Here is a 144,179-nt window from a genome sequence, read left to right as displayed (position 1 = left end):
AACAGTTGATGTATACTTACTAAACATACACACACGCCTATTGCGTCATGTGCTTTGTCAAAGCCTGCCATTGTGTATGTCCCTATTTCATCAACCTACTTCTGCCCAAGTGGGCCATTGATCGTCCCTCTACGCCTATTTAACAAAGTGCAAGTGCAAGAATAAAGTGCCTCCAAAAAAGGTTAAAAGAATGTAAAGTGCAATAAAAAGTTTCAGAGACATAGTTGTAAAATGTATCTTGAAATTACAGGGCAAAAAGAGAGAATTTGGAAAAGTTAAAGACAGGTAAATAGGTCCTTACTGGAGTTAAGGCCCTGGGGCGTCTTGGTGTCTAACTTCAGGATGTACCTAGATTGCAGCTTGCAGAGAAGAGCCTCCCGATTGCCAGCTCGTCTAAGCGGTGGAACAGTGTCCACCACAAAGTAACTCAAGTGTTCCAGACCATTGCCATGGACCTCCTTAAAGTGTCTGACAACCGGGTAAGACGCATCACTGTTACTGATCACCCTGATGTGCTGGAGTATCCTCTTGTGAACCTGCAACTTGGTGCTATCCACGTATTGCAGGCCACACGAACACTCCAGCACATACACGGCATGATCAGTTTTACATGTAAGCATCTTGGAAATGGACACCGGATCATCTTGAAAAGGGATTTTGTAAGATGTTTTGCTCATACCATACTTGTGTGTATATATATATATATATATATATATATATATATATATATATATATATATATATATATATATATATATATATATATATATATATATATATATTCCATATGAAATCGCTTGTGTGAGAAGTTGGCCTGATGTATGATGTCACTAGTTATAGTGTACACCTTATATCAGTCCAAATACCCTTATGGTGATTGGTTGTAAAGTCAACCTTATAGACCAGCTATCCTAGTGGTAGCATGGACAAGAGCAGTCTTAGGCTAAACTCTGAATGGCATGTGAAGCCAGCTGTGATACCATATATAATCCCTTGAATACCAAATGAAGGACACCACAACAGATATATATATAAAATAAAGTGTATTTATTCTAAGCAAACCCTCAGCACTCTTTATGAGATTAGAGGTAAGTACAACACAGTCTTATTAATGCATACAGTAAGTCACACAGGTAAGTAATACAGTTAGGCCCTACGGGCCATGCAAACCATATACTAAGCAAGTGGTATAAGAACCACTGTCACAAAAATAGAATAGGCCTAGGCCTAGGGAATCGCTGGGGCTACACTACACTAGCGTTAGTTAGGAAGTGGGAGGCCCACGGGATTCGTGTGCAGAGTGGAAACACTCACGCGTAATGCGTAAAAGTCAATGGCAATATTACAGTTTAGAAATAGATAGATTTAGGACACTTCCGGAGTAGCTAGGAAGTTGAGACTTGAAAACTAGACAAAAGGATAGTCACTATCCTGATGAGCACCGGAGTACCCAAGTTACCTAGCCCACAGGCTGCGGGTGCATAGGGGTGAAGATGCGTCGTTTTCGTCGTCGACTCCTATGGATGCCTGAAGAAAGATGCTGACAGGCAGTCAGGGGAGAGTGTCCGGTGGATCCCAAGGCTGGGATCAAGAAGAGAAGAAACCTGCAAGCAGAAGGGACAGAGTCAAGGTCACTAGCCAGTGACCACGTGGAACCAGGAAGGAACCAGGCGATGTCGTGAAGAGTTGCAGGTGAAGGTGAAGCTTGTCGCTGCAGCCAGGAGGACCAGGAAGCGTCGAGGACGACCCGGACCAGGAGGCGAGCTGTCCCACGAAGGCTCTTGCTGTCGGCGGCGTCGAAGTTGGACTAGGACTCACCAAGCCTTGGCAAGCGGAACCCACGAAGAACAAAGGACTTGCTTCTGGTGCAGACCAGGAAGGTCTGGGGTGCTTCTTCTGTGCAGAGAAGCGGGAGCCAGTCTGGAGGAGCCAAACCAGCGCAGAAGATTTCAGGGTGCTTCGTCACAGAGGCCACTAGCCAGCGGGCAAGCAACCGGACAGACGCGGCAAGCAGGAAAATGCTGAAGGGCCCCACGCAGGACTCGTGGAGTGTGGGGGGCTGATCTTCGGTGCAGATGGTGCTTGGGGTTGGGGCTTCTCAATCCCCGGTGCACAACTTCGAGGGTACCTCAGAAGCTGCGCTGTAAGTTACTAGCCACTTTTCCCAGGTAGCCGGTCCCACGTCGCTCGTCGCCTCCACGGATCTCAGCTCTGCTGCAGATGTGGATGAGGGTCGGAGAAGTCTGGAAGTCAAGGCTCTGGTCGGGCTCTGCAGTCGGTTCCTTGTAGAACGGTCGCAAAGCAAAGGGTAGTCTCTTGATGGTGCCTGTTTGCACAGGGTAGCCACTCCTTGGCTACAAGGGAGATTCTTCAGTCTTCTTCTTTCGTCGAATGTCGAAGGTCCAGAGTTTCTGTTCAGTTTTGCAGGTTCAGGATAATCCAAAGTCTTGAGGCCCAACTCCCACTCTTATACTAATCTGGGGGGCTGGGATACCTGCTAGGTCACGCCTTATGGGTGGGACCTGGGAGGGGGTGGTTACACCCACTTCCCTTTGTCCAGTTTCGCGCCAGAGCTGGGGCTGGAGTGCCCCAGCGCCGGTTTGAACTGGACTATGCAAGGAACACCTTGTGTGCCCCAGGCATGTCTCATTCCTTTCAGCCCACCCTGCCCCAATACACTAAAGGCTGTCTGGGGAGGTGCTAGCACCTCCCCAAGCAGGAAACCTATTGTCCAGGCCTCCCTGGCTGGGATCACTCCCAGCTGCAGGAGGTCAGACTTGTGTCGTGGCAGCAGCATCCATTTTGTGATGCTGCGGCTTTGGTCAGAGGCTAACAGTTGAAGTATGATTTTAACATGTCTTTCCCTCTAGAAGGGGGGAATAATATTCTCATGTCCAGAAATGGCATGGGGGTATTATTCCCTAGTGTTAGACACCTTACACGACATGTTTTGATAAAGCCAAGCCATAGTTACCATAACCGTCTAAGATTATAAGGCACTTTAAGAGTATATGGTAGGCTATATCATAGAACAGCTATAAGGACAAGGCTCCGAAAGCTGCAGACAGGCTCAGCTCATGCTAGAGCACCATCTCACATGTTACCAAGCACTCTCCCTCCAGGATTGTTAAGGCCTGCCATAGGAGTGACTGATAGGTACACATGTGTCTATATGTAAGTTAGGTATAGGAATACTACACCTAAGCAAGGGGTGATTACACGACCTTGCCCCAGCTGAGTGATCAGCCAGTTGTGTCAAAATGGAAGGCCAGGCCAGGGGTGGCATAATACATGCTGCAGCCCCTGGTAGGCCTAGGGTACACCTATGCCCTGGGTACCTAGGGTACACTGTACAGGGGCCAATAAGGTGATCCTATCCAAATGGGTTATGCACCTAAAGTACATAGTATTAATTTAGAGAGAGAACAGCAGGGCTGTGGGTCTGATTAGCAGGCCCACAGCCACATCTAAGTCGAAAACCAGTAAAGCAAAAGCAAAAAGTGGGGGTGAACATAGAAAGCAGACCCTACTCTCCTACACAACCCCCCCCCAAACTTAGGGACATTAAACTAACCTTGACCAGTTGAGTCTTCATGTTCTAAGTGGAAATATCTGGAGAGTCCATCTGCATTGGCATGGTCAGTCCCAGGTCTATGTTCCACTGTGAAGTCCATCCCCTGTAGGGAAATGGACCACCTAAGAAGTTTGGGATTTTCACCCTTCATCTGATTTAGCCACAAGAGGGGCTTATGGTCTGTCTGAATCTTGAAGTGAGTGCCAAACAAGTATGGCCTCAGCTTCTTCAGGGCCCAAACCACAGCAAAGGCCTCCCTCTCAATAGCTGACCAACGTTTCTCTCTAGGGGTCAGCCTTCTACTTATAAAAGCAATGGGCTGGTCTTGACCATCTACATTCAGTTGTGAAAGAACAGCTCCCACACCTAACTCAGAAGCATCTGTCTGGACAATGAACTCTTTGGAGTAGTCTGGACTTTTCAGAATAGGTGCACTGCACATGGCCTGCTTCAGGTCATCAAATGCTTTTTGACAGCTTACTGTCCACTGAACTTTCTTTGGCATCTTCTTGGAGGTCAAGTCATTAAGTGGTGTCACTATGGACCCATAGTTCTTAACAAACTTTCTGTAGTACCCAGTCAGGCCCAAGAAAGCTCTGACCTGAGTCTGGGTAGTTGGAGGAGCCCAGTCCTTTATGGTCTGGATCTTGCTCTCCAGTGGTTGAACCTGACCCCCACCAACTAGGTGGCCCAGGTATACAACCTTGCTCTGCCCTATCTGGCACTTAGTGGCCTTGATAGTGAGGCCTGCCTTTTGCAGGGCCTCTAAAACATTCCTCAGGTGGACCAGGTGATCCTCCCAGGTGGAGCTAAAGACAGCAATATCATCAAGATAAGCTGCACAATAATCATCCAACCCAGTAAGGACTTGATTCACCAGCCTTTGGAAAGTGGCAGGTGCATTCTTCAAACCAAAGGGCATTACCACATATTGATAATGTCCTCCTGGGGTCGAGAAAGCAGTTTTGGCCTTTGCACTCTCAGCTAGTCTGATTTGCCAGTAGCCTGCTGTTAGGTCAAATGTGCTCAAAAACTTAGCAGCTGCCAGTCTGTCAATGAGCTCATCTGCCCTAGGTATTGGGTGGGCATCTGTCCTAGTGACAGCATTGAGACCTCTGTAATCCACGCAAAACCTCATCTCTCTCTTACCATCTTGGGTGTGAGGTTTTGGCACAAGGACTACAGGACTAGACCAAGGGCTCTCTGAAGGTTCAATGACTCCCAGCTCCAACATCTTTTGTACCTCAACTTTTATGCAGTCCCTGACATGGTCAGGTTGCCTGTAGATTTTACTCTTCACAGGCAGACTGTCACCAGTGTCCACCTCATGGGTGCACCAGTTTGTCTGACTTGGGGTCAGAGAGAACATATGTCTGTAGGCCTGCAGAACTTGTCTGCAGTCCTGTTGCTGATGGACAGTGAGGCTGTCAGAAAAGACCACACCATCAACTGAGCCATCATCAGGGTTCTGAGTCAACAGGTCTGGGAGAGGGTCACTCTCTTCCTCCTGCCCCTCATCTGTAGCCATGATTAGCCCCATGTCTGCCCTGTCAACATATGCCTTCAATCTGTTGACATGAAGCACCCTGTGGGGGCTTCTGGGAGTCCCAAGGTCCACCAAGTAGGTGACTTCTCCCTTTTTCTCAACAATAGTGTGGGGTCCAGACCATTTGTCTTGGAGTGCTGCTGGGGCCACTGGCTCCAACACCCACACTTTCTGTCCTGGCTGGTAAACAGTCAGTACAGCCTTTTGGTCATGCCAAGCTTTTTGGAGTTCTTGGCTCGCCTCAAGGTTTTTAGAAGCCTTCTTCATATACTCTGCCATCCTGGAGCGGAGACCAAGTACATAATCCACTATGTCTAGTTTGGGTTGTCTGAGAGGTCTCTCCCATCCTTCCTTCACCAAACACAGGGGTCCTCTTACAGGATGCCCAAACAAAAGCTCAAAAGGGCTGTAGCCAACCCCCTTTTGTGGGACCTCTCTGTAAGCAAACAGAAGGCAGGGTAAAAGGATGTCCCATCTTCGCCTAAGCTTGTCTGGTAATCCTTTTATCATTCCCTTTAGGGTCTTGTTGAATCTCTCAACAAGCCCATTGCACTGTGGGTGATAGGGTGTGTTGAACTTATAGTTAACACCACACTCCTTCCACATTGCAGTCAAGTATCCTGACATAAAGTTGGCACCTCTGTCAGAAATGACCTCCTTTGGAAAGCCCACTCTGGAGAATACTCCAAGCAGGGCCCTTGCCACAACAGGAGCTGTTGTGGTCCTCAGGGGAATTGCTTCTGGGTACCTGGTGGCATGGTCCACTATCACCAGTATGAATCTGTGCCCAGATGCTGTTTGTGGGTCCATTGGTCCTACAATATCTATGGGGCCAGTGAAAGTGAGGGACAAGCCTGTCCCAAGTCTTGTTCTGGCCTAAATGTCCTGCAAGGGGAATATCATGGGCCAAGGTTAGAAGGAAGCCCCTGAACTTCAGTGGTATGACCAACCTCCTGGATGCACCAGGCTTGGGGTCTCTAGCCTCTGAGTACAGTAGCCCTTCATCCCAATACACTCTATGGGTACCTTGAGCATTCCCTGCAGCCTCAGCAGCAGCCAGCTGTCTGAGGGGTTCAAGAGAGGGGCAGTCTAATTGAGCCTGCCTCAGATCTGCCCTTGAAGGTCCCCCTGTCCCAAGAAACTCAACCTGATCAGGTTCAAGTTCTTCTAGGACAGTTCCTTCAGGGCTCTCAGAATCATCCTCCTGGGAGGGCTGATCCACCACCTGAGGCAGGGGGGAAGGCACAGCCTTAACCCTACTGCTCTTTCTCTTGGGTTGTGACTGGTCCATAGTTTCAGGATCCAGCACTTGTTCAGTGTTGCACTTTTTGGCCTGTGACCTGGTCACAGCAAGGACATGTGCATCTATCCCCAGCATTTCTGCATGGGTCCTATACTCCACTTCAGACCAAACTGAAGTTTCAAGATCATTGCCCAGTAAACACTCTACAGGAAGGTCTGAACTAACAACAACTTTCTTGAGGCCAGTTACCCCTCCCCAGGAGAAGTTAACAATAGCCACACTATGGGAGGTAGTGGCATTGCTAGCGTTGGTCACTAGGTAATTCTCACCTAGTATGATCTGTCCAGGGTCCACAAAAGCAGGTGTCACCATTGTGACACTAGCTCCAGTGTCCCTGTAGGCCTGAGCCATTCTTTGGTTGATAAAAGGTGTCTGTCTGCACTTGCCCAGGTTACTGGGGCCTACAGTAGAGGACAAAGCTAAGTCCCCATCACAGATCAGAACAGCCTGAGTAGGTACTCTGACTAGGCCAGAGTCCTCCTCAGTTCCCAGGGTTAACCCTACTACACCTTTTTGCTGGGAACCACCACTTACAGCTGAACTAGGGGGTACAGTTGCCTTAGGGGCAATGGTGGCTGGGGGCTTATCCTTTTTGGTGCACTCACTAAACCAATGTGAGTTGGACTTACAATAGTTGCACCATGGTTTCTTTTGGCCATCTTTCTTCTTATCCTTTTTGGAGCCACCCTCCCCCTGAGCCTTTTGGGGGCCTGGTGAAGACTTCTGGTCTTTTTGTTTCTGCTCATTACCCTTCTGGTCTGCCTTTTTCTGATCACCGCCCTGGTTCTGGTTTTTCTGCTTAACTCTAGTCCTGACCCATCTATCTGCCTTCTTTCCCAATTCTTGGGGAGAAGTCAGATCAGAATCAATCAGGTGTTGATGCAATAGCTGGTTTTGACAGTTGTTAAGTATTTGCTCTCTCATGATCAAATTATACAATCCTGTATAGTCCTTAACCTTACTTCCCATTAGCCAGCCTTCCAGAGCCTTAGTGGCACAATCTACAAAGTCAGTCCAGTCCTGAGTCTGTGTCTTCTGGGTATCCCTGAACAACAACCTGTATTGTTCAGTGGTTAGGCCAAACCCATCAATCAGAGCACTCTTCAGGACAGTGTAATTATCTGCATCCTCATCACTAACTGTGAGGAGCTTGTCTCTTCCTTTCTCAGAGAAGGAGAGCCACAAGATAGCTGCCCACTGACTTTGGGGTACCTGCTGTACTTTGCAAGCTCTCTCCAAAGCAGTTATCCATTTGTGGATGTCATCCCCACACTTGTAGGGAGGGACAATCTTGCTCAGGTTTCTATTATCATAGTGCCTGTCTCTATCTCTAGGAATGTTGCTGCCACCAGTGGGTTCTAACCCACTGTACTGCTCGATTTTTCCGGTCTTATTGTGTTGAAGGGTGATTTAGGTGACTTCAGTCTCTTTCCATTCAAGTCTAAGGGTTAGAGTAGTGTATAGAGCCTATTTATTAGGCACTTCGACATGATCCTGTGTTCTTCCCCATAGATCAGGGTTTGCATACATATCCTAGGGGATAGATTCGTTAGCATTAGGGGTAATCTGTTCTGTAGTGAGGGTATTTCATGGAGCCGTGCTGAATTCAGGCCTGGTAGGCCTTAAACGGGAGAAACTCCATCTTTCCTCCTGCTCTGGCAGCTTGGGATGTTTCTAGGTCATAGGCAGTGTTTTAGTTAGGAGGTGTTATTCGCTTGGAGAGAACCGGTTCAGGCCGGCCCTTATCGAAGGATTGTATTTTTCTTCATGCCGAAGACACTACATCAGGCCGGCCGGCTGGGAACGTGTCCTTGGCACGGGGAGGTACAAGAATTTGGTGGGCGGCAGGTTACGGGCTGGAATTTTCCATGAGGAAATGCACATCTATATTAGTAAAAGTTTGAGGCAGATACTGGCACTTGCTTCTAGTCCATAGGCGGCACCTGGCCGCTAGTAGTAAAGCTGCTACTTATTCCAGGGAAGACAGATGACAAACTTGGAGGTGGAGAAAAACCGAGAAATAGATATTCCAAAGAGAAGAGAGTAGCCGATGAGGAAGAGGTCCCAGTGACTCGGAGAGGGAGACGGGAGTAAACCCGTGATTGCGGAGGTGTGACTTCCAGGCGAAGCCGAGGCGCAGACGAGAAGGGAACCTAGATGACCATTGAGTGCAGGCTACATACGACCAAGGTGATGTCAACCCCTTACTATTAGAGTGTACAAATTAATCTTTCACTTTTCTTTGCAGGTTATGTGATATGTATTATGTTCCGTGAGTGTGCATGTAATAACTAAATAAAGTATTCAGTTTGTAGTAAAGCAATATGTGCTACGTGTTCTTGTGTAAGAGGGTAACCTATTCTTCTAGTCAGCTGTGACTTGACATGAACAGATGTTAATCCTGATCAGGTAGGTGGTAACTGAATAAGGGAGAAAGGAGCCCCTCGAACTGGGGAACAAGTTGTGCTCAACTAGCTGTCTTTGTGTGATCTGATATATAGTAACACTGATTCCCTTGTTGTATGTCGTGGTAATTATAGGATGAACTCGTGAAGGCTGCCGTCTGGGCAGGAAGTCCTGGGTCCGTTTGGGACCGCGAGGCTGTGGCTGCCGTCTGGGCAGGAAGTCCTGGGTCCGTTTGGGACCGCGAGGCTGTGGCTGCCGTCTGGGCAGGAAGTCCTGGGTCCGTTTGGGACCGCGAGGCTGTGGCTGCCGTCTGGGCAGGAAGTCCTGGGTCCGTTTGGGACCGCGAGGCTGTGGCTGCCGTCTGGGCAGGAAGTCCTGGGTCCGTTTGGGACCGCGAGGCTGTGGCTGCCGTCTGGGCAGGAAGTCCTGGGTCCGTTTGGGACCGCGAGGCTGTGACTGCCGTCTGGGCAGGAAGTCCTGGGTCCGTTTGGGACCGCGAGGCTGTGGCTGCCGTCTGGGCAGGAAGTCCTGGGTCCGTTTGGGACCGCGAGGCTGTGACTTGTAGGTCTTGGTATATATAGTAGGAATTCCCTGTCCTTAGGTGGTACATATATGTGGTTATTTAGGTGTAAATAGGCCCTAGGGAGGGGGTAACGTTCTGGTTTGGGTTAGAGAGGCTCTGCTGAGCGGGTTCTATCTGATCCGAAAACCCAAGCAGAACATTTGGCGTCACGAACCGTTTACGAAACCTGTGTGCGTTGTGGTTGTCTTGTGTTTGCTTTCGGCGCGTGCGTGGTTTTGTTTGCATTTTATTTTTGTATATTTCTGTGTATAGTTTTTATTTTTCTTCCTTCTTTTCTTTTTCTTCTTTTCTTCTTTTTCCTTTTTCACGATGTTTTCTAAAAGGTCTAAATCTACTTTTAAGTTGCCCGTTGATATTCCCGGATGGGATTCAACGCCTTATGAAGCCTTGGCCCGTGAGTGGGCTGATTCTACTGGTTTGAGTGAGAATTGGAATTCTTCTTTGGAGCTGGCAGAGCCGGCTAATGTGATTGCTTGTTTGCAGAAGGCACCCGTATCGAAGGGTGAGGAGATTCCCATTTTGGGGCGCAGAGGTTGGATTCTTTTGTCTGCATACAGGATTCTGCATGAGAGATTGTTGAAGTTACAGATATCTCTTAAAGATGTGGAAGCGCACTTTGTTGAGATTCAGAATTCTCATACTTTGTTGCGGTGTCAAAATAAGTTGCTTGCTGATAAACTTGAGACTTACCAAACTATTGCCGAACGGGCGGCTGTGCGAATTGCTCGTTATAAATACAAGAACAGGCGCGGTCGGGTTTCGACGCGAAAGGTGCGTCTGGTCGTGGCGACAGCCGGGCTGGATTGGAATCCTGATGAATGGGATGGTAATATCTGGAACTCGACTGATTCTTGTTCCTCGGGTGAGGAGTCTGCCAAGCGCGAGTCTTCTCGCTCCCGCCATGATTGTAAGTCTGCTTCTCGCACCTTTGATGGTGCACCCCGTGATTACGCTCGTTCTTCGAGTGGGATCAATGCTTCTTACACTGATTGTCCCTCTACGAGTACTGATCGGGCTCCTTGTGATGCTCGTCCCGCGGTTTCTGCGCATCCAGTTTTCCGTCGGAAGTTGCAGCAGTCTCCCAATGCTCCGCAGGGTATTTCTTTGGACTGTTTAGAAGACTTTACTCAGCAGGAAATTAGTGATATTTTGCAGCGATTTCGGCAGCGAGCTGGTGAGTCCTTGCTCACATGGATGGTGCGCCTTTATGAACTGGGCGCTGCTGGTATTATGTTGGATACTGGCGATTGTTTAAAGTTCTGTTCCTTGAGTTTGGATTCTACTGTGCCAGATCATTTTCGTAACTATAATGGTGTTGGTCAGATTTCTTTACTCCAATTGGCGACTGAGGGTTGTAATCAAAAATATCCTACTGAATCTGACTGGCCTGTGAATGACAAGCCGTGGTATACTTTGCGTGATGCTGCTCAACGTCTCAAAGAGGAGGTGATGAAAACGGCAATTTTTCTGGGTACTTCTGACAGGTTGCTTGATGGTTCGTTGACATCTTCTGTGCGGAACCGTATCATTAGATCTTCCCCTGTTGCCTATAAGCAGGTCATGATGACTTTATTGATTAATCAGACTGGTAACGTGTTATCTACGGTTTTGGAATCGGTGCGCCAACTCGGTGAGTTGGGTGAGTGGTTTAAACCTGAACGTCAGTCCCGGCCTGACACTCGTACTCCTGGTGAATATAAACTTACTAGACGTGATATTTTTTCTGGTCTTCTGGCTGATGGTGTGCGGAGGGAGGACATTGATGGTGAGACTACCGCTCGTTTGTGGGAGTTGTTTCGCAAACGTGGCTTGGATCGAAAGGAGGGTGCCCGGCGTGTTCGGACCACTGAGTGTGATCGTGGTGGTTCTGACGGTAGCGGTGATGACGACCGCCGTGGGCGCTCTGTTCATCGTGATGATCGACGTTCTGCACGTGATGTGTCCCCCCGTCGAGAGAGAGACAGGGAGAGAGAGGGGGAAAGAGAAAGGGGGAGAACTGACTATGTTCACAGCAGACGTAGAGATGATAGGGATCAATCCCCTGAGTTGAGGAGGAGAGAGGATCGTCACAGTTTGGTCGATCGTAACCCGCAGTACAATGCAGAAGATACGAATCCGTTCCGTACTGGGAATGGATATGAACAGGAGGTACCGATACCTAAGAAGCGTGAGAGTCTTTATCCTGATTTATCCTGGTATACAGAATGCAGTAAGAATGATTAGGAAAGAGGTCAAGCTCCGGTACACAGATGGGCTCACAGAGATAATAGACCCTATGTAGATATTGACATTTATTGGAGACATCGTAATATCCAAAGGGCCCGAGCATTGGTAGATACAGGAGCGGAGGCCACTCTTATTCATGGAAAATCGAAGAAGTTTACAGGTCAGCCTTTTACTATTACCGGATTAGGTGGAAAAGAAACCCCTGCAGTTCAAACTTTGCTTGAAATGAGAATAGGTAGAATTCCTAGAAAAGAGTATGCTGTACTAGTAGTGCCACTTCTAGAATTCATAATTGGGATTGATATTTTGAGAGGAATGACTTTGCATCTAGATGACGGATGTTACCAATTTGGAACAACGCATTATATATCGTCCAGACCTATACGGGTTGGTCGTTTAAGAATGCCCCCCATACAAGTTCCCCATGCGACAAAAGTGGTTTGTCAGAAGCAGTATCGTATTCCAGGTGGTCATGAGGAGATTAGTACCACTATTCAGGAGTTAGTGGATGCAGGAGTCATAACCCCAGTTACTTCTGCTTGGAATAATCCTGTTTGGCCGGTGCGTAAGAGTGATAACTCTTGGCGCATGACCGTTGATTATCGAGAATTGAACAAGCACACACCCTCTTTGACTGTTGCAGTACCGGATGTTATTACACTAATTGAGAGAATCCAAAAGCATCCAGGTACATGGTACGCGTCCATTGATATTGCTAATGCTTTCTTTTCAATTCCGATTGCCCCAGAGTGTCAGGAACAATTCAGTTTTACGTGGAACGGGCGTCAGATGACGTTTAGAAGTCTTCCCCAGGGCTATGTGCATAGTCCTACGATATGTCACCGGCTGGTGGCAGAGCATTTGGCTGAGGTACCGGTTCATCCCCAAATTCAGATATGTCATTATATTGATGATGTTTTGATCCAAGGCGAAACACAAGAGGAAGTTCAGACCCAATTAGACAGAGTCATTGAGTGCCTGCGTGAGAAAGGTTGGGAAATCAACCCAGATAAATTGCAAGGTCCGTCCCAGGCTGTAAAATTTTTGGGTATTAATTGGCATGAAGGGCACCGTGAAGTGATCCCTCAGGTTAAACAGAAGATTCTTGATTTTGCAGTTCCTAGAAATAGGAAAGAAGCCCAGAGCTTCATTGGTCTGTTTGGCTTTTGGCGCCAGCATATTCCTCATTTGAGTCAAATATTGCCCCCCTTGTACCGGGTCACGCGTAAAAAGAATGCATTTGAATGGGATAAACCACAGCAAGATACGTTTAGTCTGGCAAAAGAGGCAATTCAACATGCTCTGGATTTATGGCCTGTACGTGATGGTGACGTGGATTTGAATGTGTCTGTACAGGGCCTTTATGCAAATTGGAGTTTGTGGCAGAAACAAGGCAGGAGTAAAGTACCGTTAGGTTTTTGGACCAAAAAGTTACCTGATGCTGGTGAGCGTTACACACCCTTTGAGAAACAGTTACTTGCTTGTTATTGGGCTCTGGTGGATACCGAGCAATTGACTTTGGAACATGATATAGTTCTGCGTCCGGAAATTCCTATCATGCAGTAGGTTCTGAGTTCGCCGAAAACTCACCGAATTGGACACGCTCAAGAGGCGAGTGTGATTAAATGGAAATGGTACATACAAGACAGGGCACGTGTGGGCCCGAAAGGAGTTGCTTCTTTACATGAGCAGGTGGCGCGAGCGCCATCGACTGAGACTGAGAGTGAATGTTCCGTACCTTTAGCACAGGAGTCTCCTGTCAAGTGGGGTAAGCCTTTTGATGATTTGTCCGCAGCGGAAAGAAACCATGTTTGGTTCACTGATGGTTCAGCGAGGTTTATAGGGATGACACGGCACTGGAAGGCGGTGTCCTATAATCCGATCACACAGAAATTGTTGAGCACAACTGGTGAAGGTAAAAGCAGCCAATTTGCCGAGCTTTACGCTGTTTACCAAGTTTTGAAACAAGAGTTACCTGGTACATGTCATATTTTCACTGATTCTTGGTCTACTGCCAATGGACTGGGTGTTTGGTTGCCAACTTGGCATTCCCATAATTGGAAGTTACATTCCAAAGAATTATGGGGAAAAGAGTTATGGCAAGAAATTTGGGAGATGCTCCCACAGAGTAATGTTACAATCTTCCATGTGGACGCTCACACCCCGATAGATTCTCTTGACAAATTTTTTCATAACATTGCAGATGAGAAGTCTAAAATTGCTGAGGCAGTGGTGGACAGGCAAGATTCTGATATTGCGGGATTGGCGAAATGGGCACACCAGAAGGCAGGACATTTTGGAGAGAAGGCCACTAGCAGGTGGGCTGCTGATCGAGGAATTTATATTCCCTTAGGGTTTTACACTGCCCCGTTTGTCAGCATATCAGACGGCGTAAGGTGCCCCAAATTGTTAAAGGTCATTTACATCGCGGCAAACTGCCCGCTCAAATTTGGCAGATCGATTACATTGGTCCACTTCCCATGAGTAGGAATTGTCAATATGTTTGCACTATTGTTGATACATGCAGTGGCCTGCTGGTAGCCCTTCCCTGTAAGCAAGCTACCCAATTGAATACCATTAAAACATTAGAATTAATTATGATGTACTATGGTGTGCCATTCCAAATTCAATCTGATAATGCATCCCATTTTCGTGGAAGATTGGTACAGGAATTCTGTGCGGAAAACAATATTGAATGGATATTCCATATTCCCTACTACCCACAGGCCTCGGGCCTGGTGGAGAGATTGAATGGCCTGCTAAAGGACCAGCTGCGTAAGTTAACGGATGACAAGTATAAAAATTGGCGAGACTTTTTGCCCCAAGCACTATTGATTTTGAATAATCGTCCTTTTTTAAATGCTGAATCTCCACTTATGCGTTTGTTTCCCCCGAATGCTGAGGCTATGCCTAATGAAATCAGAGAAACTGTGATGTATTGGGAAATTACTCCCGGAGCTTTGGCTCCATGTAGAGCGACCCCAGGGTCGGCAGGTTGAGACTTGCATGCTATGGATGACATTGTTATAAAAAGTAGAGATCGAGTCATCATAGAGACAGGTGTTGGTGTTCAGATACCACCTGGAAATTTCGGATTGATCGCCCCTAGATCGGGGCTGGCTGTAAAAGGCATTCAGGTGCTTGGAGGAATTATCGACAGTGATTATCAGGTAGAGATTAAGGTGCTCCTGCTGAATAGCAGTGAGGTTGACTTACTGATACATCGCACTGACCGAGTGGCTCAATTACTCATAATGCCTGTTTTCAGTGGTGTATTAATGAAAGGCACTGCTCCAACGTTGCTAACTGTACGTGGCCAGAAAGGTTTTGGCTCCACGGATAATCCTGGGGCCAGAGTTTGGGTGCAGTCGCCTAAGAATCCCCCTGAACAAGCAGAGGTCATTGCCACCGGTCAGGATAATACCATTTTGGTTATGAGACCAGGGAAAGATAGCTGGGAAGCGGTCCCGGCTGATAAATGTTATTTACGAGAATGATTAATGCCTGTATTTGGTTCTCTTTCAGATCATTCTTTGGATTGTTGCTGCAGGATGTGTCGGAGCCGGACTGTTTTCGGACTGGTACGACGAGAAAGGAGGGATCCTATCAACCCGGGATGAACTGGGAACCCGAGTGTTGCGTTCCTTCGCTGCATGGGATTCATCATCGAACTTTTGGACCGCACTTGCTAAGAGGGTGACTGACGCCCCTCACTTCTGTTTGACACCGATGAGATCTGTACATGACATTCTGGCGACCTGCCTGGTTGCTGTCCCCGCCTCATTGGAAACTTTAACTCATATTTTTAATGTCTCGAAGGCCCGTCCCAATATTCTCCTGGGTGATTTTGCTACCCATGTATATTGCCCCCTATGTATTGAATTGCCGAACGAGCAAACCCCCATCCAGTCCCAAATACTTACTTATAATATCACACAAGGTGATTTGTGCTTCTTTCTTACGTGTAATCCTAGTGCGATCTCTGAATGTCTGCGCCTAAAACTAAAAGGCGCCACTTCGTTTACAACTCACGAACGGACTTTGTGCTTTCAAAGGACACCGACCACATGTGTTTCAGTTCAGAACAATATGACTTGTAATAGTTTGGTAGTTACCCCCAGTCACTATCGCACGATGTTACTACCTGCCGGATGGCTTTTCTCATGTGGTAATACTTCCTGGCCATTTGTCCCTGCAAACATTTCCGGAGGCCCTTGTGCCATTACGAGACTCAGTTTGTTGATGTTCGCATCGCATCCGAATGCCAACTCTCGTGTGCTTCGAGATACTGTAATGTTACAGGAGGATTGTGACCCATCTTTGCATTTATATTCCAAGTCTGAATACCTTAGCTTAGCTGTTTCAATTATTGGTGTTCCTGCTTTGGCGGTTTATAATGCCAAATCTATTGGGAAAATGGCCTGCTGGATGGTGAAATCTATTAATCATACTTCTACAATTTTGTCTGACATGCTATTAGACGCCCAGGGTGAACGTAGGGCCATTTTGCAAAATAGAGCAGCCATTGATTATCTTTTGCTTAAACATGGACATGATTGCTCGGACTTCGAAGGTCTCTGTTGTTTTAACTTGTCTGACCATACACAATCCATTCGTGCTCACATCGACAAGTTGCGTGACTTAACAGAAGAAGTTAGAAAACACATTGACCAGGGCTGGTTTGACTGGCTCTTTAATTGGTTACCTGATATACACCTGCTACGCCAAATATTAGGTGGTATTTTGATTGCTGTTGCTGTTTTGATTTCTATCTGTTGCTTTATTCAGTGTATTCCTTCATTATTTCAATTCTGCACACTTGGTACTAGACATAGATCAGTTAGCTTTGTTTCATATTATTCTTCCACAGATGTTAGCTCCATTTAATGAATGTATAATAGACTGAAGTCAAGGGTGAAATGTACTGCTCGATTTTTCCGGTCTTATTGTGTTGAAGGGTGATTTAGGTGACTTCAGTCTCTTTCCATTCAAGTCTAAGGGTTAGAGTAGTGTATAGAGCCTATTTATTAGGCACTTCGACATGATCCTGTGTTCTTCCCCATAGATCAGGGTTTGCATACATATCCTAGGGGATAGATTCGTTAGCATTAGGGGTAATCTGTTCTGTAGTGAGGGTATTTCATGGAGCCGTGCTGAATTCAGGCCTGGTAGGCCTTAAACGGGAGAAACTCCATCTTTCCTCCTGCTCTGGCAGCTTGGGATGTTTCTAGGTCATAGGCAGTGTTTTAGTTAGGAGATGTTATTCGCTTGGAGAGAACCGGTTCAGGCCGGCCCTTATCGAAGGATTGTATTTTTCTTCATGCCGAAGACACTACATCAGGCCGGCCGGCTGGGAACGTGTCCTTGGCACGGGGAGGTACAAGAATTTGGTGGGCGGCAGGTTACGGGCTGGAATTTTCCATGAGGAAATGCACATCTATATTAGTAAAAGTTTGAGGCAGATACTGGCACTTGCTTCTAGTCCATAGGCGGCACCTGACCGCTAGTAGTAAAGCTGCTACTTATTCCAGGGAAGACAGATGACAAACTTGGAGGTGGAGAAAAACCGAGAAATAGATATTCCAAAGAGAAGAGAGTAGCCGATGAGGAAGAGGTCCCAGTGACTCGGAGAGGGAGACGGGAGTAAACCCGTGATTGCGGAGGTGTGACTTCCAGGCGAAGCCGAGGCGCAGACGAGAAGGGAACCTAGATGACCATTGAGTGCAGGCTACATACGACCAAGGTGATGTCAACCCCTTACTATTAGAGTGTACAACTTAATCTTTCACTTTTCTTTGCAGGTTATGTGATATGTATTATGTTCCGTGAGTGTGCATGTAATAACTAAATAAAGTATTCAGTTTGTAGTAAAGCAATATGTGCTACGTGTTCTTGTGTAAGAGGGTAACCTATTCTTCTAGTCAGCTGTGACTTGACATGAACAGATGTTAATCCTGATCAGGTAGGTGGTAACTGAATAAGGGAGAAAGGAGCCCCTCGAACTGGGGAACAAGTTGTGCTCAACTAGCTGTCTTTGTGTGATCTGATATATAGTAACACTGATTCCCTTGTTGTATGTCGTGGTAATTATAGGATGAACTCGTGAAGGCTGCCGTCTGGGCAGGAAGTCCTGGGTCCGTTTGGGACCGCGAGGCTGTGGCTGCCGTCTGGGCAGGAAGTCCTGGGTCCGTTTGGGACCGCGAGGCTGTGGCTGCCGTCTGGGCAGGAAGTCCTGGGTCCGTTTGGGACCGCGAGGCTGTGGCTGCCGTCTGGGCAGGAAGTCCTGGGTCCGTTTGGGACCGCGAGGCTGTGGCTGCCGTCTGGGCAGGAAGTCCTGGGTCCGTTTGGGACCGCGAGGCTGTGACTGCCATCTGGGCAGGAAGTCCTGGGTCCGTTTGGGACCGCGAGGCTGTGGCTGCCGTCTGGGCAGGAAGTCCTGGGTCCGTTTGGGACCGCGAGGCTGTGACTTGTAGGTCTTGGTATATATAGTAGGAATTCCCTGTCCTTAGGTGGTACATATATGTGGTTATTTAGGTGTAAATAGGCCCTAGGGAGGGGGTAACGTTCTGGTTTGGGTTAGAGAGGCTCTGCTGAGCGGGTTCTATCTGATCCGAAAACCCAAGCAGAACACCCACTTAACTTTTGCTCTCTAGCCAGAGCAAGCTTCTCTTTGGCAAGGGCAAGTTCTTCCCTCTGAATCCTCAGATTAGCCTCCCTCATTCTGGCTGCATGCTCCTTTCTCTCAGGTGAAGTCATTCCCCTGTGAGAGGAAGCATTAGAGATGCTAGAGACATGGGAGTGGATGGATTCCCTTGAAGGGGATCTGTCCCTCCTGCTTCTCTGTGAATGCCTACTTGTGGGTCTGTATGGGGGGACCCCATGCAAACTCCCATGTAAACTTAAGTTAGCCTGGCTAAGTCTCCTTACTTGGCTCTGGCTGTCTACCTCCCCATCTGAAGCCCCATCTGACTCCTCTGTGGTGGGTAGACCCTCCTCTGTGCCTAGGGCACCTGCCTGAGATGCCCTCTGAGCATCATACTCCTCTAGGAGTTGTCTTAACTGAAGGAGGGTAGGGTTTGCACCCTGTTTTATTCCTCTGGAGGTACACAACTGTCTCATCTCCTGGAATGTTAAGGTATCATATCTAGAGGGGATCTTTTGCAGACCTGATCCTCCTGAGAGAGCATCTACTTGATCTACTCTCAGAGACATGATCTAGTGAGGGTGTGGTGTGTGCACCTACCTACACTAGTTGTATCTACTAAACCTTTCTAGTAGTTGTAGTCAGGGTGTGTTATTCCCTTCAACCTACAACTACAAAGTCCAGTAGGACTTAAGTATAATAATCTATGTTATATGTACCTAGACAATATCTGTGTGATCTTTCAATTTAGTATCTCAAGATTACAATGGTATTACAACAGCAAGCTCAGATCCCAACCGCTGCTCACCAATGTGAGAAGTTGGCCTGATGTATGATGTCACTAGTTATAGTGTACACCTTATATCAGTCCAAATACCCTCAGGTGATTGGTTGTAAAGTCAACCTTATAGACCAGCTATCCTAGTGGTAGCATGGACAAGAGCAGTCTTAGGCTAAACTCTGAATGGCATGTGAAGCCAGCTGTGATACCATATATAATCCCTTGAATACCAAATGAAAGGACACCACAACAGATATATATATAAAATAAAGTGTATTTATTCTAAGCAAACCCTCAGCACTCTTTATGAGATTAGAGGTAAGTACAACACAGTCTTATTAATGCATACAGTAAGTCACACAGGTAAGTAATACAGTTAGGCCCTAGGCGCCACGCAAACCATATACTAAGTAAGTGGTATAAGAACCACTGTCACGAAAATAGAATAGGCCTAGGCCTAGGGAATCGCTGGGGCTACACTACACTAGCGTTAGTTAGGAAGTGGGAGGCCCACGGGATTCGTGTGCAGAGTGGAAACACTCACGCGTAATGCGTAAAAGTCAATAGCAATATTACAGTTTAGAAATAGATAGATTTAGGACACTTCCGGAGTAGCTAGGAAGTTGAGACTTGAAAACTAGACACTAGGATAGTCACTATCCTGATGAGCACCGGAGTACCCAAGTTACCTAGCCCACAGGCTGCGGGTGCATAGGGGTGAAGATGCGTCGTTTTCGTCGTCGACTCCTATGGATGCCTGAAGAAAGATGCTGACAGGCAGTCAGGGGAGAGTGTCCGGTGGATCCCAAGGCTGGGATCAAGAAGAGAAGAAACCTGCAAGCAGAAGGGACAGAGTCAAGATCACTAGCCAGTGACCACGTGGAACCAGGAAGGAACCAGGCGATGTCGTGAAGAGTTGCAGGTGAAGGTGAAGCTTGTCGCTGCAGCCAGGAGGACCAGGAAGCGTCGAGGACGACCCGGACCAGGAGGCGAGCTGTCCCACGAAGGCTCTTGCTGTCGGCGGTGTCGAAGTTGGACTAGGACTCACCAAGCCTTGGCAAGCGGAACCCACGAAGAACAAAGGACTTGCTTCTGGTGCAGACCAGGAAGGTCTGGGGTGCTTCTTCTTTGCAGAGAAGCGGGAGCCAGTCTGGAGGAGCCAAACCAGCGCAGAAGATTTCAGGGTGCGTCGTCACAGAGGCCACTAGCCAGCGGGCAAGCAACCGGACAGACGCGGCAAGCAGGAAAATGCTGAAGGGCCCCACGCAGGACTCGTGGAGTGTGGGGGGCTGATCTTCGGTGCAGATGGTGCTTGGGGTTGGGGCTTCTCAATCCCCGGTGCACAACTTCGAGGGTACCTCAGAAGCTGCGCTGTAAGTTACTAGCCACTTTTCCCAGGTAGCCGGTCCCACGTCGCTCGTCGCCTCCACGGATCTCAGCTCTGCTGCAGATGTGGATGAGGGTCGGAGAAGTCTGGAAGTCAAGGCTCTGGTCGGGCTCTGCAGTCGGTTCCTCGTAGAACGGTCGCAAAGCAAAGGGTAGTCTCTTGATGGTGCCTGTTTGCACAGGGTAGCCACTCCTTGGCTACAAGGGAGATTCTTCAGTCTTCTTCTTTCGTCGAATGTCGAAGGTCCAGAGTTTCTGTTCAGTTTTGCAGGTTCAGGATAATCCAAAGTCTTGAGGCCCAACTCCCACTCTTATACTAATCTGGGGGGCTGGGATACCTGCTAGGTCACGCCTTATGGGTGGGACCTGGGAGGGGGTGGTTACACCCACTTCCCTTTGTCCAGTTTCACGCCAGAGCTGGGGCTGGAGTGCCCCAGCGCCGGTTTGAACTGGACTATGCAAGGAACACCTTGTGTGCCCCAGGCATGTCTCATTCCTTTCAGCTCACCCTGCCCCAATACACTAAAGGCTGTCTGGGAAGGTGCTAGCACCTCCCCAAGCAGGAAACCTATTGTCCAGGCCTCCCTGGCTGGGATCACTCCCAGCTGCAGGAGGTCAGACTTGTGTCGTGGCAGCAGCATCCATTTTGTGATGCTGCGGCTTTGGTCAGAGGCTAACAGTTGAAGTATGATTTTAACATGTCTTTCCCTCTAGAAGGGGGGAATAATATTCTCATGTCCAGAAATGGCATGGGGGTATTATTCCCTAGTGTTAGACACCTTACACGACATGTTTTGATAAAGCCAAGCCATAGTTACCATAACCGTCTAAGATTATAAGGCACTTTAAGAGTATATGGTAGGCTATATCATAGAACAGCTATAAGGACAAGGCTCCGAAAGCTGCAGACAGGCTCAGCTCATGCTAGAGCACCATCTCACATGTTACCAAGCACTCTGCCTCCAGGATTGTTAAGGCCTGCCATAGGAGTGACTGATAGGTACACATGTGTCTATATGTAAGTTAGGTATAGGAATACTACACCTAAGCAAGGGGTGATTACACGACCTTGCCCCAGCTGAGTGATCAGCCAGTTGTGTCAAAATGGAAGGCCAGGCCAGGGGTGGCATAATACATGCTGCAGCCCCTGGTAGGCCTGGGGTACACCTATGCCCTGGGTACCTAGGGTACACTGTACAGGGGCCAATAAGGTGATCCTATCCAAATGGGTTATGCACCTAAAGTACATAGTATTAATTTAGAGAGAGAACAGCAGGGCTGTGGGTCTGATTAGCAGGCCCACAGCCACATCTAAGTCGAAAACCAGTAAAGCAAAAGCAAAAAGTGGGGGTGAACATAGAAAGCAGACCCTACTCTCCTACAGCTTGCGTGAGGTGTCTTCAATCGCGAGCGATTTCATATGGAATATATATATATTATATATATATGTTGGATCACAATAATATATGCTGCAAAATTAAATAAAACAACATTTTGTACTTAAAATAACTAAATCATAAACTCAACTGGTCTGACTTATAGTATTTGTATATTGTAAATGTATTGTTTGTTATATGCAGATTTGGGAGAAGTGCTTATGTTATTTTGGTACGTGTATCTTTCCCTGGATTCTTCTCCAAATATATTTAGCTACTCAGGAACCCTCTGTGTATTTCTGCAACACTACATGTGGTCCATTTAAATAATTCTTTACTAAAATGTAAACTTTTTCAAAAGGTTCTTGAGGGGGGTAGAAAGAATTGGCACCACTACTGGTCATAAAAGTGGTATATGGTTATTAATATGCTGGCATATTAAGTCCACATATTCATTTTTTTCTTCTCTGTGTAGGCCATACAATGTATAACATAACATGAAATAATGCTAAATTCAAAGAATGATGTTTAAACAAATGTTAATTCTATGTCAGGACCGGAGGCTCTGATTATGCTTCTCATTTTCTTTACTGAAAATTCTCAGCAGCCAATAAGAAAAGTAAAAACAAAATACACACTACAGTACCCATAAACCCTAGTGGGTATCACATGACAACCATAGAGTAGACCCCTATATAAGGTACATAAGAGAATACTACATCCTCTTTCTTTGCTGCTCCGCAGCCAGTTAATTGCATTACTTTCTTTCTCTTATGCCTTTCATTGCGCTTTGTTTATATTGCTGAATTTTGTATTGCTTGCCTGTTTCTTTGATGCTTGCAGCGCTGCTCGCGCTCTGACCCTCACGTGCTGTTCGCTCATCTCTCTGCTCTCTGTCGCAGCTGTCCCTCTTGGCTGGGGGTGTTTGGTTTAATGGGCGGTTTTCTACCGATTTGCCATTTCTTTTTCTTTACTCTCCTGGCGCTGTTGGGCGCTCGCTTGCATGTTCGGCTGTTGCGGCGTTCTTATTTTCCCAAGGAGGTCACCGTGATGCCGCACTTTCAGGTGAGCCTGATTCCTTTTTCAGAGGTTCAGTTGGGGAGCCACATCCAGTTTTTTCTCGCCAATTGGCAAGGAATCTCGCAGGATGCGTGGATCCTGGATTCAGTACAGGGTTACAAGATAGAGTTTTTTTCATTCCCCCTCTCAAACTCTCCTTCCTCGTCCCATGCTTTTTTCCCATCAAGATCGGCTGTTCATTTCCGGCGAGATCGAGTCTCTTCTTCAGAAAGGAGCCATAGTGCAGACTTCTCGTTACCCTCAAGGTTTTGTCAGCAACGTCTCCCTCGTTCAGAAGAAGGGGGGTGGATCCAGGCTTGTTTTAAATCTCAAGGAGTTCAATGGATGGGTTGTATATCGTCACTTCAAGATGGAGGGGATCCATCTGCTTCGCAATCTTCTTCAGGAAGGGGACTGGATGGTCCGCCTCGATCTGAAAGATGCCTATCTGTCGGTGCCCATTTACAAACCGCATCGACGTTTTCTGCAGTTGCAATGGCAGGGGGTCTGGTACGAGTACAAAGTCCTTCCTTTCGGCCTCTCGTCAGCACCTTGGTGCTTCACGAAGCTTCTGAGGCCTGTAGTCGAAGTTCTTCGAGCCCGGGGTGTTCGGCTCATAATTTACCTGGGTGACATCCTCATCATGGGCCAGTGTCCTCGCCTAGTATTTTGTTTTTTGAAAATTCTTTTTATTGGCATTTAGTAATATAAACGTACATTTATCATGTTTCGCATAAATGACTGTAACATATAAGTAGCAAGGTAGACCATCGTTGATATCGAGATTACGTTTACATCCTGGTCGGTGTGAATGTGGTCTGTGGTGTAGCAGGTCTGTGCCAGTTAAAGAAAAACTAGGGGGAGAACTGAACTGGGGAGTGCCATGGGGTTCTTAGTGTTTGGGTTAGGCGTATACTAGGAGTCCGGTATTGCCTACTCCATCATGCAGCTACTATTCACCGAGGAGGGAGTGGGTATGCTGGCTGATATGGAGTGCTGGTGAGTGTTCCTGCCGGGAGAGGATGGACCCGATGGATCTAAGGGTAGCGCGGAGGGTTGTGGAGGGGAACCTCCTATCCTGGGACCTGTGCAGTGTGAGGTTGTGTGGTGCCGGGGGTATTTAAGTCGATGACCGGGGTCTCCGGAATCTGGGACTGTCTAAATTGGTGCAGCAGGAGCGCCCATTCTAGGGAGATTGGGACCTTACGAATACCTTTGACTTCTTCCTCCTTGATTGCATCTTCCTCGGCCGCCGCCCATTTGAGAACCGCCCCCACCCATGCCGCGATCGGAGGACCTGATGGGGCCCGCCAGTGCATGGCTATACAGCTTTTGGCCAGTAGGTGGGCTAGGAAAACAAAGCGCATTGGTATTTTGTGTTGTTTCCTCCGTCCCAGAATGCCGAGTGCACAGCCCTCCCAAGTAGTCAGATGGGACAGCCCGGTGAGATCCCTGAGCGTCGAGTGGATAAATGACCAATAGGTCTGGATGCCCGGGCAGGTCCAGAACATGTGGGAAAAGGCTGCATCCTCTGCCTGACAACGAGGGCAGAGGAAGGTCGTGTTGGGATAGAAGCGTTGAAGGCGCGCTGGCGTTAGGTAGGCCCTATGTAGGATGTGAAATTGTATGTTCTTGAACCGAGCGTTCCTGGAAACTTTTTGGGGGAACTCTATCGCTCTGTCCCACTCGCTATCATGAAACGGTCTCCCCGCTTCCTCCTCCCGAAGGGTCCATAGAGATCCCAGTAGCGGGGGTGTCAGTTCTCTGATCGATTTGTATAGCCATGTGGTGAGATGGCGACCCGATACCATTCGCAAGATTGTGTGGAGAACGGGGTGAGTGGGAGGCTCCCCTAATGTGAGATCAGAGTATGGTCGGTAGCAGCCGAGGAGTTGTCGGTGAAGCAGGAACTGTCCTGGGGGTAGGTCATATTCACCCATAAGCTGTCGATATGGCCGGAGCTGTCCCCCTTCAAACAGTGTCTCCGCCTCGGTAATGTCTCTAGACGTTCATTCCCGTAGAATGGCAGAGGTAAAGAACCCCCTATGTCTGGACCAGCTGACTAGTGGCAGTAATGGTGTGTATGGGGGGCAATCTGTCGCCATACGATGTATACGCTGAATGCACTTCCGGGCTATGTCTACTTTTAGGGGGTAGGTATGCGCAGGGCGGGATCCTGGTAAAAGTAGGCGACGTAACTCTGGCAGGGGTATGCGACCCGTGATTGTATGTGTTTCGAGGGTATATCTGTCTGCCGTCCAATATGAAAGCCACTGGAGCTGCGATGCTAGAAAGTAGGCTTCAAATGATGGCGCACCGAGCCCCCCTTGTGTCGTGGGCAGCTTCAGCTTTGCCAGCGCGATCCTATGTCGCCCCTTACCCCATATTAAAGAACTGAGGAGTGTATCCAAGTCCCTGAAGAAGGAGCGAGGCGGGATTACTGGGAGGTCAGTGAAATAGTATAAAAGCTGAATCATCTTTGCCAAAGCTACCCGACCTATCGGGGCCAGCGGGAGGCTACGCCAGAATCCAATAGAGGACCGTATCCCTGCAAGCGCCCTGCAGTGGTTACCCTCGTATAGGTCGACTGGGGAGTGATATAGACGAATCCCAAGGTATCGGGGGCCCTCTGCTGCCCACTGTAGTTTTCGGTCCCCGATCCAGACATCCTGAAAGGGGATGTCCGGGTGGAGGGGGTATACCATTGACTTGTCCCAGTTCACTTGCAGGCCCGAGGCCTCCGTGAACTCCGTCAAAGCGGTCTCGAGTATGGTGAGATCCTCTGTCACATCTCGCAGGTATATGAGGAGGTTGTCTGCGTACATGGATACACAGTGCGTAACGTCCGCTAGTGGAATACCCCAGGCTTGCCCGTCCCGGCGGAGCCGGATAGCCAAGGGCTCCACTGCGATCGTGAACAATAAGGGCAAGAGGGGGCACCCTTGTCGCGTGCCCCTGTGTATTGCGAATTCCGGGGAGATGTAGCGACCGAGGCGGACCCGAGATGTGAGGTCGGTGTAGAGCAGGCGAGTGTAGGCTAAGAGCGTGGGACCCAGGCCCGCCCGTCTGAGGACGGCGAAGAGGAACTGCCATGTTAGGGTGTCAAACGCCTTCTCAAGGTCCAGAATTAGGCATGCCGCCCGAGGGTAGCGATCGCCCAGTTGGTCCTGTATATGAAAAAGGCGCCGGATATTGTGAGAGGTGTTCCTTCCCGGGACAAAACCACATTGGTCAGGGTGGACCAGTGTACTTATGATTTGCGAGTATCTGTCTGCTAAGATTTTCCCCAGGATTTTGCAGTCCGCCGTAAGTAGTGTGATGGGGCGATAGGAGGCTAGGAGTTGGGGATCCCGGTCGGGTTCGGGAACGTCACGATCACTGACGCTCTCATGGAACGGGGCAGTTCACCGAGTTTGAGTGCCGAGTCCAGTACTGCTGATGAGCGGGGAGTCAGCAGAGGGGCAAAGGTGGCGTAGTATTCGAGTGGGAACCCGTCCAGGCCTGGGGCCTTACCACGGGCCAGGGCTCATATCGCGCTTGTAATCTCAGTGGCTTGTATCGTTGCATCCAGCCCCTTCCGGTCTGCAGACGAGATCTGGGGGAGGGATAGAGGGTCGAGGAAGTGGTCGACGGCCCCTGGATCAAGAGATGAGGAGGCAGTGTAGACCGCCGAGTAATGGTGATAAAAGGCCTGGAGGATCTCATCCTGGGATTGCACCAAGATGCCCCGGGAGTTTATGATCGCAGTGATGGGCCGGACTTCAGCATCTTGTTTGGCGAGCCATGCCAAGAGTGTGCCCGTTTTATCACGGTCCTTGTGCATTCGGGTTGCATTAGACCGAAAGTTGTGGCGTTGAAGATCCACGCATGCCTCCTGATATGCCGATTTGGCTTGGGCGACTTGGGCCGCCGTCACCACCGACTGATCTGCGGCTTTCATGGCCGTGGCCAGTCGTTGTTCCGCCCTCTCTAGGGCTTGCTCCAAGGTATGTCTTATCCCAACCCTCTGCCGGATACATTCCCCGCGAGCTACCACCTTGAAGCTGTCCCATTCGACCAGGGTCGATGATGCAGTCCCTGTGTAATGCGTAAAGTACTCTGAAATGCTGCTTTGGTGTTCGTGCGTGAAAACCTGGTCTTTGAGGCATTCCCGTGCTAATCGCCATATGGGGACCGGGGGGCGCGGGGGTCTCCATTGGAGGCTAAGCAGGTGCGCATCGTAATCCGAAACGCCTCTACCCAAGTAATCCGAGTGGCATATTTGCGGGAGGAGCGTTGTGGTGCACAGGAATCGGTCAAGTCGAACTCGCAGGTTGTGTGGGATGGAGTAAATACGGGCCTGAGGATGATGTAATCTCCATGCGTCTGTGAGCGACCAATGTGCGACCCATGCTTTAAAGCGCTCGATTTGTCTGTAGGCGGAGGAGTGCGGGAGCGGGGGATGCGACCGATCCAATAGTGGATCTAGGATACAGTTATAATCCCCGCCTAGTATCCAGGGCACATGCGTGAATTGGGCTAGAGCATTTGTGAGTCGGTCCCAGAATTTATCCTGATCGACATTCGGGGCATATATACTTCCCAAGAGGACCGCCCTCCCGTCTAATAGTCCGTCCAGTAGAGCGAATCTGCCGTCTTCGTCCACCACCCGTCTAAGTTCCCGGAAAGGGGTTCCCGGGCGGATCCATATCAGTGCCCCTCAGGCAAACGAGGAGGATGTCGTGGCGCAGATAAGTCCGCGCCACTTTGCTCGCAGCTTGCCCACTTCGGCTGAGTTAAGGTGGGTTTCCTGTAGGCAAAGGATGGACGCTTTCTGTCGCTTCGCATAAGCGTATATCGCATAGCGCTTACGTGGGGTGTGCAGGCCGCATGTATTGAGCGTGAGTATGTTGATGTTTGTGCTATTAGTCAGCTGTGCCATGAGTAGTATGGTCTGTGGAAGGGTCGGGTCAGGTGTCCACTGGGCAGGGTTTCGAGTGATCTCCTAGGGAGGCGCCGCGCCCGAGAGGAGTAGGTAGGTAGAGGGACTGTCCAAGCGGACAGTCGGTGGCATATGGCCCCATGGCAGGGTGGGACATGTTTGAACCGGGGTATTAACAACGCATGGGGGTGCGGGAAACTGTCCCAATACAGAGGACTCATTGTTTAGGAAACGGTGTGTCCAAACTTCCTCCCGTGCCACAAGGGGGAGAACTGCTCTATGTGATAGGGGGTGATGGCGTGCAAGTGCGAGGCTACACGTTTAGTGGGCATGTAGAAGAGGCAATGTGCGTCTTGTGCAGGGTGTTGGCGCCTGCGTATGAGACAATGTGCGTGAGGTGAACTTCACATATAAGGATATTGTGCGGCAGTCTGTATGTCCAAGTCCCTTCAGGGTGAGGTAGGAGAGATCAGTCCGTCCAGCAGCCCATCCGCGATTTGCGGGGTGGCGTGGGGAAGTGCTACCAGGTCAGCTCCCGAGATGGTGCCATCGCTGTCATTGTCGCCGTCTGATGAAAACAGATGTGGGGGTCGGTCTATAGACTCCGAGGGCCGCGAAGAGCGTAGATCAATAGCTGCCTGCAGAGCCTCACGCCTTTCTCGCATTATTTGTTCTAGGTCGGGCGAGTCATGAGAACCACCTGTTGATCTGGGTTCGGTGTTACGGACCTTCTTGGGGCGTTTCCGAGTGCGGGCAGATTTGAGAGGCGAGCCCCTTTGGGGGTGTGGGTTGGATGCTCGCGGGCAGTGCTGGTCCGCCCAGTCTTGTGTGGCTTCCACGGATGTGAAGAAGAGGGACACCCCGTTGTGGAGGATCTTTAGGCGGGCTGGGAATAGCAGAGCGTTTTGAATCTGATTGTCTCGTAGTCTCCGCTTTACATCCAGGAAGGAGGATCTCTGCTGTTGTACTGCTCTGGCATTGTCTGGGAAGATCATTATTTGGTTGTTTTCCACCCGTAGTGGTGCCGCCATTCGCGCTGCCCGGAGCACCGCGTCCCGATCCCGAAAGTGCAAGAACTTAGCTAGGAGTGGCCGGGGCGTCGTGCCAGGCGGGGGCCTCTGGGCCGGCACTCTGTGAGCCCGCTCTATAGAAAAAAAGGTTGTGCGATCTGTGGACGGAGTGAAGGATTTCAGCCAAGTGTCCATATAGTCTATAGGATTTCCTTTCTCGATGCCCTCCGGTAGTCCCAGCACTCGGATGTTGCAGCGTCTTGAGCGACCTTCCAAATCGTTTGCGCGTTCCTCCACTGCGGTTAGACGGTTGAGGACCCCCTGGAGCGCCGCCTGGTGGTCTTTCAGCATTGGTTGTATTTCCTCCAGCATCCGATCTTCCGTGCGCACCCGGTCATCCCGGAGAAGATTGACATCTGTCGCCAGGGTACCGAGGCGCTCCTCCATAGATAGACGGGACAGCTCGATGGCGGCTAGGACCTTATCCAGCTTATCCGATATTGATAGGTCTGTGCGGGATGCTGTGCCGGGGGTCCAGGTCGAGGCCTTCGGCATGTTCTCCGGGGCTGTCTCCGGGACCGCATGGTGTTGCGCAGGTCTTGATTTCCCCATCTTAACGTCACGTGCGGCGCACGGGCCGGCGCCGCCGATCAGGTCTCAGGAGCCCACGGCGGCGCCAGGTGTCCGCGAGGGGCGCGGTGGTAGAGGGCGACGAGAGAGCGGTGCCGGAGGGCAGCAGTCCGGGACGGTATTCTGGGTCTCCCTCCGCAGGCAGGGCACAGAGCCACCGATGTCAGGCCCCAGGAGCCACCTGCACGGCGCCTCCGGTTGCAGAGCCCCCACTCAGAGTTCCCGTCTGTCTCAGACGCCGCGAGCGGGAACTCTCTTGCAGCACCCGCGAATTCTGGGGCCGCACTCCACCGGGTGCGAAGGCGATCTTCTCTGTGGCCGTCTAGATCCGGTCCCCTCCGGAGGCCCCCGACAGAGGCAAGATCCCCATAGACCCTTGGGGTGTAGTCGACTAGGCCTGTTCGTGTGTGGTTGGGAAGCACGGGTGTGCGTCACGCCTCCCCAGAGTCTTCTGTGCGACCTCTGTGCCTGGTGTCCGGGGCGTCCCCTTCAGAGTGTGGGGCACGTTGTCACCTCGCACCCATGCGACCCGTCTCTCCGGCACTCTTTGACCACTACGGCCTCCCGGAGGCACCAGAGGGCCCTCTGGCAGTTCACTGCGGATAGACAGCGAGCGGCACAGGCTGGAGCGCGCCAACCCCCCCGGACGCCGCCGAGGAGGTCGTCTCTGTGACTGTCCTAGGCGTAGAGGCCTCACTGGTGGTGGAGAAATGGGCCCGGTGTCTGCTCAGCGGCCATTTTAGGGTCAGGCAGGCCACGCGAGGGAAGGTCAAAATGCCCCCGGTCGCGTCGTTCTCGCCGGTTCCCAGCGCCTCTTCACAGCCCTCCCAGGAGTAGGTGTACCTGGGGCTTTGGTTGGTGGCGTCCAGATCTTCCTCCGGTGCGAAGCAGGCACTCTGAGTGTAAGATGGGGGGTCCGCCGGGGGCGGCGATGTCCCCCCTCCTCGCGACGTCCCGCCTCGGTGGCCCCGGGTCCGCTCTCGGCCTCTCCTGGTCAGGTGGCGATGTAGGGACAGCGCGATGTTCCGCTGTCCCCAGCGTCTCTCCCCGCGCCTTCCCCGTCTCACTCACGGGAGTCTCGGCGCCATCTTGGATCCCGGGCTGCAGTGGCGTCCCGTCCCTCCAGATAAATCTTCATTCCTGAGGCTCAGGACATCGTCAGGCTTCCCGCCGCATCTCGCCACCCTACAGGCGCTGTCCGGTGCACTTTGAGCTGCCGAGCACCCGCTGCGACGCTCCGTAGCTCAGCAGAGAGGCGCCCGGTCACGGAGCCTCAGCTATGCACGTCCGCCATCGTGGCTTGCTTAGCCACGCCCCCCATTGTCCTCGCTTAGTAATGCAGCATCTTGCCTGGACCATAGATCTGTTACAGAATCTGGGTTTCTTGGTCAACCCTCAGAAGTCTGTGTTGATTCCATCTCAGTCTATGGGGTTCCTGGGTTTTCTCGTCAACTCCCTCACTTGTCAGCTCTTCTTATCGCATCAGAAGATCAGATCGATCAAGAGAGAGTTGAGGTTGATTTTGAACAAGCAGACTGTGTCCTTGAGGTCTGTAGCCCGGGTCGTCGGGTTGTTAGCTTCTTCTATCCAAGCGATTTTCCCGGGTCCCCTTCATTACCGAGCACTTCAACGGCTCAAGATACGTCATCTCCGGAAAGGCCTCAAATATTCCGATCAGATTCCTCTCTCCGAGGAGGCGAGGTGGGAGATGTTGTGGTGGCTGGAACATATGGAGTCGTCGGCACTACTCCGAATGTGGTGATCGAGTCCGATGCCAGTCGATGGGGTTGGGGAGCCCGGTGCGGTCAAGTGTCCACGGGCGGCCGTTGGTCTCCGGAGGAATTGAATCTCCACATTAATTGCTTAGAACATCTGGCGGGCTCCTTTGCGATTCAGTGCCTCTCGCCCAGTCAGACAAATTGTTGCATCCTTCTCCGCATGGACAATGTGTTGGCGGTTCGTTATGTCAACAAGTTGGGCGGGACCCGGTCCCGTCTTCTAGCGGAGATTGCCAAAGACTTTTGGCACTTTTGCCTTCAGAACAAACTGTTTGTAGTGGCGGAGTACCATCCAGGGTGCAGCAACCAAGTTGCCGATTGGAATTCCCGGCATCTTCGGGATTTCAGCGATTGGAGGCTTCACCCTCGAGTGTTCCGAATGTTGAACAAGAAGTGGGGCCATTGTCGAATCGATCTGTTTGCCTCCAGACTCAACAAACAGATTCCGGAGTTCTTCAGCTGGTGTCCGGATCCGGAAGCTCTAGCCACGGATGCTTTTCTGCAAGTGTGGCCTCTGGCACTTTGTTATGCGTTCCCTCCATTTGTAATGATTCCGAGGGTCCTCGCCCGCACCAAATGTGTTAGAGTCGGGGATCTCTGGTTGGCGCAAGGTTGCCCTTGTGTCAAGCAGGAACCCTCTCCTCCACGTCAGGGCGCAGGATAACCCCTTGCGAATGACCCTTGCTCACCCTCTAGGTGCGTGGCGTGAGCAGCCAAGGCGATTCCTCAGGCGTTGTTGGTTAAGCCCTTACAATCACACACACAGTAAATACATCAATCCCCCCAGAAACGGACACCAGACTTGGATATATATAAAAACACGTTTCTTTATATAAAAATAGGTATATATATCTCAGCAGACTTATCACAAGACCAATAACGTTTTCGCTAGGCCATCAGGTTGTAAAGCAGGCAAATGTTCTTTGTTCGTAGGCTCAAATGGATACTTTGTAGTCTCTCGCAAATGTTACTTGTAGTTCCAGTACTCACAGAGATCGGCTCCTGCGAACGGGGAAATAAGGCGTTGCGGGCCCCGAGCCCGATACTGGAACTTCTTTCGTGATGTGGAGAGCCGGCACAGGTCGGTGCGACTCTCAGCTTGAGAAGTGGTCTTGGGTCCTCGATCAGCAGGTGTGGGCAGGTAGGCAGGCGCGGCCAGCGACCCTCAGCACGGCGGTGCAGGGGGGTCTCCACAGCGGGGGCGGCGCGGCCTGAGATGTCCGGGGATAGCGAAGCGGGGTCACAGGGCACAGTCAGTGCAGCTGGATGACCCGGCGTAGATCACAGTCGTCGGACGGTTTCCGGCGGGAGGGGTGATAGCGCGTTCAGCGCGCTCCAGTGGCAGGCGGTGACAGGGGTGCAGGCGGCCTGGCCCGGGGACAGAGAGCGGCTCCGGACGGAGCGGGGCTCTCACGGGGTTGCGGCAGGCGAGCTCCTGAGTGTCACGGCCCTAGGAGGGGCGATGAGGGGCGCAGTCTCTTTTCCAGCGGGATGCACACACGGCTCGAATCGGAGGACGAGCAAAAGCACAGAGAACCCACTGGTCCTGGGGTTCAGTTCAGGGGGCAAGCTCAGATCAAGCCCTTGGAGAATGTTTCAAGCACAAAGCAGCAAAGTCTTTTCAGTAGTCTCTTCCTCTCCTTTCTCAGCAAGGCAAGCAGCAGGCCAGCTCCTCCAGCGTCTCCTTCTCCTTCTAGTCGGGCAGAGGTTCTTTGTGGTAAAACAGGATTCTGATTTCTTAGGAGCCAGGCTCCTACTTTTATACCATGATTCTTTTGTTCTTTAGCGCCAGGGGGCCTAGGCCTGGCTCAGTCCAGTTCTGGAGCACTTTGTTATGGTGACTCTGCTCTTTCCTTTCAGCAGCAGGGCAGAGACATCAGCCGCCCCACAGGGGGCGGCGCCGGCTTTGTGGTGGCAGAGCACAGGGCTATTCAAGAGTCAAGGTGTACTCCTCCCACCCATCCAGGTGTCACCTCTCTACCCACCACCTGGCAGCCAACCTGTCTCTGGGGATCCCCCCACCCTGCTCCTTACTGTTGCCAGGCAGAACACACACACACACACACACAGCAGAGGCGGACTGAGATGGTCAGGTCAGTAAATACTAACTTTCTAAAAGTAGCATTTACAAACCCAGGATACTAAAATAAACTTGACTACAAGAAGTATTTTATTATCCTGAGTTCAGGCATACTAAACTTGACACTTCTACCATGCTCCTTGAGTCCACTGGGGTCACAGCGTTGGCGTGATCCCGGCAGCCCATTCTGGCCTAGGGAGAGCAGGTAGCCTTCAATAGTGAAGAACGAAAATGGCTGTAATTCACTACTAAGACATGCCACACACATCAGGGCAGGTCCTACCTTATGCCTACAATGCACCCTGCCCTTGGGCCTACCAGAGGGGTGGCTAATATGTAGGTAAGGGAAGGTTTAGGGACTGGCAAGTGGGGGCACTTGCGCAGTCAGCGCGACGGTCCCGGACCGCGCACAGGGTCTGCGGTGGCAGACCCTAGACACACTTTACAAGGCCGCTTTCTGTGGGTGGCGCAACCAGCGCTGCAAGCCCACCAGCAGCATTGGCATTCACAAGCCCTGGCACCCCTGGTGCACTTTACTGGGGACTGACAGTGAATCCAATAAACCAATCATGGACATCAATTACAGGTACACTTTACCTCGGGAGCACTTGCACTGCGGCACGGATTAGCCGTGGCGCAGTGCCCTGAGCGGACAACACCAGCACAACAATCGAGGCACACCATCAAAAAGTGGAAGGGAAACTCACGCCAAGGTGCCAGGTCTAACACGTGTCCCCTCCAGCTGAAACGTGGGGAGAACTACCCTTGCCCAGGGGGTTCCTCGTCACTAAGGCGGAAATACCTGGACAGACCATCAGCGTTGGCGTGATCTGTACCAGGACGGTGTTCCACCGTAAAGTCCATACCCTGTAGGGAGATGGACCACCTCAACAGCTTCGGGTTTTCACCCCTCATTTGCATCAACCATCTGAGGGGCCTGTGGTCCGTCTGAACCCGGAAGTGAGACCCAAACAAGTAGGGTCTTAGCTTCTTCAGCGCCCAGACCACAGCAAATGCTTCTCGCTCAATTGCACTCCACCTACTTTCCCGTGGAAGTAACCTCCTACTGATGAAGGCTACGGGTTGGTCCCAGCCCTCCTCAGTCATCTGTGAGAGAACAGCCCCTACACCATGCTCTGAAGCGTCTGTCTGGACTAGGAATTCCTTGGAGAAGTCAGGGGCCAAGAGCACGGGCGCCGTGCACATGGCAGTCTTCAGGGTGTCGAAAGCTTTCTGACAGGTGTCAGTCCAAATCACGTTCCTGGGCTGCTTCTTGGAAGTCAGCTCTGTCAAGGGGGCAATGATCGTTCCATAGCCCTTGACAAACCTCCTGTAGTACCCAGTGAGCCCCAGGAAGGCCCTCACTGCGGTCTGCGTCTTGGGGGGTTCCCAAGCCAGGATGGTCTCAATTTTGGGTTGCAAGGGTGCCACCTTGCCACTCCCCACTTGGTGTCCCAAGTACACCACGGAACCCTGCCCGATCTGGCACTTGCTTGCCTTGATCGTGAGGCCTGCTCGGCGCAGAGCCATCAACACTTCCCAGAGGTGGCGCAGGTGTTCGGGCCAGGTGGCACTGAACACTGCGATGTCATCCAGGTAGGCGGCACTGAACGCATCCAGCCCAACCAGTACCTGGTTGACCAACCTCTGAAAGGTGGCAGGGGCATTCTTCATCCCAAATGGCATGACTCGGAACTGGAAGTGCCCATCTGGTGTAGAGAATGCGGACCTCTCTTTGGCCCCATCGGTCAAGGCGATCTGCCAGTACCCAGACGTCAAATCAAACGTGCTGAGGAACCGGGCAGCCCCCAGCCGATCAATGAGCTCATCAGCTCTGGGGATGGGGTGCGCGTCAGTCTTCGTTACTGAATTGAGTCCTCTGTAGTCCACACAGAACCGGAGTTCAGGTGTGGCTCCCGGCGCAGCAGCTTTGGGGACCAAGACCACGGGGCTGGACCAAGGACTGCTGGAGGACTCAACCACCCCTAGCGCAAGCATTTTGGAGACCTCCTCCTTAATGCAAGCTCTGACCCTGTCAGTTACCCTGTAAGCCTTGTGCTTTACAGGTAAGCTGTCTCCTGTGTCCACATCATGGACGCACCAATCTGTGACACCAGGAACCAGGGAGAATCGGTCGGAAAACTGTCCCAGCAAGTGGCGGCAATCTTCCTGTTGTTCGGGCGTCAGGGTGGGTGAGAGGTTAACTCCATCCACTGACCCATCTTTCTCAGAGGCCACTAAGAGGTCAGGAAGAGGCTCGGTCTCCTCTTCCATTCCATCATCAGTGGCCAGCAGCATGCCCACTTCGGTCCTCTCTAAGTGGGGCTTAAGGCGGTTAACATGTAGGACCCTCAAAGGGTTCCTGGGAGTCTGCATGTCCACCAAGTAGGTGATAGGACTTTTGCGCTCCACAACCTCAAATGGACCTGTCCACTTATCCTGAAGTGCACAAGGCTCCACTGGGGCCAAGACCCACACCTTCTGTCCAGGTTGAAGCTCTACCAGAGTGGCATTCCGGTCGTACCACCGCTTCATCTCCTCCTGGCTGGCTTCCAGATTTGCCTCAGCAAGTTGCCTGAAACGCCGAGTCTGGTTTCGGAAGGCCAGCATGTAACTATATACATTCTGGGGAGGTTTCCTGGGAGATTGCTCCCAGCCTTCCTTTACCAAACTCAGAGGTCCTCTTACCGGGTGACCATACAGAAGCTCAAAGGGGCTGAACCCTAGAGACTTCTGCGGCACCTCTCGGTAAGCGAAGAGCAGGCATGGCAAGAGGACGTCCCACTTACGCCTCATTGGACCGTCCAGGCCCATGATCATGCCTTTGAGGGTTCGGTTGAATCTCTCAACCAACCCATTTCCTTGGGGGTGGTAAGGAGTGGTGAACTTGTAAGTTACCCCACACTCCTTCCACAGGGATTTCATATATGTAATATGAAATTGGTCCCCCTGTCGCTCACCACCTCTAGAGGGAATCCCACTCGGGAGAAAATTCCCATCAGTGCCCGTCCCACCACGGGGGCCGTCACTGTCCTCAGAGGGATGGCTTCAGGGTACCGGGTGGCATGGTCCACCAAGACCAGGATGAACCTGTTGCCCAGGGCTGTCTTGGGGTCCAGAGGCCCCACAATATCAATACCCACTCGTTGGAATGGCGTACCGACCACAGGGAAAGGTTGCAGAGGAGCCTTGTGCTTCCCTCCGCTCTTACCACTTGCCTGGCAAGTCTGACAGGTTCTGCAGTAGGAATCTGAATTCTTATGCATTTGGGGCCAGTAAAAGTGGGTGACAAGCCTGTCATAGGTCTTGTCCATCCCCAAATGTCCTGCTAAAGGCACATCGTGAGCCAGCCCCAGTAGGAAGGTTCTGAACTTCTGGGGTACCACCAGCACACGGGCTGACCCAGGTTCAGCAGCCTTAGGCTCGGAATACAGGAGGTCACTCTCCCAGTACACGTAGTGTGTTTTGGCCTGAACACCGTTGGCCTGGTCTGCAGCCTGCTGCCGCATACCCACGAGAGAAGGGCATTCTTTCTGCTCCCGGCAGAATTCCTCCCTGGAGGGACCTCCTTCTTGCTGCCAATGGGTCAGCTCAGGCAGATCTCCCAGTTCGGCAATCTGTTCCCCGGTAGGCTCCAGAGCATCCCCCTCAGGGTCTACTTCCTCCTGGGCCGTGGGAACTTCGGGGGCCGGTTTCCCGCGCCTCCTGCGCCTCCTCCCTAAGGCCGGTTCCTGGAACTCTCCCTCAGGCTCCAGGACCCTCTCAACACCCCTACTGGCTGCCATGGACCGGGTGGTCACGCACGCCCAGTCGGGTAGACCCACCATCCTCAGATGCGTGGTCTTCTCCACCTTTTCCCAAGGGGAACTCTCCAGGTCGTTCCCTAGCAGACAGTCTACAGGCATGTCAGTTCTCACAGCGACTTGTAGAGTACCAGAGACCTCCCCCCACTCAAAGGGAACTTGAGCCATTGGACAACGACTCTCTACGTTGTCAGCATTGACAACCCTACAGTAGGCATTGGGTACAATTTGCTCTTGAGACACCAGGTGTTGCCTCACCGAGGTCACGCTGGCTCCTGTATCTCTAAGAGCCTCAACCTTCTTTCCATTGATGGTCACCACTTGCCCATATTTCTTAGTGTTAGAGGGCAGGTAGGTTACAGGGACCATCTCACTGTCTCCTAGCGAGACTAGGGTCATCTGCCCGGGACCCCCTCCCTCCTGGACTGCTACCTCCTCCCCAAAGTTAACACTAGCTACTTGCCGGGGTGGAGCACCAGTGGGTGCGGTCTTACCAAACAGGCGACACTTAGGATCAGAGGCAATGTGACCCGGGTCACCACACCTATAACAATTGAAGGGCCCCTTTGGAACAGGTCTACCTGTCGGGGCCCCGTTCTGCTGCGGGGGTGGGGGAGGCTGAGAACCCTTCTGCTGGTTCCCTTGGGAATTACTTTGGGGGCCTTTTTGGAACCCCTTCTGTTTACCCTTGTCCCCCCCACTCTTCTGCTGGGGACCCTGCCCACCTTTGGCGGAGTCTCCCACTTGACCCTTGTGGACCCTGGTGCTGAGCCAGCGGTCCGCCTCCTCAGCAAGCTTCCTCGGGTTGGACAGCTTGCTATCAATCAGGTGCTGGCGTAGCTCAGGAAAACATTGACTGGACAAGTGATCCCATGCAATTAAATCAAGCAGCCCTTGATAATCATTCACTTTGCTACCCTTCACCCAACCATCCAGCGCTCTGCAGAAAAAGGTCACATACTCCACATACGTACTCTCCGGGATCTTCTTCGTCTCCCTGAACCGCTGTCTATATAGCTCCGGAGTTAACCCATACCTGTTCATTAAAGCTTCCTTCATATGGGGGTATGAGGCTTGGAGATCTAAGGGTAAATCTAACAGTGTGTCACGCCCTTCAGCAAGGAACCTTCCCCACAACCCCGCTCCCCAGTCTTTCTCAGGGACCCGGTGTGAAGTCATGGCCACCTCGTAGGCTCTAAACCACTGCCCTATGTCATCCTTCCTAAAATACTCCTTTACTACATCTTTGGGGATGTACACCTTGGACTCTACCTGCACTGGTGGAGTGCTGCCACCAGAAGGAGCGGTGTCCAAACTTTTCGCCTTCAGCTCCAACTCCTTCAATCTTATATCATGATCCATTTGGCGTTGTTGTGCCTCCAGGGCCAACTTCTGCTTTTCCATTTCCATTTGTCCTGCTAACTTTGCCATCTCCATTGCATGCGCCCTGTCTGCCAGCTCCTCTGGCGACCGGACTCTGCTGGGCTCCTCAAGGTTGTCGGGTGGAACGATGTCCCCCGCATTCCGTGGGTCTCGTGACTCCTTCCAGGCTCTCAACGCCTTGGTGTACTGGGGCTTCTTCTTGAACCCAGCATGGGGGACTCTGAATTTTACACTGTAGCCTTTCAATTGCTCCACCGTGTAGCCTTCCAGTCTCTCCCAATCCACCTCATCTATTCCAGAAATCACAGAGAGTGCTCTCCCAGCGGAGAGTGAGCTAGGCATGGTTGCGGTAATGGCAGATGTCTCAACAAAGTTCCAAAAATGAAAACCTGTGGCTGCGTTATTTGGTCTGCTCTCACTATCTGGTGATTAATAATTCACTGTATGCAAATCACAAGTGCAAATCCGAAATCCCACCGCTGCCACCAATGTTAGAGTCGGGGATCTCTGGTTGGCGCAAGGTTGCCCTTGTGTCAAGCAGGAACCCTCTCCTCCACGTCAGGGTGCAGGATAACCCCTTGCGAATGACCCTTGCTCACCCTCTAGGTGCGTGGCGTGAGCAGCCAAGGCGATTCCTCAGGCGTTGTTGGTTAAGCACTTACAATCACACACACAGTAAATACATCAATCCCCCCAGAAACGGACACCAGACTTGGATATATATAAAAATACGTTTCTTTATATAAAAATAGGTATATATATCTCAGCAGACTTATCACAAGACCAATAACGTTTTCGCTAGGCCACCAGGTTGTAAAGCAGGCAAATGTTCTTTGTTCGTAGGCTCAAATGGATACTTTGTAGTCTCTCGCAAATGTTACTTGTAGTTCCAGTACTCACAGAGATCGGCTCCTGCGAACGGGGAAATAAGGCGTTGCGGGCCCCGAGCCCGATACTGGAACTTCTTTCGTGATGTGGAGAGCCGGCACAGGTCGGTGCGACTCTCAGCTTGAGAAGTGGTCTTGGGTCCTCGATCAGCGGGTGTGGGCAGGTAGGCAGGCGCGGCCAGCGACCCTCAGCACGGCGGTGCAGGGGGGTCTCCACAGCGGGGGCGGCGCGGCCTGAGATGTCCGGGGATAGCGAAGCGGGGTCACAGGGCACAGTCAGTGCAGCTGGATGACCCGGCGTAGATCACAGTCGTCGGACGGTTTCCGGCGGGAGGGGTGATAGCGCGTTCAGCGCGCTCCAGTGGCAGGCGGTGACAGGGGTGCAGGCGGCCTGGCCCGGGGACAGAGAGCGGCTCCGGGCGGAGCGGGGCTCTCACGGGGTTGCGGCAGGCGAGCTCCTGAGTGTCACGGCCCTAGGAAGGGCGATGAGGGGCGCAGTCTCTTTTCCAGCGGGATGCACACACGGCTCGAATCGGAGGACGAGCAAAAGCACAGAGAACCCACTGGTCCTGGGGTTCAGTTCAGGGGGCAAGCTCAGATCAAGCCCTTGGAGAATGTTTCAAGCACAAAGCAGCAAAGTCTTTTCAGTAGTCTCTTCCTCTCCTTTCTCAGCAAGGCAAGCAGCAGGCCAGCTCCTCCAGCGTCTCCTTCTCCTTCTAGTCGGGCAGAGGTTCTTTGTGGTAAAACAGGATTCTGATTTCTTAGGAGCCAGGCTCCTACTTTTATACCATGATTCTTTTGTTCTTTAGCGCCAGGGGGCCTAGGCCTGGCTCAGTCCAGTTCTGGAGCACTTTGTTATGGTGACTCTGCTCTTTCCTTTCAGCAGCAGGGCAGAGACATCAGCCGCCCCACAGGGGGCGGCGCCGGCTTTGTGGTGGCAGAGCACAGGGCTATTCAAGAGTCAAGGTGTACTCCTCCCACCCATCCAGGTGTCACCTCTCTACCCACCACCTGGCAGCCAACCTGTCTCTGGGGATCCCCCCACCCTGCTCCTTACTGTTGCCAGGCAGAACACACACACACACACAGCAGAGGCGGACTGAGATGGTCAGGTCAGTAAATACTAACTTTCTAAAAGTAGCATTTACAAACCCAGGATACTAAAATAAACTTGACTACAAGAAGTATTTTATTATCCTGAGTTCAGGCATACTAAACTTGACACTTCTACCATGCTCCTTGAGTCCACTGGGGTCACAGCGTTGGCGTGATCCCGGCAGCCCATTCTGGCCTAGGGAGAGCAGGTAGCCTTCAATAGTGAAGAACGAAAATGGCTGTAATTCACTACTAAGACATGCCACACACATCAGGGCAGGTCCTACCTTATGCCTACAATGCACCCTGCCCTTGGGCCTACCAGAGGGGTGGCTAATATGTAGGTAAGGGAAGGTTTAGGGACTGGCAAGTGGGGGCACTTGCGCAGTCAGCGCGACGGTCCCGGACCGCGCACAGGGTCTGCGGTGGCAGACCCTAGACACACTTTACAAGGCCGCTTTCTGTGGGTGGCGCAACCAGCGCTGCAAGCCCACCAGCAGCATTGGCATTCACAAGCCCTGGCACCCCTGGTGCACTTTACTGGGGACTGACAGTGAATCCAATAAACCAATCATGGACATCAATTACAGGTACACTTTACCTCGGGAGCACTTGCACTGCGGCACGGATTAGCCGTGGCGCAGTGCCCTGAGCGGACAACACCAGCACAACAATCGAGGCACACCATCAAAAAGTGGAAGGGAAACTCACGCCAAGGTGCCAGGTCTAACAAAATGTTATCGCTCGGAATTGATTCTGATCACTCCTCTGTGGAGGGCTCAAGCGTGGTGCCCGGTTCTTCTGGAAATGTTATGTGCGGTTCCGGTTCTTCTTCCTCAACGGTGGAATCTGTTGTTAGACCCTCTCCAATCTCCACATCCGTTGATAACATCAGGTCAACTCCTGCTGGTCGCTTGGCGAATTTCGGGGACCGTTGGAAAGTCCCAGGTCTTTCGACAGATGCTCCCAGATTTATCAATGAGGCTTGGTCACCCAACACACACAAACGTTATGCTGCAGCATGGAAACGATGGTGTGATTGGTGCTCTCAATGGGAGGTGGATCCCGCTGCAGCAGATGTCTCCTTGGTAGTCAATTTTCTTGCGTCCTTAGCCGCTTCAGGCCTTGCTTATCGTACTGTCAACAATTTCCGGTCAGCCATCTCGGCAGGTCACGGGGCCATTGACGGCAAACCTCTTGGGGACCATCCATTAATATGTAAATTACTCAGAGGTGTCTGATTGGTGAAGCCACCATGTTCTAGATATTCTGAACTTTGGGATGTCTCCATTGTCTTACGTTTCTTGGACTCCTGACCTGTAAATCAGTGTTTGTCTCGTAAACAGCTTTCCGCCAAACCAGCTATGCTACTTTGTCTAGTGTCCTGCAAACGTGTTTCTGATATTCGCGCCCTCGATCTGGCGGGTCGCAGATTCTCTCCAGAGGGTGTTACTTTTTTGGTTACCAGACGCACTAAATGTAACACCACTTCTGTCACTTTTCCTGCATTTCCTGACAATCCTAAATTGTGTGTGGTTCAATGTATATGGGATTATGAGGGGAGTACTGCAGGTTTTCGTCAAGATATGGCGGGTCAATTGTTGATTGTGCTGGAGCGGGTTATGCAAAATTTTGTATACCCACCCCATTTTACATGTCGTTCTATTAATTAGATTAATTAATTAATTATAATTGTACTAATGGTTTGGAGTGATGTGAGAATAACTAACCAACCTTATTAATGACCGAAATACACGTGGGATTTGCATCTGCATGGCCTAATTAATTATGTGAACTAAATTCTGTACGCATACTAATGATAGATAAATAGAATGTTGCATGATATATGTTGCTTTAGTGATGTAATTGTGATTCGTGCTTTATTTTGGAAGTATAAACCGCATTGAGTGTTGCTTTTGGCTAGATAAATACATATACATATGGGTATTTGCGAGGGAATAACATTTTATTAGTCATTTTTATGTATTAATTACGTTTTTGTGTTTCTTTGCTTAAGTTGTCCATTTTGGCCTATTGAAAGATGGCTGACTTTGGTGCCTAACCCGACTGCCAACGCTGAACAGGGCTTGGGTGAAGTGCGCCTGCGCTGATAACAGATACACAGTGGCCTGGACCTGACCCCAGACAAACATGTACCCTTCAAGGTTGCTCTGGGATACAAGCCAGCTTTTCTGAATGAACAATAATAATGCTACTAAAAACCAGATAATTCAAGAACAATGACATCAGAGACTTTAGTTGATGAGAATCCTGTCAGACGATTCCAATGGACCAATCAGAACATTTGAAAACCCGTTTTTGATACAAATTGTCAATGATTTTACTATAAATTATGGTAGAATAGAGAGGTCGGGAGTCGCTCCTTTGATTTCCTGATGATATGCTGAAGGAGAGGACGGTGACACTACAGGACAGCTGTTAGCCTGAATCTTGGACGGACTGAATTAATGCCCAAAATCCTGATGAACTTAACCTGCTAAATTGATGGGCATAGATTTGCGAGACTACCAGATTTGACATAGAGGACGACTTTAGCCAGAATAGGTAAATATGAATGGCAACTTGATCAAATGAATGATTTAATCTGCGATATTAATATAGATTTGGATTTGAACCTCTACAGAAATGAGTTGGGTTGTTTATTCATTGAAATGTGTTAATGTAAAGGTTAATTAGAGTATTAGTATTTCACTTAAACTACAACTAACAGATCTGTCCCGGTTATGAGGGTAATACCAAATGTGGAGTCAAGGGCCTAATGAGTATGAGATGGATTTGTAGGTTTGTTGCTCATTAAGGTAAAGTGGTATCTTCCTCCCTCATTATCCAGCGCTTGGAAGGATAATCGCCTCTCGCACGGACTGATGGTGAGTGTTTGTTGGAGTTATGGGTCCTACCAGCGGATGTATTGATAGTATGTGTGTGTGCGATCATTTGGTCCGTGGCAGTAGGGAGGGATTTTGCACTCCGCGCTGCATCAATTGCACTGCAGAAGCCTTTTCTTCCAGTGACCCCAGCTACACTGGCACGGTGGGTGCGTTGGCTCATGAGCGAAGCTGGTATTGATGTCTCCAAATTTGGTGCTCATTCTGCTCGTGGTGCTATAGCATCCAAGGCTTTTTCTGTGGGAGTCAGTTTATTAGACATTATGAATGCAGATGATTGGTCCTCTGACTCTACATTTAAAAATTTTTATTATAAACCTATTGTTAATGTTGCATCTGTTGTGGTGGCGCAGCTTTGAACAAGCATTATCGGAGCCTCCGGTCCTGACATAGAATTCAAAATTTGCGAACATTCGTGACAAGAATTTTCAATTCTTTTAAGGACACGGAGGCGAGTATTATCCCACCCCTAATTCAGTACTGTAATGTCTGATTTGAATTGTTTATACTGCACTGTATATTTATGCTGTTTTTTACCCTTCCTTACTGCTATTTCTCTTCCTGGGAGTGTGGTATTACGGCTTTATCTTTATATTTCAGGTTCTGATCTCAAGTAAAGTTTGCTGATTTTCACCTTTGAGGAGGATGTTCGTCGTCTCCCAGAGACTGCTGTTTCGTGGAAGCTGACTTCCAGTTTGTTTTGTTGCTGTCCGTTGGCCTGTGGATTTCCTTAGGAGGAAGGGATTCTTTTTTCCAGTTGCTCCCAGTTATCAGACTGTGTTTATTTTGGACTTAACTGTTATTTCACACAAAGAAAGAGGATGTAGTATTCTCTTATGCTCCTTATATAGGGGTCTACTCTATGGTTGTCATGTGATACCCACTAGGGTTTATGGGTATTGTAGTGTGTATTTTGTTTTTACTTTTCCTATTGGCTGCTGAGAATTTTCAGTAAAGAAAATGAGAAGCATAATCCTCGCCTCCGTGTCCTTAATAGAATTGAAAATTCTTGTCACGAATGTTCGCAAATTTTGAATTGTACGCAGCATGTCTCATTTTCCCAGAGATGGAAAAATGATGTGGGGTAACTACAAGAACTGCTGACTGTGGAGGTGGAGGATGAAAAATTAGCTAGTATTCGCGCCAAGAATTTTCAATTCTATTAAGGAAACGGAGGCGAGGATTATGCTTCTCTTTCTATTTATTGCTACTCACAGCAGCCAATGAAACTTGTATTGTATAAACAGAAAACTACATTTCCCATGATGCATATATTACATCACATCCTGCAATGCCCCATAAGATCCACAAACACCGGAACCTGTCCTCTTTCTTTGCGTCGAACATTAAAGTCCAATAATATAACCAAAGTTCAAACAGCTTCCAACGTGGAAGAACCAGACCAGCTGAGATTAACGTCATCTTCAACCAGGATTACATTTAATCCATTTTCTTTTCTGCTCCTGAAAAAGGAAAAGGAACAACCTGTAACTTCTGCGTAGTGAGAATATAATTGCAAACGGGTGGGTAATAATTACAATACTGTAATGCAACCGGGTGGGATAATCCTCGCCTCCGTGTCCTTAATAGAACTGAAAATTCTTGGCACGAATGCTAGCTAATTTTTTATTCTATTACAGGACCGGAGGCTTCGTATTATGCTAGTTTAACACTGATGAAAAACCACAGAGGATATATCACCCACCGGCTTGTAATAAAACTGTTTAAATGTTGACTCAGAAGACCAATCTGCAGAACGCATGAAATCTTGAACAGTAGAACCCAACATGAATGTCTTAGAGGCCATGGCGCCTTGAACAGAATGTGCACCAAAGACTTGAGTATTAATACCTGCTTCTTGCATAACATTTTTTAACCATCTGGCTATAGTAGCCGCAGTGACCGGTTTGTGAGGATTCTGCAAGGCAATCAACAATTGCACCACACCATCAGTCCGAATAGACCTGGTACATTCTTCATAGGCCTTAAGACATTGAACCACACAAAGTTTAGCATTATCAGGAAAGGCATGATATTCTATGCTACGTGACATAGTTTTAGTCCTAGTCGTTATGTTAAAAGAAACTCCTTCAGGAGTAAATACTCTACCTGTAATATCAAGCGCCTTGACGTCTGAAGAACGTCTACAAGCCGCCAGGCATAAAAGCATAGCTAGCTTGGATGATAGTTGTTTCCTTGTCAGAATATTGTTATGGGGCCATTGATTAAATAAGGAAATAACTAGCGAGACATCCCACAAGGAAGAGTATTTCGGCTTGGGCGGATTAGCTACTCTAATGCATTTTAAGAGTTTACATACTAGAGGATGCATCCCCACGGGTTTGCCCTCAACTTGAGCGTGGCCCGCCGATATGGCCGAAAGGAAATTGTTAACAGACCGGTATGCCAATCCTTCCGAAGCTTTCTCAGACAGGAAATTCACAACAAAGGCTAAGTTTGCCCCCACAGGATCCACTTGTTGTTCCACGCACCAACGAACCCAACACCTCCAGGCTGAAGAATACCGTTTCCTGGTAGAGGGGGCCCATGCTTGGCTGATAAATCCAGCAGCTTGTTCCGAAACTCCTGGAATTTGCCAAGGTTGCAGGAAAGTCTCCAGGCCATCAGGGACAACTGCCCCGATACTACCATCGGGTGCATCTCTCCATGCGGGCCCTGGAGCATCGTTGGGGACCATGGGATCCTCCTGGGGGAGTCGCAACTCGCCTCCATAAGTATCGGAAACCAAGGTTGCGACTTCCACAAGGGAGTCACCAAGATCACTTCCGCCTTCTGGCGCATCACCTGTGTTAACACGCGGGGAATGAGAATGAAGGGTGGAAACGCATAATTCAAACTCTGGGTCCAATCCTGTGAAAAGGCATCCGTCGCCAGAGCTAAGGGATCCGGCCTCCAGCTGAAAAACGTTGTCATTTGACGATTCAGTCTGGAGGCAAACAGGTCGATCTCGCAAAAACCCCATACCTCCTGTAACCACTGAACCATCTGAGGTTGGAATTGCCAGTCGCTGTAGTCCTTGAGATGGCGTGAATTCCAATCCGCCACGACATTCGACTGAGCCGGAATGTACTCTGCAATGACTGAGATCTGATGACTCATGCAATAGTGCCAAAAGTCTTTCGCTATCTCCACCAACATTGAGGACCTCGTGCCCCCCAGTTTGTTGATGTATTGAACCGCCGAGATGTTGTCCATCCGCAGAAGGATGCAACACGAGACCTGTTTGGGTGATAGTGTCCTGATCGCAAACGATCCTGCAAGAAGTTCTAGGCAATTGATGTGAAGGTTTAGTTCGTCGAGGGACCAACGTCCCCCTGTGGAAATATTTCCACAATGCACTCCCCAGCCCCAACGGCTGGCGTCGGATTCTATGACAACCTCTGGCAGTGAGCCGAAAATGGCTCTGCCGTTCCACGCCTCTACATGGGCGAGCCACCACTGAATCTCTTCCCGCACCTCTTGTGAAAGGGGAACTAAGTCTGTATAAGAAAGACCCTTCTGCAAGTGTTGAATCTTGAGCCTCTGAAGGGCCCTGTAATGTAGGGGTCCCGGAAATATTGCTTGGATGGATGACGCTAGCAGGCCCACTATCCGGGCAATCAACCTGAGTGAGACCATCTGTTTGGACAACAGGGAGCATGGCTCCTTCTTGATGTCTCGAAGTTTGGAGCGTTGAAGACGCTGGGCCGTCTGAGAATTGATGACGAACCCCAGAAAATCTATCGTTTGTGTAGGACAGAGAACAGACTTGGGCTCGTTGATCACGAACCCCAAGTTCTGTAAAATACGAATGGTCATGCGCAACTGCTGAGCTGCCTGCGCTGGAGACTGTGCCATGATGAGAATGTCATCTAGATAGACAATCATGCGAACCCCCTGTTCCCTGAGATAAGCTATTACTGGCTTCAGGACTTTGGTGAAGCACCACGGTGCCGAGGAAAGTCCGAAAGGAAGGACCAAATATTCGTACCACCGGTTTCGCCATTGAAACTGAAGGAATCGACGGTGTGGCCGAAATATGGGGACGGACAAATAAGCGTCCTTCAGGTCCAGTCGGACCAACCAATCCCCTTGCTTCAAGAGATCCGTCAACAGATGGATGCCCTCCATCTTGAAGTGCTTGTAGGTCATATAATGGTTGAAATCTTTAAAATTTAGTACCAACCTGTAACCTCTGCCTTTCTTCTGCACCAGAAAAATATTGCTGCAGAAACCGCGAGGGCCCTCGTCGCAATGTGCTAGCGCGCGTTTCTGCAGCAATCCTTCGATTTCGGAATCTATCAAATCGCACTCTAGTCGGGAAAAAGAAAGCTGTCTGGGTCGATGGGCCTGATAGGGAAAAAATCTAGATGGAAACCCTGAACCGTTTGTAAAACCCAGGCATCCTGAAATAGTTGAACGCAATTGTGATAAAAATATTGAGTACGTCCCCCCCAATGGTATAAGGAATAGGTCCGGGGCACTCACGTGTGGATTCGGTGTTCCGGAAACCTCCCCGGTAGGAGCCTCTATTAAAGCGTCACTTGTTGAAGCGTTGCCTGGTGGGGTAGAAGGTACCTCCGCGGGTAGAGTCCCACTCTCCCCTACCGTGACCGAAGTCTCCTCGCTGAGGACCTTGTGTATACTGACGGCCAAACGAGCGTCCCCGGCCTCGTCCGGCCCTGTTGAAAACCCCGGCCTGAAAGACTCGCTTTATACCTGATTGCGCCTTATCCAAGGTCGTGAACGTGCCTACGTATTTGGCCACATCCTTGACAAAACGGTCCCCAAAAAGGTTTCCGTCCGCCAAGGGTCCAGGTTCTGCTCCAGCCAACTCAGTTAGGTTAGAATCCATTCGCATGAGTATAGATTTGCGCCGTTCCGTGGAAATGGCGCAATTGGCATTACCTAAGAGGCATATGGCCCTCTGGGTCCATCCCGCCAACACATGGGAATCTATGGTGGTCCCTGACTCCTGGGCCTCAAGAGCCATCTCCAAAATCTTGGCCAGAGGGCCGACAACATCCAAAAGCTTATCCTGGCACCCTCGCCAGGCGCGATCTATACCCTTCTTTGGGTCCTTGGCAAACTTTTTCAGGAAAGTCAGAAGGCTGGAATCTATTTCGGGGGTTTCCGCCACTTTGTCAGAAATGTCCGGACGGGGGCATTCTGAGCGCAGTCTGTTGCGCACCTCCTTGTCAAAACTCTTGCGGAGGTTGTCATGCGAGTACGCCGCCACTTCGGGCGTGGGTAGCCAATCCGATGACCTGGGGTGGACAATGTCAGCGGGGTTGAACGTAAAAGGAGTAGGGGTGGTCTGTGGAGGTTCCACATTTTTTTTTTTTTTTTTGAAAAACCTTTATTACACACAAGAATCAATACAAACATGGGCCTACAACCACCAGGGCCGGCTGCTAATATGTACATGTTTAACAACATCAAGAAAGCGATGGGCCCCCTGGGGCTCAGCTGAGTTGACAGAATACTGAGTGCACCTCAGAAGGTAGCCGGAGACATAAATTTTGAGAAATACAAACAAAAATAAAAATAAAATAACACCAAAAGACAAGGCGGAAATCATCGAAAAAGAGGCGTCTAACCACGGCTGGGGGACCACACAGTACCAAATCCACCCTCGGGTGGTCAATGAGGATGATCAAGGGGGAGGTGGGGGCGACGGGAGAGCCACAACCATCTGCAGATGAAATGCAATAGTCCGGGAACCTCAGGATCAGGGGGACAAGTCAGCATCAGATGAGTCCACGAGGGGGGGTGTGCAGATGTTACCACGGTACGCGTTCCATTGGCCCCAAATTCTACCCCACGCCCCCGGCTTGCCCCGGGCCACATACACAGTCTTCTCTCTGCACATGCACCAGTCCATGTTCTCCTTCCATAGTGACACAGTGGGAGGCCACCGGGAACCCCAAAGCTGTGCGATGTCCCTCTTAGCAACCAGGTTCCCAAGGGCCGCCCACCGAGTCTGAGCCGCATTATAATCGTTAGGCTCCCACGCGTTCAGCACACATCGGCGAACCTCAGGCAACAGGGCGACCCCAGTGACACTTTCCATGACCGCGTGCACCCGGCGCCAATACTCCGCAACCTCACGGCACTCCCAGAGAACATGGAGAAAAGTGGCGCTGAGCCCACAGCCGCGCCTACAGAGCCCGTCCACAGAGAAACCCATCAGAACTAAACGAGGGCCCGTCACGTAGACACGGTGGAGAATTTTAAGCTGGACAAGACGGAGACGCACGGGTATAGCCACCTCCTTAGGGGAGGACAGCGCAGACTGCCAGTCCTCGTCGTCCAGTTCCACCCCATCTCCGATCCACGCCTCCCGCAGATGCACGAGGAGATCAGCCCGAATGTTTATTCGTTTTTTATAGATAAGGGAAATAGTACTGTCGGGCAAGTGACCGTCGAGTATGCGGTCCTCGAGTGGCGAAGACACAGGGACTGCAGTCCCTGCTCCGATGGCCGAGAGCAAAGCGTGGCGGACCTGAACGTACCGAAAGAACTCCCTCTCACTCAATTCGTACTCACTCTGCAGCGCAGCGAAGGATTTAACCGCACCCTTCACCCAAAGGTCACCTACTCTGCTGATGCCAATCGTGTCCCAACGCTCGAATCCCTTCGTCGTCCAGAGGCTTCCCAATCTGTCAGACGCAAACAAGGGGGTCGCGCCAGTCAAGCGATCATTCCAGCCCATGGCCACATTTGCAGCCTTCCACAAGCGTACGGCTATCTTAGTGGGACCGGTTAAGGTCCTCCCAGCAGATCGAGAGTAAAGCGCTCTGTTAAAGTTGCCGCCAGGCAACAAAAACCTATCCATTTCGAAAGCCGGATTCGGACCAGGCGAGTACGTGGCATGGTTAATGGCAGATAGCTGGGAAGCCCAATAGTACCTCCTGATGTCCGGGAGCGCGATGCCCCCGTCGTACCAGGGGAGAGTCAGTTTTGCAAGAGCAATACGTGCACGACCACCCCAAACAAGGCTCCTTTGTAAGCTCTCTACTTCCCGGACGTAGGCCGCCGGAATAATATCAAAGGAGTTCTGAAGTGCGTAAAGAAATCGGGGAAGAGACATCATTTTAAAAAGTGCCGCGCGACCGAGGGGAGACAAGGGAAGCTTACGCCAGCGGGCCACGTCTAACCTCAATCTCCGAAGTGGAGAGAGGAGATTACGCTCGTAGCGGACAGCAGGATCCAAAGAGACGTACACCCCCAGGTACGTAAAGCCGGAGCTGGACACCTTAATGGGAAAACGAGAAGGCAAGAGAGGAAAGCCACCGGAGATAGCATAGACACAAGATTTGGACCAGTTAATGATCAAACCAGAGTTCGTGCCGAAGGAAGTGAGGATGTCAAAGAGCACATTAAGTGACTTACGTGGTGAGGTGAGGTACAAGAGAATGTCGTCCGCGTACAACGAAACACGATCCTCGAAGCCAGGGGCCCACTGGATCCCTCTCATCGATGGTTCCCAACGAAGCCAAGCCGCAAGCGGTTCCAAAGCCAGCGCGCAGAGCAGGGGAGACAACGGACACCCTTGCCTAGTGCCCCTCCCAAGAACGAAAGGCCGGGAAACCCTCCCATTAACGACAACCTGTGCCAGCGGGGCAGCGTATAAGAGTTTAACCCAACTAATAAATCCCGCCCCGAAGCCAAACTTTGCCAGGGCGGCCCAAAGATACGGCCATTCTATCGTATCAAAGGCCATCGTGGCGTCCAGGGAAACCAAGATGGCCGGCTCTGAAAGATATTCCGCCCTTGCAAGTACGCCATGTAGGCGCCGCAAGTTAAGGGCCGTATTCCGGTGCGGGATAAAACCGGATTGATCCGGATGCACCAGATCGCAAATAACAGTAAGCAGGCGGTTCGCAAGAACCTTGGCAAGGATTTTCGGTTCTGCGTTTAGCAGAGAAATAGGTCGATACGAGGCACAACGGTCCCGAGGCTTACCGTCCTTGGGGATCACGACTATAGTGGCCAGGCGTTGGTCATCAGGGAGAGAGCAGAGTTCAAGCGACTCCGAGAACATACGACGGAGAAATGGCGCAAGTTTATCCGGTTGCAGTTTATAGAGTTCAATCGGGAGTCCGTTGGGGCCCATAGCCTTGCCTGAGCGAAGGGAACGAATCGTGGTTGCAATCTCGTCAACCGAAAGTGGGGCATCCATCTGCTCACGTTCCTCCACCGACAAGCAGGGCAAAGCAATATCCTTCAACAAGTGACGAGAGTCAGCCTCATCTCTAGTAGACACCGGGGAGTACACAGCACAGAAGTAGTCCGCAAAACACTCCACAATCTCACCAGGGTCAGTCACACTCACTCCCTCCGATGTCTGGAGCACGGGGACCACTTGATTCACTCTCTCCTTCTTATCAAGCCAGGCGATCAATTTACCTGCCTTATCTCCAGCATCATACAGTCTACCCTGCTGTTCCCTATACATTGTCCGAGCAGCATCCGTAACAAGGGACTTATATTCAAACTGCTTCAGGCTGAGGGCATGGAGCCCGTCCTGAGTGACACCCGTCTCCAAGGCAGCCTCCAACCCCGATATCTCAGCCTCCAATGCAATCACCCCCCCGTTCTTAGCTTTCTTGGCCTCCACGATCAGGGATAGGGCGTGTCCTCGGAGGACCGTTTTGAAGGCCTCCCACAGGGACACTGAGGACAAGACGGACCCCTCATTCTCCAGAAAATATTGATCAAGCGACTTAATGAGACCCTTGCGAATATTGGGATCACACAAGTACCAGGGGTTAATGGGGGCGATCCGCCCGGCGGATCGCGTCCCGGTGTCGAAGAGGAGCCACAATGGGGAATGATCGGAGATGCCCCGGGCCAGGTGCTTAACCTCCCGGACCCGGGTGGTCTGGGCCGCGGGCATTAGAAAATAATCTAGTCTGGAAAGACTCCCGTGGGCCCCGGAGTGGAATGTGTACTGACTCTGTGTCGGATGTATCAACCTCCAGCAGTCCACCAGACCGAAAGTGTCCAAGAACCCGCCGAGCCACGCATGGGCGGCAGAGAGGGCCCTGGGAGGGTAACGATCTAACTCGCCAGAAATCACGGAATTAAAATCCCCACCCACAATCAGGAGACTATCAGGAAGTCCAAGTAACATACGACCCACATCAGAGAAAGTAGAGGTCTGGAGGCCTGGGGGAACATAGACCGAAACCAATGAAAGAGTTTGCCCCTCCCACCGCCCAGTCAAAGACGCATAGCGCCCTCGATCATCAAGAGTAATTTTGTCAATCTCAAGCGGGAGGGAAGAGCGCAGTAAGATGCCCACCCCTCTGGAGCCAGTGGTGAAGCCAGAGTGTGCGACCAGTCGGTAGCCCCCCCCTGTTCATAGCATGACATACATTTCCCACCAAGTGCGGCTCTTGAAGAAATACCACATCAGGGGCCAATCGACGCAAATATTGCAACACAACCCCACGTTTGATACGGTCCCCCAATCCGTTGACGTTCCAAGACATCAGTTTCAACCCGTCCCCCCCATCCCAACACAAGAAGCTGGAGCCCCCGGGCACGCAGCCAGACACCTGAAATTGAAAGAAAACAATAACACCGCCTTGAAAAGAAAAAACACACAACCCACCCACCACTGCCACCCTCCCACCCCCACCCCATTGCCACCCCCCCACCCTGCACCCCTGCGGACTATACAGCCCCCCCAACTTGCAGTGTGCCTGTCACCCTAACAATCCCATGCTACAAAAAGACCCTAGAGGAGGAAAGGGACCCATCCCCGCCCGCACCCAAACTAAACATTATTAGACAAAATATACAATTGAAGTAGAACCTGGCTGAGCACAGAAGGAAATGTCAAAGTGGAGGACCAAGAATTATTCCTGCAGAGGCCCACCGCCCTCGGCACCACCAGTACGCCCAGTCCAGTCTCCCGGTTCCGGCAGGAAATCCAACCAGTCACTCACTGTGTCGGGGCGTTCAAAGAAGAGAGTCCGATCTTCATATTCCACACGAAGCCTGGCAGGGAAAAGCATAGAGTATTTGATGTCCAGATCTCGAAGACGGCGCTTCACCCCCTGAAAGCTCATTCTCTGTTTCTGAACGAGTTGGGTGAAGTCCGGGAAGAGGTTGACTGAGGAATTCTCATATTTGACTGGGCCGTGCACCCTCGAGGCCTGCAGGATCGCATCCCGGTCTCTGTAATGAAAAAGTTTTGCAATGATAGGCCTCGGGGGAGCGCCCGGTCGAGGCCTACCGCCCGGGACACGATGGGCACGCTCCACAGCAAAGAACTTGCTCAGGCCTGAAGGAGCAAGATGATTGAGGATGAGGTCCTCGACCATAAGGTCTACCGGACGATCATTGGAAGTCTCCGGCACACCTATGACACGGATATTATTGCGTCGTGCCCGACCCTCGAAATCCTCCAGCCGCCGGGACATCGCGTCGTTTGCAGACTTTAGATCGCCAAGAGTTGCCTGGAGGTCCGATACGTCCGAGACAAGAGTGGATGTCCTCAAATCCAGCGATTGAACCCTCTCGTAAGTCTTAGAGAGATCCGCCCGGATTAACGTGACATCAATGGCAACCGTGTCAATTTTACGGGCCAGAGCCTCGTACTGCTGGGCGATGGTTTCCCGTATGCCGTTGATGGCGCCCATAACGTCCTGCAGCGACAATTCCGTGGGGACGGATGGACCCCCACAGGAGTCCTCCATGACGGCACCCGCCAGCCCGGGGGTCCCTTTACCCTGGGTATAGCGATCCATGATGTTACTCTGGACCGGTCCTCCACGCAGGGATGTCTTGGTTCTCCGTAGGTTCCACATTCTTGACCTTCTTGGTTCTCTTTTTAGGCGGGGAATCATCTGGGGTATAGGAATCGGTCGTACCGGGATCTGTGTCGGTATCTTGGGCCGTATCCTTCTCAGTATCAGGACGAGGATGTGAAGAATAAGAGGCAGAGTGGGGCCAAGGTTTAGGCTGCGAGTCTTCTGAGGGAACACCTGCCGGGGCAGTGAAGCAATGACGCTTCGCAAATTTCTCCAATTGTTTGGTTATAGGTTTCAATGCAGTAGCTACGCTTGCTGCACAGTTCCTGGAACTGCTTTCTCCAGGGCCTTGTTGACCGACTCCTGGACCGAGGCGTCCAGGGCCTCAACAATGTTCTTTTCGATGGAAGGGGTACCCACTTCCTCTTCATATAGGGTGTCATCCTCCCCATAATGGACCCAATTTTCCATTGCTGAGCCAAATTTGTAAATGTACCTGCTCATAAGGCCAGAAGGAAGGAGGAGTAAAGGGGGGGAGACAACCCACAGCACAAGCAGAAGGAAAAGGTACCTAGCTCCTCAGCAAAGCTGTATCACCAATTATTCCAGCCCACAGGGCGTAGTGGAGCCAAATAGAGCCAATAATTCCAAGGAGGTGTGCTCCCTCCAGGCCCTAATCGTTTTTGCAGCCAGCCAGGCGTAATCAATGCTCTGTGATGAAAAACCCCGGAGAAATGAACAAAAACGAAAGAAAAACAGGCAGTAGCGACGTGTGTAGCCCAATCCTACTAAAATATTGCCCAATTGGGCTACACACATGGAGACTAGACCAAAAAACGAAGTTAATGGGCTCCAAAGCGCACCGGCTGACTAGGGAAGCCCCGTGCCATAAAGTCACACTCGGATAACCCCGCCGAAGGCGGAGCGGTACCGGAATCCCTAATATGCAAATTTGTAACACGCGTGCTAGATGCGCTGCCAAGGAGTCGGGAAGCCTCAGTACGCCTTGCGAACAAACGCGCTAGAAGCGCAAGCACCAGAGCGGGCAGAACGCCCTGCAAGATCTTAACCAGGAGCGCGAACACGCGCTGTCAACCATGCAATGAGCGCCACCGGGCCGCCTGAAGCGTGAGCAATCTGTCTCAGCAGGAGTGTCACAGCGCCCCCAGGGCATGCAATCAACACGCGAAGCAAAGCGTATTATTCACATTACTTAACAAACAGAATTAGCGTATGCTGTAGCGTTAAATCAACACATCATCAAATTTAAGCCACATAAAATCTAGAGCACTTAACTGTCTGCGTGAGCAGCAAAGAAAGAGGACAGGTTCCGGTGTTTGTGGCTCTTATGGGGCATTGCAGGATGTGATGTAATATATGCATCATGGGAAATGTAGTTTTCTGTTTATACAATACAAGTTTCATTGGCTGCTGTGAGTGGCAATAAATAGAAAGAGAAGCATAATACGAATCCTCCGGTCCTGTAATAGAATGAGGTTCGATTCTCAGCGCCTGCTCAACATCCTGTGATCCTGGGCAAATCACTCAATATTCTACAAACTATTAATGCGTCCTTACGTAATGTAACTGGCGCTTATACCTTCGGATCGAGTATCCACTCTATATAACACTGCAAAACCAGCATTTGCAATGCATTTAGTCTTGCATTTGTGAAAATTAAAGCTATTGGCGTTGTAAATTGCAATGTTTTTGACTTCTTTTTTTTTGTTCGCTGTGTAGTGATCATTTAGAAAATAAGTGTATGCTGTACCAAAACAAGCATCTGCAATGTAATAGGTCTCGCATTTACGCGAGTATGAGCTATTGGCATTGTAAATGACAATGCCTTTTATTTCTGTTTGGGGATTTAAAACATAAATAAAAGGCATTGTCATATACAATGCCAATAGCTCAAACTCGCGTAAATGCGCGACCCATTGCATTGCAGATGCTTGTTTCTTGTAGTCTTGACTTCTGCGTTCCCACGTGCTCGATTATCTACGCTCTTAACACGGACATCCTATTCCACGTCTCCGTCCTGACGTGGAGCGCGAGGCAACTCTCACTATGCAAAGGCCAAAGCTGCTGGCTTTGTTGAAGGTTATAACCATTGCAACGTATTTCCACGCGCTGCGTAGATATTTCCTCTACGTCTTACTATTCAGAGACATCCTTCTTCAACCATGGCAACCGAGTCTGTTGTTCTACGTTCATCACCAACAACCAATCAGATAGGGAAAAGGGGATTTGAAAAAAGCACGCGGAGAGTTAAAGGGCTAGCTAGACCCGGAGGGCGTTTACCTTATGGAGAGGTGAGATTAGTCACTGCCGATAGCCAACCACAATTTTAAATAAACCTTGAAAGGCAGGGGCATTGGCCAATGATAACCGAGATGGTCGGTCTAAATAAAGAATCGAGTGGCGGCTTACGTTTGGTACATTTAAAGGGACCGCGTCACTTTATTTTCTGTTCAGCTTTCCTTATCAACTTCCCTCGCCGGTAACCCAAGTCTGCTGCTAGCGCTAAACTATCATGGCCAAAGGTATTTATGTTAAGTATGTTGTGGGGTGGGTTGTTGATGGATTTCGGGAACTCTGTGTAGGTCCTTAAGTTGTATTGAGAGTCGGTACACTGTCCCCAAAAGAGGACGATGCCTAAAGCGTGCGAAGTCTACGCAATTTATTAATTGCCTTTGTTGCATGACGCTACCACTCGTAGGTGTGTTTTTAATAGGAGTTGCGGGAATTCCATGAACCGAGTTGATTCATTAGATGGATTAACTGTTCCTACAAAATGGTCCAGTCTCGAGCAGGGCGCCATCCCTCGATACTGGACATTTCGTCTAACCGTATTTTGTGTTTGTTTCTTTTTTTTTTTTTTTTATTGCCACAATGAGCAATTTAAAATCGAAACCACGAGTCCCAGAATGCAACCTTCCGTTGCTAAAAACGTTGGACTGATGGAATAGTTTCTTGACAACTGCCGCACCCCGAAAAGCGCAAGCCTAGGAATCTTACATGTGAAACCGCCGTTGCCCACCTAGCGGAGAACGAGTTCTTACAACCCGCCAAAGAAACTAATTCTGAGGACCTTACATGCGAGCATAGATAACTTTTTGGCCTCCTATCCGTTGCTTCTTCCTCTGTAGTCATTTAAAGGGCCATCTAGTGGATGGGGAATAGCAGTTCCCTTCTTCAAACCTGCCTTAATAGGATTACTTTAATTTCTTACATGGCATATGTATAGAGCGTACGTTTATACTTTTGTTTATTACTCCCCCCCTCCAAAAACAAAATCGGGCTGTGCATTTGCTTCCTGGGGTTGTTTTTGACTTTCCAGTGAAACCATCAGAACTTTGATACTGTGAAGATCGTGGATGCATAATGTTGGTTTTTGACGTTTGTTTTTGTGAGGCAGTGTTGCAAAGTGGTCGCCAGGTCACAAAGGAATGCTGTGTCGGGGCTGGTGTCCCGGTGCAGTAATTAGTTTGGCACAGTGGAATGTGCGACAGTGTAGATGGCGCTAGCTTCTCACTAGTGATAATGGCCACCCGATTTAGAGATGTAATGTGATCTTACCACTTTTGAAAATAACTTTTGAAACATGCCTGATGACCAAGCAAGTCGTTGTCACCTCCTTGTCTGCTATTTCAGATTTTCGCCCCATCGTTAAAAAGAAGTTGGTCTATAAGCCTTGGCTTGCAAGAAGCTAAATAGTCCAGACTGGCGTAAGGTATCGAGCTATTAAGCAGTAGGGTGCTTTACACTATTCGGGCCGAGGGTACCCAGCATAGAGGAGTTGCTGCAACGATTGTTTACCCCTCTTCGGTGTTTAATCTGGCAGGTATCAGAGTACATTCTGGGAGGAGGCCTGTGGCAGGGCTGCAAGATGAGCATGGTGAGATCGAGGATGTGTTTGGCTGAACATAGCTTAGTGGGGATGGGGAGGGGCTCGGACTGGCAGTTGATGTAGAGGAGGAGCATCGGCCAGTGCTTGGTTCACCTGAGTGAAAATTATTTTACTACTACAGTGCTGTGCCACCCAACCCCAGCTATTAGTTAAAACAGCCAAAGGAAATCATGTGGTCCTTGAAGAAATGGCGGGCTCTGATAACACTGGTTTTACTTGAGGTCAACTGACAGTCACACGAAGTTTTTTTTCTTTTTTTCTTCATGCTATTAGGTGAATTTACAAATACATTCGTGAGGTGATTGTTAAGAGTGTAGGGAGATAGGCGAGGTTAGCTGAATAAAAATGGGTATTCAAGAGGGCTGCAAAGCATCTGGAAAAAGCATGTAATATGTTTTGACTGACATTAAGTGATTCTGCATAATGCTAACCGAGGGGCTTTTGCAATAAAGTCTTTAGTGCAGTTGTCATCCAACCTTAGTTTTCAGATACCCATTTCGAGGCAGGCTTGAATTTAAGATGAGTGCTTATTTAAAGTTTGAGTTTCCTGTTTAGGGACATTTAAAAGAAAAAAAATACTACATACTTAGTTTCTGCACGTGTGACATCAAATTATCCATAGCTATACTGGATGAGTTTATTTATAACTGAATCCTTTGGCAGTGTCTCCAAGTGTCATGTGATTGCTACCATAGATATGTAGTAGAGTTGTATTCACTTTACCTTCCATCTGGCTGCCCATTATGAGTCTTAGTCACTTGGGGCCTCATGTAGGAAGCCTAATACCGGTCGGTAACGGCCGATTTTCGGTAAATATACCGTTACCGACCGGTATTTAGGCTTTTGAGATGTAGGGGCATCATTTCATGATTCGGTATTTACCGAATCGGTAAAATTACCGAATCGGTAATTTTACCGATTCGGTAAATACCGAATCATGAAATGAGATGTAGGGGGAGTGTGTGGTGGGTGTGGGGATTCGTTATTTACCACCAACTAAAGGTTGGTGGTAAATGACGAATATGTGTAAAAAAGCATTTTTGTGCACGTTTAAGTGTGCAATGTGGCAGACATACATGCCCTTAGGGCATGTATGTGCCCCACATGTGCACACATGGCCGAATCAGGGGTGCAACAGGGTGTCAATGTGACACCCTGCCACCCTTGCATGTGCTCCCCCCTATTACCGAATCGGTATTTACCGAATCGGTAATGAGGCATACCTTCCCATCAATGGGAAGGTATGCCTCATTACCGAATCGGTAAATACCAATTCGGTAATTACCGAATTTCTACGAATCGGTAATTTTTACCGATTGTATACCTACATAGCATTTACCACTTCATAAATACCGAATCGGTATGATTCGGTATTTATGAAGTGGTAAATGCCAGGCCACCTACATAAGGCCCTTGATGTGTTATATGTGATGCCCCTTTTGGAATGGAATTATTCAAAAACAGTTAACTCCCACTACTCCACACCACTCCTTTTTATCCTGCTGAGCAGCAGCCACACTGGTGTACAACATGGCTAAAACACATTGCCAAAGCCATTAGCTCTAGCATATGCTTTGCCTGTTATTTTTATAGTCTGGCTAGATACTGCAGCTGCTGCCAGACATCTATGTGAGCATCATTGGAGGGGCTTTGGCTCCACCCACATGTTGGGTGCCAGGAGTGTATGCTTTAATCGGCAAACATTGTGTGCTTCCACAAAAAAAGGTGCTTGACCGCCACCCTGGTGTGATAATTGTATTTATCCAGCTGATTGAGCTTGAACTTTCAGGGGGTTAGAAGTATGTCACTGGAATGCTGTAAAAGTGTCTTATATAAATAGATAATGCAATTTTTCTCTGGCACCAGCACAGATATGTAGGGCAGTCATTAAACCTACGTGGATTTTAAGGTCTGGCTTGACAGTGCAACTGTCACCTGACCTTTTAACCTAAGCCAGTACTATTCTACAGTTGTTTCCACACAGACGCATATCTACTCCCATGCTGTTAACTTGTAATGATTCACATTACCATACAACATTCCAAAGCCATATCCATTGGCATTGTCAATGCTTGTAAACCTAGTTTCAGCTTCTCAAACCTTCTCCCAATGTTCTGCTTTCTGTGAAATGCTGCCTAGTACCTACAGGCGATAATCTTCCAATGGCATACATTTTCAATGGGCTATTTACTTCGGTATCTACTTGTTATTAATTTGTATTTGAGGTGATAACCACTGTTTTGTTTATCCATGACCTCGTGAGGGTAGCTTACTTTGTTTTGCTATGTTCATTTTGACGTAATACTTTGCTTTTGTTGCCACTTGGATCAGGACTCTTGAATTTCTGCCGGCCACTGCCGTTATCTATTGCTCTTATGTTTGTCCTTTGTATGTAGCTGCTGCTCCGGATATACAACTGTTATTTGAGTGAATTTATATATTCAAAGTCCTGTCGCCAGTTCTACAGTGTATATGCATGTCACAAGGCCTTCTGCTAAGTCTCACCAGTCGGGCCACTGCTCCTCCATGGCAGGCACCGAGGCTCGTGCTGTCGCCTCATGCTTTTAAACTAAAACCCTGCCGTTGCATTTGAAAGTCACCGAGGGCACGTGCTACTCAACCTTGCACATCCCAGTGCAAACCCCGCTGCATGCCACGGAAGCGCGTGCTGCTCCCCATGCACGTCACACTGCCAGCTCTGGTGTTTTCCTTGCACGTTGCTGCCCTGTACCTGGCAGTAAAAGCCCTAGTGTTTTTTTGTCTCAGCAGCCCCCTGGACGGCGTTACTGCTATTGCTGTCATAAATTGCGAAGCCCTTGTGTTCAGCACTGACTGTGGCGCACCTCCCTGCAGGACTTTTCTTCACGGAGTAAGTGCTTAACAAGACCATGAAGCCCCTTACTCACCCCAACACTCCGTATAACTTGAGGGCCTGTTTATTCTCCAGCCCCACCCCGTGAAGCAGTGTTATTTTATATGCCCTTACACTTTGCACCAGTCTGACAGAACCTTCCCTTCTTATGGGCTGGGGTGTGCACCCTCATTGGAGGCTCTGGTGCCCTGTGCAGGCACAGCTGCGCCTACGGTTCTCCTTGGCCCAGGCTCTCCCCATGCTCATGCCTGCGCACCAGCTGCGGTTCCAGCCCCCTCGTGCACGCTAGCTCGGGCCCCTCGCGGAGCTCTGCTTGGAGGCCCAGCGGAGACAGCCCTTCTCGGCTGGCAGTCCGTGAGCCGGCCAGGGTGGGGCTCTGCTACTGCTGGCCAAGCGTCTTTGTGCCGAGACTGACCCCCTCCCTACCTACTAGGCCTTCGCCCAGCAGTGCCCAAACCCTTCCTCGGCCCCTTCTTAGCTGCTCAGGGGACTGTCTGCTGGGTAGGGCCCCGGGCCCGTCTGAGTGCACTGGCCCTGCTCCTGGGCTCCCCACGCCTCTTGTAGGCATGTCCCTCCCTGGCCCCCGGTGCCTACGGCTCGGCTTTCTTCCCGGCTGGCTCTTAGTGGGAGAGTGAAGCCCTGCCCCTCCTCTGGGCCGTCCCTCGGCTCCCTGTGAATGGGAGGCTCAGCCCCCTCGCCCCACCCCTCTCTTGACTGGGCCTTGGCCCTTCAGAGCTCAGGCTCCACTCTGATGACCATGGCCCGACCCCCGTGCTGAGCCTCACCCCCTCCCTGGCTGGGCCCTGGGCAGGGCCTGTGTGTGTGGGACGTGCCCCCTCCGGCGCTGGGCAGGGCCTGGCTCCCCGTATGCCGTGCCCCTCCCGGCTAGGGCCTAGCTCCCAGCGCCCCGTGTGCTGAGGCTCAGCCCTCTGCTGGGCAGGGCTCTGGCCGGCTCCCAGCACCCTCCGTGTAGGCCCTGCAGTTGGAGAGGCTCGGCCCCTCTCTGCTGGGCAGAGCCCTGATTTCAGGCCATTTCTGCTGCTGCTGAGTCTCAGTCCCTTTAAACATGGCCGCCCTGTGCGCTGGGTGAGGTGGCACTGAATGAATTGAAGAGCGCTGTTCTGCTTCACCCTTCCTAAATCACACGAAACATTTCTGTTCTTCAGGGAAGAAAATGTCGAAATCCAAGGAAGGAAAAACGGAAGAAGTGTCAGAGAGCCAGAGAGGAGGAGGCACGAATGAGAACCACCCGAAAATGAAAGGGGTCAGCTTTCTTTTAATAACTTTTCCATGTGTATTATGTCCGTTCCCGTACCACATGCATGACGCTCACAGCACCCACAAACACTCTATTTCCCCCTATTATTCATGTTTACGTGTCGCTCAGACCTGAAATAAAGCTTCCACTTTTACTTTGGTTGACCTCGCTTTGCCGCATTTATATTTCAACTTTAAAGTACTTGCAATCTTTTACCATCCTAATCTATGGTTTGTACTCGTATTGGGGCCGCAGAGCATAAACGAATATAAAACCTATATCCAAACCTCTACCCAACACTATCCATGCCAAATCGTACATCCTGATATCCACATATTAGCAAAGTCGTCAGCACTAGCAGACGGTGCATATTTTTGTAGAATTTACGTGGCTCAGTCCCTGCTCCCAGGCAGCAACACATTTATGTTTACAGAGTCAGCAAAAATGGAATGCATGAACCACTGGGGTGGCTGAAGTCATAGTGAAGCATGAGAAATAGTTTGCAATTATGCCCAAATTAAAACCAAGCACCAAATATTGTTCATAACTGCTGGCAGTATTAATGTAGACTTTGGAAATCATGGAAGGTGTATTGCCGTGAGAAATTTCTCGAAGGTACCCACTGCAGCGCTCGATAGGATACACCGCTTGCTGTCAGCCATAGCAATGCACAACACCAAAGCCTGTTGTCTTAATATCGCACGTTAAAACTAATGGAAAACACTGGAAATGTTATACTTAACTGCCTAGAACTTGTAAGGCCGATTTGGATGCTATCCTTGTTTAAACCACTTTCCTGATTTGCACCATCAACACTGTTTATTTTGTGAATAACTGTTTTAGACTATTCAACAATATTTCGAGCCTATTGTAATCGACCTGGTGCGGCTTTCCTGACGTAATTTTTTTAATCGTATGATGCTTTCTCTCTGGTATCAGTTTGCTTTGAAGTTGATATGATGAGATGGCCAATACATAGATTTGTTTTTGCTCCTAGCTAAAGCATCTTTTGAAAACTTTCGACCTCAAAATCCAGAACATTTAGAAAATGTCTGTCCTCAAAGGGCCAGAGGCAAGGACAGATCAGGCAAATATTTTATTTAGAACCAATGTTCTGCAGCACGGTGAAGCACCATTTGCATACCAAAGGCGCATAAAGGCAGTACGTGTCCTACAGTTCATAGTGTCTGCAAATGGAGTCTTGGACTTGAAGCATTGTTTGCTGCCCGATATTTTGGTATTGAGTATATGTCGGGTGAAACTTGATTCTAAAATGTAATTTATTGCACATACCTTGGTGTTGTGAATTTTAACAAAACAGTAGTGCGTTGATTTTATTTGGCACCCGTAGGGGAGGCCAAGCTGCTTCAAGGAACAGATGATAATATCAGCAGGAAAATGCAATTTTCAAGATAGGTTGCGCCCAGCTTGTGCCCCCACACGTCTGCATTTTTCAGGTGGACAGTGCGTCCCTGAGCATATTGAGGCGTCACAGCTGAGCGGCTATCACAAACCCGATAGAGAGGAAACTATACGCTGTTGGTAAGGTGCAGCACTGGCAAAGTGGATGGCTCTCGCTTGCACCTTACTATATTTGCATCCTCCTTTCCTTTTCTTCAGGCAAGAAGAACTCCTCATTATCCAAGACGCCACAAGGGTTTCTATGATGAAGCTTCGACTCTGGCCCCACCATCCTTTCCTCCCAGAATTGTTCACTTTTTTAGTGATGGAAATCATAAAGTGGTTTAGAAGTGAGTCTTCGGTGGTGCTAGGAGGCCACATACCCTTCCTTTGCGCGAGGCAGTGTGCCTTGAGTAGATTATTTTGGTTATTCCTTTTTGGCCCTATTATAGTGTGGAAGATTAAGGCTGCAAGGTTAAAGATTAGGGCTTCTATGTCCATGGAGTGCCATGTCTATACATGCACCCCTGTGCCTTTTTGACATAAAATGCCCCTATATTAATTGCCATGTAAGGAAAACGCCTCGGAGTCTGAGACTGGGTCTACACATCGAAAGGTGAGATTTTTTCCCCAAGAGTGTGCATCCTGTGTGGCTTCTGACTAATGTCCCAGTTTAGGAATATGTATACGTGGCAATAACATGTTGTTTTATGTCCTCTTCAGAGTACTCCGAGGCACTGGAATTATACAGTGATTCACAAAAGATAGCAACACTTTTAAAGCCATTTGTGTTTCGCCATCTTCCACTCGTTTCACATTTCAAAGCTGACTTTATGGCTGCGAGAGAAGCACACTTCTTTGAGTCCTTCATGCACCCAACCACATACTAAGATCAATCCATAGGCCCCATGCAAAACCAGCATTTGCAATGCAATAGGTCTCGCATTTATGCAAGTTTGAGCTATTGACATTGCAAATAACAATGCTTTTAATTTTTGTTTTTAAAACAAATAACAGGCATTGTCAATTACAATGCCAATAGCTTAAACTCGCGTAAATGCGAGACCTAATGCATTGCCAATGCCTCTAACCATCAACTTTTGAAATGTTTTTATCAATATAACAAAGCCTGGTTTTTGTGCAGAATATGCAAAAATGTAACTGTAGATATAAGCAATATGGTGAACAAAATGAAAGCAATACAGGTAGATAATACGAAAACTGGCAACATGATTGAGAAACATTTGAAAAGAAGGTTAAACCATGTAAATAAATGTATTATGGTAAGTCAAGCAACTGTACTAATAAACTCAAATTCACACATTACTTCACAGCAAATTTCTAATTTACGTTTATTACCACAACAAAAGTTACATGAGAAACGCTTTTACCACCTCGCAGATTATCCGTAACAATTACTTTAAACATGGAAACAACTCTTCTAAAAATCAGATATCTGATTAAATACATTTGCTTTAAGAAATGCAAAAGAAAAAGTGACATGGCATAAACAGTACATGCAGATGTGCAGACTATAATATACTATTCATTGCCATGTTAGTGGGAGGGGCACCATGAATCACTTAAGGCTAAAGGAACGAGATGGTAGGGTGACAAGAAAAATTGTGATGAGCATCTTGAAGGGTTTTTTGAACTTTAAAGTTGAACTGACCTTGGTGAATGGCATTTTGATGTGTGGAAGTAAGTTGGTGGTTCCTGACAACTTGGAAAGATAAGCTGGTGGCAAATGCTCATGTGAGCCATATGGGGAATATCAAAAATCAATGAAAGGATCAGAGAGGCTTAATGGTGGCCGGCAATGGATGTTTACATAGAGAGAATTGTTTGCAATTGCTCCCAATGTGCTGGGAGTGACAAAGTGCTGAAGTGTAGGGCTCCACCAATGATTATCGGGGAGCAATCCTGTGGTCCGTGGCTTGATGTTGCCATCGATATCTTAGGGCCTGTGAAGTTGAGGTCTCAAGACCGCTATGTTTTGGTTTGTGTGGACTTGTATTCTAGGTGGCCTGAGGTAAAGCTTGTTAATTCTGTTGAATCTCAAGTTATCATTGTATTTTTGGAGGAACTTTTTGAATGAGAAGGGTTTCACGTCTTTGTTATCTGACAAGGGGGTCCAGTTTACTTCTCATTCCTTTATGAAATTTTTGGAAGAAAGAAGCATAAGACCTAAAAAGGCTGCGTTCTGCCATCCTGTATTCAATGGTGTTGTCGAAAGATTTGTCAAAGTAATGAAGGAAGCCATGCAGTTAGCTGTGGCTTCTGGTGATGATTGGGAAGCTGCTATCAAAAGGACAGATTTACACATCATTCATCCACTGGGGTAACTCCTTTTTAGATTTTGTTTAAAGGAAGAGCGGCCATCACAGGCATTATTCCAGCTTGGGAGGCCTCTAGTAGGAAAATGGGTGACAGTGAAGTTGAAAGTACTGGTGTGGAGGACAGGGAGTTGAGATGTAGGGAAAGGAGGAAGGAATTGTTTGATGTGGGAAAAGCTGCTAAAAAAACACTTGTAAGGGTTGGTGACTGGGTCAGAGTGAAGTTACTAAGGAAGGGTGTCGGTATTTCGAAGTTTGGTAAACCCTTGCAAATCATTAAGTTTAACAAGCCGTCAAGACCAGTGACTATAAGATATGGAACCATGGCAGGATTGCCAAGTGTTCTTCTTCTCATGATTCTGAATGTGCTGATGTTCCTGTGCCATGTCCCGCATCTCAAGCGGTGAGGAGAAGTTCTTTGCGCATGAGAATCACACCTCATCGTTTGCAAGATTGTATACGCAATTTTTGTTATTTTTTTTCTGTTTTTCAATGCTATACGGGGAAGGTGATGTGGTATTCTGTACCTTGTATTATGTAACTTGCCTTTGTTAGCGTTGCTAGGCTATGATGTAATTTAGAATATCTTCCTTAGTGAGAGAATGTAGTTGGTTTAGCTGTTGGTGGCTGAGGTCTCTTACATTTGGAAGTACAATTAACTTCTTCTGACATCCTACCTACTCTGCGTCTCCTGCCTATTCCTTGATGTTGGGGGGGTGGCGGCATCACCTCAGGCCCCTATTCAATTGCATTGGCTACAGAAGGAGAAAATGGATAATCATACAACGTGATTAAAGAGCTCAATGAATTCAAACTACATGGAAAGTGAGACCGCACCAGCCAACGTGCATAATTGAAGGAGAAACCCAAGGGGTACACCAACAAATGGATGGTCCTCCACAGCTGGAATACAACATTGAACAAGATCTGACAACATTTTCAAGCGCAAAAAATTAGAGCTAAAAGAACACTGGGGACACAAACAACAACCGTCCAAATAGCAACAAATGAAACAATTACGGTAAAGCAAAAACAAAGGGAAAGTAAGACCCTCTGAGAAACCAAGGAAAGAGCGACATTATCCCGGCGCAATACAGTGGCATTGCCCCCCCACCCTCCCAGGTGCCTCCACAGTGGAATTGTGGGAACTACAACACAGGCCTTTCATGATACACTCTGGCCCTTCCATTCCCTCCTTTCTCATAGTGCGCACCTACTCTTTGAGGCACTGGGTTGTGGCCAGTGCTGGCATGGAGATAGATGAAGGGCTAGCAGAACAAAGAAAAGATATTTTTCGGAGCAAATTGAGTTGGCGAGTTCATCTTCCAGAGAACTGTTTAAAACTTTAACCAAACTCACGATCCCAGCTGAACCGATCTCCTCAACTAGTTCTGACCTTTGTGAAACCTTGGCCACTTTTTTTCAGAACAAGGTAGCAGGGATTTTTTCCTCCTTTTCCGAAGTCTACAAAGAGGCTGGAAAGGCAGTTTGGAGCACGAAGGCTGGGTCAGTAGAGACGCAGGATAAACTTAGGGGCTTCAGCCCGCTACAAGCAGAGGAGGTTATGGGTTTACTGGTGACGGCACGTTCTGGAGCCCCCAGTGACCCATGCCCGGTGGCGGTTCTTCAGAATTGTCCACAGGTTATTGCCGCCACACTCACTCCACTGTTTAACTCTATTATAGAGTCAGGTAGCTATCCCAGGAGGTGGAAGGCGGCTTCCATTTTACCATTAATTAAAAAACCCACTCTGGATAAGTGTGACCCGAATAGTTAGAGGCCTATTTCGCGGCTCTCACTACCAGCAAAACTATTAGAGAAGGCCATAAACAAGCAACTTACCTCCTTCCTTGAAAGATCGAAGGCCCTTGATCCCACACAGTTTGGGTTTCGTGCTGGCTACAGCACAGAACTTGCTCTGGTTAAGGCGACTGAGGAAATCAGAGTGGCGGTGGATCAAGGGGGTGAGGCGATCCTCATTCTGCTAGATCTGTCGGCGGCCTTTGATACGGTCCATCATGGCGTTATGATGGACCGACTGGCTTTGGCCGGGGTGGAAGGCACTGGCTGGAACCTCCTTAAGTCTTTTATGGCCGACAGATCCCAGAGTGTTGAATTGGGAGCAGAGAGATCTAAACCTTTTGTCCTTCCCTGTGGGGTCCCGCAAGGCTCATCTCTGAGTCCCACTCTCTTTAACGTATATGTGAGTCCCTTGGGAGCTTTGATTAGATCCTATGGACTCCAACTTACCTCATACGCTGATGACACGCAGATTGTGTTATCAGTACAAAGAGGGTCCCAAGTTGATCTTTCAGCAAGGTGTCATGACTGTCTTCAAGGTATAGCGAGTTGGATGGCTGCGAATTGCCTTAAACTAAATGCTGGAAAAACCGAGGTAATGATATTCGGAAATAATCCCAACATCTGGTCCCCAGCCATGTGGCCCGATGTATTGGGGAAGATACCAGTGCCCACACCCAAAGCTAGGAATCTGGGGGTGATTATGGACCAGAAACTGGACTTTGGAAGTCAGGTCAGTGGTGTAGTCTCATCCTGCTTTCACATCCTCAGGATACTGAGGAGAGTTAAAGCATTGCTTCCCACGGATGGTCTCCGGCTAGTAGTGTCGGCTCTCATTCTCTCGCGTCTTGACTACTGCAACAGTCTGTACCTTAACTTGCAAAAGAAACACCTGTACAGACTGCAGTTGGTGCAGAACGCGGCAGCGAGACTGTTGACAGGTACACCTAAACATGTCTCAATCCGAGAAGGAATGAGGAAACTTCATTGGCTACCAATTCACAAACGCTCCCAATTTAAGGCCTTGTGTACAGTCTTCAAGGCATTAAAAGGCACTGGCCCAGAGTTTCTGAAGGCCTGTTTTAAGCAGTATGTGCCGGGGAGGGCACTGCGATCTATGGAGGGCAATCTAGTAGTGGTGCCTAGGATAAAAAAGGCCAGCTGGGGAGGAAAGCTGTTTTCATATGGTGCTGCCACCGCATGGAACTGTCTGCCAGCACATATGAGAAAAATGGAGGAACTTTTCTCTTTCAGAAAGGGCCTGAAGACTTGGTTGTTTAGGGATTAGACACTCGCTCTCCAGGGATGATCAGTTTCTTAGCGCCAGGACACCTTCGGGTATAAGCGTGCTTTATAAGCTCCTAATAATAATAATAATAATAATAATAATAATAATAATAAACTCTTGAACTTTCCATCTTGAGACCCCACTCCCATGCAGCACCCATTGCTTCATGAAACAGATGAGGCTTCATGACACATTTCACACAATACTTCATTTTGCAAGACTCACCCTTTCCATCTGCTCTTTTCTCTCAGTTCACAACCCTTCTGCACAAATTCCTCCCACAACAGCTATCAATTAGAAATCGTTTATCCTACATTTCTTATTGATGATACACTCCTTGTCTCACATAAGTAATATGCATAAACTGTGCTGTAACCAGGGCCACTGGAATAATGCAGCATGGGAGGGCCAAATTATGGGGCAGAGTTGAGTAAATTATGCGGCAATAAAAGACAAATTATGCACCATAAAGTGGCACATTTTGTAATAGTATTACTTCATTATTTCGTCATTTTCACAATTATTAACATTGTCTGGACATTGGTTGTACCTCATTAGTACCAATTTAACACCCAAATAGCAATAAGCAACAAAAATGCAACTAGTGAACCTTTGAAAACGGCCTTCCACCACGCGGATGTATGTGCAGCTGACTTTTTAGTAACTTTTGAACTGTTTGAGCTAGAAACTAATTTTTTTTATTACAATCTGCAGATGATGTGCCAAATGATGGATTATGTGGCATATCTATAATTATGTGAAACACCTCCGGCAACTTCTCGTCCCTTCTAGTTGTTCTCATGTGGTCCTCTTCTGCGTTGCCCATTTCATCAGGTCTGATTTCCACTTACCTATAGTAGAGGGTTGATGTTGTCTTATGTTTCAGTGAGACTGAGTTCTCTGAGATTCCACCATCCGTGAAACTACTTGGTCTGTGATGTCCTCAGCAATGACGTGTGTACTTATGTTATGCCATGTGGATAAGAAAGATCATATGTTCTCAGTGAGACTGGTTGCTCTGTGACGTCATCACATGTGAGACTGTGCGCTCAGGGATGTTGTCAGTTGTGAGTCTGAGTTTTGTGATGACGTCAGCAGTAAGATCAAGGGTTCGAAGATCCCAGCAATGTTAATGCGGCACCTTGATGTCACCAATAAGGCCGCTTGCTCTGTGATGTCGTCATAGGTGAAACTGTGTGCTTACGGCCTTTGCAGATAGGGTGTCTGTGTGCTCTGTGACATAATTGTAGGTCTGCATGTCGTCGTAGGCATTTAGTGTGTTCTATGATGCCATCACAAGTGAATCTGCACTTTGCATACCACAGCATCAGATGTTGATATGGAGTCACTGCGTTCTGTGATGACATAATGAGAGCGATTGTATATACTAAAGGATGTTGTTGATAGGAATTGTTTGTGATGTCAGCAGTATGACCGTGTGCTCTAAGATCCCAGCAGTGACGCAGTGTGCTCTTTGATGTCATCAACAAGGAGGCCGCGTGCTTTGTACTGTGGTGATCAGTGTTCGTGTAAGTTTCTGGATGCCGTCAGTAGTGAGCTGTGTGCTTCGTGCTGTGCTCAGCTTTGTACTGTGTGCTCCATGATTTCATCAGCAGCAAGACTTTCTACCCCGTGACTTCATTATAAATAAGACTGTCTTCGGGGATGTTGTCGACAGAAAGTCTGTGACGTAATCAGCAGCGCGACGACAAGTTTTAACATTTCAACAGGACCCCGTGTGTTCCGAGATGTCGTCAGCAGTAAGACCGCGATGCCATCATATGAAAGCCTACTTTGTCGTCGATGACGTCCGCAGAGAGGCTGTGTACTCCGTGATACCATCATATTTGAGACCCTGTGTTCTGTGATGCCGTCAGTTGTTGCTTGTGATCGAGTACATAGTAAATCTTTATTTTTAGGCGGTGAGCCGCGATTATAATTTTCCAATACATTTCTGATTTTTGCAGTCAGGTTGTGAGAGCGGAGTACGTAATTGAAGTCCATTGCATTTTTGGCGGTTAATAAAACCACGGTTCTAAGCTCTTTCGTGAATGAATATTGCTGTCATGGCAACATGGACACAGCTTTTGCTGATGGAGTAAAAATATGTTCGTTCACGAAAAGTACGGGTCCAAAGAACGCTCTGAAAGAGATTTAATACAAGCATTGGCATAGCCAATAGGTCTCGCCTTTGGGACCTTATAAGTGTTTAGCCATGCAACAGTTGCATAACTAAATACTTATAAGGTCCAAAAGCGAGACCTGTTGGCTATGCCGAGCGGCGGCGAAAGTTATCGCGGTCAAGAGTGGCGCGCCCGCGCACACGCACTGTAGCTCTAGGCTGGCCTGGTAGCACTTTTTGGAGCCCTCTCAAAAAGTCTCGCCAGACCATCGCATGCGCTGGGTCAGGCGAGACCTAAACATGCAAATTGGAGGTAAAAACTTTTTTTTTTCTGGTTGGTTGGCAGAAGGGAGACCCTTTCTCCTTAAGATGCGCTCAGTGCAAAGTGCTCTCGTTTACAGGCAGGTCCTCAAAACGTAGCTGATGCTACCCATCTAAAAATCCAAGATACATTAGACTCCTGCAATAAATAAATAAACGACTAACCCTATCCAGACACCGTTTGTGAATAGTAGTACAACTAAACACTCGCATACCTAAAACCGATAAATAGTAATACTCTGCTCTACTCCTCGGGGGAATTGAGTTACAAAGGACCACCTCTCACAAACCTATACTACATTATCAATCGAAAAATAATTCAACTATCATAAGCAACAGTGTAGATCCAGTGTATTGTACTCGAATTTTTGATTTTGTGGCAATAATCTAACCTCTATATTGTGTTTTGTTTCCTACCGCAATACAACTGTTTTCTATTTCTCTGTTTCCTGCCTTATCAAATCAGTTCAGAAGGTAACAAACATTGTCTAAATAGACAAAGGACCTGCCTACCTGCAAAAAGGGCACATGTTCCAACTAGTGACATAAAACCACTATATAGGGGCAGGTAATATAATGATTCTAGGGTACAAAAAAGATGAGAGGACCAAGCAAACTAGGACAACAGTTCATTCTAAATTTAGAGGGATGGCTCCAGCTCGAGGCTAGGGTACATTTTCTGTGGATTGTGATGAGATTAACACAAAGGCTTAATTGGATGTACTGTTGGGAAAACATTAAAAAAAATTAAAAAAAAATGTTTTCATTGGTATAGTTTTCTGGAAAAACACGGTGCAAGTACATCTTTTTCGCTGAAGACTAAGCATCGTAAAACATGACCATTTTGAATCCAATCGGCAGTGGTACAAATAATTTCTGGCATAGCCATCGCTAAACCGTATCTGGTAATAAGTAAAATCAAATGGTATACATTTGGTGGGGGGTTGTATTTCACCTCTCATCACTCCTGATTCCCTCAGTCTTGATTGGGGTTCTTGCTTCTCATTCTTTATTTCAAGCGTACCTCAGCTAGGGGCCCCCAAACATTGGTAGACTTCTTCAGGCATCCTCTTGCTTTGTGTGTCACTCTCTCTCTGCACCCATATATAAGTCCATACCCTTTCGCCACTCTGTCACTTAAGGGAGGGTCGGGGCTCCCCAGTTTCTCTTGGCCACTATCGGCCTTAGATTACACAACAGGAGTTTGTACCTGGGAAGATCCACCTCGGAGGGAATACCTAACAGGACTTATTTGGCATCAATGGGTAACTTTGTCTGTACTAACTTGTCCAATTCCTCTATTATTTGGGTCCAATATGTTAGTATGTGGTGGCAATCCCATAGTGTGTGTATGTAGGTTCCGTTCTCTGTTTTACGGCAGAGACAATCCGGTGACTCTCCTGATTTATGTAGGTGTGCCCAGTCAAAGTAGACCCTATGAAGGATCTTGAGTTGTCATTTGCAACCTTAATTTAATGGCCGCTTCTCTTGGATGCATCAAAATCGCTTCCAAGTCTGTCTTCTAGTTCGCCTGTGGTAACCTCCCATTGTGTTTTAAGAGCTTCCAGATTGTCTGGTATGTTGTTTGTCAGGGTTTTGTTGTTTCATTAGATGGCTTTGTCTGGTATTTTTCTCTGAAGTAGCTTTCCCTCTAGGGGTGAGAATTATGGGATATCTGATGTGTCTAGTTGCTCTGCCCTCCAGGCATGCTGTAATTGAAGGTATTTATGTTGTTGGGTGTCATTCAGCTTGTATTCACTTTGGAGTGAGTTGAAGGAGATCAGGGAGCCTCACTCTAGTAGGTCCCCAAGTCTGGATATCCCCACCACAGCCCAGGGTCCAAAACCCTACAGCTTACCCAATTCTGGCAAGCGTGCCCCCTCCCACAGCGGGGGCTCATTTGTGCATCTCTTGTCCCACTTCATTTGACGTTCCGTCCCTTTCCAAGTGTCTATGGTCCTCTGAGTCGCCGGCAGCAATTGCCGCACTCCTCTGCACCCATATATGTAGTGGAGATGTGTTCGGGTTTGAAACTGGAGCCTCTCAAGGGCGTATGTTGGATGGTCGCACGCTATGTGTCCCCATTCATTGTTGACCACTAGGTGTGCTACTTGATATGATCGTATATCTGGGAGCGCTATATCCCCATTGTATTGACTGTGTTGAAGTGTCTGCCGTGCTACCAGTGGATCTCCCCCTTTCCACAGGAGTGTGCACATCTCCCCGTCTATTGTCTTTGTATTTTAGAGGCTATAGAGTAACTTGGCTAGAGTGACCATTTTGTACATATCCGCTCTACCTAGTAGCGTCAAGAGAAGTCTTCTCCACCTTTCCACATCCTCATGAAATTGTCAGCACTCTCTTCATATTGTGGCCAAGGCTCGCCGTTATGTTGGTGGTTATATAGAGACCCAAGTATCAAAACCCCTCTCTAGTCACGTGGAGTTGCCTGAGAAGACCCCGTGTACCTAGGCACCCTCCTGCTGGATAAAGACTAGATTTGTCCTAATGTATCTGGTAGCTGGCATGTCTTCCGTATTTCTCAGACCTGCAGTATAATGGGAAGCGTCCCTTCAGGGTTGGTGTCATAAAGAAGGATGTCGTCAGCGTAGAGTGAGATCCGCTCATTCCCTAAGCAGCCCCAGATCATCACTAAAGCCTCTTATGGCTGGGTGGTTTCGGACCGGGCATGCCAGTGGTTTCAATACTAGGGCAAATAATAATGGAGACAGAGGACATCCCTGCACACTGGGAACTCTGCCAACTTGCTCCATTTAACCGTGCCCATGGGTTGGTATATAGTAAGTCTATCCAGGCTAAGAAGACAGGACCAAACCCGAATTTCAATAGTTCTTGTCTCACGAATGGCCAGTGAACCGTGTTGCATGCCTTCTCTGCATCCAAGGATAAGAACTTGTGCGTGTCAGGTCTATTTTGCACTGTGTCCAACCAGTTGGCCAGCCGGCAGGAGTTGAATCTCATTGCCCTTTTTGGACATAAATCCGGACTGGTCACAGTGAATGAGGGAAGTTATCCTGAGGGAGGATTATATCTGGTTTCATTTTCCTGAAATAGTTGGCCACCAGCCGTATTTTAATTTTATTTCAGAGTCCATTGACAGTCCATGTCAATACCAAGAATATCCCCTCGCCTTGTACGTGTTAGACCTCACTCAATGATGGCACCGTGCCATGTGTATCTAGCGTTGTTTGCACTCCTCGCTGCCTTTAATTCCACAACCTCTTCGTCTATCCCTTAATGATAGTAACCCTCCCTTCTTCTAACTCAAGTCTCCAACCTCCCCCACTCTCTCTCACTACCCATGCATGCATCCCTAACCGTCAACATGACAATAGTGGCTGTAGGTCAAGCCTTAGAGGCCTGTATCCCTCCCCCCACATCCCCATAGTAACTTCCTCCTCCCCCCCCCCTCCCCCCTAGATTCCACCCCCCCCAACAGAAGGAGTTCCCCCTCACAAAACTAGACACCCACTAGGTGTTACTTGTGAATGAGGGGCTCTTAGTGCCGTCTTACTGTCCACTGACAGGCCTGCATTTTTCCGCCTTCTTCGCTTCCTTCTTCCACCTGTTGTGAGTTCTTGGACGGCAGTATCTGGATTTGGTTCCTCTAAGCAAGCAATCTTTTGGAGAAGTGGGTGGTCACTATCTCGATCTGCTGAATGTTCCTGTTCTGATGGGTCAGAAGTGGTGCGTACTTGGACCCTGAGTTGTTTCCCCCTGTCCGTCCTCTTCTGTATTCTTAGAGTGGATTGCCTCACCGGGGCAGCGTCTCCGTCGGAAGGGTGTCCCTGCCTGCATCTTAATTGTCTGGCTCGGCCTACGGCTCTTCTTCTTCTCTCTCTTCTTTGCCTGGGTCTCAGGCCCATTAGCGTGGCTGTGCTGGGGCCTCCGAGGTGATGTGGTTACGTCTCGGAGGGTGCTCTTCCACCGAAGTCCAGGCCTCCTCCGGCGTCTGAAAGAAAAGGGATTCCCCCAAAAACATGACTTTGAGTTTTGCGGGCAAGAGTAGCATATTTTTTAAAAGGTGATTATTTTGTTTTTGTTTTTTTAAGTTTTTTTATATAGCGCAAACTAGACCGGTGTCAGGTATCGGAGCGCTTTACATGAGCACCAGTTTTGTTACAGATGGACACATTCATTTTTTGTTAGGCACGGGGAGATTAAATGATTTGCCCAGAATCGGAGGATGTTGAGCATCGTCGCAGAGACTCTAATCCGGTTCCCCAGCTTCAAGGTAGACCGCTCTAGCTGTAAGGCTACATCCTCTCCCCTTATACAGAATGTGGAGCAGTCTCAATTTTGCTTTAACGGAGTGAAAGTTCCGCCTTTGTTTCTGATCTTCCCTTGAGTAGTCTGTAAAGACCATTATCTTGGTGTTGGCTTGCCGGACTTCCCCCGATTTGTTGCATCTCCCGGAGTATCAGGTCGTGGTCCTTTTAGGAAGTGCGCTATTAGTGGCCGTTGGTGCTCCCACTGGTGGTGTAAAACTGGGCATCCTGTGTGCCCGTTCGATTACAAAACATGAGGAAAACTGAGTTGTATGGAGGGAGTCCTTGAGCCACTGGGTGAGGAAGAGTCCTGCATCTGTTCCCTCCGTAAATCCTATAAATCATAGGTTGTTCCTGCATGCCCGCTTTTCACCATCATCCACTTTCCAAGCCACCTCCTTCAGAGAGGCAGTGAGACTGGTGACTTCTTTGTGCAGGGTATGGGGTGTGTCTTCCACCTCTGATATACGATATTCTGCCTGTGTGACTCTCAGACACGTTTTGCAGATCTTGTTGTAAGAGGGTTACTCTGGAGCAGACCTCAGCTATACTCCCCTCCAAGGCCTTCTGGACATTTGTATTGCCTGCAGGATGGTTGCATTGTCTGGCGGGGGTGGTGTTTCCCCTTATGCCCTGGATGTCGGGCCAACGGCCCTTGTGTAGTGATCCTTTTCCCTTGCCTCAATGTTTTTTTTTGTTGTTTCTTTTTGTTGCTCCTTGTCTCTAGCCATTGCGAGTTATGGGTCCACTGCTTCTGCTATCGGATGCAGTGTGGCCCTCGCACCACTTCACTCCAAGGCCTGCTACCTAACGTCGGCCCACCTGTTCAGTTACCCTCTTGGATCAGGGTGGATAAAGCAGCCTCTTTTAATCTACTGGCTGGTAAGTCAGAGTGCTTCCTGCAGACAATTGTCCGTGGGAGGAGAAACCACAGAAGGGAGACTCGCTGGTCTCTGTGTGGCCTTCCTCATTCTCTGGCGCTCTCCTTCGTGGTCCCCTCTAAGCCCTTCATTCTGCCGCTCTGCCCCCCAATTCCCCCCTTTCCCTTGAAGGTGTTTTCGCTGCCCGGGGCTTAGAGCTCTCTACCTGTGGATTCTGTTGGGCAGGGGAATGGGATTTCTCATTCATCTCTATGCAGTGGGTCCAACCAGGTCTATCGGGCTGAATATTTCCCCCGGGCCTCAATCTAGCACTGATTATGTACTGTTTCTGTATCCGGGAGTGGGGGGAGGTGTGTATTCTCTCTATCTCCTTCTTATGGTGTCTCAGTCACCCCCCACTTATACCCCGTGTCGGTTTATCAGGATTCCTCCGGACTCTCCAGGGATCCATGCTGGGACAGCCTACACCCATGCTGGGACAGCCTACACCTCAAGACCAATAAAGCAAATCCAGGTCAGGTTGCCCCCAGCCTAGCATGTGTTCTGAAGCCAATGCTAAGAGGCCCGTCTTCTCCTTTTTCCGTCCCATCTACCTCATCCGGACACTCATGGTCCGCACCTGAGTCTTCCTCATCTGGCCGGGTTGTTTCCCTCAACTGTCTACAATCCATCTGCACAACTCCTCACATGAGATGGCCAGCACGCTGCCGTTCACGGCAGTCCCCTGCAGCCGCGCCGCCTCCGTCACATGTGCGGCTACTGGCCAGCCCATGATTATCTCCAGTCAGGCTGCTGGTTGTCTTCGGTTGTGGGCGGCGTGCGTACCAGGCAGAAAGGGGCACCAACCCCCACCAGGTCGAGGCACTGCCAGGACCCCCGCTCTCCTCTTCGGTGCTGGCAGCCTCAGTACTTCGCCCTCATGAACGTCTGCCTCGTGGCAGAGTCTGCCTCGGTCCGTGCTTAAGAGGCCTCCAGCTCTTGAGATAGTATTTCGTTGTCCCCACCGTCTGCTCTGCTCCTCACATGAGGCGACCAGCACTCCACCGCCCACAGCAATTTCCCGCAACCATGCTGGCCCCGTAGCTGTTTCTGGTTGGGCCGCGAGGCATCTCTGGGTGGGACAGACAGTGTGTGGGCAGCTAGGAGGGGTGGCGGGGCGTGTGTCCATTCCCTGCATGATTAAGGTGCATCCCGGGCGTCCGCTCTCCTCGTTCAACTCTTAAGTACTACCAGCCTTAGCACGCCGCCATTTTGCACGTCTGGTCTCCTTCAGAGCGCCGGCCTCCGTGTGCGAACGGGCAGCCCCCGGCTCTTAATGCCACCTTCTGTTGTCAGCACTGTCCTCTGAGTTCCCCAGTCTAGGGAAGTCGGATTTTGGTTCAGGTGACAAACAAAAGGGCAGGATTTGGCACAGGATTGTGTGTGGCCTGCCTGTGCAACTAAATGGCCATGTTGCTGCCCAAATTTTAATGACCTCTTACTGTGTTGTTAAAGTAAGGAAAGACTGTGAACACCAGGGCTGTGTTGGCTTTTATGCATTAAGCCTGTGCGTTCTTTCCTACGTTGGTTTTCAGGTCTTCCTCCATTTCAGAATAGAAATAACATGCAAAGTACATGCTGGGGCTAAGTTAATCCCCTTCCCCTGATGACCAGGTCAGCCCAATCAGATGTTCTGCACCTTTTGAATTTCCAGGATGAGAGGTTTGGAACCCTGCATGATCACTTAATGTCTAAGTCATGAAGCGTTGCTGATTTTCCTGAGATGGGTTTAGACTGGCTCATGTGAAACATGTAGTAAGTAGATCCATATGGGAGAACGTCTCCTAAAGAAATGCAGTCCCGAACATCAAAGACGGGGGTGGGTTTTGCTCAGGTAGTGGAATTTTGCCTACAGCATTGGGGCTAAGCAAGGTAACCCCTTGCCTCCAACCCTCTTTCACGCACACTGAAGATTTGTTTCGGGCAAATAGATACAAGATAATTGTGTATGCACTAGTCTCTTCACCAACCTGTATTTGTGTCCTCTTAAGTTTTGCAGTCGGGCAAGTAACCTCTTGTTTGGCATTCTAAAGGGACATTCGACTTGATTGGGATGGCTTTTATACATGATTATTCAGCGGTGAACGTGTAAGACCTTTTTTGTGTGCACCCCCTTTCATAATACAAACTAGACAATAGGCTATTCTGTAGTCGTTGTCCAGTGGCACCTGTGATTGCATGTCCTGCTTCCTTTATGTGGCAAAGCGCCTCGCTTTTGCATGGTTAGCCCCCCCCCATTTTTTGGTTTCCGTTGTAGGGCACAGGGCCCCTGCCAACCAGTTCCCCTGTGCCAGTGCTTCTTCCTTAAAAATAAATCCCACAATTGGTACTTCTACACCCTGTAAGTCCCTAGTAAATGGTGGCCTGGGAGACCTAGAGGTTCCCCTGGCACAACCCCCTCACTGGGACTATGCCGTTGCCTTTGTTGCTTCCATGCCCCTGTGAGGGAGAAAACTACAGTCGACATGGCACCCTGCCTGGGTGCCATGCCAGCTAACTGCCTGAAGGGACAGGTAAGTCACCTCTCTAGCAGGCCTCACAGCCCTAAGGCAGGGCACACTATACCACAGATGAGGGCATATCTGCATGAGCAGATGTGCCCCTGCAATACTGGGGTCCATTTCCTAATATTGTAAGTGCCAGTGAAGCCATGGAGAGTACATGGGTTGAAAACTCGAGTTCTACAGCACCACAATGGCATCACTGAACACAAGTGTTTTGGTACCAAACTACTCCTTTTAATAAGTCCACACTGATGCCAGTGTGGGAGTTATTGTACCATGTACCCAGAGGGCACCTCGAAGGTTTCCCCTGAAAACCTGCCAACCCTGGTGTGGTCTCTGACTGGCTGGCTGTAGGCAGCCAGCAACTACCCGACATGCTTCTGGACCGCTAGATAGAGACCCCCTGCTCTCTGGTACCAGAGAAAATGCACATCCTGGGCAGAGGTCACACCTCCTCGCCCCAGGATGGGCCAGTGCTTGAAGAGGGGAGCTTCAAAGGCCTGCTGCCTTTGTAATGTCACACCCTAGCCTCTGCTGCTAACAGCAACCCCCAGTTTATACCCCCACTTTGGGCGAGAAAACTGGCAGGAAAGCTTAACAATAGGTGTGCCCACCTCTGCCAACCCCGCCCCTAAGGTGGGGTAGGTGAGGTATTGTTTAGTTAATTAAAACCTTAACAATATTTCAACTAAAAAATCTTTAAATTCTCTACCAACTATTAAAACATAATAAATTTGCATTGTCAATTTGTTGCAAATAAAATATTTTCTAAACATTGTACATTCTCAATTTGTTGCAAAAAGCAAGATACTTATTACATTGATAAAATTCATAATCTAAGTAGTTAATGTCTAACTAAGTCATGAGATTTCTGCTGTCTATAATGGCGATAAAAATTCGATTTGCGGGCCTAGTCTTCGGGTTAATGAATTTAAGTCACTTTCATATCCTGTACAATAAGTTTCTAAGGATTCATGATTTTCACATTCTAGCTCAAAGTTTGTTTCAATTTTCAGAGCCCTAGATCTAGTATTTAGGTGGCTCCCCCAGACCTGGAAACCAGATCTGCCGCGACCTATGAAGAAAGAAGACCACCCTGTAGAGAAGGCTGAAGATGACTACTGCCTTGGCCCCAGCCCTGATGGCCTGTCTCCAGGTTTGATGAACCTTCGACCTGTCTTGCAGGCAACGACTTCTGAAACCCATGGGTGGACCGCTTCCTTCAATAAAGACTCCAATCTTCTGTGGCCAGCAGACCTGTCTAGAAGAGAACAACAACAAAGACTCCGGATTTAGGCGGATCCACGACTCATGCCCACTCTGCACCCGACACCCACGGCCTGAGTCGTTGAGTCTCCCCAGCGACCAGGATTCTGAATCCAGCATTTGCTGATCTCTCTTGACTCCCCACAACAGCACCCATTGAAAGGCCCCTCTGATCGGCCCTGTAAGCAGATTTCTGACTTCTAAAGGCACCCCTGCACCTGCAGCCCCGGGTTTGGAGCGCTGGACCAGCTTTGCCCCTATGACCTCCCCCACACACCTCAACTTAACTGTGCTGTTGCTGATCTGTCTGGATCCTCCGGTTCGATTCCTGCAGCCAGTTTCCAAAAAGGAGACACTCTATATGATTGCATTGGGTGCCCGAAGCTGTACTTGCACTCTGCACCCAGCTGCCTCCGTGCTGCTGGTGGTGTATGTTTTTAGTGCTGCTTTGTGTAGCTGTTAGCATTCTGTTTGCTGCATATTCTTCATGGATGATGCTAACAGAAACTTGAGCAAATGGATTTTAGTTTTCTGCTGGAACCGAAAGGAATATGTTAAGGACATTTTTGAATGATTTTAACTCGCTGCACGAATTCCCCCGCTGTGCGGGCGAATTAAAGAGTGGGCAGGGTTCGGACGGCCCCTTGCCGTCCTCTGCATATGCCCACCATGGCGTCGGATGGCCGGGGGCTGTCCTAAGCATGCAAGGGGTTAAACACGAAAGATAAGGGAGTACAATAATAACTCTTTCATGTTTATGTAATTACCAACACCTGTGGGGAAAATTTTAATGATACTAACACCTCGCTGCATTTTCTGGTTGATGAAGGCTGAAGCAACAGCCGAAAAGTGTTCCAAGCTTTTATGTGTGCTGCCTCTGAAATAAAATGGATTACGCCAGAGATTTGAGTGCAGGCCTTTCCTTGATGGAGAGATGAAGTGTGTGTGTATGTATGTATGTATGTATGTGTATGTATATATATGTATGTATGTGTATATATAATTTGTTTTCTTTTCTTCTTCCTGAAATGTATCTGAACATCCACATCAAACCAGTTCTTAAATATCTTTGTCCAAATTGATTTTCTTATCTCCTTCATTGTGCTTACGGTTTAGATCCTGTTGATTGTTCAGCATTTGTCTCGTTAGGAGTAGTAAATCAAATGACACTTGTTAAAGTGCACTGCTGCTTTGAAGGAGGCATCCCGGCGCTCTAGCAGATAGTTTTGGTGGGCCAAAGCAGCAGGAAACTAAACTTAGTCAAATAGCCAAGTTTTGAATTGCCTTTTGAAGGTTGACAGAGGCTCAACTTGCCATAACTTCAAAGGAAGACGGTTCCAAAGTTTTGCCGTGTTTACAATAAAGGAGCTGCCACCATGACGAGACTTCAGAAATTGTGAAATCCGCAGAAGGCGATAATTGTTGGTTCTAAGTGCCCGCTGCATGTATGGAGTCTGTCTATTCAACAGATAACGTGGGGACTCGCCATGATAACCTCTGAAAGCCAACATAAGAGCTTTAAGGTTGATACGCTGAGATGATGGCTCCTCTGCACTCTCCTGATTAATCATGTCACTGCGTTTTGAATTAGCTGAAGTCTGTGTATCCAATATGCAGGAAGACCAAGGAAGAGACTGTTAGAGAAGTACAGATGGGCATGATTAAAGAATGAACTACTGTGTTCCTAGTCTGTTCAGGAACTAGAACAAGAAACTTCTTTAGAGTTCATCTTCAAAAAACAGACAGAATAAATATGTCTATTTGCCCAGATTTCTAGCGGACGAGGTAGGATTAGGGGGAGTTCAGCAGGCCACCAAAGGGATGGTGGCGGGCCATTTTGGCTAAAGAAACAGAAGTTCCGTTTTGCATCCATCCAATTTGTGACTTCTCGAAGACCTTCTTTAAAATTGTGAAAAGCTGCCTCTGTGTCGTCTTGAGATTCGCCATGGGGGGGAGGGTATAGATGGAACAAAGGCAGGCTCAAAGCAGACCCTGTGGAACACCACATACCAATGGTTTAGGAGATGAAAAGTGTGAGTGTAAGTACACCCGTCGAGATCTGCCTTCCAAGAAAGATTTGACCCATAAACCGTTCTAGCCCTGAATGCTGAGACTGCCATGTGTGTGTAACAAAATAGCGTGTGAACCAGTGTTCGATGCTGCCGACAAATCAAGGAGCAACACCATCACAGGTGTGCTCTTGTCCAGATTCTCCCTGGCAGTCAGCCACCTCCAAATGGGCTGTCTCTGTTGAAAAACCGGTCAGAAAACCGCACTGCGAATCATGGCAAATAGAGTTGTCCGCCACCGAAGTGGACAGTTGTTGATTGGCCACTTTCTCCAGGATTTTTGCAGGGGCTGCGAAGTGAAGCTCGTGTTGTGTTGCAGGCGTTCACAATTCTGATCAGACTGCCAGGGGTCTATTTCACTTAAGCGGTTTTCTATCCATATTGTGTTTATAAAGCAGCCTCTCGTTTGAGCTTTGTTATTGTACGTTTTAGGTCTTGCCTAGCGACGCAGCGCATGCGTTGCTCGCCTTGGCGAGATCTATTACGCAAATACAACCCCCATTTTGCTTGCCCGTTCTGGACCCTTCATCAGCCAGTAGTTGCTCTGCGGCAGCATTTCATTTAGTAGACGCTTGCCTTCCAACGCTGATTTATGCGAACATAATCCTTATTGTGCCCGCCTTATATTTCTATCAGCTGCGGACTGTTTAATCTCGGCGTTCTATACGTAGCAGTCCTGGCCGGATTATTTATTTATTTTTTTATCCGGTAATTTCTATATCGTTTTAGAACAGCATGTGAAGAAATTAGATTGTTTTAAGGCTGTTCCCAGTTAGCTCCAGGGGCCGTCTTTACTTATCTTTGCTTGTTCATTTTTTCTTATAGAAACTTTGGGTATGCGCTCCAGCAACCATCCTGGTCTCTGATATTTGGTTATCCATCCTTCAGTGCTAAACCTTGTATTTTTACGCTCCCAATCCCACGAGACCTCCTTTGAAGCATTCGTTGCTCGCACCTAGAGGGCGTCATTACTGATCAAAGTATGTTGTTGATTAAGTATACACTTTTTGTCCCTATGCTCAGTTATGTCCTTTTAGAATATTATATCGAAGGAGAAACCTGTATATTGTTAACTTCGTTTAATATTAAGGGTATATACTGCCTTTCTTAGATTTCTGATGCTCACGACTTGAGCATATCCTACACGTCTACCTTCCAGCTAGACGAAAGGAATCTTCTTTATTGTTGAACCTGGCTGGACGTTCCTTCTGGACACCGGACTGCGTTCGCATATAGGTTCGGCAGTTTGATATCCACGGCCTTCCAAGGATTTAGCTTTTAGTATGTATTATTATTGGGCTTTTGTTTCCCCCATTTACTGGCGTAATATCCACTCTATGCACTTGAGAACCTTGATTATTGGGTTTGGTGTTTCTTCTCTAATCACCCATGTTGTTACGTGATTTTTTTAATGATATATCAGTCCTTTTCCTCTCCCCCTTTTTTCCGCCTAACTCTATTTCTTTGACCTTGGTGGTTGGGCTCACCGTTTCCTATCACGTTACACTGACATATCAGGGGTGATTTGCTCTCTTTAGCTACTACTGGACCCTTTGGGCCATATTTATCGAGTCTTTGATTGATAGCTATTTGCGAATAACTGGAACTGTTCTGGATATATATATATATATATATATATATGTTTTTTTTTAATATGAATTTATGCCAACATACTGAACTGTTTGTTGAATTTACTTTATTGTAGTGTTTTATACATGTTTATTTGATTTTCTAGATCTTTTTCTTGCCCCCTATTATCCCTGGTCTACGCCCTGATGAAGGTGGGGCCCCCGTGTGGGCCCTATACCGAAACGCGCGTTGGCGCTTGATTCGATGACCTTCTTCCTCTTAAAGCACCATCTGGCTTCTTCTGGATGAGATACAATCACTACATCCATTTGAACACCTAAGGATAATTTGTTCTCACCCCCAATCTGATTTGATGTAATGAATGCGGTTTTGATTGAGTGTGTGCATGGATGAATTTGAGTTCTTTGTGGGGCATTAACTATGTTTTTGACTAATAGATAGATATATTTATTGATTGGTTTTGATTGTTTGTATAAAATTGGTATATGTACTTACTTGACAAACAATTTTTTTGTAAAAAATTGAAATGAGTATTTCAACCAAAAAGTAAAATAAATACAAAAGGTCTATCTTTATACCTGTAACTCTTGTTGAGTGTTTTATATATTCCTATCTGTCCATTCCTTTCCAGTTCAGCCTTGCATTCTATCAGGTACCTATCTATTAGGCCCTAATATATACCTATTGAACCGGTCTTGGTTTTTCTCTTGAGTTTTTTGCTATTTACCCCGCATATACCGGTTCTTTATTGTTCTCTTGGGGTCCCCCTCTCCTAATTGGTATTCTAAATAGTTACACGGCGGACATTCAAATGGGGTAGGTCCGTCTCCTACTTTATCCACAATGGATCATTTTATGCCTTAAGGAACTCCAAGAAGCAGAACACGTGGCTGATAATGGAAATTAAAGAAGCATTGGCAAAGCAAATCGGTCTAGGTGTGTGTGTATATGTATATATTTATTATTTGGCGCAAAAACATGTAATACACACACGCAGTGTACGATGTGGTTTAAAAGGAGGGTGTGGCCCGGCATGCTTCTTTCGACCGCTGCAGCCTCTGACGAAGGGAAGCCACGAAACGTGTAAGGCTGCGGTCGCATGCTTTGAAAGACTGAGAAGTAAAGCTGTGTATACCATTAAATGTTTTTATTGGGGAAAAAACGTGCCGAGTTCGAGTGCTACTTAAACCGTTGGTCCCCCAGTTAGCTTGATATTAGTAGCGGCCGTCCAGTCGCTGAGTTAGCACCACCCCAGGTTGAGGGGGCCACAGAGTCCCAACATTGTGGGGATTTGAGTGGAGCACGGCACATGGATTTAACACAGCTATGTTCTTGGGGCTCATGGAGAGCTTTTAATAAGCATTCATTTAAAGAAGCATCCATCTAAGGACTGTAATGAAAGGACTACATCTCCCAGAAACCTTGACGTATTGCCTCATACAGAGCAGCTGAATCACAGTGTACGATGTTTAAAAGGAGGGTGTGGACCAGCATGCTTCTTTCGACTGCTGCAGCCTCTGACGAAGTGAAGCCACGAAACGCGTAAGGCTGCGGTCACATGCTTTAAAAGACTGAGAAGTAAAGCTGTGTATACCATTAAATGTTTTTATTGGGGAAAAAACGTGCCGAGTTTGAGTGCTACTTAAACCGTTGGTCTCCCCCAGTGAGCTTAATAAATCTAACCAAGATTGCCCAAGAGAAGAAGCAGCACTTGGGGAGTTAATGCCCTTTTATTGCAGAAGGCAGCAGGCACAGCACACCTAACAGCCTGTGAACAAGGTCTCGATTGGAGTCTGAAACACGTCTGGTGATAACTTTGGCAATCTTACTCCTAGTGTGTTGGTGTGCTGTACCTGCTGCCTTCTGCAATAAAAGGGCATTAACTCCCCAAGTGCTGCTTCTTCTCTTGGGCAACCTTGGTTTTCTATGTTTGGCGGCTCGTCCGGCTGCGAAGGAGCCCCGCTGCCTAACATTGGGCGGATCTGAAACGCTTGTAACTTTGAGGGTTTGTGAGAATGAGGAGGTCATTGTTGCAGAGTACATAAGCAGCAGGAATGCTGTGCCCCCTGTGGAAAATAATTGTGGACCACAAAACGGCACCCACAGGGGTATGTATTATGGTGGACTACAGGTACTAGGAGGCCATCTGTGCCGACACCCATCCAGGGCGGGACTTGGGTGTATTTAACAACATACTCTACTGAAAGTCTGTTGTTTCCCTCTCGCCAAACAGCCTGTGAACAAGGACTCGATGGAGACTGAAACGCGTCTGGTGATAACTTTGGCAATCTTACTCGAAGTGTGTTGGTGTGCTGTGCCTGCTGCCTTCTGCAATAAAACGTCATTAACTCCCCATGTGCTTCTTCTTCTCTTGGGCAAATATATATCACACACACCTTCAAGTGTCTGTCCACACATAATCCTGCGAAGGGCTTCTGCTTTCAGAGCCAGTGTATGAAGTGGGCTGACCCATCGCCCCTTGTTGTATGCTTTGCCAGGCAGAGAAAAATGACACTTGAACAGAGCCAGTGTATTAAGTTTTTAGTAACATGATTACCTCCCACCCCCCCACCCCAAAAAAAAAACCTGTAGCTGGTGAGACAAGTACAGTTATCTCTATGCTAGATCTAATAAGATGTGGTGGTGGTGCACACTTTACTTCCGTATTGTTAAATTGCCTCCTAAACTTTTGTTGTTGTTTCCCTTCTGCACCAGGACATTGTATTTATTGGGCAATCCAAGATCTACACCTACATGAGTCCTACAAAATCTCCCAATATACGCCCTCCACTTCAAGAAGAGAACTCTGCCAATCCATATGAACTGAAATGTGCAGGGAAAGCGATAATTGAAGCTCACAGAAAAGCAGAAGGTGAGTTGTTACTGCCATGGCTTCTTAGTTTACAAGTATAGTTGTGTTGCCATTTTGGGGGGGGGGGGGGGGGCGGAGGGTGGAAAGCGCATCTACAGAGAACATCAAACGAGCATAGTGTAACCACATATTTAGAAACCTCCTGCCTCTCGGGTCATTTTGCAGTATTCCTTATGGTGTACTTCTTGGTACTTAAGGGAATTCAGACTTTTGTTGTAGTCCTGCACTAGCATTTTAGCTTTGTTGCTGTAAAGATGTTAGTTAATTAAATGCCTGCAGGGCTCTGAGATTCTACCTGCTGGAAGAGCTGGTGCGACTTCATCATTCTCTAGCAGGCGCTTGTCAGTCTGCAAGCATTGAGAAGTTTTACTTCAAATAAAAATCTTGTTTCATCAATTGATAATAGCTTATTAAGCTACATATCGACACTGAAGAGGACATTAAGTCGGTAATTTGTTAAATTGGAGCACACTACACACCCAGGCAAGTTCTGTAGAGTTCTCTAGAGAGTGCTTAAAAAAAAAAAAAGTGTGTGTGTGTTTATGTATGTATATTTATTTTTACATTTTCTTAAAACACACGAAGGACTGGTCACAGTGTTGTGATGCCAGGGGATTTGTATTGGAATGAGGCGCAGTGTTCCATGTGGACAGTAATCTTTTGGGTAGTGGTGTGGGGTAGGGGAAGATCTACCATGTTAGGCGGCTATGTGGTGGTAGTATTTCTCTCAGTAAAGCAGCTTTCTATATCTTCTACCAAGGTGTCGGTTGCATCACGTTTGCAAACTAGTAGAGCCAACGTGGAATGTGTTTCTGAATTTGTGGACTCTTGATAGAAAAGGCTGGATGTCTATGTTTAATTAATATGCAATTTAACGATCAAAATGCAGCGCAACATAAACTGAAGAACCGGTTCCGTTGGCAAATAGTCTTGCATACTAGTGATCAGTAGATCTTCCTTCAGTACAAGTGCCGCAGCAGTGGGGTTGTTTGTATTTGCAGATGCTTGAGTGACTTGGAATACCTTGGATAATCCAGCCTGGACTTAGTCCTTTGAGTACTATGCACTGCTCGGTAAGGAATGTACATTATACATAACTGTAGTTTGCAGTTAATTGCTGTTTAGATGTTTTGAGGGGATGTTGAGCATCTTCAAATTTGCCTTACACGAATATCCCTCCATGCTTAGCGCAGAAAATGCTGGGTTGCATTCTCTGCAGGAGTAATTGAAACCTCTGTACTTGACGTATACATTGAAGGTGTGAACCAACGCAAACTTGATGCATGCAAAGAAAGAAAAAAACGCCGTTGGTGATGTTCTGCAAATCAGTTAGGGGAGGAGACTGGTCAACATGGTGTGGAGCTGAAGGATTTGGTTTTTATAGATGTTTCTTGTTGAACTACAATTGTGGTTCCCATTTGGCTCCTGACAGACATGAGCATTTTGCTTGGTTGGAATGCACATGTATGTGCTTATGACGTAAGCGACTTTACTTCATCCCCCGCCCCCCAAACCCCTGGATTGCTGATGATGTTTTCGGATAGACCAGTAGGCTTGGAATAAGCCTTTTAGGAAAAAGTTATCCAGGTGCTTGTTGTAAGCTTTAAGGGAGGTGTCAAAATATACATGGTCTCCTTTACTAAGGTACTTGCTTATTGCAATATTATTGTATACTGTGCAGGGCTGAAACATAGAATTTGGAGATAAAGAACGATGGAAAGAAACATGCACTGGCAAGTACCTATTGGTCCACAGAGGAAAACCTGTTTGTTGCGCTTTTTTTCTCTGTGCTTCAGTGACGTTATGCAGCATCCGATGGGATAGAGCCTTGGTGTGTGCCTTCCTAAGTCACAAACTCCATCTTAAATCTGTATTGTGGAAATGAAAAACTGGTCTCCACGAAAGGGCACAGTTTCTTAATTTCCTTTGTGTTGTATGGCATAGTCTTGAGGTGTCAACACAAAATGGTGTTAGACCTGTCAGCCCTTTGGGTGGTCCCTCCTCATCATTTATTTTGTCCCACTTTTGCCTCAAACCCTGTTAGTATTTTTTTCCTTTTTGGGAACCACCAGACTTTTTAGTATTGATGCAGATTCAGGGAGCCATTTTATCTACCCCTGGAACTTCTGTCTGAGGGCCTGGAGCACAAAATGGTGGCCACCCATTGTCACCTGTGACATCACTGGAACCTACCAGCACCTTCCAGAACATTCCAGAACCCTGTGACAGTGTGAGGCAGGTTTAGAATGTTGGGAAGGCATCTCCAGGTTGGCAGTTGGAGTTGGCAGTTGACACCTGACTGGTGAAGAGAGAGGAGCACAGAACTGAAGGAGGAAGGAGTGAGGCAACAGGGGTGGAAACTTGTGCCTGGAGTGGGGTCCAGAAACCCACCCTTGATACTAGTCCCTGCTGACTGAGCCCAGCCTGGAGCCCTGTGTGGGAGAAAGTCAGAAAAACCATCTTAAGGACCTGGACAGCCGGAACAGGCCTTAAAAGTAAAGAACAGCAAGTTCCTGACCTGGTTACTGGTAACTTCCTGAAGTCCGACGTCGAGAAGCCTGGAGACCTGGAGCCCGAGGTGGAGAAGCGGCGCTGACTGGAAAGCAGACGTCGTACCCGGAGCCGCCAGAGGTCGAGAGAGGGCGCCGACGGAGGTCGTGGAGACACCAGAGGTCGAGGAGGAAGTCACCTGAGGTCGAGTGTGCGGCGTCGACTAGGGAGTGAAGTCCGCCCTCCGGAGTCGCCGGAGACCGAGGTGAAGCGTGCCGGAGGTCGGGAGTGGAGATCGCACTCCGGAGTCGCCGGAACCTGAGGAAAGGAGCACCGGAGGTCGGGAGTGGAGATCGCACTCCGGAGCCGCCGGAAGTCGACATCGAGCCAAGGCCGCCCGTCGTCATCGAACCGGAGCCGCCGGAAGCCGACATCGAGCCAAGGCCGCCCGTCGTCATCGAACCGGAGCCGCCCGAAGTCGACATCGAGCCAAGACCGCCCGACGTCATCGAACCGAGGCCGCCGACATCGAACCGGAACCGCCTCCCGGCGTCGACACGACTCCGGCGGCGTCGGAACTTCATAAAAAGGGCAGGAAGTGGAATAGAGGGCGCCTAAGGCCCTGTGAAGCCCTAAAAGACCATCCTAGAGGCTAGAGAGGTGCTGGAACCAGCTTGATAGTGCCAGGGGTGAGCTGAGACTAATACAGAGGGGTTGTGTAGTGTGGGAGAGCCAGATCTCTAGATTCCCCCTTGATCTACCTCAGTTTAGGCCTCAGCCTTGTCCAAGCCAGGTAGTACACCCCTCAGGCCATCCAAATCTCTACAAGCTGGGATTGGGCCAAATCATCCCATAGTACCTCAGGAATGTGAACTGATTTTCAAGTGTCACTGTTGGCTTTTATTATTTATTGAGAGCACTGTATTTATTGTATTCATCCTATTTATTGCCTCACAGTATTTATTGTCTCGCAGTATTTATTGCCTCATAATATTTAATTGCCTGTTATGTAATGCACTTATATTTATGCCTTGATTATTTATGATCTACCTTATTTATTGAATCGTTAAGATAGTATTTATTTGACGTACCCTTCCACAGGAAAAGCCTTGTGTACTGTGATTGTCTTATTATTTATTTAATCAGCAACTAAGAGAAAAGAAGATAAAGAGATATATTTTCAGTATAATTTTTAAGGTGTAGTGTCGTTTTTGGAACGGGTGCATGCATGGTTATTGTGTGGGTATGACGTATGCTTAGCATGGTGCCTGATCCCTGACCACTCGAGCCAAGCTACCACAGTGTATGTCTGGGAGAACACCACCACCCTTCCGGTGTGGGAGTGTTTTTCTAACAGGTGTTAACAAAGAAAGGACTGCCTCCCATGAGATTCTTTTATCTGAACCAGAAAGAGGACTTCCTTGCTAGCTCCACGCTAGCCAGTTAACAAAGCAGCCATTCTTGGTCTGACTTCTTCTCACAACATTGTCTCTCTTTCCCCGAAAGGGCAGCATCTCTTCACAACCCCGTTACACTTTCCCCCTTTAGGGCAGCATAGTGCTTAGACCTCTCCCCTTCTGTCTATCCCACTATCCCACGCTATTCAAGTGCCACCTAAACTATGGAGCGCACCGGTAACTTCACATACTCCATCACTTACCCCCAAACCTTTTTTTTTTTTTTTTTTTTTAAAAGCAGCAAAAGGTTTAAAACCTAACTTATTAAAATCGTGAAACCCCAATCACTGACCCATACTTCTCAATGAACAAAGGGCTCATTAATAACGACATTATCTTCTACACTAAAAGAAGAGCGCAATGGAGAAAAGCCTTTCTCGCGCTCTTTAGGGTCTCTCTCATGAAGAAAACAGCGCACAGATTCACACTACCCATCCTACCCTCCCTTTTCTTTAATGCAGCAGCCACCGTCCATATCTATAATAATGGTATCATCCTCATCCAATCAACCGACCGCAACCTCAACTTGATTGATCACATTTTTCCACTCCTCAAGGAGAGAGTCACTCTAACACACCCCTCCTCTCCATCCAATCGTTCCGATATCTTCAACTCCCATCCGGATCCTGAAGTAAGCCAGAATTCCCAGCTGTCCCCTTCTGTTCCGATAATAACTCTAGACCTCAACGACACCCCACCTAACAACGCACTCCGCCTTAGAACCGCCTCACTCCATAACTCTACCAATACTCTCACTGCCCCCACCCTCCCCATCACCATTACTCCCAACACCTTCCATCCGCCCCACCTACACCCCCACAGATCCCGACATAGCCGTCTCTCAAACCCTTCACCCTGCTCTACCTCTCCTCCCCCTCTCCTTTACTCCCAGCACCTTCCATCTTCCCGTCAGCCCCACCCATACCCCCACTGTTCCTGACATAGATGTCTCTCAGTCCCCTCCCCTTCCGGCTTCCTCACTCCCCACCCCATTTATATTCAATCAGATAGAACTTTATGCATTTTCCCCAACCTCGACTCCTCATCAAATGACAATGAAGAGGCTACTACCCCGCCTACTCCCTCGGTCCACCCTTCCAATAAGGAAACTACCTGGCCTGACCCCAGTCTTGACCAGATATTATCAGACCTTCAACAAATCAAATCGGACATCCGAACCGTACACAACCTTATTTTACAACCATCCAAGCCCACTCGCTATACACAGGATTACAGTTCTTCCACACACTCCAAGAACTATTGTCGCACCCATCATCGTCTTGCAAGCTCCCAGGGGTCCCCACGTTGGAGCACTGTCCTGCACCCGAATGACATATCCCGCCCAATCAGGTTGTTAAACCCTCTATCTGATTTAGAATTAAGGGCCCTCCTTCGCTTTTACAAGCTACCTCACCCTCCACATAGCACTGGACTCCCAGTTATCGCACATACAGACTCCCGAATACAATCTATTCCGATCAACACATACAGAGCCACCAGACACAACTCCAGAGGCATTGTTGAAAATAACCTCACTAGAATCCCCCTCTCAACCGAACCCTCCACAGTATCCATCAAGCGGAGTCTAAACTGTATCCTCCTGAATTGCAGATCTGCTTCTAGACATGCAGCTGATATAGCTGACCTACTTATCACTAACGAACCTGACATTCTGATCCTGACGGAAACTTGGTTAATGGAAACATCTACTTCCATCATGGACATCCTGTTACCACTTAACTATGACCTCACCAGACTAGACCGAACGGACAGGCCAGGCAGTGGGATAGCTGCATACACCAGATCAGCCTAACAGTGACCAATTCCAATGCCCCCACCTTACCCTCTTGCGAATACCTATGCTTAAACTTCAACAACAACAAACAATTATGCTCCCTACACACTTTCTACCACCCTCCTGGAGATAACCTCCCATTCATAGAACACTTCATGGACATTCTAGCGTCAAATGACAGCCAACAAAATTAAGCAAATTTTCTTGGTGGACTTCAACCTGCACTGGGATGACCAGAACGACCCAGGGGTAAACAGCCTCAAAGCTTTCCTCGATGACCTTAATCTTAACCAAATTTGTAACAGCCCTACACACGACAAAGGTGCAACTCTCGTCCTAATAATCTCCAAAGTTGACGCCACTCAGCTCGACTCGATCCTCCCCTGCGACTGGTCTGACCATCATGTCATTACTTTCCAAGTCTTGGAAAATGTTAAACAGCTCCCAACACAACCCCTGAGAAATAAGATCTGGAAGAGAAACCTGAAAAAACGTCGGCTCTGACCTTATTGCATCAGCTAAGTCAAGCCACCTTTGTCCCCCCCCGAAGACCTTGCTGATGTACAGGGGCTGACCAATCGCTACTTTCACTCCATGAACAACCTACTAGACAAAATGGCCCGCTTCAATTGAAAAGAACTTCTACAAAAGAATCAAAACCGTGGTATGATGGGAGGCTAAACGAAGACAGACGCTCTCTTAAAGTAATGGAACACCGTTGGAGAGCCGCCCCATCAGCTGACCACCTCAAGCTCCTTAGAATCTCCAGAAATGCTTTAGAAAGATCAGAAAATCTAAAAGTCTTCTTCAGGTCTCAACTAGACCCTGCCAAGAACCGCCCCAAAAAGCTATTTGATTTTATCAAAGCCCAGACCAAGAGCCTGCCAAGTCTTGCTAACCCTATCTCACCATCTCTTCCCAATTGTGTTGAATTTGCCTCCTTTTTCGCTTCTAAGACGGAATCCATTAAATCAGATCTACTCCCAAGACCTCCTAGCCGTCTCAGACTTGAAAAAGAACCCATCACTGCCCCTGGCGGGTGCCCAAACTAATGATCTCCCAAAATTTAAACTAAAAAACAACGCAACTTGGTCCCACTTCAACACCTACAGTGAAGACACCATATTAAAAAAGCTAACCTCTCTGCAACCCTCCAATTATTTCATAGACCTGCTCCCGGCTAATTTCCTAAAAGACTTCATTCCTCTATTACTACCCCTCTGGATCATTAATGCGTCCCTCCTTCAAGGATCCATACCAGAAATCAGGTCAGGTCCCGCCTATCCTAAAGAAACCAACTGCGGACCCCTCGGACCCAAATAACTATTGTCCGATCTCTAACATTCCTATGCTAGCCAAACTCCTGGAAAAATGCGTTCACACACAGCTGAACCGCCACATTGATCATTTCAACCTACTTAACCAATTTCAATCAGGCTTCAGAGCAGGTGACAGCACTGAATCAGCCTTGACCCATGTATTAGACGACGCGCTAAAAATCCTAGACCAAAACGAAGCCTGTCTACTAATCCTACTTGACCTGTCATCAGCCTTTGACACCGTCAAACACGACAACTTGCTCGAACTCTTAAAACACAGAATGGGATTTTCTGGAACTGTATTTAACTGGTTCACTTCTTTCCTCCAAAATAGATCACAAAGATTCAAGGTCAACCAATCCCTCTCCAACCCCATGCCAGTCACTTTAGGAGTGCCGCAATGCTCCTCCCTCTCACCCACCCTTTTCAACCTCTTCATGGAACCACTTACCGATCTTCTCAGCCTCGCCAAGATACACTTCCACATGTACGCAGACGACACCCAAATCTACATCAAGATCCACTCACTTGATGACATCAAATCCCTCAACTCCACACTACAAAAAACCCAAACTTGGCTGGCCGAAAACCATTTGAAACTAAACTCCCTTAAAATGGAATTCCTCTTCATCTCTCCCCCCTAACAAAACTCCCATTATCCTGGATTGGATGAAGCACCTAACAGCCCTTAATGGACAACCTCTCGTCGTGGACTCTGCAAAATCGCTAGGGGTTACGCTTGACAGTAACCTAAAGATGCAGAAACATATCATCGCCTCCACAAAAGGAGCTAACTTCCACCTGAAGACCCTGCGAAAACTGAAACCCTTTCTGCCTGCCTAAGATTTCAAACTAGCGGTTCAAGCCCTAGTAATCCCTTGCGTGGAATTTGGGGCGGTAACCTTATGTGGCCTCCCAAGGTCATCGACGGCCCCGCTAAGTGCCACGATCAACTCAGCTGCGAGACTCATCACGGGTTCAAAGAGAAACTCTCACATATCCCCTGATATGAGAGCCCTCAACTGGCTACCATTTGAAGCCAGAATCCATCTGAAAATCGCTTGTATGACGCACAAGGCCCTCTACCACAACACCCCACACTTCCTAGCTCAGAAACTGGTGCTCTCGGCGGGCGTCAGAGCCTCCAGGAGTGCCAAGAGTATTCTTCTAAAACCACAACGATTTTCCAAGAAAAAAAACCTATAACCGATCCTTTTCTGGTATGGCTCCTAGGATCTGGAATGCTTTGCCCAGTGAAACCAGAATGAACCCTTCCTCTGCCTCAAAAAAAGAAGTGAAAGCGGTCCTCATGGCTGAATTCACGTGAACTCTATAACTGTTTTCTGTATTTCTTACGTATGCTGTTTCTACACTCAATAGTCGACCTTCTGTTAACTTATTCTTTACGATTTTGAGATTTGTGTAACTTTTTCAAATAGATCTGGGTATGCTATTTCTTGCTTTCCTCCTATGTCTTGTAAAGCGCTCTGTTACTCGCAAGAGTCTTGTTCGCGCTATATAAAACCTTCAAAATAAAAGACATTTCAAGTTTTTATTTTTGCCCCTTTTCCCCACAGAAAAAAGAAATGCTTGTAACACAGCTGCACTTGCAATGAAATCCATAGATAAAGAAGGATGTAATTCCTCCGAGCCCATGCACAATGGCCAAAAAGGAACCTCAACAGAAAAACAAGTGGATGTTGTGTTGCCGCCAGCGGTTAAAATAAGTGCAGTACCCGCCACTTCCATCAAAGCAAAACCTGCATCAACAGCAAGGAGGAAGTAAGTGAATTGTGCTCTTGTTTTGAAATAGGCTATTTATGTGTTATCTTTTAATTAGTTTAAGTAGTATTGTAGTTGCGTTTATGTTTTGCTTCATTCTTCTGAAGCGGCACAAGTGCATTAGTGAATGGATAGTAGGGAGCTCCTTGTGAGTACATGTTTAGAAAAGTCTTTTGCTGGGTGGCGAAAAGCAATTTTGGTGTTGTGGACGATGACCAGAGTGGTGGTGCTGTTCTGGATTGGCAATGACTGATAGAACGTAGGACACAGAGTAAACATTGAAAATCACCGAGGTGAGAAGACCGATGCATCAAGACTGCTTTGTCGGAGAATGAAAAGGCGGCATGGAGCATGCCCCCGTTTAGATTCTGCTCCAGTGCCATCACAAATGGGCATAGAATGACATGCAAGAGGTCTGTAACCTGTCTCCCTTAGGACCACAGCGCTGAGGACTGCATTGTGTGCGCAGAGCTCTTGCTCAAGACCATCAGGGCAAGACAGAAGCAGAGGTGTGCACACTATGTGATTAAATCACCGCAGAGAAAACCAGAGTCTTCAAAAGATCTGGGCCTGTTGAGCAACAAGGAAGACATTCTAGAGAGAGAGGAGAACAAAGCGGAAGAGCCAGAACTCTAGGAGATCACAGGGGACCAGACAGACTAGAGCCACAAGAAAGCGTTGAAGGAGGAAGACTGACAAAAGGTAATCCATCAGATCCTATAAACAGTTGAGCCGAGGACCTCTGACTTAAGGAAACCGACAATGATGCTGAAATCTTCTATGCTGGGTGGCAAAGTGAAGCCTGAGAAGCCACATGGGTACAAGAACAGGGACACCGATAGTGGCGAAACCTGCTTCAACCGAGAGAGAAGATGAGCGGCATGGGAGGGAGACTGGGAAAGCCAGCTCGATGCAGTCCCATGAAGACTCTGTCCCCAGCATCATCGTAAAGCCACTCTGTATCCATGCCGAAACATCAAGGCACCCAATCTCCACATTGAAAAATTCCTTGGCATCGACGTTGAAACGCAAAGAAGCGATTTGGAACTAGATGAAGAAAGAAAATTGCTAGAGGTAGAACGGAAAAGAAAGCTACTCAAGGCAGAATTCTTATCCCAATTTTAAAGAGGGAACTTGACAACTCCCTGCAGGGTTACAGCGCTTCCATTTAAAAAAAAAAAAAAAAAAAAGGTTAATATTGTGGAAATTGAGTAAATGGGAGCTGGAACACCCTGCTACCTAAGTGTTGCTGGAAGAATTGGAAGAGTAGTTCTTTGACCCAGAGAAAGAAAAGTCTCTTACATAGGGGAAACTGATGAATCGGATGACTGACAACATTTATGCATACTCACCAGACAAAGGTGTGGAGTCTTGCCCATCAAACCCATCACCATCGAACGACATCACTGCATACAACACATTAGTAAAGAGGGCTGCAAGCACTTATCTTATGGAGTACATCTGGGGGAAGAATAATGTTTCATCCTGAAGACACTACTGCCTGAACAAAAGAGAAACCAATTTCTCCCAATGTTTCCAAGCATGCTGGATCAGGTCAGGGATGCATTTGAGGAACCAGCTGCAGCGAAGGCAATAACACCAAAGGTAGAGAAAGTATCACTGCTCAAAGGACCCACCTTACAACTAGTAGGCGGAATGCACCAGCGGACTCTTTATCGTGGTAACAGCACAGAAAAGTGCAGACACCCATGTCTACAGGACCACCTCCTGAGAGAGTAGACAGAAAAATGGAAAGGTCAGCAGCTATGCAGTGGCAGATAGCCAGCACAAATGCCCTGCTAAATAGATATCCACACCAACAGTGGGACAAGATTGAGGAGCTAATGGAACATCTCCCATAGGAGTTCAATAAGAGGGCAAGCATAGTGTTGCACGAGGGCAAGATTGTTGCATGCCTAAAATCCATGCTGGATGTAGCAGACCTGGCTGGTAGACAGCTCTGCATAGTCACAACCTTGCACAGGCACGCTTGGCTAAGAATCTCTGGTTTCAAGAAGTCTGCCATAATCAATATGCCCTTCACAGGAGACAGCCTATTTTGAGAGGCAGTAGTCTAACTGCTTCAGTGTATAAAAAAAAGAACAAGACCGCCAAGGCAATAGGGGCCTTACAGTACAAGGGAACCTTCAAGGAGGCATGGCCCAGAGAAAGAACAGCCTTAGCGAAAGGAGCCATGCAACCATGTACTCTGCATCGATGCCGAAAATTGAGGTACCAAACCTCGACATCAAAAAATTCCTTTGAATCAATGTCGAAATGCAAAGAAGAAAGTTGGAACTAGACACAGGTTTCAGCAGCCAGCGGAGTGAGCCCACCACCACACCACAATAGCAGTTCTGCTCAAGCTCCACCCAGCCTTTTCCCGACCATGGAAGAGAGGAACACTGAAGGGGGCGTGGGGTTAGGGTAGGGAGAGGGGGTTTAACCACAGTACCAAGTGACTGCCCACAAGGAACCCTCCTCTATAAGTCACCAGTAGGATGAATAATCTGAGGAGTCCTGCAAGGATGAGGGAAGATTAACTCTGACAGATACTACAAATCATAACATATGGCTATTGCATGGAGTTAAGTCGCCTCCAACAACATCACCAAAGATAGAGGATAAAAATAGACCTAACAACTACATCTATAACAGAAAAAACGAGTTGTTAAGCATGACATGGGGAGGAGGAGGGGGGGGGGGCGTTGGTTTACTCCAACTACTTTCTGGTACCAAAACCAACCAAAAAGTTAAAACCAATACTGGACCTGAGGTCACTAATCAAGTTTATAAAGAAGAAAAGGTTCAAGATAACCATGCTACAAGTGGCCATTCCTCTCGTAGGAAAAAGGGACTACATGGCGACCATAGACCTCAAGAATTCCTATCTGCACATACCAGTAAACCAAGGCCACAGACTATATCTCAGATTTGTAGTGAGCAGGACACTACCAATTAAAAGTATTACCATTTGGAATAAAATCGGCATCACTGGTGTTCATAAAATGCCTAGCTGCAGTAGTACCACACCTCATATGACGGGGAATACACGTTTATCCATACATAGACGACTGGCTGGTGAAAGCAAAGACAAACCGCCAATGCAGGAAGAACATCAACAAGGTGGTACAAACCTTGCACTAGAGTTCTCCATCAGTTAAGAGAAATAGTCACAGAACCCAGACCAGGAGAAAACATTCCTTGGGGCAATCTTGGATTCTCAAACAGCCACGGCAAGACCAGTGGACAAGATAGTTGAAGCAGTCCAAGAGCAGTCACCATTACCAGAAGGTGTAACGTCTAATCCTTCTCCGAGAGGATGACTATGCTTGTCTCTCACCCTACCCACTTCTATTAGCTAGTGGAAGCTCTGACCCATCCAGCCTTCTGCTTCGATCCATTCTGTAATTGAGTGTCTCGCCTGGTCATGGGATCTTCACACTCCCCTGTCCGGAGGCGAGGACTAGCCACTCACGTTTGCCTAGCTTCTATCACATAGTGAAAGACCTTTGTAGAACTGCCTGGAATTATTCCGACTCCAAATTTGGGACCCCAACTAATCCGCAATGGATACCCCTTAAGGTCATGATCTTGGAGACATTTGATGGTAGATTTCCTTTGCCCCACTGCCAAATCTGTACCTGCAGCGAGGGACAAATTTTACTCTACCGGGTGTACCTCAGTCATTACTGTAACGTCTTGGATTGTCTTGGATGTGTCTGACCATTTCTAAAAGCAGCCCATGTCTTCCTTCCGCTGGGTGAGTGTTTGGTTGCTTGTGGTGGTTACCAGTAGCCCTCGCAAACTTTAGTTGCACTTTCCGTCCTTCTGGGTGGGTGTCATGCGGCTTGTAGCAGAATGCATAACAGTGCTCACTTGAGTTAGTCAGTTGTTCCTAGGTGAATGCTACATGACACATAGGTGACTGCTTCACAGTGCCTCAAGGGATTGAGTCTTGTCACTTAATACCATAGTGCAGGCTGTACTTTATGCCAGTCTTAAATATTGGATACTGGCTACCCCTAAAAGGACCGTGTTCTCACACTGCATAGCGCCTCATGGTTCTACACAGCAACATCTCCCACATGACAGTCCACATCCAACAACGCCCTGTCACCCGGAGTGCCAGGCAACAGGTTTTAAGTTGAAGCACTTTGTTGCCTTGTGTATATCCATGATACTGTTTTGCAAGGAGCGGTTTAAAAAGCATGCTTGTATCCATCTCGACTACAACTGACCGTCTAGTCACACACATTGCATTGTGAGAGAACAAAAGTGAAAAGCATCTGCTGCGGACAATGTTTATACCCAGTATGGTGGTGGTCTGTTTCACATGCAAGGCTTTTATAGGCACTACCTTCATTTTGTTCTCCCTTGTTGTTTGTGCTTCCATACCTTATGGTGTGTTCTCTCCTTCCCTCCAGGCTTCCAGTCTCATCCTCCAGGGTTCAAGGAAGACATTCTCAGAATCGAAAGGTTACAGATTACTTCCCGGTCAGAAGAAGTGGCAGGAAGAGCAAAGCAGAATTACAGGTATGAGCCAGCTCCGGACCGCAGGCAGTGCAATAAAACGAAACCCGTGTAAACCTATTGTTATGCGAGCCCTCGTGGATCTAAAATGAACCAAGACATTCTGAAAGCTCAACTTAGTCTACTGCACACCTAGGATACACTTGTGTTTCTTATACTCGGTTTAATTGCTTTTCTTCACTGTGAATTGGTAACGTTGATGCTTGACAACATTTACTGTTAATATAACATATTATTTTTTTCCCCACATTTTTTCAAGTCTGAAGAAAAGCTAAGAATAGATGAATTAATTAAAAGCGGTACAGAAGAAGGCATGAAGGTAAAATGCACCCTTAGTTTGAAATATCTTTTGATCTATATATTTATTTTCATCGGAAGATTATGACTGGCCTGCTTGGTGACGCATGTGTTTGGTGAGGCCGAGGAGATTGTTGGTTAACCCATGACGCTACACAATTCTGGGCCATTCATTAAGGGTGTGAGAAGTTGCAAAGTGTAGCACTTTGCCTATTTTGTTACTTTTTATTTTTTTTCCATCAGTTTGAAGCTGGTAGAGGTTATTTTAAAACAAACCCCCGAGCGGCTGCAGCAATGGTCCTGCTCTGGGCCGCGAGCGCACTGCTCACCGGTCTCCTCTTACTGGTTCCTGATGAGCCAATTGATTCTACGCGCGCGTTCATTTGCCGCCTATCCTGGTGAGTCCAGTCTGGGCGCTTTCTTTTCTACTGTAGTTCACCCGATCCTGGCAAACAATGGGAGCCATTTCGTGCATTTGGATTCGTGAACGGGGCACCATTAAGAAGCAGCCCCTTCTGGACTTGAAGTCCTTTAATTCTTCATTGGGGTGGTAACTAGGATTAACCACGCTACATCTTGACCCATCTAGCTATTGGCTACGCACTTCCCTGTCACGATGATGAACTCGCTGACCTGCAGTCGGAACACCGTCTACCATAGATGTTTATAGACCCCACTCCTTCAACCTCAAACCGAAGAAATAATGGAAAGATCAGGATCTTACGTCTTTTTATCTATGATGCAATTTGATTCACTTATCTCTGCATATTCCTTTCACGTTTGTGAGCACTGGATCTTGTGAAAAGAAATTGCTAAAAAGTGTTTGGAAAAACGTGTACATTTTGCAAAAAGTTTTGCAAAAAATGATAAACTTTTGGAATTAAATTGTTATGCAAGAATAATGTCTAACACTTTCTTGAAACCTGCGCTGTGTAGAAATTCCATTAATGGCATATTGATTGTGTACATGTAAGGGATTACACCTATTCATACTTTACAGTGTTCTCTTTATGGAATATAGTAATACTTGATATTAGAATGATACCTTAGTGGACTACTGTTTCTTGAACATGTTACTGAATTATGTGCCATTAATTAACCCCTTCAGTGCCCATGACGAGATGGTCTCGTCGTGGAGCGCGTTTGCGCTGTGCCCATGACGAGACTATCTCGTCATGAACCCCGCCTGCTAATGCAACGGCCGGCACAGGGCGGGGAAAGGGCGGGGCACTGAAGAGGTTAAGGTCGTGAGAAGTTGCAAAGTGTAGCACTTTATCTATTTTTGTTGTTGTTTTTTACGGATTTTATTTTCTTCCATCAGTTTGAAGCTGGTAGATCTTGTTTTAAAAACCCAGACCAGCTGCAGCACTGCTCCTGCTCAGGCCCGCAAGCGCACTGCTCACTAGTCGCATCTTACCGGTTCCTGGTGAGCAGTGCCGGCTTTCAAAAATTCCAGGGCAGTTGCGGAGCTGGAAACACAGGGTGTAGGTGGCTCGTGGGGTAGTGGCCATTGTGTTTTTTTTTCTGTCAATCTGGGCTGACCTCTCGTAATCGCAGTGGGGAAACAGAATAATAGCATTGAGCGACAACAGAAAAAAAAAATCCACTGCAGGTGCACTGTGACTTGGAACACCAATCCTTTGGCACACCGAAGCCATTGTTTTTCAGAGTGATCTACCTCTGTTAGTTTTGTTTTTAAAAGTTTTTAGGCTGTTGTCCACTTTAGTTTTTAATTTTAAAACCGGATTTCTTTTTTGGACCTGCAGAATATACTAGCAGTAAGGAGGTGACCATCTTGTGATGCAGAACATGGCTGAATTCTTCTAGCTTAATCAGGATAGAATGACTGAATGGATTTAACGATTGGGTACATTCTCCTGCCGCCCCCCCCTTCCCCCCCCACCCCCCGCCCTCTTCCCGGGATGCGCAGCTCCTTCTTTGTCCGCAGCTTCCCCATGATGTCAAGCCAAAGGTTTTCGGCACAGGTCTCGGCATCTCATGACTAACTTCAATGTGAGCAGGAGCCAGCTGTGTTTTATTACAACATATACTCTAGTCTCTGCAGACTGCCAGTGCATGAACATGTGTGCAGCCTAAAAGCACCCAGAATCCATTCTTAGGTTTGTTTGGTGAGCATGTGCCCCCAAACCTCATCTGCAGGATATGGCTGTCCATTTATGTTGTATACTCTGTGACATCATTGCAAAAACATGCATGATGTTCGTGCATTCAGTAGATTGTTCGCTGATGTATTAAACAACTTGTAAGGAACCGACCACAAGCTGTTTCAAACATACCTCCCAGAAGAGAGGTTAGAGAGTTCCAGCCACACTGCAGGTCCAATGGAATATTTTTTTCATAACTGGAAAGACTTGTGGAGCAGCTTATTTAAACCTTTTTACCAGTGTCTAAGGAAGCTGTACTTTATGTCTGGGTATTATTCAAAATCCAGGCCACCGGCTTGATAGAACCTTTGCTTTGCCTTTTTACATATGGTTGTAAACATGTATTTGTTTCAAAGGGAAACAACCTTTGAATAATCCATTAACCTAATTTAAAGGAGAAATAATTATGGTATCAGAAGAAAACGTATAGCACTTTCCTGTGCATTTTGTTTCTTCATATTTTTTTTCTTCACTTTGGATCTGATCTTAATAAGGAAAGGCTGATAAAATGTTTCTCTTAAAACACCTTTGCAGAAAAATCCAGTAAAAGGAGGCATATTAGACAAGAGAGATTTAATTTAGCTATCATTTACTGCTCCTTTGCTACGGAAAATACAACTTTGAGCACAGGCATACATTCAATGCACTTCCTACTTCTCTCTTTGATTTTGTTTTTTCTTTGTTTATGCCTTTACTGCAGTTTCTGCTTAAGTATCCCAAATGTTTTTCTACCAGCCTCCTGGTTTCTTAACTTTCCAGTGCCAGGTCTTTTTTGGATCTCTTAATATTTGAGGCTTGTGCAACTATAGATGCACGTGCTGTGCATACTCCTGCGATCTGGTGTTGGGCCCGGATGTGTGTAAGTTGTTTTTCCTCAAAGAATTCTGTAGTGTCACGAGGTAGTGTGACTTTATCTTGCTGGTGATGCGCATAGTCATCGACTCCATTGTTAGTTTTTCTTTCAGTTGTCTGGTTTAGATGTGTGCTCAGGGCCGACATTGTTGCGGTGCTCTTTTTCGGTTCACACGGTTTTCTTCCCTCTGTTGGTATTGTATTTCGATTGCGCCTCACTTACTTTCTGTCTCGGGTGGATGTTTGTTTGGTTACTTTGGTAGAGCGGGGTCAGGGCAAACCACAGTCTCCCGGGCCTCGCCCTTTGGAGCCTACTCATCTCTCGGTCGCATCTCTCCTCCATGCCTCGACTGTGATGGAGCGGATACCATTCTGTTATTGTACTCGCTGCCACGCAATCCTCAGACCGATCTCCTTCAGGTCTGTAAATTTGTGCCTGTCGCCCAGGCACAACAAAGCTGTCTGCAATGCCTGCCAATCCTCTTTCAAAAAGACTTTTCTCAACCATCTGGCACATCGTCAATTCTGTTGCGAGGACACTGAGAGGGAACCTCATCCTCCACTGTCTGCTGCAGATGAAGAGGCTTTCTTTCCAGAGGAAAGCTCTGGCTCTGATCTGGAAATTGAGCCCCTAGAGGAATTCGAGCCTGTCCTCCGCTCACCGCTTGGCCCTGATCTGACAATTGAGGACCTGCTGCTGGCCCAGCAGTCCATGAGTACAGCAACCGACGAGGGGGGAGCACAGACCCTGACCTGTATCTTGCCTGATCCTCCCGACGATTCCACATCCTTCTAGAAACACATTGGTAGGGCTGCCTTATTTCATAAGGTGTGTCTTATAACGGAGCCCCTAGAGGAATTCGACCCTCTTCTCCACTCGCCGCTCTGCTCAGTACCGCCGATGCCTAAATAGTATGCTACGCCACACGCCTGACACCTTCAAGGACCCTGTCCGAACCAGGGTCATAACTAGGCTGGATCAAAAAAATAGATATACATTTTTGGACTGGCGAAAGGGTGGCTTCCCAATCGGCTAACCAATGGCCTATCGTCACTTCTGTCGGTCTTCCTTCAAGGTATGATCGTGCCCACTGGGCCGAGATGGAGAAGTTCCTGCAATACCTCCCAGAGGAGCACAGAAAGAGGAAACATTAAATAGTCTCTGAGGGCAAGCAGATATCGAACACCTCTATTCGCTGTGCCCTAGATGCCACAAACACCGCGGGGTGGGGGGGGGGGGGGGGGTTCAATTCAAGCTCCGTCCCATGCATCCACGCCTGGCTCTGTAATCTCTGACTTCAAGCCAAAAGTTCAGCAGAACCTGTTGACAATGCCTTTTGATGGCTAGCATCTTTTTGGCCCACAGGTAGACCAAATATTAGAAAAGATAAAAAAAAGTCATAGCGGCAACGGGTGCACTTCAGACACCTGCTCCCTGCGGCTCCTTCCGTCGCACACCCTATCACAGGAGCAACAACTCTAGAGGTAGAGGTGGGTCCCCAACAGGAACGGCAACCACCAACAAACCCTGCCTGGACTCTCCTCCCCATGACTACCGAACAACGATCGGGGACACCAAGGGTTTTTGTTTTTTTCCCCATATTGCACACCTCAGACCATTGGGTGTTAGATATTATCCAACATGGTTATCTGGAGCTCACTTCCACGCCTCCCACCCCAAAACAGACTTTCCCCAGAACACCAAAGGCTTCTCAAAGAAGAAGTCAAAGCGCTCCTTCTCAAAGGGGCTATAAAACCCGCCCCCCACCATCAGCAGGGAAAGGGAGTGTACTCGCTGTACTTCCTAATTCCGAAAAAGGACTGTTCCCTCAAGCCCCTTCTGGACCTTCGGCCCCTAAATGAATACATCCTTTCAGAGCATGTCCATATAGTCCATCTCCAGGATGTCATTCCGCTTCTTCAGCAAGGTGAATTCATGACTGCGCTCTACCTGAAAGACTCCTATTTCCACATACCAATACATCCGGCTCCTCGCTGATATCTCAGGTTTGTGGTTAGCAAACAAATTACCACCTCAAAGTGCTCCTCTTGGGTTACTACTGAACCTTGAGTGTTAATCAAGTGCCTCGCGGTGGTCGCTGCATACCTGCGCAGACCAGGCATCCAGGTCTTCTCTTATCTGGACGACTGGCTGATCAAGAGTGCCACCCACCAGTACTGCCAAACACTCATCACAATATACCTTCACCAATTGAGGTTTACCATCGACGCCACAAAATCCCACCTTGAACCTCTCCAGACCTGGGGCTATTCTCAACTCTGAGACAAGCATGACCTATCCCAACCCTGCCAGGATCCAGTCATTCAGACACTGCTCTCTCTTTTCAAACCAAATCAACAATTCACGGTCAGAACAGTCATGCGCCTCCTAAGCAGGTTTGCATCCTGCATTGCGATATCGCCCCCTGCCAAGTTGCACTTGCGCCTGTTGTAGGAATGCCTAGTGGAACAGAGGTCTCAGGTGGAGGGTCATTGGAACGATCTAGTGAAGATTGGCCGCCGCACTTGTTGCTCTCTGCAGTGGTTGAACACCAACAACCTTTTGCAGGGGTGGGCCTTCCTCGACCCAGTTCCACAGAGGACCGTTGCAACAGATGCCTCCCTTACAGGTAGGGGCACACACTTAAAAAAAAAAAAAAAAAAAAAAAAAATCTGGCTTCCAGGGACAGTGAGAACTCCAACACCAGGGCCTCCACATAAACTACCTGGAACTTCTAGCAGTTAACCGATCATTGAAGGCTTTACTACCTCACCTGATAGGCAAGTTTGTTCGTATCCGGGCAGCCACTATGACAGCCATGTAGTCTCTTCAGAAACATGGGGGTACACACAATCCACAACTCTCGCAGCTATCCCAGAACATTTGGCGGTGGGCTCTCTGCCACAAAATCCATTTGATAGAGGAGTACCTTCTGGGCATGGATAACTGTATTGCTGACCTCCGCAGGATGCGGCAACAAGTCCACGAGTGTGGAACTTCACCCGCAAGTCCTTTTCTGCTACTTCCATAGATGGGGTTTCCCACAAATGGAGAAGAAGAATGATCAATGTGGAATGTAATTAAATATCTTACAAATTCTATTTGTATACAAATATATACACAAACACTCGTATGGTCCCGGTGATAATGCACACAAAGGATAGGAAGATGGGCAGTGGGTAATAAGTATTACACTTCGTGGTAAGCGGCGATTCCCGGCATGATAGCTGTAAGGCTTCAACCTAGCTCGCGGCTCTTTGTGAATTTCAACGAGTGAACCTTCCTTCTTTCGATGAATGTTTCCCACAAATGGACCTGTTAGCGACAGCAGAAAATACCAAATGCCCAAACTTTACCTGCAGGTTTCCACACCCACAGTCGGCCGCAATGCACTATGGATAATTTGGTCAGGAATATTTCCCCTTGGTACTCTGCCTCCTCTACTTCAATTTGTGGTTCGGAGGCTTTTGCAGACATCCCTCACTCTCATCCTGGTGGCTCCCCATGGGCCTGCAAGTCCTGGTTCAGTGCTCTGCTCGAACTCTCTCTGGCGCCGCGCAAGAGGCTTCCCAACAGGCCAGACCTTTTCACGCAGAACCATGGAGAAATTGGGCACCCAAACCTCTTGTCTCTCAACCTTGTGATCTGGCTCCCGAGGTCATAGAATTCTGGTACCTTTAATCTGCCACCTGAATGCATCAAGCATTCTCAAAGAAGCATACAGACCTACCACTAGGGCCTGCTATGCGGCCAAGTGGAAGAGATTTGTGTACTACTGTCACTCAAGATATTGATCCTTTGACAGTGCAGGACATTATCTGCTACTTACTCCACTTGCAGGTTTCTGGTCTAGCCTTCATCTCCATTCAACTACACCTGGCCGTTTACCTTCAGAATAGAAAACCCATGTTTCTTTTCAGGATTCCGATCATTAAAGCCTTTATGGATTATGTCAAGGGGGTAATCACTACCCCCATCCTCCCCCAATCGACCCCTGTTTGGAATACCAGCATTGTACTCACAAAACTCATGGGCCCTTCTTTTGAGCACCTCCACACCTGCCCCTTTAGTTTCTCTCTTGGAATGTGGCATTTCTGGTTGTTCTCACTTAATTTGGCGTGTCTGTGAGCTTCAGCCATTAACCCTGGATGAATGCTTCTGCACGAACCCCATATTCCTCCCTTAAGTGGTTTCTCACTTCTACCATAACTAGCCATTGAACTTCCTGTGTCTTTCCCACAATCTGATTCAGTTGTGGAACAGGCTCTCCATATTTTGGATGTAAAATGAGCCCTCATGTACTATGTTGACAGAGCCAAACCATTAGGAAGACTCATTTTGTTGCTTTCTCCAAACCCCATAAAGGGGAGGCTCTATCCAAATACGCCATTGCCTGATGGACCATTAGATGCATCCAGATATGCTATGCTATGCCATGCTGAAGCTAAGAGGACTCGCCCCATTCCCCCTAGAGCCCACTCCACTCCAAAGAAAGGAGTCTCTATGGCCTTCCTGGGGAGCATCCTGAGCTATTCAATAGCTGAGATATGCAAAACAGCTACTTGGTCTACACCACACATTTTCACAAAACATTAGTGTGTGGATGTGCTAGCCCCCCAACAAGCTAATGTTGGGCAGGCAGTGCTCTGTACTCTGTCAATCTGCTGCAGGCTAGCTACCGCTTTTTGGGAGGACTGCTTTATATTCTATGCACAGCATAGATCTCTACAGCCACACATGCCTTGAATGGAAAAGGTTACTTGTCCTGTAAGCACCTGTTCATGGCTTGTAGTGGTGTCATTTCACAAGGACATGATGGACGGAGTGCTGTAACTTTTCAGACACCCATCCCCAGTCACAGATCTGGGTTGAATCTGTCTTCATGCTTTAGCTCACCTTGCCACCTCAGTTCAGACCCAGCTATATCCAAATCAGTCTTGTAACCCCAAAACCAGTCCTAGGATGCTTGTTTCTGGTCCAGGTAGGGCCGGTCTTGGCAGTTTAGGCTGGACTGTTCCCATGAGGCATAGGGTCAAGACTGATTTGCATATGATCAGGTCTAAACTGGAGTGGCATGGTGGGCAAAAGAATGATGGATTTAACCCAGATCTCTTGACTGGGGTGAATGTTTTGATTTGTTCTGTATTCCGTCCATCAATTGTCACACGCACCCACCCTCTTCTCCAGACGCTGTGGCTGTTAGTGTCTCTCATTTCTTCCTCTTTTGCATGGACATCTCTCTATACATCGCTTTGCTGCATATTCTATCCTTACTTACCATGTGAGAAAATAATCTAACAATGGGGCCGATGACCTGCACATTATCCACAAGAGGACTCTTTGCACTATTTCGTGAATCTGTAAAAATGAGTTCTTAAGGGACTGCACCTTTTACTAATGTTTGTGGGGATTTGGTCTTCTAGCTAACTTAGCTATCCTAAAACTGGCTTATAATTCTTGCTTTGTTAGAGTACCAAGGGCCAGATGTACGACTGTTTTTTGCAGTCGCAAACGGGCAATCGACCCGTTTGCAACAGCAAAAAAAGGGTCCTGGCTTGTACAAACGCTATTGTGCAAAATAGCGTTTGCGACACTCTCGATTAGGAAGGGGCGTCCCTTCGTAATAGCGAGTCGCCATGGAATGTACCATTGTTTTGCGGCCGCATTACCCTTTCCCTTTGTGAATGGATGCCTAAATACTTTTTAAGTGCAGGCTGTGGTCCCATGTACCCCTACCTGCCCTTAAAAAAAAATGACACAAACGTTTAATTTTTCTTTTTTAAATGCATCCTGTTTTCCTTTAAGGAACAACGGATGCATTTAAAAAAATTTAAAAAATCTGCTTTATTAAAAAAGCACTCCCAAACATGGTGGTCTGCTACGATGCCTGTAAGTAATGCCCATTCCTAATGGGGTCTTAAATAGCACCTGCATCATGAATATTGATGAGGCAGGCAATGTTCCACCCCATTAGGAATTGCTAACAGTGTATGAGACACTGCTGGGAATTGCATTTTGCGAGACGCATTGCGACACAATTTGCAAGTCGCAAAATGTAAGGGTCTTACATCTGGCCCCAAAAGTTGATTGATTTATTTTTTTATTTTGACAAGTCCTTTCTGTAACTGTAAATGTGTTATGTAATTAAGTTACAATTTCATTTTCACCAGCCCTTTATATTATTTCTGTAATCTGGCCTCTACATATCCTAATGATGTGGGTGCGCAGGACTTGCATTTCTAATACTTCTGTTCTTAAAAAAATAAAATGTCTACTACTCTTTCGATGGCTGCGGTGAAACTGAAAGGCTTTCGATTGTTTTATTTCGTGGTTTTACATTTTTTGCTGCTAAACCAATTCTTGGTGGGGATGAAATTGAATTTAGAAGGTTTCTTTGTCTGTATTTGAGAACTGGTGAACTCTTAATGGAAAGAAGGTGTTGTCTTTTCTCCTGCTCAAACAGATTGATTTTATTGATGGCAAAGGCAGAGGAGTGTTTGCCACAAGAGACTTTAATCGAGGGGAATTTGTTGTTGAATACCATGGTGATCTCATCGAGATTACTGATGCAAAGAAACGAGAAGCACTCTATGCACAGGACTCCTCTACAGGCTGCTACATGTACTACTTTCAATACCGAAGTAAAACCTACTGGTGAGTGTCAGTCTTATAGCATTCTCTTTAGCCTGATTTTAATTAAATTTATTTATCTTGCATAACAAATACGCAGATTGAACTGATTGATAAGCCTAACTTTCTCAACTTAGTTTATCTCAAATCTCGTTTAGTTGATTCAGTGTTCGAGCAGCTGTTTAGCAATGACTTGTCTTGATCAATTCTTTGGTTTATTAGTTACTCTCTTCAACTTCCTTTGACCTCCCTGCATCCCCACTATGTGTCATTGTTAAATTGCCATTTATTTTGATGAACTTTTGGTTAGCAAGAATGTATTTTGAATGTCTTCATCTACCCCTTTCCTGAGCATGATGTGTAGGCCAGCAGTGCTCTTCTCTGCAAGATAAAAACAAAAATGCAACTCTCAACCTGAATCTTTAATGAAGATCAAGTGAATATTTATTTAAAGATGAAACATACACAAGTGTGATAAATTGCCTATTAATAATGCAGCATGTTTGGGACTGCTAGTCCACCTGTCTAGGATCAAGTGCAAGGCTAAGTTTTGCAGCGTGAATCTTTCTGGATTCACTATGCTGTGCATTATTCCGCCATCTAGTGGTTGGGTCCGGAATTGTAGTTTTTTTTTTTGTTTGTTTTTTTTTTTCGTGGCCCAGCTGGGCGTCGACATACCACCATTTGGTGTCCTTCGTGACGTCTACGCACTTCCTCCGGAAGCTTCCCACCTTTGGTCGCCATCTTCAGATTCTTTTTTCCGCCGTTGGGTCTGGATCAACAGGAAGGAGCTCCAAGAACTTTGGAGAGCAGAATTGACGAAAGATCGGAATAGATCACCGGAGAAGACAACGGAGACCAAGTAAGATGAAACTCAACTACAGTTCAGAGAACTTCGAAGAATTTGACGTTTTCGAAGGAGAATGCACATACAGGGGGCTCCCTGGGCGCGGTGATGGACAAGACTCCGTTCAAATTCTGCGCAAACTGCCACCACAAGTACGCGCAGAAGGACCAACATCCGGTTTGCAATCTCTGCCTGCCGATCGACCACCGAAGCGAGGACTGCAACGCCTGTGCAGCGTCCACCCCGAAGACTCTCAGAGTAAGGGAGAGACAGAGAAGAGCGAACTACAACATGCAGGGGCAGGGAACGCCCCCATTGCTACGAGACTTGGGACTCTCCAGCGGAGAGGAAGACAACGTAGCAGAAGGACCAGAAGACGTTGTGGTCGTCTAGGTTGAAAAGAAAACAGGTAAGAGTCGTCGAACACTAAACCCTCCCCTGATACTCGCAAAGGCGAGCCAAAGTCCTTGAAAGGAGCAGGGCCGTCGAAGCACTCGACGTCGACTACTGCACCCAGGGACAAACAGTCCGTCGGATCCTCGGAGAAGGACCACCAGACGGTGAAAACCCAAGACAAGGGAAAGGCGGCGAAGAGCAGCCACGAAAAAGAGGCCTCAACGTCGAAAGGCGAAGGCCCGAGACAGGTTTCGACGTCGACAACCCTGAGAGGAAGGTTGAGGCCTTCAAAGCCGATCACTCGGCAGAGATGGAGAAGAAAAGAAAGAGGCTCGAGGCCGAAATGGCTAACATCTTGCAACGCAAGGAAGACTTTGACGAAAAGCTAAAATCCTACAGCATACCGTCGAAGACTACACCCGAAACAGGAAAGGGCGTCGAGGAATTCGAAGCGCCTAACACACCTGAACCTGGAGATGAACAGGAAGAGGACCTGTACTTCGGGACAGGCGAAGGGGAGGAAGATGAGACTTACCAAGAGTCGACTTCTTCGGAGGCTCAAGTCTTGCCATGGGAAGATCTCGACGCCGAATCACCGGAAGAGGGCGTAGACTCGTATCCGTCGAGGCCTTTGCCGCCGGACGACATAGGGATCTACAATCAAGTCATCAAAAGGGCGGCTGAGATGTATGGGGTGCAGTTAGAGGAAGAGAAACCCCAGTCTTGCTTCCTCTTGGAGACCTTGCTGCCTTCACAGACTAGAAGCCAGTTCCTGCCCATGCTCCCAAGTGTGCTGGACCAGGGGAAGGAGGCATTCAAAGAGCCTGCCATGTGTAGAGCTGTGACTCCACGAGCAGAGAAGAAATATAAACATTCTTCGAAGGACCCCATGTATATCAGATGGTCAGTACCAGCCGACTCCATCATTACATCCACAGCTCGGAAAAGAGCAAATCTACCCACAAACTCTGGCCCTCCACCAGACAAAGAAAGTAAGAGGATGGACAGGATAGGTAGGAAGATGGAAAGGAGTGCAGCCATACAATGGCGCATCGCCAACTCCAATGCGCTCATCAACAGACACGCATACCAGCACTGGGAAGAAGTGGGAGAACTGCTCAAGCATGTACCAGAACAATACCAGAGAACAGCAAGCCACCTGGTAGAAGAGGGGAAGAACATGGCTAATACATGTTTAAAGTCCGCCCTGGACGCAGCAGAGACATCGAGCAGGCAGATGATGCTGGGGATCACAGAAAGGAGACATGCCTGGTTAAGAATTTCTGGTTTCAAGAAAGAGGTCCAAAACAACATCCTCAACACACCCTTCAACGGAGAACAACTGTTTGGAGCACCAGTTGATGAAAAGTTGAACCAGCTGAAGAAAGATAACGAAACAGCGAGATCTATCTATGGGGGCACTGTAGTTCCGAGTTATGAGAAGAGGAACACCTTCCAGGAGACCAACAGGCAGAGGAAATCATCAGCCTGGGGCAACACACCAAACCACCTAGCAAAGTTATTAAGGAGGTAACCAGGTACAGCAGCAGCAGAACTGTCAGTACCAGCCCCGAGGACAATCCTTTCGAGGGCGTGGCCGAGGAAGGGGTAACGGCCAGAGGGGAAGTCAGCCTCCCACAGGAAAGTGACTCACCAGCAGAAACCACGCACTCCTGGATGAGACCTTAGGAAGTGCAAAAAGAGAGAGGACAAAAACCAGCAAAAAAATCAAAGACTCCTCCAACACACATCACCGGTAAGAGGCAGATTAGGACACTTCCTCCAGGAGTGGAGGAAAATAACAGACAAATGGATATTAAAACTCATACAATATGGGTACTGTATAGACCTGGAAAGGCCACTGCAAAACAGAAGGCCAAAGGTCAGAGTGCGCACAACAAAAGAGCTGACACACTTGAGGGAGGAAGCAAGAGAATTGCTAAAGAAAAGAGCCATAGAAATTGTGCCACAAAAACAGAGGAACAAAGGGGTATACTCAACCTACTTCCTCATACCAAAGGTAGACGGAACATTACGTCCAATTTTAGATCTCAGAATCCTAAACAGTTTCATAAAAACTCAAAAGTTCAAGATGACCTCCCTCCAAGAGGTCATACTTCAACTACAAAGAGGAGATTACATGGTGACTATAGACATAAAGGACGCCTACTTGCACATCCCCATCAACAGCAAACACAAACACTTCCTCAGGTTTGCAATAGGCACAAATCACTACCAGTTCACAGTGCTAGTTTTCGGACTAAAATCAGCACCAAGAGTCTTCACAAAATGTCTGGCAGCAGTAGCAGCACACTTCAGGAGGAAGGGGATACATGTATACCTATATCTCGACGACTGGCTGGTAAAAGCAAGCTCATACCACAGGTGCAGGAAGCACATAGAGATAGTCATACAGACGCTGGCACAACTGGGGTTTTCAATCCATTGGGAGAAGACGTCAATAGAACCAGAACAACTGAAGAGGTTCTTAGGGGCAGAAATCAACACCATACAATGCACGGTGATTCCATGTGCAGAGAGGACTCTGGCTATATGCAAGGAGACGCGCCTTTATTGCAAGGGGCAAGCTCTGACAGTGAGGACTGTGAGCAAACAGATGGGGATGATGGCATCATGCATACATTTGGTACCATATATTAGCCTACACATGAGGCCATTCCAAGAATGGATCCAGCAGCAATGGTCACAAGTGACAGGGAGTTTGCAGGATCTAGTGGTTGTCACACAAACAGTACAGCAAGAAATAGCGTGGTGGAACCAGAAGAACTTAGCACAGGGAAAGATCATTTACACAACCAACTCCAACTGTAACCATTACAACAGACGCCTCCCAGAAAGGGTGGGGAGCGCACACAAACCACCTCAAAGTAAGGGGGTTGTGGGGACATCAGGATGCAATAAAGCACACCAACTACCTAGAACTTAAGACAGTGTTCCTAGCCTTAAAGACCTTTCAGAAACTGCTGTACGGGAACAGAGTTCTGATACAAACAGACAATACAACTACCATGTTCTACATCAACAAGCAAGGAGGGGCACATTCAGTGACATTCTCACGGCTAGTGCAGGAAATATGGAGATGGGCAATCCCCCGAAAGATAGACCTATTAGCAATACATCTACCAGGGAAGGACAATGTAGAGGCAGATTGGCTCAGCAGACAGACGTCAGCATCCCACGAATGGGAGATCAACCAACAGGAAACCCAGAAGGTATTCCACAAATGGAGGACTCCACAAATAGACCTCTTTGCAACACACCAAAATGCAAAATGCCAAAACTTCGCATCCAGAGTACCGTCCAAACAGTCTCTGGGGAATGCGCTATGGAGAAGTGTGGCTCAATGATTAGAGCGGCAGACCCTGATGCAGAGGTCTAGCTTGGGACCAGGGTTCAATTCCCCGCCTCGGCGGGTCTTGGGCTCAAAAATTCCACGGACCTGATAATTCTCGCCTCGGTACCTATTCCAATCATGGAGTCCCACTCTGCAACTCTGGGCAATAGCTTGCTTAATCTCCACAACGGCCCCCACAACGCTAAGGATGCCTGGCCTTCACCTTGGGGGTGCCCAGGAGTGGACGCCTTCACAGGGAAAGCCAGGATGGGTTTCACAGCGGTATTCGTACAAGCGCCTTGAGACCCTTGCGGGTGAGTAGTGCGCTATACAAGTATCAAATTTATAAGCTGGTCAGGGACATTTGCATACGCTTTTCCACCAATACCACTACTACACAGAGTGCTGAACAAGTGCAGGATCAGCAGCATGACACTCATCCTGATAGCACCCCAATGGGCCAGGCAAACATGGTTCTCACAAATCATGGAGATGTCACAAACGCACGCACACAGGTTCCCCACCAGGAAGGACCTGCTAACAATGCAAAACGGAAGAGTACTACACCCAGAACCAGAAAGCCTCAGCCTAGTTGCATGGCTCATGAGGACCTAGAGTTCGCACACCTCAAATTACCGGCAAGTACGATGGCGGTACTCAGAGGCAAAAAGACCGACCACAAGGAAGTGCTACGTAGCAAAATGGAAAAGATTCACCGAATGGTGCATTGGGGAAAATCTGCAAACTAAGATTACTAAAGAATCAACAGTACTAAGATACTTAACGCATCTACTGCAAAACAAGCTAGGCTACACGTCCCTAAGGGTCCACTTAGCGGCAATTGTGCCTTACACAAGAGGAGAAACGGTGAAAAGTTTCTTCACATCGCAGGTGGTAAAAAGATTGCTAGAAGGTGCAAAAAGGATCGCTCCTCCAAGCAGAATGCCAGCACCAGCATGGAACCTCAATGTAGTGCTCACACAGCTAATGAAAGCACCATTTGAGCCTATTCACAAAGCTACGCTGCATATGCTCATACTAAAGACAGCCGTCCTAGTAGCTATCGCATCACTACGAAGAGTAAGTGAATTGCAAGCGTTAACGCTGCGTTAACGCTCCATGAACCCTACCTGCAAATACACAGTGATAGGATTGTCCTGAGAACGGACCCACATTTCATGCCAAAGGTGGTGTTCCACATCAACCAGACAGTTCAAATTCCAAAAACCGTCCACTAGCACAGAAAGAGCCTTACACACACTGGACGCCAGGAGGGCAGTGATGCACTATATGGAAAGGACCAAAGAATGCAGAAAAACAAAGCAATTTTTTGTATCCTTCGCCAGCAGTTTTTTGGGACGACCTGTTACCAAAAATACCATTGCAAGATGGATTGCGCAAACCATTCTGCTCTGTCAGAAGCAGGCAGCTCAGCCATTACAAGGAGCAGTTCATGCTCACTCAGCAAGGAAGAAAGGAGCAACAATTGCGTTTCTAGCAAACGCACCTATCCAAGACCGTTGCCAAGCGGCAACATGGTCTTCAGTGCATACGTTCACTAAGCACTACTGTGTGGATATACAAATGAACGAAGAAGCTCAAGTGCGACAGAAGGTCTTGCAACACATTTTCAGTAACCAGTGCTCCTCTTCCACCCAACCACCACTTTAAGGACAAACCGCTACAAAGTCGATGCACAGCATAGTGAATCCAGAAAGATTCATGCTGCAAAACATAGTGTTCGAGGCATGTGGGCTGCTGAATTCATATCTGTGCATAGATCACCGCCTAGTGTTGGGTCCGGATGTTTGCACGTTGTTGTCCTGGAAGAGTCTTCGAAGTATCCTGGGATAGGTGACTCCTCCCCTGGACTACAGTGCGCATGGGCATCCTCTCCATCCTCAGATTGTTTTTTTCCGCCATTGGGTTCGGATGTGCTTATCTTGACTCAAGTTAGGAAAAACTTTTTCCAGGCCAAAAGGCCTTTAGTTCGCGTCGGTACTGTTCCCGATCGGCATCGATAGTATCTTTGTTAGTTTACTAACTTCCAGAACCAACTTTTTCGCATCATACCCGACCATCGACGATGGAATCGAGGACACCATTCAAGCGGTGCCCTGTATGCAATGCGAAATATCCACACATCGACGTCCATCCGGTGAAAGGCATTTGTTGCACACCGGATCACGACGAATCTACATGTATGGCCTGTGCCCGATTTCGATCCAAGAAAACTCTCCGGAATCGACGAGCGGCGAGACTCGAGGCGCAGCAAGCGGCACCGGCCCCGGCCGACATCTTCAGCGCCGAGACCGAAGAAGTGGAGAACCTACCCTCCAGTCCCGCTTCCAAACATGACTCCGGATCGGAAGACGTCGACGAAACACTTTCACAGAGATGAAGACGACACCGAGGTAGGAGACTACAATGAGGCCTTAGGGACCGAAGAGAGTAGCTCCGATGACGAGCAAGGCCTACCCGTTCAGACTGAGGAAATCCCAGTGCAACAGTCTATGGCTCCGGTCGAGGGATCGCCTTCGGGCCTTACCCAAGACCTATCCCGCAGTTCTTCGGCCCCGCCCTCGGGCCCGGCCTCGGACATTCAGCGGCAGCCATTAATGCCCAAACCGGCTGGTTTCCCTTCTTCGAAACCGAAACCAAAAGCTGTATTGGTTCAACTGAAACCGAAACCGAAAGTGGCGCTGGTCGGATCGAGGCCCTCCACACCTTCGACGCCAGCAAAACCCGTCTGCACCGAGCGCAACAAACGAGACTTCGGTGCCGAGCTTGAAGCGGCCGACGTCGGAGTCTACATACGGAAAAAGACCTTCCGTGCCACCAAACCTACTCGGCTCCCGGCACCGACGCAATCTGCTCCGACCCCAAAGGTCAAACTGCCTGCCGCGTCTCCCACCGCTTCGACGGCACCACCAAAGCCACACTCATCGAAGACGTCGACTGCCATTCCCGCCCCTCGACTCGATGACTCACCGGCGCCGAAAAAGTCCACGCCCGCCTCCACAGAACCGGTCGGCGCAAAGGAATCTAGGGCGCTCCAGGTGCCACCCGTTGCTGCGCAACGCACCAAAAACAAAACTGTCCTCCAGGACACTTCGGACTCCGAGCCAATAAAAGCTCCAACAGCCTCTTCGGCACCAACCAACATTACTTTTGGCCTGCCACCATCCACGGCCCCGAAACTGTTCCAAATCAGGACACGGGTCACCCACACCACGATCACGCCTGCCGAACGCTCTGCGGAGACGTCTCCATCGCATCTCATCGACGCCGACACCGGCAGGATGATTATCCACAAAAGGAGAATAACTTCTGAGCCAGCTTTGGACTCCTTCCGGATCCCACTTAAGAGAGAGCTGCCAGTGGCTTCGGAACCAGTTCTTTACGAACCTTTCCATTCACCCTACCAGGATCCACAATCCTTCTCTCCCACACACTCCGACACGGATGCGTTGGAGGACTACATGGGTGACCAAGTCCCCTACCCCGGAGGGATGGACCCTGATGGCCAACAGGACCCTGATCAAGCTTGGGATGACCCTGTAGACCCAGGTGCACCTATGGATGCACAGGACCCGCAACTCTATGGAGCAAAAACATCTCCCACAGAGGACACTGCCGCGTTCAACGCTCTAATTGAACGTGCTGCGGCCAATCATGGGGTGCAACTTCACTCTGAAACCATCGAGGACGACTTTCTCATGGATACTTTCGCATCCTCAGAAAGGAATATAAAGACTCTGCCCATGTTAAAGGGGGTCCTCAAGCCAGCAAAGGACATCTTCAAGGAACCCACCAGGGCAAGAGTGATCAACCCCAGGATCGACAAAAAATACAGATCAGCGCCTGGGGACCCTACTTACATTAGAGGCCAGTTACCTCTGGATTCCATTGTCGTTGCGAATGCTCGCAAGAGGGCACACTCGCAAACAACAGGTGACGCTCCTCCCCCGGACAAAGAGTCCAAGGTGCTGGAGACCTCTGGCAAACGGGTTGCCGCCCAGGCAGCTAACATATGGCGCATTGCCAATACTCAAGCGCTCCTCGCTTGCTACGATAGAGCGCACTACGACACATTAGAGCAACTACTCCAACATCTCCCTGACCAATTCAAAGAAGGTGCAGAGATCCTCATCAGGGAGGGACAACTGCTCACAAATGCATCCATTAAGTGTGCACTGGATGCCGCAGATACAGCTGCCAGAGCCATAAACACTAGCGTCATGTTGCGACGACACGCCTGGTTGCGAATCTCCGGATTCAAACCGGAGGTACAAAATAACATCCTCAACCAACCTGTCAACCCCGACTACTTATTCGGGCCGGAGGTTGACACCACCCTAGAGAAAATAAAAAAGGACACGGACACTGCAAAGTCCATGGGGCCCTACAAACGCAGTCCTTTCGGAGCGGCTCCTTCCGTCGCCCCGGAAATAGAGGAGCAGGTAGAGGACTGGGGTCACAGCAAACATACAAGGGCAACACGCAAAACACCTACGATAAAACACCCGGGGTGGATATCGTGGCTCCAGCACAAAGGGCAGAGGATGCGGCTACGGCAACACCAGGTCCTCCTCCCAAGAACAAGCAGTGACGCCCTCTCCCTTCCTCCCGACCACATAACACCTGTCGGGGGAAGGCTACAAAGGTTCCTGTCCACGTGGAACTCCATCACCACGGACAGGTGGGTCAAAGATATTGTCAAATACGGTTACTGCCTAGAATTGACCTCAACTCCACCCACAATACCTCCAAAAAACCGTCCTATGTCCTCAGAGCACTTAACGCTCTTACAGCAGGAAGTGCTCAGTATGCTACTAAAAGGCGCAATAGAGGTCGTACCCGTCCACGAGCAAGGTACGGGGGTGTACTCCCTGTACTTTTTAATACCAAAAAAGGACGGGTCGCTCAGACCTATATTAGACCTGAGACCCCTGAACCAGTACATTCTTTCCGAGCATTTTCACATGCTCACTTTACAGCAAGTCCTCCCGCTGCTCAAGCAGGGAGACTTCCTGGCCACACTGGACCTCAAAGATGCGTATTTCCACATACCCATTCACCCCTCACACAAGAAATACCTCAGGTTCACTGTTCAAGGGCAGCACTACCAATTCAAAGTCCTCCCCTTCGGCGTGACAACAGCACCCAGGGTGTTCACAAAGTGCCTAGCTACTGTGGCGGCACATCTACGGAGGCAGCACATACACGTCTACCCTTACCTGGACGACTGGCTCGTTCAAGCGAAGTCAGCCCAGCAATGTGCCAGCCACATGTCCCGCACCATTCACCTCCTTCACAGTCTGGGTTTCTCACTAAATTACCCAAAATCCCATCTCCAGCCCGCACACGTACAACAGTACCTAGGTGCGACTATAGACACTCTGGCGGCCACAGCTCAGCCAAATTTAGTGAGAATCAACAGCATGCAAATGCTGATTTCCAAGTTCAAACCACAACACTCCCTTCCCGCGCGAGTGTTCATGCAGTTGATAGGCATGATGGCCTCCTGCATTTTCATAGTCCCACACGCGAGACTACATATGCGCCCGCTTCAGGAGTGCTTAGCACGTCAGTGGAATCAGGCTCAAGGACAGTTGAAAGACCTAGTGTTGGTGAGCGGTCGGGCATACAACTCTCTGCATTGGTGGAACCCACAAAACCTGTGCAAGGGCCGACCGTTCCAAGAGCCTGTCCCACAAATAATACTGACGGCGGACGCGTCTCTCCAGGGATGGGGAGCTCATGTACTCCATTACACAGTGCAGGGACTATGGACAACACAACAAAAGAAGATGCACATCAACCTTCTAGAACTGATGGCAATCTTCCTGGCTATGAAAGCATTCAAAGTACACTTGTGCAACAAAGTCGTGTTGATCCGAACGGACAACATGACTGCCATGTACTACATACAGAAGCAGGGAGGAACACACTCTCCACAGTTGTCTCATCTGGCTCAGAGCATGTGGAAGTGGGCCATTCAGAGGAACATGTTCCTCATGGCAGAACACCTCCCCGGCAAGGACAACCAGATGGCGGATCTGCTCAGCAGACACAGCCACCAGATGCACGAGTGGGAGTTACACCCATCAGTACTCCAACCGTACTTCCAGCAATGGGGTCATCCAGAGATAGACCTATTCGCCACAAGCGAAAACGCAAAATGCCAAAGCTTTGCCGCCAGGTTCCCACATCCGCAGTCGCAGGGCAATGCGATATGGATGAACTGGTCCGGCAGATTTGCGTACGCTTTTCCCCCAGCACCACTGATACCGCTGGTGGCACGCAAACTCAGACAACATTCACTGACGCTCGTCCTGGTTGCTCCAACGTGGGCACGCCAGCCATGGTACACCACCTTTCTCGAACTTTCCGTGGTGCCGCATCAAAGGCTGCGGATCAAACCCGCGCATTTGACGCAGAACCATGGAGAGATTCAGCACCCAGATCCGCAACAGCTGAACCTGGCAATCTGGCTCCTGAAGTCCTAGAGTTTGGCTACCTAAACCTGCCACCTGACTGTATGGACATCATTAAGGAGGCCAGGAGACCCACTACCAGAGCTTGCTATGCAGCCAAATGGAAAAGGTTTGTCATTTATTGCAATAATAATGACATTAACCTGCTAGACGCATCCATCCACAACATCATCTGTTACCTCTTACACCTATACCGATGCAATCTGGCGTACACCTCTATACGTGTCCATTTGACCGCAATATCAGCCTATCTGCAAACCAGGCAGCACCTCTCTCTATTCAGAGTGCCTGCCATCAAAGCATTCTTGGAAGGACTCAAACGAGTCATTCCACCAAGCCACCCACCGGCTCCGATGTGGAACCTCAACTTGGTCCTCACACGCCTGATGGGTCCACCCTTTGAACCTCTACACTCATGCGAGATTCAATTCCTTACCTGGAAAGTAGCTTTCCTAGTAGAGATAACTTCTTTACGAAGAGTTAGTGAACTCCAGGCACTAACTGTTCAAGAGCCATTTATACAGGTTCACGCCAACAGGGTCGTACTACGTACCAACCCCAAATTCATGCCCAAGGTGATATCGCAGTTCCACATGAATCAAACTATTGAACTGCCTGTTTTCTTTCAAAACCCACAAACTGTCGCAGAAAGGGCACTCCATACACTAGATGTGAAAAGGGCCCTCATGTATTGTATCGACAGGACCAAACCCTTTAGGAAAACAAAACAACTTTTCGTTGCCTTTGCCCCACACCACAAAGATAACGCTATCTCCAAAGCAGGTATAGCCAGATGGATCGTTAAATGTATTCAAATTTGCTATCAAAAGGCTAAACGCACATTAACGATTCCCCCACGAGCCCACTCAACACGTAAGTTAGGGGCCTCCATGGCTTTCCTAGGTAACATTCCTTTGCATGATATATGTAGAGCAGCCACCTGGTCCACTACACACACATTTACCAAACACTATTGTGTTGATGTGCAATCCAAACAGCAGGCAGCTGTAGGACAGGCTGTTCTCAAAACTCTTTTTCAGACCGCTGCAGCTGGCACTGGTAGCCGCCGCTAATAAGAGGGCACTGCTGTATATTCTATGCACAGATATGAATTCAGCAGCCCACATGCCTTGAACTGAATATGCTACTTACCAGTATGCATCTGTTCTTGGCATGTAGGGCTGCTGACATTCATATCGCCCTCCCTCCTCCCCGGCGCCTGTAGCAGCTGCAGCTCTCAGAATTACTGTAAAGCATGGTCATCACTTTCTGTATCTACTCCATCACTGCCACAATGGCGAAAAACAATCTGAGGATGGAGAGGATGCCTATGCGCACTGTAGTCCAGGGGAGGAGTCACCTATCCCAGGATACTTCGAAGACTCTTCCAGGACAACAACGTGCAAACATCCGGACCCAACACTAGGCGGCGATCTATGCACAGATATGAATGTCAGCAGCCCTACATGCCAAGAACAGATGCATACTGGTAAGTAGCATATTCATTCTTACCTGTCAGTGTAGTTTTGCGGCTTGAAGACTTTCTGGATTCACTAGCGAACCCACCCTCCTCTGCCAGAAAGATGAGACAGGAGGATAAAAGGGGGGTAGAAGGTGAAAAGACTTTACAAGGATTAAATAAGAAAACAAAGAGAAAAAAGAATCCGAAGATGGCGACCAAAGGTGGGCGCTTCCGGAGGAAGCGCGTCGATGTCACGAAGGACACCAAATGGTGGTATGTCGACGCCCACCTGGGCCACGAAAAAAAAGAGAAGAAATACTTCAATTCCGGACCCAGCCACTAGATGGCGGAATAATGCACAGCATAGTGAATCCAGAAAGTCTTCAAGCTGCAAAACTACACCGACACGTAAGACTATACGTTAAGAGGCAAGTCAGAAAAATTGCACAAGAAGTTTACCCAGGTGTCTTCGTGTCCTTTGCTTGCACTGCCATGAGAGTTCTCATAATTTGCTCTCTAAAGCCCCGACTCCAGCTTCAACCTCTTGTTGATAATATGTCCATTCTAGAACAGATGCTCACTAATGTTTCTGAAAAAAATGTGGACTCCATCAGATTGGAGCTCTTTAGAATGGTTCTGGACATCTCGGCTGGCGTTTTACACCTTAAGGATCTGTTCGGGCCACCGGTCTGAATTCTGCCGGTGAGTCCTTCTTTGATACCGACTCACCCCATGCTGGATTTGCTTGGAATTTCTTGCTCTAGGCTCCATCGTTTGCCCCTTTATCGAGGCTGCCCTGGTCTCCAGAGGTACCAGTACTGTATTCCACTCTGACTGCAGAACTGGCTTTGGCTCAGGGCACCCCATGTCATGATGTATCTTAACAACGCTCCACTGCAGAATGATGGACAGGCTTCTTGCCCCTGTGCCGTGGCGGCAACGTTTCAGGAGAATGGATGGCCTCTTTGGATCGGAGTTAGATGCTCTTCAAGGTCTTGAACATGTTCCCAACAATGAAGACTATGATCTTGAGGGGGAGAGAATCATTAGGTTCGAGGCATGTGGGCTGCTGAATTCATATCTGTGCATAGATCGCCGCCTAGTGTTGGGTCCGGATGTTTGCACGTTGTTGTCCTGGAAGAGTCTTCGAAGTATCCTTGGATAGGTGACTCCTCCCCTGGACTACAGTGCGCATGGGCATCCTCTCCATCCTCAGATTGTTTTTTTCCGCCATTGGGTTCGGATGTGCTATCTTAGCTCAAGTTAGGAAAATTTTTGGTCGAGGCCAAAAGGCCTTTAGTTCGCGTCGGTACTGTTTATCGATCGGGTTTCGATAGCATTTTGTTAGTTTACTAACTTTCAGCGCCGACTTCTTTCGCATTTACCTGTCCATCGACTACTTCGACGATGGAATCCAGGACGCCATTCAAAAGGTGTCCGGTATGCAATGCGAAGTACCCACACATCGACGTCCATCCGGTGTGCAACAAATGCCTTTCGCCGGACCACGACGAATCGACATGCATGGCCTGTGCCCGGTTCCGTTCCAAGAAGACTCTAAGGAACCGAAGAGCGGCGAGACTCGAGGCGCGGCACGCGGCACCGGCCCCAACAGACATCTTCGACGAGGCCGACGTCGAAGAATTAGAAGTCATACCCTCCAGTCCCGTTTCCGAACACGACCCCGGATCGGACGAGGGCGACGAGTCACTCTTCCACAGAGGTGAAGACGACACCGAGGTAGGAGACGACTAGGAGGCCTTAGGGGCCGAAGAGAGTAGCTCCAATGATGAACAAGGCCTACCTGTTCAAACCGGAGAAACACCAGCGCCACAGCCTTTGGCTCCGGTCGAGGGATCGCCTTCGGGCCTTACCCGAGACCCATCCCGTAGTTCTTCGGCCCCGCCCTCGGGCCCGGCCTCGGACGTTCAGCAGCAGCCATTGCTGCATAAGCCAGCTGGTTTCCCTACCACAAAACCGAAACCGAAAGCTGCTCCGGTTCATACGAAACCGAAACTGAAAGTGGCGCTGGTCGGATCGAGGCCTTCCACGCCTTCGACGCCAGCGCAACGCGTCGGCACCGACCGCACCAAGAGGGACTTCGGTGCCGAACTGGAATCGGGCGACATCGGAGTCGACAAGCGGAAAAAGGCCATCGGCACCGAGAAACCTACTCGGCTACCGACGCCAACAACACCGAGGGCAATACCGCCCGCTTCGCCTCGCGTCGCTCCCTCGACGACGCCGATGCCTCACCTATCGAGGACGTCGACGGTGATCTCCACACCTCGACTCGAGGACCCGCCGGCACCGAAAAAATCCACGCCCGGCTCTACGAACCTGCCCGGTGCCAAAGCCTCAAAGACGCCCCAAGTGCGGCCTGCTGCGACGCAAAGCAACAAAACCACGGCGGCCCTCAAAGACCCGTCGGGTTCCGGCCCGATCGGAGCTCCAGCAACCTCTACGGGGCCTGCCAACATTACCTTCGGCTTGCCTCCGTCAACAATCCCGAAGATGTTCCAACTCAGGACACGGGTTACCCAGACTCCGGTTCCACCAGACGAGACGTCTCCGTCACGGGTCATCGACGCCGACACTGGCAGGATGATTCTCCACGACCGAAGAATAACTTCGGAACCGCCATTGGACCCTTTCAGGATCCCACTAAAAAGGAAGCTGCCGGTGGAATCAGAACCTCTCCTTTATGAACCGTTCCATTCCTCCTACCAGGATCCACACCGGTTCTCCCCCACGCGCTCCGACACGGATGCATTGGAGGACTACATGGATGACCAAACACCCTACCATGTAGACACAGACCCTGATGACCAGCAGGACCCTGATCAAACTTGGGGCGACCCTGCAGACCCCAGTGCACCTCTCGATACACAGGACCCACAACTCTATGGGGCAAAAACATCTCCCACGGAGGATACTGCGGCGTTCAACGCTCTTATTGAACGTGCTGCAAATAACCATGGGGTACAGCTTCACTCAGATACCATCGAGGATGACTTTCTAATGGACACTTTTGCATCCTCAGAAAGACATGTAAAAACTCTGCCAATGCTGAAGGGGGTCCTCAAACCAGCTAAGGACATTTTCAAGGAACCCACCAGGGCACGAGTGATAAACCCCAGGATTGATAAAAAATACAGATCAGCACCTGGGGATCCTACTTACATCAAAGGACAATTACCACTCGACTCCATCGTCGTAGCGAATGCTCGCAAGAGGGCACACTCGCAAACGACAGGTGACGCTCCTCCCCCGGACAAAGAGTCCAAGGTGCTAGAGACCTCCGGCAAGCGAGTTGCCGCCCAGGCTGCCAACATATGGCGCATAGCCAACACTCAAGCGCTCCTCGCTCGCTACGATAGAGCGCACTATGACACATTGGAGCAACTACTCCAACATCTCCCTGACCAGTTCAAAGAAGGTGCAGAAATTCTTATCAGAGAGGGACAGCTACTCACAAATGCTTCCATCAAATGTGCGCTAGATGCTGCAGACACGGCTGCCAGGGCCATAAACACAAGCGTCATGCTGCGACGACATGCCTGGCTACGAATCTCAGGATTCAAGCCTGAGGTACAAAATAACATACTGAACCAGCCCGTCAACCCCGACTATTTATTCGGCCCAGAGGTTGACACCACCCTCAAAGATAAAAAAGGACACAGACACTGCAAAGTCCATGGGCGCCCTCCAAACTCAGTCCTTTCGGAGCGGCTCCTTTCGTCGCCCCGGAAACAAGGGGGCAGGTAGAGGACAGGGGTCACAACAAACGTATAACAAAGGCAATACACAGACCACCTACGATAAAAACACCCGAGGTGGATATCGTGGCTCCAGTACAAAGGGCAGAGGACGTGGCTACGGCAACACCAGGTCCTCCCCCAAGAACAAGCAGTGACGCCCTCTCCCTTCCTCCCGACCACATAACACCTGTCGGGGGAAGACTACAAAGGTTCCTCTCCACGTGGAACTCCATCACCACGGACAGGTGGGTCAAAGATATTGTAAAATACGGTTACTGTCTGGAGTTAACCTCCACTCCACCCACAATACCACCAAGAAACCGTCCTATGTCCTCAGAGCACTTAACGCTCTTACAGCAAGAGGTGCAAAGTATGCTTCTAAAAGGCGCTATAGAGGTCGTCCCCATCCACGAGCAGGGTACAGGGGTGTACTCCCTCTACTTTTTAATTCCAAAGAAGGACGGGTCGCTCAGGCCTATATTAGACCTGAGACCCCTGAACCAGTACATTCTTTCAGAGCACTTTCACATGCTCACCCTACAGCAAGTCCTTCCGCTTCTCAAGCAGGGAGACTTCCTAGCCTCACTGGACCTCAAGGATGCGTACTTTCACATACCCATCCACCCCTCACACAAAAAATACCTCAGGTTCACTGTTCAGGGGCAGCACTATCAGTTCAAAGTCCTTCCCTTCGGCGTGACAACAGCGCCCAGGGTTTTCACGAAGTGCCTAGCTACGGTGGCAGCACATTTACGGAGGCAGCATATACACGTCTACCCCTACCTAGACGACTGGCTCGTTCAAGCGAAGTCAGCCCAGCAATGTGCAAGCCACATGTCCCGCACCATTCACCTTCTTCACAGTCTGGGATTCTCACTAAATTACCCAAAGTCCCATCTCCAGCCCGCACACGTACAACAGTACCTAGGTGCGACTATAGACACTCTGGCGGCCACAGCTCAGCCAAATTTAGTGAGGATCAACAGCATACAACTGCAGATCTCCAAGTTCAAACCCAATCACTCGCTTCCAGCGCGAGTGTTTATGCAGTTGATAGGCATGATGGCCTCCTGCATCTTCATAGTCCCGCACGCGAGGTTACATATGCGCCCACTTCAGGAGTGCCTAGCACGTCAGTGGAATCCGGCTCAAGGACAGTTGAAAGACCTAGTGTTGGTGAGCGGTCGGGCATACAACTCTCTGCATTGGTGGAATCCACAAAACCTTTGCAAGGGCCGACCGTTCCAAGAGCCTGTTCCGCAAATAGTACTGACAGCGGACGCGTCTCTCCAGGGATGGGGAGCTCATGTACTTCACTACACAGTGCAGGGACTATGGACGACACAACAGAAGAAGATGCACATCAACCTTCTGGAACTGATGGCAATCTTCCTGGCCATGAAGGCATTCAAAGTACATCTGTGCAACAAAGTCGTGTTGATCCGGACGGACAACATGACTGCCATGTACTACATACAGAAGCAGGGAGGAACACACTCTCCACAGTTGTCTCATCTGGCTCAGAGCATGTGGAAGTGGGCCATTCAGAGGAACATGTTCCTCATGGCGGAACACCTCCCCGGCAAGGACAACCAGATGGCGGATCTGCTCAGCAGACACAGCCACCAGATGCACGAGTGGGAGTTACACCCATCAGTACTCCAACCGTACTTCCAGCAGTGGGGTCATCCAGAGATAGACCTATTCGCGACAAGCGAAAACGCAAAATGCCAAAGCTTCGCCGCCAGATTCCCACATCCGCAGTCGCAGGGCAATGCGATATGGATGAACTGGTCCGGCAGATTTGCGTACGCTTTTCCCCCAGCGCCGCTGATACCGCTGGTGGCTCGCAAACTACGACAACACTCCCTGACACTCGTCCTAGTTGCTCCCACGTGGGCACGCCAGCCGTGGTACACCACCTTCCTCGAACTTTCCGTGGTGCCGCATCAAAGGCTGCGGATCAAACCCGCGCATTTGACGCAGAACCATGGAGAGGTTCAGCACCCAGATCCGCAACAGCTGAACCTGGCGATCTGGCTCCTGAAGTCCTAGAGTTTGGCTATCTCAACCTGCCACCTGACTGTATGGACATCATCAAGGAGGCCAGGAGACCCACTACCAGGGCTTGCTATGCAGCCAAATGGAAAAGGTTCGTCATTTATTGCGGTAATAATGACATCAACCCGCTGGACGCATCCATCCACAACATCATCTGTTACCTCTTACACCTATACCGATGCAATCTGGCGTACACCTCTATACGTGTCCATTTGACCGCAATATCAGCCTACCTGCAAACCAGGCAGCACCTCTCTCTATTCAGAGTGCCTGCCATCAAAGCATTCTTGGAAGGGCTCAAACGAGTAATTCCACCTAGTCACCCACCGGCTCCAATGTGGAACCTTAACTTGGTCCTCACACGCCTGATGGGTCCACCCTTTGAACCTCTACACTCATGCGAGATTCAATTCCTTACCTGGAAAGTGGCCTTCCTAGTAGCGATCACTTCCCTAAGAAGAGTTAGTGAACTCCAGGCACTAACCGTTCAAGAGCCATTTATTCAGGTTCACGCCAACAGGGTCGTACTACGTACCAACCCCAAATTCATGCCCAAGGTAATATCGCAGTTCCACATGAATCAGACTATTGAACTGCCCGTTTTCTTCCAAAACCCACAAACTGTTGCAGAAAGGGCACTACATACACTAGATGTACGGAGGGCCCTCATGTACTACATCGACAGGACTAAACCATTCAGGAAGACAAAACAACTGTTCGTTGCCTTTGCCCCACACCACAAAGGTAACGCCATCTCCAAAGCAGGGATAGCCAGATGGATAGTTAAGTGTATTCAAATCTGTTATCAAAAGGCAAAACGCACATTAACTATTCCACCACGAGCCCACTCAACACGTAAGTTGGGGGCTTCCATGGCCTTCCTAGGAATATTCCCCTGCATGATATATGCAGAGCAGCCACATGGTCCACTACACACACATTTACAAAACACTATTGTGTAGATGTGCAGTCAAAACAGCAGGCAGCTGTAGGACAGGCTGTTCTCAAGACACTTTTTCAGACCGCTGCAGCTGGCACGGGTAGCCGCCGCTAATAGAGGGCACTGCTATGTATTCTATGCACAGATATGAATTCAGCAGCCCACATGCCTCGAACTGAATATGCTACTTACCAGTATGCATCTGTTCTTGGCATGTAGGGCTGCTGACATTCATATCGCCCTCCCTCCTCCCCGGCGCCTGTCGCAGCTGCAGCTCTCAGAATTACTGCAAGCATGGTCATCACTTTCTGTATCTACTCCATCACTGCCACAATGGCGAAAAACAATCTGAGGATGGAGAGGATGCCCATGCGCACTGTAGTCCAGGGGAGGAGTCACCTATCCAAGGATACTTCGAAGACTCTTCCAGGACAACAACGTGCAAACATCCGGACCCAACACTAGGCGGCGATCTATGCACAGATATGAATGTCAGCAGCCCTACATGCCAAGAACAGATGCATACTGGTAAGTAGCATATTCATTACTCCTTATTATATTGATGCTGTCATATCTTGACCTGCAAAGAGCCAGTGGCCTGGACACTCCACCAGAAGTGGAATTTAAGTACCCCCTAGTGGCCCTTGCAGAAGAGAACACTTCATTAGTGGTCGGAATACGTAGAGATGTGACTTGTAGCTCACTACTTTGGAGACCAAGGCCACTGTCCCGACCAAAATCTTGCAGGTCGGGCTTTCCCTTCAGGGCCCTTTAATGAAGTTTTGACTGAGACCCTTTTGGTGTCATGGTCCAAGCCTTGCTCTGCTCCACTAGTGGGTTGTCCGACTTCTAGACAGCACAGATCTGCCTTGGGTGATAGTTTTCCTGATGTAGGGTACAACTCCTAAGAACCTTATTGTGCGTGCCTTCCTTCACAAAGTCTAGCCACATTTTTTTTCTTCCTGCTCCACCAAACAGTGAATCGGAGAAAGAAGCTTTATATCTGCTAACCTAGCACTCCGTTCCTTGAATGCTGTTTCTCTTGGGTTACTATATCAAAAATTTTCTGAACATGAGGGTTGAGGTATTACCCACTTTGCTTGAGGATTTCCCAAACTCCTTTGCACAGACTGTACATGATGGCCAGGACAAAGCTTAAGTATATATTGAGGTCTGGCTAAGATACCACTGACTTTGTTTTCCAGGCAATGTCGACGTTGATCATAAGATGTTATGCATTGATGTGAGTCCTTGGATTTTCCAAAGATGTCTATGGCTCTTTTTAGACTTTTTAGACGTGATCTTTTTAGAAGAGGCGATTGGAGAGCAGGAAGATTCTGTATTATAACAGACCTATTGGCATTACTTGGGGATTCTTTACCCAGCCTACTAATTCCACCAGCAGAGTAAGACGTTCAAAGAGATTTTAGGGGCCTTGCCTGTCGTTGGGGGTTGCCCCTCACGGCCCTGAAGCACTCGTTTAAAACTCAAGGCAAAAAAGTCAAATGGATTTCTACATGGAGTATATTCCCCACAGCTTGCAAGGTGTGGTTTTATTGATTCCATTCACAACTTCTTTGGACTATTGACAAGGTTATAGATGGGCTGTCCTGTTTTCAGTGTTTTTTGTGTGGATTAAGTGGTGTTTTCTCGGTTTTCCAAACCTTTTGAAATCTGGGTTTATTCAGCTGCCTAACTCTCAAAGTAGATACAAACTGTTATTCCAGTGTTAACAAAATATTTTGTTTTTATGCAGTGATTACTAAAAAGCACATATATAATTAAAAGGAGAAGTAACACGGGGTATGTAGTGTCATTTCATTGGCAGTGCATCAAATGGACTAATGATGGTCTATTTTAGACATAGAAAGTCTCTGTGTTGCATTTTCACTCGCATCTCAGCCTTTTTAAAATTGCATTACCTCTCACACTCTGGCATGACTCTGTCTGGGGAACAGGACTACTAATAATTTAAAGAAACCGTGCAGTATTCAAAACCTTCAATAAACACAGTTGGGGTCAATCACCTACTCCTTACTGAATATTAAGATTGGGGTGCTAAACCTTCCCAGCCGCTTAGTATGTTTTGAAACATTCAAGATTTGAAAAACACCATAATAATTCATAGACCTGCATTCTAAAGCACCTGACACTTGATGCTTTAAGGGTGCTCAACCCCTGCTTTATTTGCCTGATTGCATTACGTTAGTGCTGCTGTTTTGTGCACATGCATAGGTGCCACGTGTCCCTATGTCAAATGTCCCAGTTTAAGTGAATCCTGACCTTTTAACAGACCTCATGTTGTATTCTGGGACTCCAAGACTTGCATTTAACATTGTAACTATGGGCTCCTATACCCCAGCAGAAAAGTGCATTTGGGCCACAAGCCAGAAATTAGCTGAAGGTATCGCACAACAATGGGACGCCTTGCAGCTATGAATTTTGTTATGTGGAAAGTCTTGTCACATTTTCAACACTATCCCATATGGGGTTACTGCACTCTTTTCACAGTTACCTGTCACTACACCTTGCATTGAATTTTTTAAAGCTAGGGTGACCTGCGATCAATACTGACTTGGTAGAAAAGGGGGCTGGTGTATCAAAGGGTTTTACCTGTTCAGAGTCTGGGGGTAAATGTAATAGTACATATTGCCCAAGATTCTTATGGAAAAAAAATCGAGGAAAGGAAGAGGGAAACGGATGTTGTGACTCACCCTCCTCATATACAGTGTCACGATCAAAAGTCAACCTCGGGTCATCTAGGGTGGGCCCACTGGATGTAGGGGAAAACCCTTTTCCATGTAGGCTCCGGACGAGGTGAATAGGTCTTGGGCTGAGTGGGGACCCATGATGACTGTGTGACCACTGGGCACACTACCCTCCAGAGATCCCTATGAGGCACTAGAGGGACATACCCAAATCCAGTGGCTTTCGTCAGGATCAGTATGTGCAGAAACTAGTTGATCACACTTAAGGGCCAGGAGTGGTAGTAGCTCCAGCTAGTCTGTGTTCCCCAGTTTATAAGCTTGTCAGATGGACCTGTGAATAAATACGAACTGTCACTGCCTAGGCAATTTTAAAGGTTGCCTCCTATAGATCTCACACCCTTTTTCCTTAAAAAGTGCTTCCTTGTAAGGAAAGAGGTCGCAGCATACCCTGAACCTCAAGGGTCGAGAAGAATTTGATGATTAAGCAGGTCACTGGATAACCTTTTAGAGTGAGAGTTCCTTTAAGATGAAGGTCTTTACTCTATATCCAGTGGGCCCACCCTAGATGACCCAAGGTTGCCTCTCTCAAGATTCTTATAAGCCAACCAGTCGGAAAAAAAATTAAATGCTGCCAATAGATCAAATAAGATTTTAATATTTCCACATTTTCTACAGTGTTTAACCTAGTTAGATCGGGCCTAAAACATGCTTCTAAACACCCCACCTTTTAGTCCCAACACACACAACTGGAGGAAGGGAAGACAAAACCATATTTTAACGATTGTCCTAAACAGCGAAACTCGAGCAGAATAATCTTGGACAGTCTTTCTTGTTTCTACCTTGTATAACAAAGTTACATTGAGTTGAAAGAAACAAAAATTGACTCCTTCCTCATGTTCCTTTCTTTGAATGGCATTTTATTTTTACGTTTTATTCAGGCATATGTTCTCAATGATTAGGGCTATTTCCCTTTTGATGGTATCTTTTCAATTCTAGGTTTAAACGGGATAGCCTAGATATTGACAAAACAAATCCAGCTTTCTTTTGTCTCCTGTCATCTTGTGTTGGGTGTGGAACATTGCATCTTTTGTTACTGAAGTCCTCGATTTAGGCATGCATTTTAATAATGGCAGGTCATTCTGTGGCCCTGTGCCTTGTGGGTTTGAGGTGATCATGAATAATTCAATGGATACCAAAAATAATGCTGTTGGTGAAAAAAACAGTTTCAATGCTCCGAACCCAGTACAAAATGGCATTAGTCTAGATCCCACAACATGTCAGTACAACTCCCCATGCTGCAAATGATTGTTACAGGTAAGCAACATAAATATTGTGAATGCTTTCTGGTGGGTGGGAGAGGGTAAATGGGCTGCGGCTGCTTTAACTATCTGCAGGCAATTTGAATGGTTGTTAGGCTAGACTAAATTGAGTAAATGTCCTTGTTTTACTTTGGTGCAGTCAATAATGCGTGCCTCCTTTTTTTTTTTTCCTTTTTTTTTTTTCTTTTTAGTGTTGACGCTACTCGAGAAACCAATAGACTGGGAAGATTGATAAATCACAGCAAAGCTGGTAACTGTCACACGAAACTTCATGACATTAACACGGTGCCTCATCTTATCTTAATTGCCTCAAGGGATATTCAGGCAGGTGAAGAACTGTTGTACGATTATGGTGACCGTAGCAAGGCCTCCATTGAAGCACATCCATGGCTGAAAAAGTAATTCAGCCTTTTTTCCTGGACTGAACACTTGAAGAGTTGCTGTTAATGATTTTACCATTATCCTAGGAAACTGTTTTGGGTGGTTTTAAAATTTGCCTTTTTACCCTGTAACCATTAGAATTTAAAGCTGGTTACTATCAGTTGCAGGGCAAGCAGCCTTAGATTACCAAAACTTTTTTTATATTGTTCAACTTTTGTACATTTTGTGGAAAAGTCGGTGCTTCCAAAGCATGCAATGAATTATTATGCAGGATTTTTAGATGGTTTCGTTTACCTCGCCTCAGACAATGTTGTTTGTTGACCTTAACAGAATAGCTGCATACATCCTACATTTTACTTCCTTTCATGACATTGTTCTGCATCTCTGATGTAGTCTGGAAGTTCAAGGTAACCTCAGTGACTTAGTGGATGCGACGTGTGAAAGATCATTCATGTTAAGCCAAAATACCAGGAAATATATTATTGGTTAAGCATCGTCCATCTAGTATCTTGACTATCCGATTTTGGAGATAGCTGAAAGTGAAATGAATTGGGACAAGTCTTCTGGTTGGGTACATCAGTGGATTCCATTCAAGAAGGAAAAACACTTCAAACAAAAGGAATTTGAAGGATTTTGTGGAATTCACATGTTCAATGTGTCCTGGGTGCTAGAAATAAAACAAATCTTCCTCTCCTCCACCCAACCCCGAAGTATCTGGATTAAGCAGAATACTATAAATTAAGATGGAAAGTCTCAAGCTTGCCTTGGTTTCCTAAAGAAAAAAAGAAAAATATATACTTCTCTCCAGTGTACTGTTTTAGATTGCTGCAATGTGGAATGTCCAAATCACGATGCCTCGGTTCTACAATATTTGTGAGCAAGAAGAGTGAGTTGGAATTGTTTTTAAAATGGGGTCAGAGAAAGTAAAAATTGTCAAAAAAGAATAAATATTTATTAACATGAAAGCACATGATTCAGAATGTTTCTTTTTCAATTTCTGAGTGACATGGAAGTACTTTAAAAGCTGCGCATGTGTATAAATCAAATGTGTGGCTGCATTAATTGTTATTTGTCTAGCACACATATGGATTACTTGTGGCTGTATAAACGTAGGTATTATGCATCAGATGAAGTGAACAAGAGAGACTTGTATTCGCTTGGGGTCCTGTATGTATCAGTTAGTAGAAGCGTATGATAAATAGGAGGGAGATGCATGGTTTAGAAAGTGACTTTTCAGGAGTCTTGGGCCGTGGACTGGGAGATTGGGACAGGAGGCAGCTGTCGTCTATCCTGGATCGTAGAGTCTTCATTCATATTAACATGGACCAGCTCTCAATCTCAAGTTCTGCCTGTCTAATTCTACCAGAGAAGCTTGTTCAAAGGCAGTCTTTATTCCTGTGTGGAAAACTTCTCAGACCATTCCACATAGGTGAGCAACTGCTTTTCCAGAAGGGAAGAAACTTTACTTCCACCACAGCAAGCCCAGCTCCCCTTGGAATTTTCAGAACGTTAAGTGTGCCCAGATGGTCTGTATATGAAATCCTGTGGAGAATAGCACACATTAGTCACACATCACTTAATCCTATGGTGAGCGCATGTCCAGGGACCGAACCTAAGTAGCGTAGGTGTCTGGCGGGTTTGTGAAAGTGTTTGCGACATTTCCGGTATTCTGGTCCTGTGTTGTGTAGGGCTTTCTATGTGTGCGTGAAAAGCTTTACTTGGCTGCCCATGTGAATGGGCAGCCAGTGAAGCCCTCTGAGGTGTGGTGTGATGTGATGTGAGTGCGGCTTAGGAGTATGAGCCTTGTGGCTGTGTTCAGTTTGGTATGCAGTCTATGTAGGAGTAGTTTGGCGATTCAGGCGCAGTGTGTTGTCGTAGTCCAGCCTGCTGGTGATGAGTGCTTGTGTGATGATCTGTCTGGTGTTTTGAGGCAACCATTTGAAGATCTTTCGCAGCAGGAGTAGGACATGGAAGCAGAAGGTGCATACTGCATTGACTTGAGCCGTCCTGTAGAGCCTGTCATCTAAGATGATCCCTAGATTCCTTATGTGGTCTGTGGGTGTGGTAGTTGATCCTAGCTCTGACGGCCACTAGGTGGAATCCCATGGGGAGGTCTTCTTGCCGAAGACAAGTACTTCTGTATTGTCAGAGTTGAGCTTCAAGCAGCTGGTACGTATCCAGTCTGCTGCCATGGTCGTGCAGTTGGTGAAGCTGGTTCTGGTATCGTTTTGTCAGGGAGAGGATGCGTTTGGTGTCAGATGTAGGAGATGACTGTGATGTGATGATTGGATGATGTTGGTGAGCATTGTCATGTATATGTTGAAAAGAGTGGAGCTTAGGGACAATCCCTGTGAGACACTGCATATCAGTTTTTTGGTCTCTGATGTGAAGGGTGGCAGTCTGACCCTTTGGGTTCTTACCATGAGGAAGGAACAGATCCATTGGAGAACGGATCCTTGTATGCCAATCAAGTGCAGTCTTCTGATGAGGGAGTTGTAGGAGACCTTGTTGAAGGCCGTGTCGCGATTGAGTAGGGTGAGGGTTGCTGTTTCTCCTTGGTCCAGGATGTTTTAAATGTCGGTGGCTGCGATAAGTGCTGTTTTGGTACTGTGGTTCTTTCTAAAGCCTGATTGTGTGATGTCTAGAAGATGGTGAAGTTCGAGGTGGGTTTAGTTGCTTGTTAATGGCCTTCTCAATTGGAGAGCAGGGAGATGGGTTGGAAGTTGCTCAGTTAATTTGGATTGGCTGTGGGCTTTTGGAGGAGGGTTGTGTTTTTTTTTTTTTTTTTTTAATTTTATTTCTAAAAGTTTCTATTCATCCAGGAAAGTGCAGACGTGATGCAGGTGATGTTGATGTGGGTCAGCATGGAGTCTGATTTGGTGATGTTGTATATGTGGTGGGGGCATGGGTCCATTGTGGTCCCTGAGTGGAGGGTCCTCATTACTGCCACTGTGGCGTTTGCTGTTGTGTTGGTTCTGGTGAGGGTTGTCCATTTGGTTAGGTGGCCACCTTGGTGGTAGGTAGGTTAGCAATGATTTCTTTGAGGTTCGGTTGTTGTGCAAAGTTGCTGTAGATGTTTGTGATGGAAAAAGTTGGATAGGTTGTCGCAGAGTTGTTTGCGAGTTAGCAAAGTTGTTGGGGGTCAGCAATGTTGACCGTTGCTGAGGGCGATGTGAAATCCTTGACGATCGAAAATCTTACAGCTGTTGGAGCTTCCTTCAATGTAGTTCATTAGTTTGGAGTTTTGTGTTTGTTTTATTTTTTTTATTTTTGGGTGTCTCCGATTTGCTGGTGATAGCATCTGAGTGCAGCCTGGTAGCTAGCTCTGTGGTGTGGTTGGCTCTCATTTCCTTTCTAGCTATTTAAAGTTTAGTTTGGTGTCTCAGATCTTCTGTGTACCAGCTGGCTTGGTTGTTTGATCTACTATGCGTGTTGGATTTGATCGGTGCGAAGGAGTCTACAGTTGTTCATTGTCCTTGTAGAAGTTGTATGTGGGGCTTGGCCAAACAGTGCTGAGGGCGCTGAGCCAGTCTGCTTCTGGGATTTTTCTTCAGCTGCAGCTTGGAGTGCTGAACTTGTAGGGGTGTTGATTTGAGGTGTGTTGATTTGGGAGTGAATGATGGAGTGGGCGGGTCATGTGAGCTGTATGGTGGAGTTGTATTTGATGCTGTTGCTTGTTGTGAACGGGTCCAGTGTGTGTCCTGTGGTATTTAATTCTGTGACTAGCTGGGTGAGTCCGATGTTACTCAAGTTTTCAAGGAGTGCTGTTGAGCAGTCGTCCTTTCAGTCTTCCAGGTCAAAATTGAGGTAACTGAGGAGAATGTGGGGTCCGGAGTCGAAGGTGAGCAGAGCGACAAAGTCAGTGATTAGGTTGGTAAAGGTGGCTCGGGGTCCAGGTGGTCTGTAAGCAAGGGTTCCGTTCAGCATGCATTTTTGGGGAGATTTGCAGCTTGAAGTGCAGGTGTTCCGTGAATGGGGTGGCGTTCTTTGTGGATGTTGTGCATTTTATGGATTCCTTGTAGAAGATCGAGAGTCCTCCTTGCTTGTGAAGGCAGTCCTGTTGAGCGATCTTGTAGACTGCTGGGATTGCTATAGTGATGTCAGGAGCCGAGGGGTTGAGCTAGGTCTCTGTGATGACATGAATGTCTGTTGCGTCGTTGCTTAGAAGGTCCCATATTTTGGTTGTGTGTTTGCTAGGTGATCATGTGTTGAGAAGCATGCATGCGAGTGGCAGTTAACGTGCAGATTTGCGATGGCTTGGAGTGTAGGCATTGTCGGTGCGTGTGTGTGTGTGTGTGTTGGGAGGGGACATTTAGGGCATTGTTGGTATTTGTGTGGGCGGCTGGCAGCTGGAGACCCGGCAGTGGGTACAGGTGAAAGCTCCTATCTGGGTGTGAGGTGCAGCGCAGTAGCAGATAATGGTGTGTCCTGAGAAGAGTGGCTTGTATGCATTCAGCGTACTGGGTGTGTACTTGTAAACTGTTTAAAAGACTGGCGGTTTTTATATTCAAGTTTGAACTGCTTCCCTGTGACATCACTTACTCCTGTCCCTGTTCCCTCTGCTGACCCGTGACTTCTCTGGCCTCCCTAATGTGTGGTGCTGCTGACCTGGCAGAGTCTCCAGCAGCGATGGACCACAATACAAGCCTTTTTCAAGTCTTACTCTGGCTGCTATCCCGACATATATCCTTTGTGTATAGTACAGTTTCTTACAGTAGTAAGGGCTGAGGCTAGCTCCAACTGGAGCACTTCCAGCAAGGGCACAAAATTAAGTGTGAGATCTCTGCACCGGCTGTCATGCTTCTTGAAGCAGCAGTCCAGTATGGACAAAGGACAGGACTTGTCTAGAAACTTCATCATCCTGAAAAACAAAATCTGCAGTCCCACCCTTTACATCCCATTCCTGCTCCTGAAGTTGTTCCTGCAGCAAGTCTTCATTGAAGACTTCAGGTAAGTCCAAGAAGACCCATAATAAATCCAAGTGGGAATCAACCCCTTACTGCCACTCTGTCTCCAGCGAAGGCATGATTGCATCATCCTAACACTTGGTCTTGCTCCTGAGCTTCTGAGGAGCAGATGCTGAGCCTGGTCCTGCTGTACCAGACTTTCCAAACCCATCAGCCATGTTGCAGCAAGGTAAAGCCTTCAGGGAGGTCATGCTGTGTATTTTCGGCATGCTACATGCTCTCTGATGCTATTTTGGGCTCCAATGACACGGTCTCTGCTGGCGGGTTCACTCACTGCAGTCTGTCTCTTAAATCCACTTTGGGTTCTGCACCAGCTTTGGTGCTGACCTCTGTCCCGGCACCCCTCTCAACATCTGAGCAGGTGGCACACCCTACGGTGGTCTCTGATGCTGAGCTGAACCCTCCTTTACCGTGGCCTCCCTGTGAATGCACCGGAGCCCAGCCTATTGGAAATCCATCTGTTTCTGAACCACTACGTTTAACACACAGCTGTTCACATGCTGCTTCAAGCTTTCGGATTCTGATGATAACCAAGGCCAAGATGATGGGGAGGAATTTGTCCCACAGTATCATGAGGACAATTTGTATGAATAAATGCAAGATGCTAGGGAGGCCACGCTTTCCAGACACTGGTGTGGTCTCTCCCCCTGGCCCTGCCACAGAGGGAAGTGCATCTTTTGCAGTTGTGATGAGATGAGCTGCAGAGGTCCTTGACCTACAGCTCCCCACCATGGAGGTTAAGGCTAATGTCTTGACGGAGGTCCTCCAACCTGGCCAGGCCCCTAGCAAATCTTCTCTTGACAGTCAACAGGCGGTTTGCTTGTCGCCACAGACCAAGTCCAGGAAATACTGACTTTCTCGCACAGCACTCTAAATCGGAGAGCTTTGTGGTTCTGGCTTCCACCTGTGAGGATAACCCTAACTCCTTTCTTGGGACCCCCGCCTGACTGAATCAAAATAAATGGAAACATTTGACAAGCACGTTCTCTTCTGCCAGCCTTGCCCTATTCTCAGTTAAGGCCAGCTGCCCTCTTGACCACTACAACCACGCTTTTTGGGACATGGTTGTCTGGTCTTAGCGGCGTTGCCAGAGGACTTGCAGGTGTCATTAGCCCAACTATTCAGGATGGATGGGATGTGGTTACATTTGTTATTTGCTCCGTTCTGTCCAAATCAGAGTGGATTACTTGAGTTGCGCTATTGGCATAATGATGGTGCCTCTGCTCCATACTTGGATGAGGTTTACAGGCATATCTTAGCATCCATAATGGATATACCATTTTATTTTTATTGCCTCTTCAGTGAGAAAGCAGGTTTGGTTCTATTGATTCGAAGGCTCACGCCACAGCTCACCTTTTGGGTCTTTCTACACAGATAGTTTCCTCATCAATTTTTTCCCATTTTGGTGATACGCAAGGGGTTACCAATACTATCTGTCAGACTGTGATGCCGCCACTGCAATCTTCTCACACCTTTTCAGGAACGAGACCGCGGCTCCCATAAACTGTTGAGGCGATCACATTCCACCATCCTCCAAATGATCCAGCTAGGCTTTGCCCCTACTATTTCTATCTGAAAAAGACTATTAGTTATGGAGTCTTCACCTTAGAATTACCCCCAGGCGTCAGACTGGATCCGGAGAATTTTTCTTCAGCAGTACCCCTGCACGTCGGTAGGTAGTGTCGGTCGACTCCGCGTTTGTCGTTGGCGGGATCACTGGAATGACGTTGCGGTATCAGACTTAGACGCCGCCCCTGCGCGCTGATGTCAGTTCTGTCTTTTTCCGCGCCAGCCAGTGCAGATCTGGAGAGAGCGATACCTCGAGTCACTTTTTGACCTTCTTTTTTTTTCTCTCTCTCGGTTTTGTTGACCTCTATTTGAGTCGTTTGACTCCGGGTGCACAGGGATGTCACATCGGTGGACCGGCTTAAAGCCTTGTGGCTCCTGCCACAAGCTAATGTCGGTGACTGACCCCCCTCTCGTGTGCCTCTGGTGTATGGAGCTTGACCACGACCCAAAGCTTTCGGGAGTGGTCCTGAAAGCTTCTGGAGGCCCGGCAGTCGGCTCCTTGCCGCTCGAATTCCCGGTCGAGAGGGAGGTCACGGGGCCGGTTGTGGAGCACTGCTGACTAGCTGGGCAGGACTTTTTCCGCGTCAGTAGCCCTAAGATGCTACAACTGGCAGAGGTCCACTGGCTTTTCGGGTGTTGTCCAAACTACGCTTTTGGACATGCCCTTTGATGGCCGTCGCTTGTTTGGCGACAAAGCAGACAATGTGCTCTAGCGCTCCAAGGAATCCAGGGCTATGGCCAGGTCCTTGGGCCTCGCTTCTACCTCTCGCCCCACACAGTCTGCTTTTCGCCCCTTTCGTCGCTACGATAGGGGTGCCCCACCATGTTCCGTCCAGAGCCACAGTCCTGCACAAGCTGTCCAGCCTCTGCACGGCTGGGGACGTGGGACCCACCATCGTGGGTCTGGGGGCCAGCTGACAGGCAAGTCCACCAACGCCCCTTCTGTAGCAGCCTCCTAGCCCGACCTTTTCAGGGCCACCATTCGCCCGTGGCCATAAGAAGTTCAAAATGTTGACATTGGCTCAGGTCTTTTCTGCCTTTTACCCTGGAGACTGAATGGTAGCGTTGGACTTGCCGGACGCTTATTTTCACATCCCCGTCTTGCAGGCCCACATGCGTTACCTACGGTTCATGGTATGCCACGAGCACTTTGTTTACCGTGCTTCCCTTTGGCCTTACAAGCGCCCCACGGGTATACACAAGTGATGGCGGTGGTTGCAGCTCAGCTGTGCAGATCAGGGGGTTCCAGTCTTCCCATATCTCGACGACTGGCTGTTGAAGGCGGGCTCGCCCTATGCTCTCGTCTGCCACCTTCAGACTACTGAGGAAATATGAATTTTTATGGTCAATTGTGTCCCCTATCTTAGACCCCAACGGCTCCATGTACATGCTACAAGTACATGTATGTTCCCTCCAGTTCCAGCTATGAAGACGCAAATACATGTGCGTCCAACGTCAACCTATCTTCTTTCAGATCCGCCATGAATGGGTCAAATATTCCATTCCTAAGTATGATTGGCCACCGACTTTATATGGTTCACTTTTCTAGTTTTACAGTTCAGGCGAGTAGGCCCTGAATTCTGTCATCAAGCCTTTTCCTGCTTTTGCCTCTGAAATGCTCCAGCCTGGACCTGCATCCGTATCCATGAACTTTGTCCTACTCCCTGCGTGGCTAACGGTGCCTGACACGGCCTGTTGCCTGCCAAAAAACTGTATTCAGCCTTCAAGTTATCTGCCCCGCTCCTCATCCAATGCATTCCTGTCTAGTAGTTTAGGTAAACATCCTTCCAGCTACCGAGCAAAGAGCTTGGCCTCGCTGTCTTTATGCAAGTAATTCATAGCCCCTGTTACCATGGAAGATTCCTGCCCCCTCGCATCTCATGTAGACACATAGACGCTTGTACATGCACTAACAGTCAGTATAGAATAGATTCCGTCCGAGAAACCTTTCCTTCTGGATAACACAGTTCCTTAAACAAAGATATTAAACACGATTTGGGATTAGGTTGACCTGACCCCCCCAGACTTTTGTCTCCACATGTAGAGCTAAATGTCAATTCCCCTTCACCCTCTAGTTGCACGTCAATCACACGTCATGCGGCTGCGCGCGCATCTCTGCCAAGTATTTCTGCTGACATTGCAGGATTCTCTTATGGATCCACCCACTTATGACATCATTTTAAATGACGTTTCTAGTATACGCCTGTATTTACGCCTATTTTCATTACGTATGTGTATTCTTATCTGTATTATCAGCTGTTACGCCTCCTGCATCTGTCTTAATGCAATGCTTTTCATATATATATATATATATATATATATATATTTACTTGTCAATAATGTATTGCCTATCCCTTCCTGAACCTTCGTGGTGATGGAATAAGATTGCCTAGTTCGAACTATGATTCCTTTGTAAGGAATAAAGCCCTTTTCAGAACCTCTAATACCACGGATTCTGCCTCTTATTTTGACTGAGTTATTCTTACTAGACTTTACCGCATAAAAATAGTACAGGTAATTTGAATATTTACCACATAAATTGGCGCCCGAATAGGGACACTTTCTCATCTCACGCGCCGGAGGTGCGTTGCAGGCCCGGTCCCCTGCCACAGCTGAACGGACAAAAACGCGTACCCGCAGGATTTCCTGTATCTCCCTCCGGCCAAGCGGGGGTGACTGAGGCTGCGATCAACACCCAGACGAGGCGGTGAGATGTGCGAAGTATCCCGACCAGAGCCTAGCTGAGAGAGCAAGATCCGAGGTATACAGAGGCCCACCAGGTTCCGAAGTTTCCGAGTCAAGTCGAGTCCAGTCCGGTCCAGTTCAGTTCAGTTCCGAGGCCTTCCGTTCCGTGCTACCCGGTGAGTACCATTGCTGGGGAGGCAGTTAGACGTGCACATTGGTTTGTGCCGGTCCTGACGGGTTTGGGTACACAAATCCGGTCTGCACTGTTTTAGCAGTGTATCTGTACTGTTTAGCAGTATATCCAGTATGTTCATGTATATATAATCTAGTATTATCTAGTATTAGTATTATGTCAGTAGTTAGTTTTCTCTTAATTATCATTGTTCGTTAAATGTTAAATGTTAAATGTTTTACTGTGTTCAAAAATTGTGGTATGAATGAGTGTTCATTATTGTGTTTTTTCGTATTAATTGTGTTCAAGTCCAGTTCAAGTAAGAATCAAGTAGCAAGGTTTAAAAATGCCGTTCTTTTCAAAATTAAGACAGATCAAAACTAGAAAAGGAGTACTCGAAGAAGCTGTTCCCATTCCACCTAGGGATACTCCAGGGTATTTTATGTACCATAAGCATGGCCTAGATGCCGTATTATATCTTGATTTATGGGTGGACTACACCAAGGATTTAGCAGAGAGTCAGAGATGGCCCGCAGCTGGGACATGGGATGCAGATTGCATCATGAGAGTAGAAGAAGAATTATGGAAAAAGAAAGCCAGACAGTCACAAAAAGATGCTATTGAACTATGGCGTAAAGAATCGCATAGGCGCACGGAGAAAGCGCTCAGACTGGAAGAGAAAAGTAGGGAGAACTCAAAGCCCGAGAAAATATATTAATTGAGGAAGGTACTCGAGTAAAAACAGAACAAGTAGACAGGCAACGAAACACTCTTA

General features: G+C 48.3%; 1 protein-coding gene across 5 annotated transcripts; it reads left to right on the top strand.

The window, feature by feature from the left end:
• Positions 1–56,179: 56,179 nt before the first annotated feature.
• Positions 56,180–134,976, top strand: KMT5A (lysine methyltransferase 5A). Of its 5 annotated transcripts, XM_085636447.1 has the most exons (9): positions 56,573–56,685; positions 60,819–60,921; positions 62,091–62,188; positions 86,804–86,960; positions 95,599–95,803; positions 100,231–100,339; positions 100,596–100,655; positions 110,115–110,305; positions 133,822–134,976. In XM_085636447.1, exons 3-9 carry the CDS (start codon positions 62,099–62,101, stop codon positions 134,030–134,032), a joined length of 1,023 nt encoding a protein of 340 aa, XP_085492573.1. In that variant the 5' UTR covers positions 56,573–56,685; positions 60,819–60,921; positions 62,091–62,098; the 3' UTR covers positions 134,033–134,976. The 5 variants fall into 5 exon arrangements, with proteins under 5 accessions (XP_085492575.1, XP_085492572.1, XP_085492576.1 ...); XM_085636449.1 differs by lacking the exons at positions 56,573–56,685; positions 60,819–60,921 and adding an exon at positions 56,180–56,454; XM_085636446.1 differs by lacking the exon at positions 60,819–60,921 and having other exon boundaries at positions 56,549–56,685.
• Positions 134,977–144,179: the final 9,203 nt, after the last annotated feature.

The sequence above is a fragment of the Triturus cristatus genome, chromosome 11 (genome assembly GCF_964204655.1).
Source record: "Triturus cristatus chromosome 11, aTriCri1.1, whole genome shotgun sequence".
Lineage (NCBI taxonomy): Eukaryota > Metazoa > Chordata > Amphibia > Caudata > Salamandridae > Triturus > Triturus cristatus.
Note: the sequence above shows the minus strand (reverse complement) of the source record. Positions and strands in the feature narration are given on the sequence as shown.

What these genes read in the sequence shown, in the direction of transcription:
- KMT5A (XM_085636446.1), top strand. An exon ending in ACCACCCGAAAATGAAAGGG is followed by an intron (nt 62,189 to 86,803) that starts GTCAGCTTTCTT and finishes CTTCTGCACCAG; the next exon opens with GACATTGTATTTATTGGGCA. An exon ending in TACCGAAGTAAAACCTACTG is followed by an intron (nt 110,306 to 133,821) that starts GTGAGTGTCAGT and finishes TTTTCTTTTTAG; the next exon opens with TGTTGACGCTACTCGAGAAA.